The 133771-nt window shown below is 44.0% G+C and overlaps 1 protein-coding gene across 2 annotated transcripts; it reads left to right on the forward strand.

The window, feature by feature from the left end:
- Nucleotides 1-9055: 9055 nt before the first annotated feature.
- plcl1 (phospholipase C like 1) lies at nt 9056-118183 on the forward strand. 2 transcript variants are annotated; one of them, XM_068329178.1, is made up of 12 exons: nt 9056-9949; nt 82194-82268; nt 82351-82638; nt 82731-83018; nt 86221-86612; nt 88332-89451; nt 89555-89731; nt 94609-94971; nt 99684-99887; nt 104315-104390; nt 107290-107399; nt 111264-118183. In XM_068329178.1, the coding sequence occupies exons 1-12, from the start codon at nt 9770-9772 to the stop codon at nt 111468-111470; spliced, it is 3480 nt and encodes a 1159-aa protein (XP_068185279.1). In that variant the 5' UTR covers nt 9056-9769; the 3' UTR covers nt 111471-118183. The 2 variants fall into 2 exon arrangements, with proteins under 2 accessions (XP_068185279.1, XP_068185280.1); XM_068329179.1 differs by lacking the exons at nt 82194-82268; nt 82351-82638; nt 82731-83018.
- The last annotated feature ends 15588 nt before the right edge of the window (nt 118184-133771 follow it).

Genomic DNA, 133771 nt, shown 5'->3' on the forward strand with positions numbered 1-133771 from the left:
ACTTCCTCCGCGAACCGAGGAGAGCAATAACCCCAGCCCCCATCATGCTCACTTCTACAGAGGCACCATTGAGAGCATCCTGACCAGCTGCATCACCCTGCGGTACGGTGCGTGCACTGTTTCCTGCTGCAAGACCCTGCAGCGCATCATGAGAGCAGCTGAAAAGATCACTAGTGTCTCTCTCCCTTCCCTTACAGACATTTATAACACCCGCATCACCTGCAAAGCCATCAGCATTGTAGGTGATCCCATCCACCCCTCTCACAGCCTTTTCAACCTGCTGCCACCGGTAAGGAGACTGCAGAGTCTGCGTGCCAAAATCAGCAGGCTCAAGGACAATTTCTTTCAACGGTCAGGAGGCGCAAGTCTCTCCCTGCTCTGCCCACTGCCATAGCCCTGAACTCTACCCTCACCCTGCCTCGTCCCCCCGCAGCACCTGACAACCTCTCTGTCCTTCTTTCTCCCTCATCAACTCAGGGACTGTGCACATGTCACTTTACACTTAAGGAATTAAAGAGTATATAGAAATGTTAACCCTCCTTTGTATTTCGTGTCATACTTTGTGTTGTTTGCACCATTGGTCTGAGAGGACTGCAATTTAATCTGTGCTGTATGTCGTGCATACTGTATATGGTACATTTGACAATAAAATTGATTTTGACTTTGAACGGATGAACCAGGGATTCGACATGGCGCTGTGTACCTCACCTCTCAGCCCATCCTCCTGGTCCAAATCACTCTTGTGGGTCAAACATGTCCATATCAATGGGTAGGGTGCTATGCATGAACATACTGTAGAAATGCCATTGAAGTCTTGCTGTTCCAGTGTTCCTTGGGCTACCAACCACCACTGTTACCCAACAAGGACGCAAAGCCAGTGTCCCTTCTGTCCAGGACTTCCTCTGAAGGTGCCAACCAACCTGGAAACAAGTCAGGTTCAACCTCTTGTGCATCTCAGACAGTTACAACCAGTTTGTCAACTGCTCCTGTACACCGGCCCCCCATTATACCCCCCTGCAATGTGTTTGGCTAGCCACAAGGGACCAGGGGGCATCCTCGCTATCTCAGTGAGGGTATCTGGTCAGTGATGCCCTCACCATCTCAGCTTGATATAGAGAAGCTGCTGCTCCTGCATATCAAGCAAAGCAGCAGCTCTAGTTTGAGCCCCTCCTGGATGTCTCCTCACTTATGTCTAAGGTTGTACCCAGCTACCCTAAGGATTAAACTCATGTCTGCTGCGTGAACTCACAATTTTATCCTTTTGGTGATTGCCCAGAACTCATGACCATAAGTGAGGATTGGAACATTGGCAGAGCATTTCTGTCTTCATCCCCACAGACTGATAACACAACAGCATCACTATGGATGCTGCACCAATCTGTCTGTCTATTTCCTGGTCCGTTTTTTACCCACTCATAAATGAGACCCCAAGATATTTGAACTCTTCCACTTGATATATCCACTTGATTTAGGGAAGGTCTCCCCTCCCACATGGAGTGGTGACTCCCCTTCTGTGCCAGGTATGGCTGCTCCACCCATTTTTTGCTGAGAACCACAATGTCAGATTTAGAGGTGCTGCTCCTCAACCAGGCCATTTTACACTCAGCTGCAATCACTCCACTGCTAGCTGGAAATCACATTTCGACAAGACCAGTAGGGCCACATCATCTGCTTAAATGCAGAGACAGAATCCTAAGGTCGCCAAACCTGGCGCCCACTGTCACTAGCAATTCTTTCCACAAGGTTTTGAACAGTACCACTGAAAAAGTGTAGCCCTGGTGGAATCCAACTGCAACTGGAAACAAGGCAGTTAGAGACTGCAACACCCCTCGACACCCTTGAATTAAACATTTTACCCTGACCTACACATTTTTGTGCCTCTGGCCTCCTGAAAATGTTTCTTTTTGTTTTGTAATGATATCTCACCAGGTTTCAGAGATGTGTACCTCAAAAAAGGTATAAAGTGCACCGTCGTTTCTCGTTAATGCATTCCAGGAACCACACACAATTAACAATTTCCGCGATAGAGCAACAAACTATTTATCTTATTATTTACGGTAATTTAAACCTTTATGAACCCCCCACCATACTAATATTAAACAACCTATGTGTATTATACCTTTTCCCATACTCTTATCGACTGTTTATAGCAATTTTGTGTCTCACGGAAGTCCAAGACTCACAGAAGGTAGTGCACTTCTGGATACTGTCAGCCAATAGAATGCACGTATGGTATCAAGTGACTGCCTTCCAAAAATCGGCGATGAGCATAAAACTTGAAATTTGACCCTGACCTACTTTTGTCAAGGTCAAGATCATCATCTCATTTTCACCCCCTTTGCCGCCCGAGTAATGTGCTTTTTGTTACATCTTTCTATCTGCAACGGTTATGAAGATATTTGGTGGATGAACGGACGGACGGACGGACGGACAGACAAACACACAAACACTGATCTTACAATACATCACCGCTTCGCAATGTAATTAATCTGATTTTTAATCTGATTTACTACTGGTCAATGCAAATTAAATTTTGATTCTGGAAAGCTCGTAGCAACGAGCACTCCCTAAAGGATGCTTCAAGGGACATGGTTGTAAGCCTTCTCCAGTTCCACAAAGCACATGTGGACTGGTTGGGAAAACTCCCATGCTCCCTCCAGCACCCTAGCAAGAGTATAGAGCTTGTCTAGTGTCCTGTGAACGTGATGAAAACCACATTGCTCCTCCTGGATTTGTTGTTAAATGACCAGCTGGACTCTCCTTTCCAGGACCCTGGAGTAGATTTTCCTGGGGAGGCTGAGCAATGTAATCCCCCTGTAGTTGGAATGCTCTCTCTGGTCCCCCTTCATAAAAAGAGAACCACCACCCCAGTCTGTCACTCCAGAGGGACCGTACCTGTCGTCTATGCAATGTTGCAGAGACATGTTAGCCATGACAGCTCTACAACATCTAGAGCCTTAAGGTACTAAGGGTGGACCTCATCCACCCCAGTGGCCGTGCCACTATGCAGCTGTTTAACCGCTGCAATGACTTCCGCCCTAGTGATGAGTGGACCCTCCTCCAAGTCCTCTGGATCTGTTTCATCACTAGAATGTGTCAGTGGGATTAACACGAGCTAGACGGCGGGACATGGTCTAGCACTGTCTAGCTCATCCCCAGTTGTGGTCAGCAGGTCACCGTCTAGCCCATAAATGGTGTGGCTAAAGGGTAGCTTTCTCCTCCTGATGTTGAATTGTTACTTCACAAGTGTAAATGTAGAGGAAAGAAAGAGCCGTGGTAGTCTAGTCTACCAAGTCTTAAACTTGGGACCGGAAGTTGCCGGTTCGAGACCTGGGTGGGCCAAAACATTTGGAGTGTCAGCAGGCAGTGGGAGGTGCCAACTCATTTCCTGAGCACTGCTAAGGTGCATTTGAGCAAGCACCCCTCCCTCTACAAACTCCTTATTTGGGGGCAGATCTGGTTGGAGCTGCCCGCTACCTCCCACTGAATATATTGGATGCCTACAGGCCTCTTTGTGTGTGGTTGGGTCTGTTTCAAGGGCCTGTACACATCAACACCCGGGGATTTGCCACCGTAAAGTTGTTTAACTACCTCGATGACTTCGCCCCGAGAGATTGACTCGGATCCCCCATCATCCTCCAGCTCTGCCTCTGCAACAGAGGATGGGTCAATTGGGATAGTTGGATTCAGGAGTTCCTCAAAGTGTTCCTTCCACTGACTGACAACCACCTCAGTCAAGGTCAACAGTGTCCCATCCTTGCTGTATACAGCTTGGATGGTCCCCCGATTCCCCCTCCTGAGGTGTCAGACAGTCCTCCAGAACAACTTTGCTGCCGTCCGATAGTCCTTCTCCATGGCCTCTCCGCACTCCTCCCACACCCTCTGTTTTGCCTCCATCACAGCCGAGGCTGCAGTCCTTCTGGCCTGTCGGTACCCTGCAACTGCTTCAGGAGTCCCCAGGGACAGCATGCCCCTGAAGGCCTCCTCCTTCAGTCGGACGGCTTCCCTGACCATCAGGGTCCACCACGGTGTTCAAGGGTTACCGCCCCTTGAGGCACCCAAGACCTTGAGACCACAGCTCTCAGCTGCAGCTTCAGCAATGGAAACTTTGAACATCGACCCTTCCGGTTCAGTGCCCCCAGCCTCCACAGGGATGCACGGGAAGCTCCTTCGGAGGTGTGAATTGAAGGCCTCGCGGACCAAGTCCTCCTCCAGACGTTCCTAGTTCACCCACACTACTCATTTGGGCTTACCAGGTCTATCCAAAGGTTTCCTCCGTCAACGGACCCAACTCACCACCAAGTGGTGATCAGTTGACAGCTCTGCCCCTCTCTTCACCCGAGTGTCTAAAACACACAGTCGAAGGTCAGATGATACAATCACAAGATCGATCATTGACCTCTGTCCCAGGGTGCTCTGGTACCAAGTACACTTATGAGCATCCTTGTGTTCGAACATGGTGTTAGTTATGAACAATCCGTGACTAGCACAGAAGTCCAACAACATAATACCGCTCGGGTTTAGATCAGGGAGGCCATTCCTCCCAATCACACCCTCCAAGTGTCTCCATCGTTGCCGACGTGTGCATTGAAGTCCCCCAGGAGAATAATGGAGTCCCCTGCAGGGATCCCATCAAGGACCCCATTTAGGGACCCCAAGAAGGCCAAATACTCTGAACTGATATTTGGTGCGTATGCACAAATAACAGTCAGAGTTTTCCCTCCCACAGCCTTAAGGTGTAGGGAGGCGACCCAACACAGCGGCGCTCAGCCGGGGGCTTGTGAGTATCCCAACACCCGCCCTGCGCCTCACGCCTGACGCAACTCCAGAGTAAAACAAGGTCCAACCCTTATCCAGGAGTTTGGATCCAGGACCGAGGCTATGCGTGGAGGTAAGCCCCACCAGATCCAACTGGTAATGCTCCACCTCCAACACAAGCTCTGGCTCCTTCCCTGCCAGTGAGGTGACATTCCACGTCCCCAAAGCCAGCTTCTGGGCCTGGGTCTGATCTGTCATGAGCCCCTGTCGTCACTGCCACCCATATGGCAGCGCACCCGACCCCATCGTTCTGCCCTGCGGGTGGTGGGTCCACAGGGGTGGGAAGGGTCCACGTTGCCTTCTCAGGTTGAGCCCGGCTGGGCCCCGTGGCAGACCTAGCCACCAGGCGCTCGCTGACGGGCCCTCCGTCCAGGCCTGGATCCAGACGTGGGCCCCGGGCTTCCTCCGGGCAGGGTCACATTTTTCCCTTTTCGATTTTTCATGGGATCTTTTGAACCATTCTTTGTCTGGCCCTTCACCTGAGAAATGAACACCAGCACTGTTGTGTTGACCACTGTGCCTTTCCTGCCGAATTGGGTGACCAACATGCCCACGACAAGACTCCCGACAACATAGCTCCCAGGATCCTTAGGGCACACAAACCTCTCCACCACGATAAGGTGATGGTTCCTTGGAGAGGTATATAATATATTATATATATACACTGTACATACAGTATATACTGTGCATGTTTGTGGGTGTGCACATATCAAAAAATAAATATCAGTAAATAAGTGGAAAAAAACTCCCCCAATTGGGATTAATAAAGTGCACTTCTTCCTCTTAAAGCTAATCAGTCATAAAGGTAGCCGATTACTAACTGGATATTGTGATGTTAAAACTATCTACATAAGAAATAGCTGAGTTAAATAAAGGAAGACAGGTTGAAATCATCATTTATATCTTCTACTGTATCTTCCAATAAAAAAGCACTAACCTGAGACACAGCGACTAATATATACCTGAAGACAATGTTTATATGCCAGAAAGAAGGGAGGATTGAAGAGTTTGTAGAGTCTGACCAGTTCCTCCGCCTTCAGATCAAGGTTCTAAGGAGGCCAGAAGACAAATCCAACTGAGAACAACATGCACCTGCTATGCTGACCACCATGAATATTTGACACACATGTGCATGGACACAGACCAACATTCCACTGGACCTCCACAAGGCCTTTGCTCCAGCTTTCTCACACTCTGTTGGCAGTGCAGGATGAAGTGTGTAGTTTTAGCATAGATGGACTTCACCATATGCTCCATTGTATGACACATGGAAAAAATATTGAAATGTCAACCATCAACAAAGGAAAACAATTCTTACTCTGTAGTTTGTGTAATGGGACATTGTAAAAAAGATTTTCGGTAATTTCTTCATTCTTTTCTGTCAATGTGAAAAACGAGTCTTGCACTAAATGAACTTTGTTTCCACAAAGACTAACAGTGAGGTGCAACTGGTGAGCTCCATGCACTAATAGGCCTCACCAGCTGATCACATTCCACAGCTGTGTGCTGCAAGGTCCACTCACTCACACACACACACACACACACACACACACACACACACACACACACACACGCACGCGGACGCACACACACACACACACACACACACACACACACACACACACACACACACACACACACACACACACAGTAACACCTACTAAAGTAAATGTGGGGATTCCTAGGAGTTAATGACTTTCTGCCTGGTCTCAGCTACCCTCCAACTGTTTGTGCTCTGTGAAAAGGGTCTTCAAAGTTTCTGTGGAATTACAGACATGTGCTTTATTGGACTTTGGGTGTTAATCCTGGATTTATGGGATAAAAGTCTGTTCTGCCTAATGTATAATAAAAAGAAAAAAACACATTTTATGATGTGAACAAAACAAGTGGATACCAATTACCAATAAGTGTATAAATGAATATGGTTCAGACTTTAACCTGCAGGTAATTATTCCACTGATGTACGGTATAACAGTAAAGGATGATGACATCATAACTTCACCTCGGTTTAAGAATCCCTGCGTAGGTAGTCCCCAGGCTTCAAATCGAACCCTGGAACAAGCACTTCAAGCTGGGACTATTACCTATTCACTAATTGTCACTCATTTCATGTTTTATAGCTAAAAGGTTGTTGTGATTGACTAGCCTTAAAGTGTGTGTGTGTGTGTGTGTGTGTGTGTGTGTGTGTGTGTGTGTGTGTGTGTGTGTGTGTGTGTGGTGCCAATATTCACATCGATATAAAACAAGTGAACCAAAAGGAGTGGAGATGGGACATTTTCACGATGTGTTAATGCTTGCAACCAGATAGGATTTAAAAGCAGCATGGTAGGAGACGTTCAGGACCTCCTACTGCCCTGAGCTGAGGACATGACCAACCACCATGTAGCAGAGTAGGACAATGACGTAGGACAACAAACACATCACAGTTGATGCAGAAGCTGGATTATTGTACAGCATGATTCATTCATTAATTCATTCATCCACTCATCCATCCATACATTCATTTATCTATCTATTCATTCATTCTTCTTGACACATGCATGGTGAGGTATCCTCCATAGCCTAGTCAGGACTGGATTGAACAGCCTGGACAGTGTTCAGATAATCTGGCATGAAAGTGTGTGCGAGCTCCGATCCCCTTGGTTGATGTGTCCTTGAGCAGAAGCGGCTCCAAGGGTAATGCTCCAGGGGGCTTTGATCTCTGACCTCAGAGGTTCCCACTGAGTCAAGGCAATGCTGCTACAGTGATAACTGATGTATCACACTTTTATTATCCTGCCACAATACCTACCAACCATCACCCTCCTTCCTACATCCAGAAACTACCTTCAGCTGGACAGCAGGAAGAGGTCAGAGGAAAAATGTGCATCTCTAAATTCAGTCTCAACACAAAGACTTGCATTCTTGTAGCCAGTCTTTTCCATAAGAGGACAATTTTTTAATCCAGTCTCACAGTTCCAGTAGGAGGATTTCTTGGGCTGAATTCATGTGTGATGATTAAGGACAAAAACCACAGGAGAGTGTGGAACTGTTGTCCCACAGTTGAAGGGGCTTTGACCCCGATCCACCTGACGACCTGGGACTTCTCTGTGGGCTGGAATGTTCTCCCTATGTCTGCGTTGGACCACCGTCCACTGAATCATTAGATTAAAGAAAAACTCTCGGACTGCTCAGAACCTTGTTTTCAATCTTGTCATGTTTGTTTTATATTTTTCTTTCATGAAAAAAATCATTGACATAGATAAAGTGTGCAAGAAGTGAAAAGAAATAAATATGCGAGAACTGGGAAAACAAATTCATCGAAATGGGGTTTTCGATACTTTTTCGGCAATCTCTGGATAATCTGCCTTGACTTTAATCCAGAACACTGGCACAGTTGTGGGAGCTTAATTTAGGGGTAATGGCTGGTAACCTGTCACGTGACCAAGGCCTGTCAAGCGGGACAGACGCACGCATTCGTCTGTGTGTCATTGCGCACAGATGTCACTTTTCAAAATGAAACATCTTTAGACTTGTAATCAAAAAAAAAAAGAACGTCAAACATTCTGTCTGCCCGACCAGGTACCAGGTCACGACCCGGTGGTTGGGGACCCGATGTAACAGAGAATCGGGTAATTTTTCAAAATAAATCATCTTTCAGACTTCGAAATAAATAAAATGGAAGTAATTTAAATTGTTTTTCTCTTTCTGTGCGGTCCAGTACAAAATGCCCAACGGACCGTTACCGGTCCGTGGCCCGGGGGTTGGGAGCCCCTGGTTTATTGGGTTTCCTGCAGGTCAGGTGGGCTGGGATGGTCCGCAGCTGTATTTCAGAATACCTACAAGACAAACTAACTGGAAGATTTACCCTGGACGGGTCGAGCCGGCAGGACTCACCCACCGGCTAAATCGAATGAACGTGGATTCTGATGAAACAAGGCTGCAAAGCGCTCCAAGGCAAAGCAGCATGTACGTGTGTGTGTATACTCTTCGTGTATTTCTGTACCCTTTGCAGTTCTCTCCGTGGGCCGCCGTTGTTGACGTCTGAACACGCCCCTGTCGTTCGGACTGAAATCAGTCCGTTGCGCACGGCTGTCTCCCCAGTTCGGCTTCTCCCGTGTTTGCCAGTGCTCCGTGGATTTAAAAGCGATCTGTGGCGTATGGGACGTGACCTACTGCCTATCGCAGCCTCTGATGTGGACATACTCTCCCCACGACTGAACGCATTGGCCGCTTTGCGTGTCAATCGTGTTTGCGGGCAGCATGTAGGAGGAGCTGAGTGGAAGGCTGAAAGGAGGAGGTGGCAGCCCACGGAGGAGCGTCGGTCAATTGTGTTCGTTCGTTCTTGTCGTCCGAAGTGCGCCGTCGCTGCCGTGGGCAGAGGTTAAAAGCCCCAGAGGGTCGGTGCTTTCCTCCGTCACGCGTGAACAGATCCTCTTCTCTCTTCGCGCTAACGCAGCGTTAAGTCCGCCCATGTCTACACTTTGACATCGATGTGTTTCGGGAGAACCGAGCTGGTTTTCAGGTGATCCTACAGCAAGCGCGGGTTTTTTTTTAAACGTTTCTTCACCTTTACGGATCCGTTGTCACCGTTCTCGACACGCACCGACGTTTTAAAGGGATTCATCCTCAAGCTGCGCCTTGACGACCTCGAAGAAACGACCACGGCGAACGCTCAGGACTTGTTGCGCGCCTCCAGGAGCGCACCAGTCCAGTTTTCATCTAAGTCGCTTACCTGAGTGTGACTGAGTGAAACGGAGTGGGGAGATTCCACTCAGCCTGAAATCGTCACGCTCGCCTCCCACTTTGCTCATGATGACCTTGTGGCTGTGAGTTTTTCTCCGTGTGAGCGCTGCCTGTGCCTCAGGAAAACAACCGAGTTCCCCTTTAAATGGCATCAGCCGATAAGAGAAACTTTCGTTCACGAGTTGATTAATTTTCCCCTTCCGGTGTTTTCATTTGCGCCATCGAAATGTCTGACCGAGACGGGTTTGGAGACGGGCTGAGCAACGACGGAGCACCGGACTTCATTCCGCCCAGAGCGCCCCGCGGTCGGCGGACCGGCGTCATCCTCCCCGGTGGCGGCCAGGACGCTGACACCGTTGTCTTGGATTCGGCGAAGGCGGCACCCCGCAGAAGTAGCATCATCAAGGTAAAGAACCCTATGTGGTGTGCTGAGGTTCCGCCAGGTTGGGTGGGAATATTGAGGAAATGCCAACATAATGCCTTCTGTTTTAAGCGGCTGAATATGGATGGGACGTGTAGTGAACCGTGAGTGTAGCGAAGCCACGCTATGCTTTGTTGTCTTGACGCGCCTGTGGGCTTGTGGCACGCGTCCTATGACGACTCCTCATCGTTTTACGCGCGTCTTGAGTGCGCAATTTTAGATTCATTGTAACTGTACTGCAGGATCCATGATGCTGGACAGAGAGCCGTAAGAAGGATTGATTTTGTCTTTATAGACGAAGGTTTTGAGAAGATTCCTCCATGGTGGACACATCAGGACAAACCCTTTAAAGTAAACCTAAGGAGCTTCTGTGTGAAGAAGTGATGCAACTGTAAAACACTATGTCGTCTGTAAATAAAAGTCCAGTCATTCAACCCCCCATTGATCAGTTGATCAGCCAAACATAGCATCTGTCAGCACAAGTTTCAGTAGCTCCACACAGCAGATTGTGTTGTTTTTCCATCTTCAAATGATTCAACCTCCTGAAACTCGTCCCTCATTGGAGACACATTTAGCGATCAGATGTAGTTCAGAACAGGAGCCATCGTCACAGATGTCAGCTACAGTCCCAAAGGGGCTCCAGGATCCGACTCCTAGATGTTTACCACTGCTGACCTAGAAGACCTGTCACACTAGCTTCAGGCGTACACGTATGAATACATGTCCCACGTCCGTGGCTACAGTAAGTAAACTGAGTTATGTCCATAGCTACTGGAAAGAGCCCTCACCCACTGACCTGCTCGTGTCACGGTGACGTCATGCTTTTCCACCATCACCTGGGCTCAGGTTGCAGGTTTGTGAGGATCAGGGTGGGAAGCAGGGATCATGTTTGGGAACATTATCTTTGAGTATGGCAAACTGATCATGTCAGGTTGGGTGTCACATGTGCTGCGAGGCCAGGTCATTAAGCAGGGCAGAAATCAGGCAGCAGGTTTTCTGTGAGGTCAAAAGTCACCGACGGAGGAAGATCTTGAGGCTGAGTTGCCCCTGAGGTTTATGACTTTCTGATGCTGGAACCAGGCTCCATATTTCATGTCACAGGGAGCTGATAATGTCATTGGTCCAGGAAGCTCTGCGTGTTCCTTGCAGAAGTCACACTGGATAAAGAGCTTTTGTGTGAATGTACGATGCAGACACACGAACGCACTGACGAGTGATGTCAGCGACAGGTACGGTGAGCAGCGACGCGGCACGTAAGAGCACCAAGAACCACCAAAGACTGACGGTTCACCGCCTGAAGTGCAACAGATTAAACATTCAGGAAACTACTCTGATTTTTTGTCAAAGTTACATGTTGGAGCACAAAGAAGATGACAAAGAAGAAAAAAGAAGAAATTAACTTTATTAATCCCATGTAGGGGAAAAGATGGAGTCGATGGCATTTGTAGCTTACAAAATGAACAATGTTTGGTCTCTTGTTGGACAAGGGAAGACGTTGGAGTACTTGTTTTACTGGTTATTGATTTATTCATCCACTTCCTCTGAAATGGAATCAAGTCAAACAATTAAAAAGATATTCTTTGCTTTTAAATAAGATTAAGATTAAAATTTACTTTATTAATCCCAGTCTAGAACACACTTGTCAGTGCATGTGCATGCATATATAGTGTGTACAGGCCTGTAACACACACACAAGGGACCTGTAGGCATGCATTTGGTGGTGGTGGTGGTGCTGGGGGGGGTTGAGTGGGGCGGGCAGCTCCTTAGCGGTGCGCCCTAATGAGCAACATGAAAAGGGGAGGGCACCTTGCTCAGGGGCACCTCGGCGGTGCTCGCTTCGGAGTATTAGCTGACACCCCCCACTGTCAGCTCACACTCCAGGGTGACTGGGTAGGAGTGGCAATCGAACAGCCGATCTTGTGATCATTGGACGACCTGCTCTACTAACAAAGCCACTGCTGCCCTGTTTTAATAATACTTTCAATAACCTGTGCCAACGAGGTGATGTTTGAACCACAGTTGGTGTGTGTACGAGAGGAAGGTGTCAGATTTGATGTTTTTTATCGGTTTGGATGCAGGGATGGTCCAGTGAAGTGACGATGATGGAGTGGTAGTCTTCTGGGACACAGATATTCAATGACATGTGACTTCATGGGAGTCTTAAAGGAGCCGTTCTTCAGTCATTAGGTGATTCTATTCAGACAGAAGGACTGTTTGTGTTCCAGCAGCACTGGAACCCCCAGGTCACTGGACAACCTTTCAGGTTGTAAATGATTCTTCATCATTCCAGGAAGAGATTACATGTGGCTTATAGTTGATGTCTATGAAGATTGGACAGAAAGGAAAATTATGACATCACTTATACTGTCTTATCTTTTATCTAGCACACATCACACTTTATTCTGGATCTAGTGGTAACAAACAAGAAGGATATAGACTGACCTGAGGCCAGAGTTTAGCTCAAACTGTTCAAACATTACTGCTCTAGATCAGTCAGAGAACCAGCTTTCACAACATATTCTTATATTATTATTATTATTATGATTATTTTTCTTAAATATTGCACTAGAACAAAGCAGTAATGACTGCTGTGGTTCATTATGAGCCAAATTGGTGGAGGTGATGGAGCTGAAGCAGATTCAGATGTGACTGGAGACATGTCTGTCCTCGTGCTCCAGTCACACCTGAACCTGCTGGAGGACAGACGTGTCTCCAGTGGAGTGAGAGTCACCGTGGACACACACTGGAGTGTCCACACTGACACACCAGAGGAGTGAGATGCTGTGATGTCCTCAGAGTGGTGTGAACTGGGCAGTATGTGTGTGTGAAGCGGTCCTCAAATGCTCAGCCCTCACTTTGTTTAACACAGGGTATGTTTCAAGGACGACAAACGTTCCGTTGCCACAGTAACAGTTCATGAAGGAAGAACTCATTTTTGTGTTTCTGACCAACAGAAAATATTTTCAGGGATTTTCACTTACTGTGTGTGTGTGTGTGTGTGTGTGTGTGTGTGTGTGTGTGTGTGTGTGTGAATGTCTGTCTGTCTGTCTGTCTGTCCCTGCTGTCTGTGTGTGTGTGTGTATATATGTATGCACACACACATTTACAGTACATGTATATATTTGTTTATTTGTATATATGTATGGTTATATAGTATATACCGGTACATATATACTATATTATTGGTTATGTAGTTATTATTATTCGTTATCATTCGTTATAATCATTATTTGTTATGTAATGCCTGAGCAGTGGATATATACAATTTCCTCCGGGATTAATAAAGTATCTATCTATCTATCTATCTATCTATCTATCTATCTATCTATCTATCTATCTATCTATCTATCTATCTATACGTATATATACATACAGTGCGTCCTTGCACATTTGGGCATCAACGATTGCGACTCCACCTCATCTCGGGATTTTTAGTAGGCAGTCCCGTGATACCGTAGTGCATTCTTTTGGTTGACGGCATCTGAAAATTGCTGTGTTCCGTCAGTCTCGGACTTTAGTGAGACAAAAAAGTGCTTTAAGCAGTCGATAAGAGTGTGGGAAAAGCTAATACAGATAGAAGGTGGTTTAATATTCGTATGGGGAGGGTTCATAAATGTTATAATTACCGTAAATAATAAAACAAATTCTTCAATGGCATGGTTCCTGGAACGCAGTGCCCGCAAAGACCGAGGGCACACTGTGTGTGTGTGTGTGTGTACATATATACAGGTACATATAAAAAAAAAAAAAATGTCCCTCTCACCCTTGTGGGGTGGTATCTGTGTGTCATCCTCAAGCTCGGGACCTCTACCAGAGGCCTGGGAGTCTGAGGGTTCTGCGCAGTATCTTAGCTGTTCCTAGGACTGCGCTCTTCCGGACTGAGGCTTCAGATGTTGTTCCAGGAATCTGCTGGAGCCACTCTTCCAGTTTGGGGGTCACTGCCCCAAGTGCTCCTACTACCACGGGGACCACATTAACCTTAACCTTCCACATCTGTTCCAGCTGTTCTTTCAACCCTTGATATTTCTCAATCTTTTCGTGTTCCTTCTTCCTGATGTTGGCATCAGCTGGAATCGCCACATCTATCACCACTGCTCTCTTCTGCTCTTTGTCCATCACCACAATGTCCGGTTTGTTAGCCAGTAGCTGTTTGTCGGTCTGGAAGCTGAAGTCCCACAGGATCTTAGCCTTGCCGTTCTCAACCACCTTCGGTGGTATGTCCCATTGGGATTTGGGTACTTCTAGTCCATACCGGGTACAGATGTTCCTGTACACTATCACAGCTACTTGGTTGTGCCTTTCCATGTATGCTGAGCTGGCGAGCATCTTACACCCTGCTACCACATGCTGGACTGACTCTGGGGCTTCTTTACATAGCCTGCACCTTGGGTCAGATCTACTGTGGTAGATATTGGCCTCTATTGCCCTTGTACTTAGGGCCTGTTCTTGTGCTGCCATGATCAGTGCCTCTGTGCTGTCTGTCAGTCCAGCTTTATTCAGCCATTGGTAGGTCTTCTTGATATCAGCCACTTCCTCTATCTGACGGTGGTACATGCCGTGTAGGGGCTTGTCCCTCCATGTTGTCTCCTCCTCCTCCTCCTCTTCCTCCTCAGGCTTCTGCTGTCTAAGGCATTCACTGAGCAGTTCATCTGTTGGGGCCATCTTCCTGATGTACTCTTGGATTTTTGATGTCTCATCCTGGACAGTGGCCCTGATGCTCACTAGTCCTCGGCCTCCCTCTTTCCGCTTAGTGTACAGCCTCAGGATGCTGGACTTGGGGTGAAACCCTCCATGCATGGTGAGGAGCTTTCTAGTCTTGATATCTGTGGCTTCTATCTCCTCCTTTGGCCAGCTTATGATCCCAGCGGGATATATATATATATATATATATATATATATATATATATATATATATACACACACACACACACGTGTGTATATATATGTATATATATATATATATACACACACACACGTGTGTGTGTGTGTATATATGTATATACTGTATATATACATGTGTATATATATAATATAATATATATATAATATATATATATACATATATATATATATACATATATATATATATGTATATATATATATGTATACACACACACATCCTGTCGTGTCAGAGGGTCCATTCTTTATGTTGAAGGCTGATGCAGGAGGGGTTGTAACAATGGCATTATTCTCCCCCCAGTAGAGCTACATGCAGGGGCAGTGGTGTAGATGGTGGCGACCTGGTAAACGCACCTGATGTTTCTTTACTTCGTCATCATTGTATTTGTACACATTGTTCACGTTCCTCCCAGTGGTTCCCCCTGGTCCAGAACCGTAACATATTCAAATGCTTTTGAAAGTTACTGGTGGGAGGCTCCATCCTGTATATCTATAATGGTGACCTAATCCTAAAGAAAGCCTGTAGCATTGACCTGACTGCTGGGGTGATGCTTCTCACCACACGGTTGATCTGGACTTATCAGTGACTTCAGTTCCCAACCTTTTATGTTGGACTTTTTTTAGTCACAGAAGCATATTTTCTCAGTGCAGTTCCATATTTTATGTTCAGATGATTCATTCAAGGGAGTCTTGTATCCAGTCACCAGTCACCCTTGACCCTTATTGCCAGAAATAATCTTCATTCTAATAAACAAATAGTGACATCTATGTGACTTAGGAAAGCCTATGGTTCTCCTGAAGGTTTCAGAACCACAGCGATGTTGTGTGTTTGTGTGTAGAGCCAAGCAAAACTGAACGTGTCCATTAAGAAGACCAGTTCACTTCAACTGAAGGTTGGGAAGGTTTCTGGTTTTAATTTCCAGTCAGATTTACAAACCTATACAGATTTCTTCATGTAAACTAACCAAATTTAGTGCCTGGAGAGAGCTAGCAGCATGCAGCTAGTTAGCCGGAGCTTTATAGCCGATAAGCCCAGTGGTGGAGAGCCTAGCCAGGTCACCGTCTGCTATTTGAAAGCTGAAACCATGGCCCTGCACATGGCAAATTATGGACCCAAATCCAGCCAGAGGACACAATTTCTTTTGGCACTGGTTTCACAGCTGCAGATTTCTATCAACAAGTGAATATTAATTTGAGAGTTGTCCAAACAAAACTTTCATCATGCAATATTAGCAGCTCTCTCCGCTTTACCAGGAGTAACATGGAATTTTTCCTACCAGCCAGGGTTGGTAAAATACACCCAGGGTTTCTGTTTCCAGAGGACGACAGAGGTAAGATGGTAAAGGTTTTAACCTGAATAAAATAGACAGGAAACATATGCACAGTCAAAGGTACAAGGTTCTGTCCACAACAAAGAAATGGATGGTGTATAGAAAATGATCTGCCTGGCACAAAGTAGTGGCTGCATCCATCCACTGATGATCAGGTGTTTGGAGCTCCATGGCCCCATTAGTGGAATAACATCCCCCTCTGTATTCCTTCTGTCATCTGCCCATTGTTATTTTTATGATATGAAAAAAAAGAGAAAAAAAGAAAATGTACAGAAGGGATTCAGAATCAACATTTATACCTGATCTGTCTCAAAATTAACCAACTCTTCCTCAACCTCCACTACTACACAAAACGCAACTGAAATCCAGACAAACTAACACTCATGAGTGATTTCATCATCTCCAGCTCTAAAATTCTCTGACATTTCCTTCTTCCTCAGCTCATTTTCACATTCATGCATTTTTATTGAGGCCATGGTGAGCTGGCGCAGCTAGCCGACACCTACTTCATCATGTAGTGACTTAAAGCCACATTAATCAAGTTAAACACATTAGGCTGATTCTGTTCTATTAATTTTCCTCAGCAATTAGCTTACAGTACGACTATGTAACAAGCCAGACGGCATGCAGAGTCTGTCAGGCTGAGTAGTGAGAGGGCTTAGCACTGGGGAGTGACCACACACATACACACACACACACACACACTGAAGAACATATCGCATGTTTGGAGGACAGAGCTTGTTGTCTCAGAGTTCGACTGCCGGACAGCGTTCAGTATTCCTGCTGGACTGACGTCAGATGAATCACTTTGCTCCATTTTATTACGTATAATCGGCCGTGAGAAAAAGCATCTTGTAAAAGATGACACACCATAATATCTCTGTCGGATTGGGACAATATGCTACAGGAAGGTAGTTCAGATTTTGGAAAGTTTCAGGGTTTGAGCCGCTGCAGGATATTTATCAAGGTTTGGTTTTTTCTACTGAATTTACATCTAGTAATGTCCACGATAAAACACAAAATAAACCCTCAAAGTTAGGAGCCAGGAGTCCTTTTTGATGACAGCAGAATCTCAAGATACGAGTTATTTGAGATACGAGCTATCACTCTATCCATATTTCTTTTGATATACAAGCCAAATCTGAGGTACGAGCTGTGGTTCAGGACCCCACTGCTGGTTGGTGAATGGATACAATGTCAACTGAGACCGGATCTCGTTCTTTCCCACATGTTGGCAGAGAGATACATCATGTATTGACGGATGGACGTAACATCAGCTAAGACCAGATCTCGTTCTTTCCCAAGTGTTGGTGGATGGATACCACATCAGTTTAGGCCAGTTTAGACCTGTATTGTACTGCCTGTGTTGTACTGTCTGTTGTACTGCCAGTTGTACCGCCTGTGTTGTACTGCTTGTTGATCGTGGGTCTGAGAGGACTTTAATTTCATCTGTGCTGTATGTTGTACATTGACAGTAAAGCTGACCTTGGCTTGACTTTTGAGGGTGCGACAGGTGTCTCATGCGACCCTCTCATTCACTGGGGTGATCTGCAATATATGATGGCTGAGATGTGGGGTTATAAGCAAGCCCACACCAGCCTGCCACCTCTCACCTTGGGCAACACCAGAAACGTGAAGAGTCCAGCCCCTGTCAAGGGTTTGGGTTCCAGAGCCCAAGCTGTGAGTGGAAGTGAGCCCAATATAGTTGGTACCTCCCGACCTCCCTAACAAGCTCTGGCTCCTTTCCCCACAGGGTGGTGACTTTCCATGTCCCCAGAGCTAGACTCTTGGTCTGGGGATTGGGTTGTCGAGCTCCATGCTAACGACTGCCACCCAATCCACACTACACTCATCCCCTATGGTTTCCTTGGCGGGTGGTGAGTCCTACAAAGGTTGGTTCCACGTCGTCCTTTCAGGTGAGCCCGGCTGGGGGCCTCTGGGCAGAGGCCTGGCCACCAGGTGCTCGCATACAAGCCCCAACCCCGGGCCTGGCTCTCGGATGGAGCCCAGTTTGTGTCATACTGGGCGACATCACGGTCCTTGATATTTTTGTCATCATATAGGTTTTGGTACTGCTCTTCGTCTGGTCTGTCACCCTGACTGCCATGGGAGACCCTAGCAGGAGCGTAAGGCCTATGACAACATTGCTCCTGGGATTATTCGGACACACAAACTCTCCCACCACAATAAAGTGGCAGTTCTTGGGGGAGATCTAAATCAACAATAAAAGTTTAATGTTCACTGATGTGGCTATGCTCCATTAGGTACAGTCATGGAAAAGTCATGGAATTTCATATCACCGCCACGCTGGGAGTCCTGTTTGTGTTTGATATGGGCTGCACACTTTCTCGGGGAGCTGTGAGTTCTTACCCTGCCTTGCCTCCTCCTCCCTCATGTACACACCTTTGTCCTGAAATCTTGTACCTTTTTTTCCCAGTGCCAATCTTCCCTCAATCTCTCATCCATTAGCATTTTGACTTCTATTGTTTTTTTCAGTACTGTTGGTCTCTCTCTGTTCCATTCTCTCAACACTCTTTCGCAATGCTTTGCCACCAAGTGAACAATGATTTGCTTACACCATCTCCTGTGTGTGGTGAGTTTGTGTGATTGTTCGTGTCACACACACAGTGAATGGGGCCACTGTAGGCCCTCTGTCTCTCTGTGTCATTCTACTCCTGGTGCCACTGGGAACACACAGGTCCTCACAGCTACTGGTCAGGAGTTTATCCGAGTGACTGCTAGATAGGGAAAGAACAACAAAAAAGCTGAGGAGAGCATTGACGTGTGGACACGTTCAGGCAACGCTGGAGTACCGTACAGACAACAGGAGGTTACACACACCTGTGGATTACCAGTTAATCAGCTGGAAGGATGTCTGCTCCACAATGTTCTCAGGGGTTTGTTCGATTTCATTCAGATTCATCCCAATCCACATACAGAGAAGTGGAATGGTCTGGGACCTCAGCAAGTGGTTCTGTCCAAATGACCGGTAGTCCTCAAGATGCCAACATCTGACTTACAAACATTCTGAAATGAACCAGCATATACCGCCACATCTGACTACTGTAGTTCCCCTTTCTACCGCAACCCCGCCCAGCAGGGTAATATTAAGACCCCATAAATTCACATTTCACGTGTCAGATTCACATGGCTCAGCAGATCTCGGACTCCATGAACAGTTTGTTCAGATGTCAGACTTCCTGTGGTCTTTTGGTTTTTCCTGTTGGCGTGTCATCTGCAGTGTTTCCTCCTTCTTTTCTTCACATCTCTGTGAACTTCTGAGCAGGAAATGAGCCCACAATGTATTTATGATCATGGACATGTTCACCAACATGGAGACTGGAGACCATTCAGGTAAGGTTGAAAGTTAGAGCAGCAATGTAGACTATAGACTACCTATAGGAAAACTGTCACTACCTGCTATTCACATTTATTCATTATTGACAGTGATGTCCCCCTGTAGGAACTAAATGATGTAGAACCAAGTCTGAGGGAACACAACTTTAGTATTTAGAGTAGTAACAACATTACTGTAGTATTTAGAGTAGTAATGACATTTAAATGACCTCAAATAATTATATATTGAAATGTAATAAATAATGATTTATGAGCAGTTCAGCTATGAACAGGCTATTAAAACCAGTTGTGTTTGTAGGTTGAGGACTACATGTGTCTGTTAATGTGGACGTCTGTCCAGTGCAAAACTTTCTGAAACCCACACAGTCTCCAAGAGGCAGCCCTAATAAAATCAATCGTGTTCAATATTTACAGTTTAAAACTGGGCAGCACGTGTCTGTGTGGGTTCTGTCCGGGTTCTCCAGCTTCCTTCCACATCCAAAAACATGCAGCTTAAATGAACTGGTCACTCCAAGTTGTCCGTGGATGTGAACGTGTGTGTTTCATGTTTGACATTTGATGAACTGGTGTGTTATCTGGGGTGTACCATTTCTTTCCCCTGTAACAACCTGCTACAGGCTCCAGCAGACCTGCGACTCACAAGGTGAATAAGCAGCTATAGAGTTAGGATTACGATCGTCTCCTCTACGAGTAGTGGATGGATTGATATTACCATCAGAATTTTCTTTGCTTGACTTTATTCGGCCGTGTTGATCTGTGTAAACTCAAAGGTGTAATGGTGTGTTCCATCTATGACGGAAGCACATGGAAATTCAACAAACGGCCTTTAAATTGGAGAGACCAAATGTTTCACGGAATAGGTGATGAGATCTGCTGCCATGTAACAGGGAAGATAAGTTGTATTTTTGTCATGTTAATCCTTTCTTTCTGGGTGTTAGAAGTCAAACTAGTTGCAGATAAGAGAAGACGAGACTTTACTCATCCTTGACTGGGGAAGCTATTGACTTGTACACTTCAGGCTTTCTTTGCTGATGGAACACTACTTGAGATTACACACTGGAGTGCTGTTGTTCTCTCCTTGTTTGTTTCAGTGTGAACAAACAAATGCTTTTATTGTATGATCTCTGTGTTAAAGATGCTGCTGACAGATATTTCCAGAGCTGCAGATGGTGCTGTCAAGCCATGATAAGCATTAATTGGGCAAGAAGGTGGAGAGAAACGATCCTATAGACACAGGGCATAAACTAGGTGAGGCCTGACCCATTTCTGGAGCCAGGTGACATTTTGAGGAGTGGCACCTTTTAGCACCTCTAGTCCAGCAAATTTCTGTCCTGGAAATTTTACTTGTGTTTGACTCACTTGTCCATAAACAGCATATTTATAGTCGCAATCTGAGGCTACCTGACGGGGAAATAATGGTTACTTCTTGCAATCTTGTTGAAAGGTGAGTCAGTATCTTTAACAGTGAATGACATCTCAAGGTCTGTTTGCAGTCATTCAGAATGTTCCTTGGACAGGCATTCTTCAGCGGACATCTCCAGATCATGTTTTCCTAGCGTCTTGCTGCACTTACCTTTAGTCTACTGATGACAATAGAGCAGATACCAAATCTTTGTCAAGCTCTTGTCATGCGATCGGTTAATTGAGACAGCTAATTATTCAGGAGCTTCTGCTCCACATGCTTCTACAGAAGAGTGCCAATTACTGTTACATACAGCTAAACAGACTGACCAAATGTCTGACTGTCTATCACAGCTAGAATGCCTGTTCTGAACAACCACTTTCTGTACTCTCATAATGACTGTCCGTAGAAGACTCCTCAAGCTGTACCTTACTATGCTCCATGGATTTGTGCAGGTCTCTTCTCAGAAAAATACCACTGTTTATTACAAGAATAAATGGGTTTACATATTCAAAATGAGGCAAATCTACCAATTACTACTCTTCTAATGGGGGAAAAACACAGAAAAAAATTATGTTATATTCACATGCTGTTGATTGGTCTTGTCAGTAGATTTTGGTTTGCCAGTTGACTTCAAACACAGGTTATGTCATTTGTAGTTATGTCGTTCCCAATTATACGACGATTTTCAAAAAATACATTGAAGAATAAAAATAAAATTTACATCATTTCACTTAACGTCTATTCATCACAAATATTAAAATTGTAAAACCACTAGAAGACCTTTAAAAGCTCACAATATTATTTTATCTGTAAAATGAAAAGGTAATACTATGCGAATGAATGAGTGAATGTACAATAAATAAAAATCAAAACATACAATATATTATAAGCTCGTTGTCAGCTGGAATAGCTTCCAGCAACCCTTGTGACCCACAAAGCGGAAGAAACGGCTGTTTTTTCTATACTATATTAAAAATGAAATTTAATTGATTATAATCTTAAAATAGATTGGTATTTAGTTGATAAAGTACTGAACTGGGAATGGTTATCTTCAATTTACCCTGGAGACTATTTAATTTAACGCCTTTACAGTTTTTGGACTTAAATCACGTCTTTTGGAACCAGGTGAGGTCTACCTGTAACTTAACGATCCAGGACCTCTCACTGACTTAATCTGACTCACATCAGTTAATTTGATTAATGGTTTGTCCAGTCTGTGTGCTTGTGAACATCCCTGCCTTCATTTCTGTCCAGGTAATGTTAGTTGCTCAAATGCAACACTGCAAAGATGATGACATTTAGCATCCTTCCACACGACCGACAAGAAGGTCCAGCCATACAGGTGGTGTCTGTCAATTTCCTTTCCTATGTATTTTAGAGTTTGTTCAGGGAGGACCACAATGTATATGTAGAGACCTGAAAAAATGTGTTTTTCATAATAGGACTACTTTAAGAAAAATGTATTTATTACTCTATTTTCTCACAAAAACTTGAATTAAAATGAAAATGCATGCTCCCTAGTTGACTGAATCAACTAAGAACCTGTTAAGTAATATTTTAAATAAGTATAACTGCTGCCAGCCTTATTAAAGGGACAGTAAAGTTAATTTTAAGTGACATATATGTTATTCATCATTATGAAAAATAGAAGAAAAAATAAATTTTATATGTGTAGCATCATCCGTTTGGTCAAAAAAGCTTAAAATCTGCGCCTCAGCAGCTTCTGCGTTCAGTGGTCACGTGGGCGTCGTACGTCACTGGCGCCCAAACTAGTTTAGCAGCCATAAGAAACAATGCAACTCTTGACGCGATTAACTCCAAAACTATCATATTTATCTGCGCGGTGAACGGTTGTGTCAACAGATCAGCAAGAAGACACAAAGACAAGGACCTTTCCTTCTTTAGAATAACTTCTGAGAAGCTAGGAAGGAGATGGAGAGCACGGATAAACCGGGTCAAAATGACCCAGGATCAGAGGATCTTCATGAACACTTTACCTCGGAGGATTTCAGAGAGATTTGAAGGTAAGATCGTTTTCAGACAACCCATAGTATTTATTCTGAATTCATAAGGTTTAGTAGATAATTAATTAATGTCTGGAGCTACTGTATAAATGTTGTTATTACCAGATTAGCATGTGATTATGGCAATGGGATTTTCCATATTATGTTAGCATTGAGCTAACCGCTATTTATTACTGTTGGACTGTGTGGAATTAATAACAACTCTAGTTTAACCTTTACAATAAATTTATTTGAAAGTCCATCTCTCTTCCATGGAAAGTAGAGTTTATTACCAGGAAATAGTGACAAATTACAATAAATATTATCCAGAGGTAATTCAGATATATTGGTATTTATGTGATCTTCACTTATATCAAAATGTAAAGCTCAACCTGCATGTTTGGGTTGATTCATGAAACTTTGATGTAATATTATTGTGTTTACATAAAGTGCAACTGTTGTGAAGTACATATTGTATTTATACGGTAACCATTATTTCAGAAAGAGCTGTTGAATGTGAAGCAGAGGCGCATCCTAAAGCCTGATGCAGTTCCAAGTATCTTCAGCTGTAGCTGAAGATACTTGGAACTGTTGTAATATTATTGTGTTTACATAAAGTGCATCAAAGTTTCATGAATCAACCATCTGTGAACTCAGTGAACAATTCAATCTGTGCAACTCTGACTCTGTAAGACTTGCTGCTAACGGGACACCTTCATTTTTAAGGTTCTCCTGCTGTGTTAGCATTCACTCAACCACCAGATAGGTGGTTCCCCACCTCTGGATCATGGACCGGTACAGGTCTGTGGGTCAATCTGTACTGGGGCGCAAAGAAAGAATCCAGAACTTGCGTTAATTCTGTTTTCTGTCTCATCTGATTCTGAACAATGTTTTGTTTTAATGAGTGGACTCTCTCCTCCACATCTGTCTATGAGTCACTCTTGACGCTTGTCAAGACGCTTGCCTTAGTTACATAACTACCACTCCATCCGCTAGCACTACATTTCCGCTAAACTAAGGCTTCGTTCAGACTGCAGGCAAATCAGATACCAATCAGATTTCCTTCCATATCGGATTTTTAGGGCTATTTCTTTTCAAGTGTCAAGATGCGATCTTGCTCTGTTCAGACTGGGCCACATTATTGGCTGATCAGACAGGTTGCCACAGAAATGACGCTGGGGCGGAAGCGTTGTCCATGCTCCGTAATGTGCATTAGCTCTTGCGGGGCGTAGAACGATGTCACGGACAGTCAAATCTGATTGATGTGTTTGGAGCTGTTCAGGCTGAGTCTGGCCAAATACAATATGAAACTACCTCCCAAATGTGGTTTTCCAACTGGCATGGAAAATTCAGATTTCATGTGCTATGTGACTGTTCTGACTACAAAAGAGACATCTGATATCAATCTGGATGGGGTAAATATCGGATTTTGGCAACCAGTCGGAACACAGTTTAAAACCCCCAAGCTAGCAGAACCAAAAAGAAACAAACGTTGGTGTGACATAATAAAGTTGATGTACATTGGATTCACGTTTAATATAAGACAAGATAGCCTTTATTCGTCTTACAGGGGAAATTTGTGTGACTGCGGCAGGGGGGAGGGGGGGGGGTCATACATATGTACTTAAATAATACATATTAACATATGTAGCATATGAAATATATACTGTATATTAACATGATATACATGTTAACATATTATCAACAATTTACAATGTAAAATTTACAGTTACACTACAAAGTACAGACTACATTGGTGATCCAGAGTTCGAGTGTGATGTTCTATGAATGGTCTGCTGGGAGGATTGCTGGTTGTAGAGTCTGATGGCCGTGGGCAGGAAAGACTTGCGATTGCATTCTTTCACGCATCTCGGTGAGGCAACCTATCGCTGAAGGAGCTCTCCAGTGATTGTAGCGTTTCCTGCAGGGGGTGGGAGTGGTTCTTCATCATTGATGACAGCTTGGCTGTCATCCTCCTCTGTACCACCACCTCCACTGAGTCCAGGGAGCATCCAATGACAGAGCCTGCCTTCCTGATTAGCCTGTCCAGTCTTTTCCTGTCGGCTACAGTGATGCTTCTCCCCCAGCAGACCACCCCATGAAAAATAGCTGAGGCTACCACAGTGTCTTAGAAGGTCTTCAGGGAGTGGTCCCTGCATTTCAAAAGACCTCCTGAGCAGATAGTCTGCTCTGACTCTTTTGTAGAGAAAATTAGAGTTTGTAGTCCAGTCCATTTTATTGTTCAGGTGAACACAGTTACTTTTACGAGGACACCACCTCAGTGTCCATTCCCTGGATGTTCACCGCCTGCGGAAATCCACCCCCAGTTCCTTGGTTTTTCCCGCGTTGATCTGGAGGCGGTTCCGCTGGCACCAGTCCACAAAGTCCTGGGTCAGTTCTCTGTACTCTGTGTCCTCCCCATAAATAAAATAAATAAATAAATAAATATTTTTTATGCTGATTGTCTTGTTTTATTTTGTTTGCCATATCTCCCACACCTTAAAATACTGTCTAAAGTTAAATTGGTCCATGGAGGAATAAAGGTTGGTGACCACTGGTGTGGAACGTGATTGCTAGTGAAGATGTTATGCTTGTATGTAACGATGATGAGTTGCTTTCCAAACCATCTCTCTGACTCTATCAGAGAGATGATGGCCATCTGACAGCTGGATGTACACACATCATGCAGACCATTAATACAGCACAGATGTCCTACTTGTGAGTGTTTTGTTGTTATGGCAACGACTCCGTCAACCAACTCCGCTTCGGATGATGCCCACTTTGAGAGGCATCTGGTGGATGATGCTGTAGACACGGAGTCAGGAGGCTGAAGAGATGACTGTTTGAAGCCAGGAAGACCACTATTGTCCTGGCGGTGACCTCCTGCTCTCCTGCTGTCTCAACCAGCATCAACAGTGGGAGTGGGGCTCTAACATACATTACTGTGTAGAATTTGAAAGAGCCATACATGTCTCCATGCATGAAGTTGGAAACAGAATTAACCAGTTGGTAGTTCTGACCTTAAATCTCAAATCAAGTCATTATCACTTTTAGATGTTGGCCATTTGAACTCATGCTCTAACTGGACCAGAAAGATTTGGGAGACACTGATTTATCGATTTGAACTTCTTTATTCAGTGTTTGCTTTTTGTCTCTTCTGGACCAGTGGTGTCATCTGGTGTTAAAAAGCTCATGAAAGACTTCCACTGTGATGCTCCAAAAACAAGATAAACTAACATGACTTTAGTTATCATTGGAGGACTGCATGCTAAAGTTCTAAAGCTAAAGTTCTGAAGCTAATCCTTATGCCTTTCAAGCTGGAGCTTCCACACAACATCTCAGCCCAGAATCACAGTGGGTTTATAGAGGATTGGTTAAAGAAATCCATCATAATAGTGACTGTTGTGATTGTTCATCAGTTATTCTGTTGACAACTTGGTACAGTTGTTCTTCTATCAATCCCATGATGCCTACGCTCTGTCTGTCAAAAGATGTGTTCTTGATTTGTCTTTCAGTTAGAGGCTCAGATAATGCCTGTTTCAATAACATGTACACAAACATACGTGTCACCCTCTCCATTGCTTTCAGAACTGTTAAGGTTCCTCGTCAAACATACAGGGAACCAGTAGGAGATGAAACTCTCTGGAAGCAGAGGAGAATGAAGAAAGAGATAACCTGGTAGTAGTTAGGCAGGTAGAAAGAGACACGGACGAGTCGACGTGAAGGGAAGAACTGCAAGAGGAGGAGAGAAGGGAGTCATTCAGGCAGACGATAGTGTGTGTGTGTGTATGTGTGTGTGTGTGTGTGTGTGTGTCTGTGTGTGTGTGTCTGTGTGTGTCTGTGTGTCAGTGTGTGGTGTTAACCTCACGGTTGATAGATTGGGCAAAAACTCTAGATACTGCCTGCTGGGTTGTTTTGCTGTTTTGGACTTCAGCTTTGGAGGGCAACACACACACACACACACACACACACACACACACACACACACACACACACACACACACACACACACACACACACACACACACACACACACACACACACACACACACAGGGAAGAGCTCAATATGACACATCTCTTTATTTTTAATAGAATATTTACAACCACTTTTTGATTGTGTAAATTATTAACCCCACAAATTATTAATGTACTCTTCCTTTCGGCTTTTCCCTTCAGGGGTCACCACAGCGAATCAGTTGCCTCCATCTAACCCTGTCTTCTGCATCCTCTTCTCTCACACCAACTACCTTCATGTCCACTTTCACTACATCCATAAACCTCCTCTTTGGTCTTCCTCTAAGCCTCCTGCCTGACAGTTCAAAACTCAGCATCCTTCTACCAATATATTCACTATCTCTCCTCTGGACATGTCCACACCATCTCAGTCTGGCCTCTCTGACTTTATCTCCAAAACCTCTAACATGTGCTGTCCCTCTGATGTACTCATTCCTGATCCTATCCATCCTGGTCACTCCCAGAGAGAACCTCAGCATCTTCATCTCTGCTACCTCCAGCTCTGTCTCCTGTCTTTTCTTCAGTGACAATGTCTCTAGACCAAACAACATCACTGGTCTCACCACAGTTTTGTACACCTTTCCTTTCATTTTAGCTGAAACTCTTCTATCACACATCACACCTGATACTTTTCTCCACCCGTTCCATCCTGACTGTACATGCTTCTTCACCTCTTTTCCACACTCTCCATTGCTCTGGACTGTATAGTACTGTAGCATGTAGTATGTAACTTAGCTTTGGAGTCAGCTGTTGATGTTGATGATCCACTGTACGTTCATGTAGCATGTAGGATGTAGTTTGCCTTTACAGTGAAGGAAGAATAGAAGGAGGGATGACTTAATGTGGGTCAAAGTCAGAGTTGTCATCAGAGAGATGGTCACCACTAACATTTTCTTCACTATCTTGACGCTCTGAGGTGTTAACATAGACAACAACAAACAACAAGAGGGGGAGATGAATGTTGGACCTGTGTGAATGCGGCGGTGCTGACCTCGCAGTGGTTGTGGCAGGAAGGGGAACTGCAGAACAATAGTCAGATATGGTGAAGCAAGTTTGTTTATATCTACAATTGTTCGTAAGTTGGAGAAATTGAGTTCCTGACTAGATTTTCAAAGGTCGATATTATAATGAGAAAAAGCAGCAGGAATATCAACATTAAGCAAATCTTGGACTTTATGAGAACCTGGATTACATCTGTGTAGAGCAGAATGTTGGACCAAACTATTTTATCTCTGGTATAATAATAACGTTGGGTAGAGGTTAGTTTGTGTGTGGCCGGCCATATGTGTCCACACGTTTGTGTATCTGCATTGCTAGCATCACCAAACACATATTAATCATGATAAACAGCTGTGCTTCTCAGTTTTTTTAAAAATTTTACTTCACTGTAGTAATCCCCATAGGGAAATAATGAAACCACTCTAGCACACATTTTTAGTCAGGCTGTCATGCTTAAATAGTGTTTACAGGCCCGTAGCATACACACACACACACACACACACACACACACACACACACACACACACACACACACACACACACACACACACACACACACACACACACACACACACACACACACACACACACACACACACACACACACACGAACACACACAAGGGGCCTGTAAGCATGCAACTGAGGGGAGGTAGAATGGTGGGCAGCTCCTTTCATGGTGCGCCCCAATGAGCAGCTTATAAAGGGTATGGCGCCTTGCTCAATGGTGCCTAGGCAGTGATCAGGAGGTGATCTGACACCTCCCACTGTCGGCTCACACTCCAGGTGGCTAGGTGGGGGCGAGCATCAAACCACCAGTCTTGAGATCATTGGACGACCCGCTCTACCAACTGAGTTACTTATTTTTTTTCCATGGTGCACTTTAAACTACTCTAAACTCACTGAAGGAAGTGAGGATGTGTCGTGACCAGTGTTTCGGGGGCTGTTGGGGGTCTTCAGATTAGCTGGGTAGCAGTGTTAGGTTGAATTATGAATGAATGTCCCCTGCCTCACGCCCTATGCTAGCTGGGATAGGCTCCAGCTCCCTGCGACCCGCTGCGGCGGATAAAGCGGAAGAAAATGGATGGAAGGATGGATGTGTTTTTCTAAACACAACATCCAATAGAAGCTTGAAAAAAGTCATGAAGAGTTTCTTTCCTCATTGTTAGACAGTTTGTATTGTTACCTCGATGACTAACACACCAGGGGTGTGTCTTGATTCTCCAGCGACTTGATCTGCCACTGGAATGGAGGCTTTTACGTCAGATGCTTTTGTGACTGTAGGGGAGCTAGAGAGACAGACCCGTGTGATGATCTGTCTATCTGTCTGTCTGTGTCTCAGAAATAACCATTCCTACCTGTAGCTTGTGTAACTAGTGTTTTCAGTCCTATCACAGAGAATAAGAATAAGAATTAGTATTAGAAGAAGAAGAAGCATCCTTTGTTGATCCCCTTCTTGTGGAATCATTTCTTCTATACTTTAGTCTATTTTGACATATACTGTATATATATACACACACACACACACAAACACAGGGCTTGCTAGAATGCAGCAGTGGGCAGCCACCTTGTGTTGTGCCCTATGAGCCTCTTGTGAGGGTTGGGTGTCTTGCTCAGGGACACCTGGGCAGCGCTCAGGAGGAGGAGGATCTGAGCTTCATGTTGTCAGGGAGTATGTCTGTTTGGTACCGTCCATTGGAGCAGGGTGTCAGCGCTGGAAGCAGTGTCATATCAGTGTCATTCACAGAGCTCTGGATCAGGAGCAACCTCTCCCACTCAGAGAGGTTTATTTATTCCCCTACCAACAGGGGAACCTACCGTCACCACAGTTAGTCTAAAAAGTCTACAGTTCTGTGGACATGAATCAGCTGCAGCGCACCTGCATTAGTAACTCATGTTGCTGCTGAAATAACTTAAACAACAACTGAAGCGCTGCATCCCATTTTGTGCGGAGTTTGCGTGTTCTCCCTGTGACTGCCTATTGGTCTCTCCAGATTCTCCGGCTTCCTCCCACATCCAAAAACACGTTCTTCAGGTTAACTGGCCGGTCCCAAATTGACCCGTAGGAATGAATGCGTGTGTGTGTGCGTGCATGGTTGTCTATGTCTCTATGTGGCTCAGCGGTGCACTGACGTCGTGCCTGGAGTTTCCCCTGCCTCACGCCCTAAGCCAGCTGAGATTGGTCCAGCTCCCCATGACCTGCGACAGTGGATAAAGTGGTGACAGAAAATGGATAGATGGATGGATGGATGGAACAAATCAAGCGGTAAAACATGAGTTAATCGAAAGACAGCTTTGAATCAAGCCATTATATCCTAAAGCTGTCCTTTGACAAAGATTTCCTAATTGTTGTCATAAATGCAATGTGGAATTGTGTTTATTAGGCCAGAGGTGGAGTCCTTTAAGCCTGTCTGTGTGTGTCTGTACTGAACAATGTGAAACGTTTGTCTACTAGAATAACCAGACTGAAGGTTGGGTCGAGCCTTTGTGTGTGTGTGTGTGTGTGTGTGTGTGTGTGTGTGTGTGTGTGTGTGTGTGTGTGTGTGTGTGTGTGTGTGTGTGTGCGTGCGTGTGTGTTTGAAGGACATGCCTCAGCTGTTTCACAGCAGTGGAATGCTGTGTGGCTGCCAGGATTGTCTGCTGTGACTGGGACCAGTGGGGATCACTACACCACCTACACCTGCTGTCATGGCAACCATGTATCACACCGATGATACTGAACTACATTAATCAGACACTAACCACTAACCACATCACCAGGTATACAAATGTACTGTGGTTAGTGGTTAGTGTCTGATTAATGTAGTTCAGGATGCTAAAACCACTGTAGTATAATACCTGTGTAAAAAATAATTTCCCGTGTTTTGTTAATATTAACAATCTGTGTTCTAAGAATTAGTGTTTACAGACAAAATATTATTTTTGATTTCATAGAGTTAATAATGATACCTAATTTTATTAATAACCTCTGTACTAATGAAATAAAATTAAAATTAAATATGTGTAATAGTAATTAATAATATTAATGTGTATAAATATTAACCTTTGCCAAATAAAATATTTGTAATACAAATAAAAATGTGTGTATAGTTAAAATTTAAAATTTGTGTATAATAAAAGATATAATAATAAATAATATTAATGTCCTAGGTAAACATAAACCATCTAATAATTTAATAATACTGATAATAATAATAATAATAATAACCGGAATAAAAATTAACCGGAAATGGGTGGGGCTTAAATCAGTACATTATTTCAAGTCTGAAATTGATATGGATTGATCAGAAGTTGCTATATTTATTGTTTATTTTAAAACTATTTACAGAACATCCTCAAAATGGAGGTTCAAATCAATGTTTTTGATCAGAAACATAAGACAACTTTTTATAGAAGTTTTTTATGAACTCAGAACATGAATATTTTTATGTCTATCAATATTTACAAAGTAGCTGCATGAGAGCACAAGCCAGTGTCTTATTGTTCCGGTCCCAAGTCCTGATAAACACAAAGGGTTGTGTCAGGAAGCGCATCCAACATAAAACTTTTGCCAAATCAAACATGCAAATCAAATCTATGACTTCCATACCGGATCGGTCGAGGCCTGGGTCAACAAAAACCGCCATGGGGTCTGTTCACCTATAGGATGCTGGTGGAAATTCAACTACTGTTGAATTTCCACCAGCAAAGAAGGAGAGGAAGAAAGTTTGTTCGTAGGAAGAGAGAGAAGAGGAACGCCAAGAGTATAGGGCTGAGAGTAGGGACGTTGAATATTGGAACTATGACAGTAAAAGGTAGAGAGTTGGTTGACATGATGCGGAGGAGGAAGGTGGACATACTGTGTGTCCAGGAGACCAGGTGGAAAGGTAACAAGGCTACACGTTTAGGAGCAGGGTTCATGTTGTTCTATCATGGTGTAGATAGGAAGAGAAATGGAGTAGGAGTTATGTTGAAGGAGGAGTTTGTTAGGAATGTCCTAGAGGTAAAAAGAGTGTCAGACAGAGTGATGAGTCTAGAAATCGAAGGTGTGATGTTCAATGTAATTAATGGGCATGCTCCACAGGTAGGATGTGAGCTGGAGGAGAAGGAGAAATTCTGGTTTGACTTTGATGAAGTGATGCAAAGCACACCTAGAAGTGAGAGAGTTGTCATTGGTGCAGACTACAATGCACATGTTGGTGCAGGAAACAGGTGACGAGGAGGTGATGGGCAGGTTTGATATTCAGGAGAGGAATGCAGAAGGACAGATGGTGGTTGGCAAGACAGAAAGACAGAGATGGGAAGGACATGCAGCAGGTTATAGGGTGATTAAGGATAGGGATGGAATACTATTCTGGGCTTGCACTAGGAGGTAGTATGACTAAGACACTGTGGCTCAGTGTAAAAGAATTGAGCAAGCCACAAAAAGCCAATTTTGTGTCCAAGACAGTGGCGCAGTGCGCGGACAACCGACGCTCGTTGCGGGGGGCGTAGGGGGGGACCGCCCCCCTGAGGGAGTCCGGGGGGGCCTACCCCGGAAATGTTTTAGAAAATTGGGTTGTTTTCCTGCATTCTGAGGACAAAATCTTCTGTTCAGTTTACCTACGAAAATACACTAAAGTCAACAGTTCAAGCTGAACTATCTTTATTTCTGTCCTACTTTATGCAGGTATGAATGTGAGATTCACAAATTGAAAACTTGCATGCACTATGTGAAGATACAGTCATACAAAATATTACTCAATGTTTACTTGTAAGTTTTACTTAGACTAGAAGACATTTTAACTTTGACCACCACCAACAACATTGGTATGCCATAGTTTATTATTATTATTTTTTTAAATTTAACAACATGATTTTTCATTTCAATTTAAAAAGGCATGAAAAATAGCAAGCGAGGTGAATAGATATTTACATGCATATTTACATACATATTTACATGCATGGTTATTCCTGCCGGTCATAGGGAACAAAAGTCTAAGACTACAAACAAGTATTGATAATATCTTTCAATTACCTTCTGATCGGTCAGTCACCACTCCTCCCCCCTCTCAGCATTCACCATTTGTTTATTAATGAGGACTTTAACACAAACTCTACTATAAAACACTGGATTCTTTTGATCGATTGTCCTCGCCTTGTCGTACACAAATTCGCAGGTTCAGCTTGTAGAAAAACAATATTTTGTTTTTCATTGGACGAGAGGAGGTCATGACCCGAGTACATATTTAATGATCGGGAGCGTTCAGGTCAGTTCGGCTATTTCCGTCGGCATGCTTCGGCTAAATTCCGTCGGCATACGGAAATAGCGAGCACTGCTCCCTAGCGGAAATAGCGAGCGACAAAGTTTGAAGTTTTAGCCTTTTTTCCGTAAAAATAAGAACGCCACTGTGGCTACACAGTCTAAAAACCTTGTAGCCAATCTGGAATTTACTTCGCCTATGGCAAATGGCGAATGGCTAGCGCAAGCCCAGCTATTGTCAGGTGCCAGTACTGTAGTGTGATGGAAGAGGAAAATGAGAGAACAAAGACTAGAAGAGGTGGTTGTTGTGGACCAGGAAGTAGAAAAGATTTGTCAGGATGAAGTCAGGATGGTATTGAAGAGGAAGAGGACAAAGAGTGGAAAGGCACTCGGTCCTGATGATATACTTGTGGAGGTATGGAAGTGTCTAGGAGAGGTGGCAGTACAGTTTCTGACTGGGTTGTTCAACAGGATCTTAGATAGTGAGAAGATGCCTGAGGAATGGAGGAGAAGTGTGCTGGTGCCCATTTTTAAGAACAAGGGAGATGTACACAGTTGTGTCAACTACAGAGGAGTAAAGCTGATGAGCCATACAATGAAGTTATGGGAAAGTAGTCGAAGCTAGACTAAGGGCAGAAGTGAGCATTTGTGAGCAGCAGTATGGTTTCTTGCCAAGAAAGAGTACTACAGATGCAGTATTTGCTTTGAGGATGTTGATAGAGAAGTACAAAGAAGGCCAGAGGGAGCTGCATTGTGTTTTTGTTGATCTGATTGGGGCGGCAGTGGCTCAGTGGTAGAGCCGATGTCTTGAAGACGGATCGCCCAGCCATCGGTGGGAGACGTCAGCTCACCTCCCAGCCACTGCCAAGGCGCCCTTGATCAAGGCACCGTTCCCCCCCCCCCCCCCCCCCACAAGCTGCTCGTTTGGGGCTCGACCCCCTGTGCACGACCCGTCACTCTGCCTCCCCTACTGTTTGTGTGATGTGCTACTAATTGCTTGCCTACAGGCCCCGAGTGTGTTGTGTTTAGGGGCCTGTATTCAAAAACTATGTGTGTATGCATGACTAACAAAAAACTGTAACCACATGCAAGAAGAATGTAAAGATAATTTCCCCACGTGCGGACAACATATACTGTATAACGGAACGTGATGAGAGTCAGCATTCTGCATGATTTGCAATGTCAAGTTGCGCAACTCTAGTCCCGCACTGGCAAAATTAAAGGAACCCTTCCTTAAGCTGCATGGAAAACAAAAGAAACAGACTTTGCTGTGAAAATGGTAAAGAGTAGAAGGAAGAGAGAGAAGACAGCGCTTGCGCTAGCCATTTGCCACGTCGCCATAGGCGAAGTAATTTCCAGATTGGCTACCAGGTTTTTAACCTGTGTAGCCACAGTGGTGTTCTTATTTTTAGGAAAAAAAGGCTAAAACTTAAAACTCTTTTGGACTCGCGAAAATCCTTTTTCTCTCCCTAGCGCCGCTATTTCCGATGGAAATAGCCGAAGCATGCCGACGGAAATAGCCAAAGCATGCCGACGGAAATAGCCGAAGCATGCCGACGGAAATAGCCGAAGCATGCCGACGGAAATAGTCGAAGTGACCCAAACGCTCCCGATCATTAAATATGCACTCCTCTCATGACCTCCTCTCGTCCAATGAAAAGCAGAGATTCTATTTTTACAAGCTAAACCCGCGAATTGGTGTGTGGTAAGGCGAGGATGATCGATCGAAAGAAAATAAGAATCCAGTGTTATGTAGTAGATTTTGTGTTAAAATTCTAATTAAACAACAAATGGAGAATGCTAAGAGGGGGTCGAAGTGGGGACAGACCGATCAGAAAGTAAATGAAAGCTATTATCAATACTTTTTTGTAGTCTTAGACTTTTGATCCCTATGACCGGCAGGAATAACCAGTGATACATGTAAATGTGTATCCACCTCGCTTGCTATTTTTCATGCCTTTTTAAACTGAAATAAAATCATGTTATCGAATTAAAAACAAAACTAAACTAAACTATGGCATACCAATGTTGTTGGTGGTGGTCAATGTTAAAATGTCTTCTAGTCCTAGTAAAACTTAGTCATACAAAATATTACTCAATGTTTACTTGTATCTTCACATAGTGAATGGAAGTTTTTAATTGTTGAATCTCACATTTATACCAGCATAAAGTAGGATAGAAATAAAGATAGTTAAGCTTGAACTGTTGACTTTAGTGTATTGTTTTAGGTAAACTGAACAGAAGATTTTGCTCTCAGAATGCACCAAAGTGCAGGAAAACAACCCCATCTTCTAAAAAATTCCCTGGGGGAGGTCCCCCGCCCCCTCGCAACGAACATTGGTCATCCATGCGCTGCACCATTGTCTTGGACACAGACTGTGGCTTTTTGTGGCTTTCTCAATTCTTTTACAATGAGCCACAGTGGCTTCGTCATACTAGCTCCTAGTGCAAGCCCTGGAAGAGGAACGCCAAGAGTATAGGGCTGAGAGTATGGACGTTGAATGTTGGAACTATGACAGAGTAGAAGTCATACTGATTTGCAGGTAGGTAATTTCATGTGAGTTCATGTTAGGTTTTATTTTTTGAAAAAGGTGACATTAATGCACAATTCATGAAATACACCAGTAAAACATATACTTCTGTCTTCAATTTGAAAAAAACACTTTTATTTTTATTTTTTTAACTAAAGAAGTGTTCGGTGAGTGAGCATATGAAACCGGCAGGGTTCGGTACCTCCAACAAGGTTAAGAACCACTGACTTAGGATCAACTGTCCAGAGCTATTGAGAGTGTAGAAAAGAGGGGAAGAAGCGTGTACAGGGAAGATGGAACAAGTGGAGAAAAATGTCAGGTGTGATATGTAATAGAAAAGCTTCAGCTAAAATGAAAGGAAAGGTGTGCAAAACAGTGGTGAGACACAATGTCACTGAGGAAAAGACAGAGTAGAGAGTAGAGTAGGACTTTATTCATCCCTTCAGGAGGTTCCATCAGGGAAATTAATTTGACAGGAGACAGAGCTGGAGGTAGCAGAGATGAAGATGCTGAGGTTCTCTTTGGGAGTGGGAGTGACCAGGAATGATAGGATCAGGAATGAGTACATCAGAGGGACAGCACATGTTAGAGGTCTTGGAGATAAAGTCATAGAGGGTAGATTGATAGAGGGTTTTGGACATATCCAGAGAAGAGATAGTGAATATATTGGTAGAAGGATGCTGAGTTTTGAACTGCCAGGCAGGAGGCCTAGAGGAAGATCAAGAGGTTTATGGATGTAGCAAAAGAGGACATGAAGGTAGTTGGTGTGAGAGAAGAGGATGCAGAAGACAGGGTTAGATGGAGGAAATTGATTCGCTGTGGTGACCCCTGAAGGGAAAAGCCGAAAGGATTTTTTTTTTTGATTTTTGCAAAAACACTTTAATCTCATTCAAACATTTTGCAGTTTTACATTAGATGAAAGCATTTAAGTGCCTCAAAACATCTTTTCCAAACAAACTTCAATCACATTTAACATGTAGAACATTTAGAACATTTAGAACATTTAGAACATTTAGAACATTTTACAAATTTTCATCAGATGAAATTTCAAAAATACGAAACACTCAAAAACATTAACCACCAAGAAACAAAGGGAAATACAATATAAGAATTAGTGCATTATAACAGGAAGTTTGCAAAAGTGAGGTGGTCATCAACTAAAGTGCATAGGACATTTTTGTAACACCAGATGTTCCTAAAGTTATTCAGGTCTTTTGTCAATTTATAGAAACCAAATTCTAGTTTTAAGCGACATCTGATGTTACAGCAAAAAACAGTAGCTGCTTCTTGAGCGGTATCGTTTTCAATTTTCCTCTTCCTGAAAAGAAGAAGAAGACAATGAATATTTACAAAACAGCCTCAGAATTGAGATAGAATGCTTTTGATCACAATCGTAAAGGAACTATTTACAGAACAAGTTTATGAATTCAGAACATGAAGTGCATTAATTAATACACCGCATGCAATAGGAAATTATGAACCACAATGTATGCGTGAACAACAATTGTCATACTCATCACAACTTTCTAATTTTTTCTTCTTTTTTTATTTTTTAGAGCGGGAGAAAGAGATAGAGAGCAGGTGTGTGTGAGTGTGTTTGTGTGTGTGTGTGCGTGTGTGTGTGTGTGTGTGTGTGTGTGTGTGTGTGTGTGTGTGTGTGTGTGTGTGTGTGTGTGTGTGCGTGCTCGTGCACGGGTAATGTTACAGTTAAAATATCTGTACAGTATATAAATTATCAGTTTTAACTGAAGTGAGAAAATGTCAAACTTAAAACAACGGGTGAAAAAAAAAAGACTGGAGTGGAGGCGGTGACCGATGCGACATGAGCAGTTTTCAGCTGTCTGGTCAAATGCACCGCATACGTGCAACAAAAAAATACAAGAAACAAGTTTACCAAGTAACCTTAAATAGACAGAAAAAGAGGTAAGCTGAGGAAAACCTAAGGATAGCAACGTGAGCTACAGCTAAGCCATGCCCAGAGAGTTCAGTCAATGTCTGTATGTGTGTGTGAGAGTGGGGCAGAGTGTCTCTGTAGGGAGGGGCAGGTGCTGTGTATGACTGGCCAATCACAGAGAGTGAAGATAGTCAGTTAGGAGGATTTTCCTTCAGCATGAGCACGAGTATTGACAAGTTTTACTCGTATCATCCTTGTCAAAAATGCTTTTTCCATACCGGACAGATGTCTGAAACTAGGACCCGTGTGACGGGTTCGTGTATGCCGTAAGAAATAACTTGATGGCGCAGCCGCAAAAGTTCAATTTTTGGTGGGGTTTTTATTCACACCACACTAACTCGTGAAAAAATATTTACAGTGCAAATAAAATGTCCCAAACCAAAAACCCAGTGCAACAAAAATAAATATCTACAGAGGAAATCCACAACAATAACCATTTACCAATCGCTCTACTATCGCTCCTTGCAACTCTCCGACTCTTACCAATGCCAATTCCGACTCCACCTACCACACCCATGAAACAAAAATGCAGCTCTTAAATAACCCCACGCCCCTCCCCTGGCATACCAACATTAATTGAATGGGGTTGTTCTTACAATCGCCAATATAATAACCTAGAAACAGAAAAACCTCTTACAAAATAAAACAGAACAGAATAAAACATAAATTCCCCTCATATGGCTGTTTACATAAAGCAAAAGGTCGACAAAATACAAATCAGTTCCACAACGTACCAAATGGTACAGTCCTGTCTGAATAGCGCGCCACAATGCGCTATTTAAGGCTCACCTCCGTAGAGCCTCGGTTTGGCCCACTCCAGAGGCGGAGCAACACCGCATCCACAGGTGAGCATTTGTATTTAGGAAGCACGCATGGGCGCCGGGTGTGCACCCCCGACGCACCACCGCGACAGTTTGGTGGACAACTCACCCGCGAATGTACCATAGGTAAAACAGTCTGAGCAGGACCGCGCTCCTGCGGTCCTGACAGAAAAAAATGACAGCTCCGCTGCAGCCGCTCTCCTGCGCGAGAGAGAGGCACGCGGAGCGAAGATGAACGGTGATGGACGGCGCGGTCTCTACCGCTCCATCACAACCCGGCTCAACCCTACTATCTGTTTACTATCTGGTTAGTATCTGGTTTCTATCTGCTTAGTATCTAGTTACTATCTGGTTACTATCTGGATACTATCTGGCGATTATCTGGTTAGTATCTGGTTAGTATCTGATTACTGTCAGGGTACTATCTGGTAACTATCTGGTTAGTGGCTGCTTACTATCTGGTAACTAGTTACTATCTGGTTAGTATCTGGTTAGTATTTGGTTACTACCTGGTAACTATCTGGTTACTATCTGGCAACTATCTGGTTATTATCCGGATACTTTCTGGTTACTATTTGTTTACTGTCTGTTTAGTATCTGAATTCTATCTGGTTACTGTCTGGTTAGTATCCAGTTATTACCTGGGTGAGGACTCTGTGTCCACCATATTGAGGCAGGGAACAGTCCATCATCTGTATGTGTCATTGCCATACTGATGTTACACACATCTACATATGAAAAACAAACTAGGTTCCTGTCGTCGACTTATCCAGGGTGAACTCCGCCTCCCTGCCTGTTAGTTGGGATAGGCTCCACCAACTTACACCCTAAGTGGTTAGAGAAAATGAATGAATTCTAAGATTCCCAAAAACAACCCCCTCAAAGGACATCAGGCCTCAGACGGCCTTATGGGTCGTCTGAGGCACTCTGGGACTGCTTGTAAACCATGGACTGGAGTGTATTCAAAGATGCAGCCACCCACAGCAACACCACAGACCTCCAGGAGTACACGGAGACCGTCACGGCATACATGAGAAAATGCATGGATGATGTAACTTTCACCAGAACCATTTCCATTCAAGCCAACCAGAAGCCATGGCTGACCAGGGAAGTCCACAGGCTCCTGAGGGCACGGAACACGGCCTTCAGAGCTGGGGACGAGGTGGGCCTAAGGACGGCGAGGGCCAACCTCTCATGAGGCATCCAAGTGGCCAAGAGACAGTACTCCAGGAGGATCACCACCCACTTCAGCGACAGCAGAGACACCAGGGACCTGTGGCGGGGGATTCAGTCCATTACGGACTACAAGCTCTTTCCGCAGTCCTGCGACAGCTCCACCACTCTGCTGAATCAGCTGAATGACTTCTTTGCGCGCTTTGAGGCAGACAAAAACATCCCAGCAGAGAAGAGTCCACCCACTCCTGGCGACCATGCGTTGACTCTTTCTCCAGACAGCGTGAGGCAAGTACTCAGAAGGACCAATGCCTGAAAAGCCCCAGGTCCTGATGAGCTCACAGATGTCTTCACAGACATCTTCAACATCTCCCTGAGCCAGACTGTTGTCCCCACCTGCCTCAAAGCCACCACCATCATCCCAGTCCCGAAGAAGTCGCCCCCATCTGGCTTCAACAACTGCCGCCCGGTTGCACTCACTCCCATCCTCATGAAGTACTTTGAGCAGCTAGTCATGCACCACATCAAATCTGCCCTCCCTTCAACCCTGGACCCTTTTCAGTTTGCTTATTGGTCCTACTGCTCGACCGATGACGCCATCTCCACTGCCCTACATTCAACCCTCACCCACCTGGAGAACAAAGACTCGTACGCCAGAATGCTGTTCATCGACTTTAGCTCAGCATTCAACACAATCATCCCCCAGCAGCTCATCCATAAACTGGACCAGCTTGGACTCAACACCTCCATACGCAACTGGCTGCTGGACTTCCTGACAGGGAGACCACAGGCAGTTTGAATCGACAACAACACCTCCAGCACCATCATGCTGAACACGGAAGCCCCCCAAGGATGTATTCTGAGCCCCCTCCTCTTCACTCTGCTAACCCATGACTGCACACCGACTTCCAGCTCCAACCTCTTCATCAAGTTTGCCGACGACACGACTGTGGTTCATCTCATCAACAACAACGATGAGACAGCCTACAGAAATGAGGTAAGCCTCCTGGCTATGTGGTGCAAGCACAACAATCTCCATCTGAATGTGGAGAACATCAAGGAGATTGTTGTGGACTTCAGGAGAACACACACCCAGCATGCTCACCTAACCATCGATGGTGCTGCAGTGGAAAGCACCAAGTTCCTGGGTGTGCACATCTCTGAGGACCTGTCCTGGGACCGCAACACCGCATCGCTGGCCAAAAAAGCCCAACAACGCCTCTACTTCCTCTGCAAACTGAGGAGCGCAAGAGCCCCACCCCCCATCATGCTTACCTTCTACAGAGGCACCATCGAGAGCATCCTGACCAGCTGAGTCACCGTGTGGTACGGCGCCTGCACCGTTTCCTGCCGTAAGACCCTGCAGCGCATCATGAGAGCAGCTGAAAAGATCATTGGTGTCTCTCTCCCTTCCCTCACAGACATTTACAACACCCGCCTCACCCGCAAAGCCATCAGCATTGGAGGTGATCCCACCCACCCCTCTCACAGCCTTTTCAGCCTGCTGCAGAGTCTGCGGGCCAAAACCAGCAGGCTCAAAGACAGTTTCTTTCACCAGGCAGTCAGGAGGCTCAACGCCCTCCCTGTTATGCCCCCTGCCATAGCCTTGAACTCTACCCTCACACTGCCCTGCCCTCCCCCCAGCACCTGACTACCTATCTCTCTCTCCCCATCAACTCAGGGACTACGCACACATCACTCCCCCTACAGGATTAAAAAGTGTATAGATGTTTACCATCTCTTGTGTTTCGTCTAATACTTCGTGTTGTAGTGTCTGCTGTACTGTCTGTTGTACTGCCAGTTGTACTGCTTGTGTTGTCCTGCCTGTGTTGTCCTGCCTGTGTTGTCCTGTCTGTGTTGTACTACATGTGTTGTCCTGCCTGTATTGTCCTGCCTGTGTTGTACTACCTCTGTTGTACTACCTGTGTTGTACTGCCCGTTGTACTGCCTGTTTACCGTGGGTAAGAGAGGACTGCAATTTCATCTGTGCTGTACAGTATGTCGTGTATATATGGCACACTTGACAATACTTTGATCAGACAACAAGAACCTGGGCTGAAGGACTTTATATATGCTTCATACGTCAATGTTTAAAATCTGTTTTACCCTGTCATTATTCCTGTCAACAGTCTTCTTCTCCATCAGTGTCATGTGTAATACACAATGGGTGTGTCCAGTTTTTTCCATTGTTTGATGTTTAAAAAGGAAAGCTTTTCAGGATTCTACCATGAATTGTAGTTTGATGGCAAATTACTTTAATCTTGTACATCCCTACAGTGTTTCCCCCGCATGGGTTGTGGCAGAAAGGGGAAGTGTAGGACGATAGTTGGATATCGTGAAGTACGCTCTAAGAATGTTCATAAGTCGAATGTTTGTACGTTGATTATCATCAAAATGTAAATTACTTTTGGAGTCTCACCATCTCACTTGTGTTGCAACTGAAAAAATAGTGTCAGATGAAAATCTTTCATGTAATGAAAAATAATGTCTTTTCTAGTAAGTGGCATGTATGAAATATTTAATATATAACTACTGGTCAAACCAGCTCCCCGTAATGGAACTGATGTTCTGTGGAAGACAGCAACTTCACTGTTAGGCCTTCAGAATTAAGCATGGCTATATGGATAAAAGACAGACGAGCAAGTCATCCAACATGTCACTGCTTCACCCAGTTTTTTTTCTGCAATTTTTGTCTTGGATATATGGAAATCCTTTCAGAATCGATTATAATTTCAGGCTTCTCTTTTCATCTTTATGGCGCCCTGTGCCACCAGCCGTATTCAGCCAAGCAGAATGAATTGCGAGAGGAGACAAAAGAGGACAATGATATTGATGCAGTGGATTCAGAGTGTGAGTCGTGGAGGACAGTCAGGTGTTTCTGGCACAGATTGTTGAGCGAGAGCAGATGAAATAGTGTGAAAGTTAAACCTGAAGCAGGCAAAAGAAACAATGCAGCTCTTGTTCATCCTCCCACTGCGGTGTATTAATACCATATTGCTCTATATAAAATACTAGTCTGCTGCTGTCAAAGGCCTGTTTTCACAAAAATAATATCTTCTTCTCTTTTCCAGTGCTGCTGTGTATCTCCCACCTTGTTCTCTCTGCCATTCACCATACAGATTATCACCTTTTCATTCATTTGTGTTATTCTGGCTTTTGCAGTAGCAGGACACACTAATCACACAAGATGTTGCTTTTGATGGATGGCCTGACAGAACATCTGTTAGTGATAACAAAAAATGACTATCTGTGTTGTTAATTATATTTCCCCTGCTACAATGAGATGAACTTCTGTCTGCAGTTCACCTGCCGTGACATCTATCAGATCTACTCTTAATGTGTGAGTTGCTGAGGGTCTACAGAAAAGCAGTGCAAGTTTGGAAATACAAGAAGAAGACAAAAAAGAAGAAGTAAACTTTAGTTAGATGGCGAACAGGGTTGGGGTGATGTTGCAGCCCTGCTTGACACCACTATCAACTTTGAAAGGAGATGTTTCCAAGCCACCATTGTCAACTACAGTTGCTGTCGTGTAGTCATGGAGTAGTCTCAAGATTTTAAAATACTTGTCTGGACATCCAATCTTGGAGAGGACACACCAGAGGGCAGTTCTATTCACGGAGTCAAAGTTCTTTTTGAGGTGAATGAACCCCATGAACAGTGGTAAGTATTGCTCGCAACATTTCTCAGGCAGTTGACGAGCTGTAAAAATCATATCAGAGGTTCTCCTGGCAGGACAGAAGCCACACTGCGACTCTGGTAGGATGTCTTCAGACAGCGGCAGTAACCGGAGCTCCTGGAATTGTTCTTGGCCATCTAGAACTAATACCCACACTGTCCTTCAGCAGAGTTTATCCATCCTTGGATCAGGGAGAATTTAGGGCTCGATAGCTGGGCCGTACACAGCCTTGGTGGAATTAAAGAAACCCCTGGATTCTCCCGAGTCAGCAAACCTCTGGATTTCCGGGGCCTTCTCAATTCACCATTTCTTCTGCAGCTCTTGTACTCTAGCCTGGACAAGTGCCTTTGCCTTGGAGTGGGCCTGCCTTTTGTCCATACAGTCAATGTCATTTTGCCACACACAGAAGGCTTTCCTCTTGGCATCAATAAGATGCAAGTTCTGGTGCAGTCCTGGTGTTTCCTGGTCTTGTAGCCAATGGTGTCTCTGCAGGTCTCAAGAAGTGTGGTCTTAAGGGCTTTCCGATGCTCCGCCATGTCCTCTGGATATTCTTCAGGGAGCCTAAGGTGGGTAGTAGTAGGGTGTTTTGAAGTTGTTGCACCCTGTTAATATCTCCCAGGCTGTCAATGTTAATTCTGGGGCAGAGCTGCTTCCTTTGTGTCACCCTTCTCTGCCTCAACTTGATCTTCATGGTGGAGCGAATGAGGCGATGGTCGGTCCAGGATTCGTCTGCACTGATCATGGCCTTGGTGATGTTGACATTGCTACGATCTCGGGCCCTGACAATCACATAATCGATGAGATTCCAGCAGTTAGATCGGGCATGCATCCAGGAGGTTTTGTGTCGGTTTCTCTGATAGAATAAGGTGTTTGTGATCACAAGCTCATGTTCACATTTAGTCAGGAGGAGGAGTCCTTTGGTGTTGACATTCCCCACACCCTTTTTGCCCAGAGTGCCTTTTCACCGGTTGTGATCCCTGCCAATCCTGGCATTGAAGTCCCTGAGTAGAAGGATCTTGTCTTTCCTTGGAATGTTTGATAGCACCTGGTCAAGAGTTACATAAAAGGTCTCCTTGTCTTCATTATGTGAGTCCATACTGTGGATCTGTGAGACTGGCCTCCTCCGCAAAACCATCAGGATTGCAGGTGATCCCAGCCACCCCTCTCACAGCCTTTTCAGCCTGCTGCCATCAGGGAGGAGATTGCAGAGTATGCGAGCCAAAACCAGCAGGCTCAAAGACTTAAATGTGGGTCCTTCAGGAGAATGCTTGTGCGTGGAATCTTTTTAAGTGGGGTGACTGGTGCACAGGCAGCCACCAGACTATCCTTGGCAAATGAGTAGACCAGGGTCCAATGGCATGGAGACCAAGACAATTGGGGGCCTATCTTTGTTGCAGCCTTCTTCCGCCTTTGTGACTGTTGTGGAGCTTGGTCTGCTACCATCATCCACCCACTCTGCCGTTGAGGACTTTTTGGACCACTCTTTGTCTAAAACCTCCCCCTCAACCTCACTGCCATGGTTGAAACTACCAGGAGCTTAAGCTCCAAACTGCATTGCTCTCAGATTCATTGGATCACAACACCATGACAAGGTGGCAATCCAAGGAGAGCTGTATGTGTGTACAGGCCCCTGAAATACACACACAAGGGGTCTGTAGACATGCAAAGTGTATATAATGTGTGGCAGAGTGACAGGCAAGTCCTTCGTGGTGCGCCCCAATTGAGCAGCTTATGGGGGGCATGCTTTGCTCAAGGACACCTCGGCAGTGCTCAGGAGGTGAACTGACACCTCCCACTGACAACTCATGCTGAAATGTTTTGGCCCACACTGATCCGGTGACTTCTGGTCCCAGTCCAAGGCTACTGCCACCCCTTGTAGAACCTCTAGATAGTAGTATCTCTAGATAGTAGTACCCCTAGATAGTGGTACTGTAGATAGTAGTACCTCGAGATGCGAGCACCTCTAGATCAGGGGTATTCAATTAAAACTCACTGAGGTCCAGTTATTAAAATTTCCTCCTAGTAAAAAGTCCGAACCCGAGTTCGTTTTGTCTTATATCCACATTTTCATGGTTTCAACAATATTTATTGTCAGTTTAGGATATGAGTGCACAGCTAGCTCTTTTACTATAAATCAATGTAGACCGAGGCAAATAACTTTAAAGCTATTATGTGAGATTGAAGAACACACATAGTGCAAACAGAGTCGATTAACCCTATTTTCTCTTAAAGACGTCCCAGCCTAAAAAACTGAAGGCCAAGTAAAAAAATAAAGTAAGTAAAAAAATATTCAAGTAAAAAAATATTAACATTTTCTGAAAGCCATAAATAAAAAGTGTCTTTCAGGGGAAAAGTGAAAACAGCGCTTTCTTAATGAGAGAAAGGGGCATGTGACTGGCCTGCCAGTAATTTAAATCTTGGTTGGAATGCACTCAGTGCCATTCTCAAGCACACAAGTAGGTACTCATCAGAAACTGATTCTGATTGGTCAGCCGAGAACGGTACATGTTTTTTATAATGTTCATGGTGGAAAAAGCTGACTTCCAGCTTTAAGTCAACCCAAACATCATCAAGGTGTGCTGTGCTACAGTGGTTAACACAAGGAACACAATCTCAGACAGTCTGCAACCAGAAATTCACAGGGGTCAGTTGCCTCATAATGCTCTCTTAATGCAGCATTTTCTTAGAGATCAATGAGCTTTAGCTGTAAAGAGCCTGCCCACTTGAATGTCTCTGTCACGCCCTTCAAACATATTTGTGAAGGAACCTGACGTACACCAAAACGTCGAAGCTGACATTGGAATTGGTTTTTCACACATCTCATCTTTCTGTTTTCTGTTTTCTCTCAAATAATGTCTCAAAAACTGCCTATAAACACATTTTCACAACTGTCCCATCACTTCAAGATTTTTTATGTTGCCCCAAAATTCATGATACCGTTAGTGAACATTCATTTGCACGTTGTTAGGCTTAAAAGCTGCCTGACTACAAATAAAAACGGTAACGTAACAAAACGGAGTTAACAACACCTTTTGTGAAGGATTTTCCACATTTTATTATTTCTCAAGTTAGTCTCTCTGGTCCAATCGTCCTTGAATCCTCTGTTCTTATCAGCTATCGTTCTCTTTTTTCATTTTACATCCATGGTCCACCACACACCCGCTGTTTTTTTTACAACGGCTGCCCATCTGGTAGAGCGTCAAGCTGCATTACACATGTCACAGGCTTTTCTGCAGTGACTGAAAAGAAAACCAAACTGCGGAGTAGACCAGACGTCCGAAACACACTTTAGGTGTCATTGTCTCTCGTTACCCCTTGATCAGTGGTCCCCAACAACTAATTCTCATTATTGTAATTATTATTATTTGATTGACTTGTTCAACCTTTTCTCCTACGTTGAATGCACTGATTGTAAGTCACTATATTTCAAAATAAACCTCATCAAGTGCCGTCAATTGATTGATTTTTTAATATCATTATTTCTTACAATTATTTCGTTTAGAGATGTTGAACATTAATTTATGAAAAAAAGGTTGTTTATTGTCTGTGGATGTTTGCATTTTACATAAAACCACTGCAGATGATTTATTACCAGACTACAGCCATCCTGGCGTCATTAACAATTATCGAGCAAATGAAGACCGGTCTGTGAAAATATTGTCTTAGATGAAACCGGTCTGTGGTGCAAAAAAGGTTGGGGACCGCTGTTGTACAGGAAAACAGCCTCCGTAAATCATATCGGTAACTTGCTTTATCGCAAACTTGAGGCACATACACAAAAACATTGCCTAGGACTCCACTGCGCATCTGAGCTGTCCTAAAAGCTGCTAGACTAAATTTTTAAACATCGCGATAATGTCGATAACGTAACAAAATGCAGGGAATTTATAACAATAAGGTTTGTTTGCAAAGATTTTTAGCTATGAGTAAAATATCTTTTTTTTTTAAAATATAATTTTTTATTTTGAAATTAATCTCCAGAGAGTCACAAGGGAGGAGCTAAAGAGTCACATGCGGTTCCTGAGTCGCGGTTTGTTGACACCCGCTCTAGTTAGTAGTACCTGAAGATATGAGATACGAGTACTTTAACATAGGAGTTGAATCTGTTCCATGAGTGAACTCCTCATTTAAAATAAATAAAATCTTTTTAATCAATTCTAGCTTTGTAAATGAGCCCAAAACTCCCTAAAAAATGAAAACCCCCCCCACATTTTTATCAACCAATAGACATGCAAACTTTACTTGTGTATAATCAATTACTGTATATATAAGTTACATAAATAATGGTAAAGAATGACAAGAAACGCAAAAGTCAAGATAACACACGAGTTACATCTTTACTCCATCAACAAGAACAAGATCTGGTCTCAGTTGATGTTGTATCCATACCCCAATGCGTGGTAAAAAACGAGATCTGGTCTCAGCTGATTTGTATCTATCCACCAACACGTGGTAAAGAATGAGATCCGGTGTCCAGTTGATGTTGTATCCATCCACCAATGAGAGGGAAAGAATGAGATCTGGTCTGAAGATCCTGCTCACTTCAGCAGCTAGAGCTCGACTGTGACTGAAAATTCTGTCTGCCTCTCTCTCTGTCTCTGTCTATTTTCATTCCCCTTACTCTATCCCTATTGTATTTCCTTTCCCCGCCAACCGTTAAGGGCGGATGACCGTCCTCTATAGAGTCTGGGTCCTGCCCAGAATTTCTTCCTCAATGAGCGAGTTTTCCTCTGCCGCTGTCTCTTATACTTGATCTGGAGGGTTCCTGTTGGGTATCTCTGTCTGTCAACGTGCTTTTAAATGTCTGCTAATGTGATTAAGCGCTACGGGTGAGGGAAGGATGGAAAGTGAGATTGACAGACGGATCGGTGCAGCTTCTGCAGTGAAGCAGTCGCTGTATAGGTCTGTCGTGGTGAAGAAGGAGCTTAGTCACAATACGAAGCTCTCAATTTACCGGTCAATCTACGTTCCTACTCTCACCTATGGTCATGAGCTTTGGGTCATGACCGAAAGGACAAGATCCCGGATACAAGCGGCTGAAATGAGTTTCCTCAGTAGAGTGGCTGGGCGCACCCTTAGGGATAGGGTGAGGAGCTCAGTCACCAGGGAGGAGCTAGAAGTCGAGCCGCTGCTCCTCCGCCTCGAGCGGAGCCAGCTGAGGTGGCTCGGACATCTGTTCTGGATACCTCCTGGACGCCTCCCTTGGGAGATATTCCGGGCATGTTCTACTGGGAGGAGACCTTGAGGAAGACCTAGGACACACTGTTGTTCACAAATCTGTCTAAATGTGTGATAGTGAGCACTTCTGCTTTGCTGAGATAATCCATCCCACCTCACAGGTGTGCCACATCAAGATGCTGATCTGACATCATGATTAGTACACAGGTGTACCTTATACTGCCCACAATAAAAGGCCACTCTGAAATGTGCAGTTTTGTCTCACAGCAAAATGCCACAGATGCCACAAGCATTGAGGGAGCGTGCAATTGGCATGCTGACAGCAGGAATGTCAACCAGATCTGTTGCTCATGCATTAATGTTCATTTCTCCACCATAAGCCGTCTCCAAAGGCATTTCAGAGAATATGGCAGTACATCAGACCAGCCTCACAACTGCAGACCACGTGTAACCACACCAGCCCAGGACCTCCACATCCAGCAGGTTCACCTCCAAGGTCGTCTGAGACCAGCCACTCAGACAGCTGCTGAAACAATTGGTTTGCATAACCAAACAATTTCTGCACAAACTGTCAGAAACCGTCTCAGGGAAGCTCAACTGCATGCTTGACGTCCTCATCGGGGTCTTAACCTGACTCCAGATCGTAACAGACTTGAGTGGGCAAATTCTCACATTCGATGGTGTCTGGCATGTTGGAGAGGTGTTCTCTTCTCAGATGAATCTCAGTGTGGCGTCGTGTGGGTGAGCGCTTTGCTGATGTCAATGCTGTTGATCAAGTGGCCCGTGGTGGTGGTGGGGTTATGGTATGGTGCAGGCATCTGTTGTGGACGAAGAACACAGGTGCATTTTATTGATGGCATTTTGAATGCACAGATATACCGTGATGAGATCCTGAGGCACATTGTTGTTCCATGCATCCATGAACATCACCTCATGTTTCAGCAAGATAATGCACGGCCACATGTTGCAAGGATCTTTACACAATTCTTGGAAGCTGAAAATGTCCCAGTTCTTGCATGGCCAGCATACTCACCGGACATGTCACCCATTGAGCATGTTTGGGATGTGCTTGACCGGCGTGTACGACAGCGTGTACCAGTTCCCACTAATATCCAGCAACTTTGCACAGCCATTGAAGAGGAGTGGACCAACATTCCACAGGCCACAATTGACAATCTGATAAACTCTATGCGAAGAAGATGTGTTGCACTGCATGAGGCAAATGGTGGTCACACTAGATACTGACTGGTTCTGAGTCCCCAGACCCCCAATAAAGCAAAACCCCCCCCCCAAAAACACCTGCACTTTCAGGGTGGCCTTTTAGTATGGGCAGTATAAGGTACACCTGTGCACTAATCATAATGTCAGATCAGCATCTTGATGTAGCACGCCTGTGAGGTGGGATGGATTACCTCAGCAAAGCAGTAGTGCTCACTATCACACATTTAGACAGATTTGTGAACGATGTTTGAAAGAAATGTTAATATTGTACATCTGGAATGAATTATAGATCTTTAGGTCCATCTCATGAAAAATGGGAGCAAAAACAAAAGTGTTCCGTTTATATTTTTGTTGAGTGTAGATTGGCTGTTCTGGGTAATCTCGCATGTACGTGGTTGTTGAGGTGTTCAGGGGTCCCTGGGCTGAGCAGGAGGCGGGGGTACCCCACAAAAATTGAGAAGAATCTTGTGGACAGAAATCAGAAGCGCCAGTGGACAGGATCAGAAGACTGACACACTGGTCTAGAGAAGTCCAGCTTGGTCTCTGACATATCCACTAGTCATCTGGTTTAAAAACACGTCAAACTTACAAACTTGAACTTCATACTTCAGTATTTACGTATTCTTTCAAGGTTTAAATTTTTTTAGGAAAACTAACAAAGAACAAACCATTATATAAACAAATATGAATTTAAAATGCTATTTTTTATTCATTCATTAGAATTTGTGTTTGTATTTATTATAATTCCATTTGCCATACTAGAGTAGATAAAGAATTACTATAAAAATTGATGTAAAGTTTAATGTAAATTGATACAAAAACCACCAGCCATCATTTCAGAGTATGCATGTCAATATGTTCTCCCACCCTGGACATAGCAGTATCAAATACTAATGCTGCTGGTAAAGATTTATCATGAAGGTTGGCCTCAAGGGAACTATCATTACCATTGTTTATAGACTCAAATGGTATTCCAGATAGTACTCAATCACTTTGCATCTCATTGGATCCATTGCGTTGTGGATCTGATGGACTTGATCCTTCACTGTGCTCTTCTCTGTCCTCTTTAATACATCGCCTCTGACATCTTCTACAAAAATTTGCCATTTCCTAAGCTTGTCTTGCGTGCTTCATAATTTATAATAAAGCTCCACCCCAAACTTCTGCTGAATTCTTTGTAAAACATTTCACGTGGTCTGCAGCTGGATGATATTGTGTACAGTCTGGAAAGTTCTCACACAAGTCACCTCTGCTTTTCATAGGGAACAAGGCAGAGTTCATTATGGAAGGACATGAAGATATGAGTGACTGACATGCAGCTTACCCACAATGCCTCTGTGCTGGGGTCATGTGAACAGAAGCAATATTTGACATTGTGTCGAAGTTGTTTTGAGGTTTCTTCTTTGGACCTTATTAAATTCCTGAGATTTTTTTCTTAATGAAATTTTAAACAAAGTCCAAGGAGAGGGTCAACGACCCTCATTCATTCAGCATCTCACAGCGGCGGTGCATGTCAATTGAGATGGAACAACATTTCCAAAGAAGTACAGTGTTGATCATTGTCTCATTACCTGTAACTGAGAGGGCTCGGGTTATAGTAGACGAGAAGAGGCAGAGGTCCCACTTTCTTCTCATCTTCAAAAGTTACCAACACAATTTCATACTAGGACATGAAATGAGGATTGAAAGAGTATCATGTAAATGTCAGCTGATGGAGCTATCATTCAGCGATAGGGTGATATTTATAGATCTACCATAACAGTACCAACAACCAACGGACTTTTATATTATTTTGGTCCCTTTTCTCCACTAAGGCAGCTCTGAGTTGTCAAGGCTCTACTCCACCTGACCTCTGAAGGTGTGTTGTGGTATCTAGTAGCAAGCCTTTAGCAGCAGATCCTTGAAGCCTTCCAAGTTGTGAGGTGGGACCTCAATGGATCAGACAGATCCTGGATTGGATCTGGAGATTTTAAAGGCCCAATCAAGACCTTTAAGTCACTGCTGTGATCCTCAAACCACTTGTGATGGTCACTTCTAATGGTCAGTTGCTCATTGTAGATGCTTTCATCTTGAGCAGAAAACAGCACGGTCACTTTGATGAGTGTGTTGTAGCAGAGCCTCGTACAACAAGCTCAGTGCACCATGTGTTCGTCCCTTCTCCCAGCCGGCTTCAACCTTTTCTCATTAATAGGTTCACAAATCGTGGGCCCATCTTTATCCCCCATCTCCATCAGTGTGTCTAGGGTGTCTGTGATCCCATCACCAGTTCTCGAGGTGTCCTTTCTAAAACTTTGGGAGGATAGGAACCACTGCAGAGGAAGAATACCAGCATTCCAGGAGATACTCGTCATTCTCAGATCCATCCAGTCAAACACTTGTTTCCACGACATCACCTTTGAAGACTAACTGGTCATCTGCTGGTTAAGATGTCTCACCTACTGACAGATGTTATTATGTGGAAGTAATCAGTATTATTATTTTTTTCACTTGAATTTTTAATTTTAATTTACTGTAATCCTCCCTGCAGGGAAATTATTATTCATTTCATCCGTCTACAGATTGTATGAAAATCTGGAGTCAATTTGTTGGGCTAAAACTAAATGTAGTCCTTATGTATTCTAGTATTTGATGGATACTTCCTCAATTCGTCCAACTCTTCTACAGTTTCCTAAAAGTCAGACAAACAAATCAACAAATGTGACAGACAGAAGATTAGAAAGCTCTGGAAATGTCTGGGTTAGCCTGTTGAGTAGGTCAAACTTTGGCGTGAAACATGGCTGAGTCTGTGCTGTGGTAGTTTTTACCCGTATGTTTCCTACCTACTACCCAACAGTCAATAGACTTCACTTTCATGTCGTTTCCTACGGTATATGTAGAAAGGGTTGACATGTAGCGGTACTGCATTGCTAAGGCTACATGTCCTCACAGGATTGGTGGTGCTAGAGTCAAGGATTTAGCCAACAAAGTCCGAGGAAACCGGATAAGCCAAAATCCTTTCACATTTAAGCTGCTGAGCAAGGACTTGCACTCTCTGATGAGGTGCTGCATACCGGAACAGAAGTTATGTCCGTCCTGACCAGGTCTTAACGGAGGCTCTATAGTGTGCAGTGTTCCTGAAGATTTAAAGGGATAGAAGTATAGTGAATGCATCGCTGTACAACCCTCTTCTTCCCCATCATCATGTGTCTGAGTTGGGGGCTTGATCTTTGGAACACGGCCACCAAAACAATCAGAAAGAAAGAGGGATGTGGAGTGTCTTTGCTTCCCATGATCCCCCACTCCAGCACGCAGAGTACACTTTGGAAGGGGCAGATAGCTGACCCATTCATGCAAACAGTGATTAGGGTCAGGCTATAGAGTGCAGCTGCCCTACTGGATGATGGGAGGGGTCAAGCTGTCCAACCATACGGATTGTATACTCCACGTTCTGTTTGACCTCTGGGAGCTTTATGCTTCCACTTTTCTTTGTTCTTTGTCATTTGATTCCTACGAAGTCTGCGGATTTGCCTGACTTTGGCTCTGGATATATGTCTGGTTGTCATCTCCCTGACTGTGTGCCGGTCGACACCATGAACATCTCTTACTAGCATTTCCTTTAGTGCGGGGCATTTCTAGTCTAGATTGTCCTGAAGTCTGGATCCTGAGAACACAGCAGTCAATTTTCTTTTGTCCGGCAGTACGCTTACATGTTATGCAAAATGTCTGGTCTCTTTCATCATACATTAATAACACCACAGACTAGTAGAACATCCGAAACATCGCATTGCGATGATAATGGACCTTAGCCTCCTCAAGAAAAAGTGATGCCTTGTCCTGAGGACGACAGTTCATTCTATTTATTCATTATTCTCTGACAACAAGCAGAATCCATAATACATCCCCTCACTACTTATGTAAGCATGGTGCATAGAGCAGCTGATGGAGTGACTTAACTGCCCCTGGTGCACTTTTAATGCCCCCATTAAAGATGACCTGTAGGGTTTGCCTTACAGAGTCTATAAAATAAAAATGATGGTAAGACCCCTTGTCCTGCAGAAAGGAAGAAGCTGATCAGGAAGTGAATTAATGAACGAACAAATGGATGAATGAATGAGTAAATGAATGAGTAAATGAATGAATGAATGACTGATGGCAAGATAATATAATTTTAAACCTGGGTGTATGTCATTCAGGGCGTAGTAGCTCAGAAAATGGACATAGAATGACAGTTTGATCCTGAGCAGGGTGTGTGTGGTCTCTGTGGGAAGAATTTTCCTTCACATAGACCTTGATAGGTAATATACATTGCTTTGAAAAAATAAAAACACACTAGCACAAATCTTAATTAGGAGAGTAAAATCTCTGTAGGCTGAAAGACTCAAGACTCTGAAGTTTCTCCACTAATATATTGTAAATTTTACTCTTTGATCAGAAACCTTTCAAGATATTGACAGACTTGACCCTGTACCCGACGGACTGCTTCGTCAGTGTTTTGATGTGAATCATATCCTCATGAAATGTTTCACTATCAGGTCTGTGAACCCTCCTTACCCCCAGACAGTCAACCTGTCCTGAAAGCAGATAGTCTAACATCCTGCGCAGTTACCTCTTTAGATGGGACTTGATGTTAGACCGAGCCTTACAAACAACAGCAAAGACAGTAGAGGACTTTGTGTCCAGGTGTTTTGTGTGACTTGACCTTTTCTGGCGTGTTGGATCTGATCTGGATTCAGAGGTTAGCTGTCATGTTCACGGCTGTACGCGTCTCGGTGTAAATGTGGATGCTGAAGTCTTTCTCTTCCCAGTCACTCGGGGATGGGACTCATAACGTCTCCTCATTAGGGTTGAGCAGGCACTCGTCTTACTCTCTGCTGCACTGTCCTATACTAGAGTTTATACGTCTCATTTCTGAGCCACATATCAGCTCTGCCCTCAAGCAGCCATTTCCTGTTTATCACCCATGACCTGTGATCTTAACTGAGGACATCTGTGTTCTGTTTCCTTCCCAACTGAGAAGGAAAATCTAAATGTTGTTTTGGCCTCCTCCAAGCAGCTGTCTGTTTTGTTTGGTACTCCACCTGCCTTTAGCTCATCAGATGTTTGAGGGTCTTCGCCGTGAGGGAGGACAGTTGGAGGTTCCGTGTGTGCCAGTTGGTGGTTCCTAGCAGGGTGTAATTTATAGGGACATGAGACTTGAACCTTTTTACATAGAATGGAGAACAACAACACAACTTGTGTGTGCTTACATTGACCGGACAAAGGCAGCATTGTGTAAAGATCACACCCACAGAGAGAATGGATGCTCCTCTTTTGCATAAGGTACATTACGTTCATAATGACAAATGGATTTTTATTCATGTATTTTTAATAAAGAGAAGTCAAGTAACTACATGTGATGTGTGTTGGAAGTTGGAACAGCAACACCATTTCATTTCAGATCCATCATTTCCCTACAGTGTGGAAAGTATTTTCTTGAATTTTCCAGAATCTTCACTCCACTGGAAATGTGAGCATGAACACAATCATATTAGATACTGTTAGAGTTTCTGTGTGGATAGAAATCGGATAAGTGGAAACTACGCCTGATGATCCACCCCACTGAGCGGCTGACAGCTACTGGTTTCTACAGACTACGTTCTATTTCTTTATTGTTCACAGTGTCAGTGCTGGACAGAGAAGCTGTTAATGAGTGGATCTGAGTGGTACGCAGAGACACACACGCACACTCACACACACAAACACACACATGCATGCACGGATGCACACACATAAATACACTCACACAGTTTTTGTTGGTACTCCAGCTCTGGGTCACCAGTCACTTTTAAACAAGGGCTAATTAAAATAATCAGATCTTTTCCAGTATGAAGACATTCTCTAGCTTCTCTGCTGTCTGGTGTTACTGTTGTGGGATTGGAGACATCATTAGGACTCTATTCACTTCCAAAATTATCTCCTCCACTGTGTGTGATAATCACTTCCTTTACTTCTCCCATGAAGTCATAATTACTGACAAAGCTATGTAGTCAGCCTTGTCTGTCACTAGTTTTTCAGGTGTCAAACCTGGATTTGCAGTTATCTTGTTTCTGGAGTTGACAGTTGTTCATGAATTCTGTTCAGACTGAATATGTGGAGTTTTCAGACAGTTCTATGCCTGACACGACAGAAGTAAATACCTTTTTAATGGAGCTGCTTGTGTTCTTTGTTTCTCAATAAGATCAACTAACCTGTGTTGAAGCGTTTGTCAGAGACGCCCAGATCCAGGTTTTTATTATTCAAAGTACCACAAATGATACGGTTTTAGGGTTCGCGGTGCTGGACTTCAGCATTCACCTGTTTAGTCAAATGTTTGTGTGAATTATCTTAAAACAGGACTTTGCTTCTGTCCATCATGCAATTTTAGTTGTGTAATTTATTCTGAAAACATTTGTGAGTGGGACAAAGTCATGTTGATTAGAAATTGGGTGTGAATGGGATGAATTTATGTTAAATCTGGTCTTATTATAGAAATTGTGAGGATATTGGATCAGATCACAGTTTCAGTATGATTTTTTTCACCCTATGTGGGTGTATGCTGGTACTTGACACACCCTCTGAGAGGACGTCTATGCTCATCATCATGTTTGGGGTGTTGGGTTTGAACCCCTCAGCCGATGATATTGTGTGGGTTTGAGGGTCAGAAGGTTAAATCGCTGTGTTCTGCTTGGTTTTCTGGATGTGTAAGAGCTGCGGGGTGTGTAAGTGTTGATTGACCACTTTTGGTCTGTGGAGCTGGAAATGAGGGGCTAACCTGCACTTTAATGCCACTCAATGGAAGTGAGAGTTATCTGTGTCCATCCCATGATCATAGGCTCTATCCTGAGCCATGCTGCTAAGAAGTGTCCTGACAGTCCTTCTTGCCGTTTCTGTGTAACCCTGCTGACAAAAAGACCTCCCCCATGGCGGAAGGAAAAATTGGGGATTCCTCAGGGAATCCCTGGTGCTTGCTGTCTTCACAGCAAGTGGTAGATTCAGTTCGCTTAATGCACATCCTAACCAACAGATAGATGTTCAGCTAATGAGCTCTGTCTGTCTGTAGGGTTCTACTGTATATTGGTGTTGGTCTCCGTGCTCCAGTGGGCTCAACAGGGCAGAAACCCACAACCTTTCAATCCTCTTACTCCATGTTCCTCCGTGACACTTTGACCTGAGGTCTGTTCATCAGTCTATTGATTCTAATATGTCACAGCTGACTCTAACAGGATCACCAAGAGCCTAGGTCGGTTCAGCTTAACAGAATGTGCACAGAAGGTCAGAGGTACATCAGTTTACTACGTAGCTAACAGTAAAGCAATACATGCTCATCATTTTCAGCATTTGCAGAAAAACAGAAAACCGTCATTCTGTTCCCACACATTTAGACAGCTCAGGTCCGTTGTTATGACCCCATGGGTCATGTATTGTTATGTATGTGTTGTGTTGCAGTGTCTCCTCTCTCTCCTTGGTTTGTGTGTGTTTTTAATGAGTGAATTAGGAGCAGGTGGTGTCCGCTCGTTGGCTGGCTCGCCTGATTGCTGCCGCACGATTGGTCAGGGGGCGGGCCCCTGACCTATTTGAACAGCCCGCCGACTGCACTCTGTCTCCTCTCCAGCCTTCCCACCGCCAGGAAAAGCCAGCTTGATAAACTGTTGTGGTGTTACTGTGGCAATTCTGTGCTTGTAGTTTTTGGGTACGCTAAAGCTGCCCTTGTACATATTTGTAAAATAATCTGTTGGACAATTGGAGCAGTTAGTAGGAGGGAGAAGCCGTTTTCTTTCAACCCTTTTCTCCTGTTTTGAGTTTAAATAGTCAGGATAGTACCTTGTTATTTATTTCCCTTTTTCTTTTGTTAGGAAGGTAGGGTTGATTTAGGGTATTTTATGTTTGTTATGTTGGCACCTGTTCTCCCTCTGAGGAAAATAAAACTGCTCTCTTTTAGTTGACTTTGGTTTACTGTTGTCGCTGGCCTTTTCATGTGATGAGAAGACAGGGGGAGCGCACAAGCGTGTTGTGTCCAAGGTTCCCCTAGACCGGGGGGCATAACATCCGTGTGCGTATGTTGCCCATAAGAGATAATGAGGTCCTCCAGCTGAAAGCACAGCTCAGAAAATAGAAGGTAGAACAGATAGAAGGTAGGTAAATAGCAGTATGGGGAGGGTCTAAAATGTTGAATTTACCATAAATAATAAGATAAATAGTTTGTCGCTCTATTGCGGAATTCATGTGCATGTGGTTCCTGGAACACATTAACCCCGAGGAACGAGGGAGCACTGTATATACATGTACACACAGACACACAGACACAGACACACACACACACACACACACACACACACACACACACACACACACACACACACACAACCTGAAAATCTGGTATTTGGAGTCATGACTTAGTGACTGTCAGTCTCGGCAGTGCATGCAGATATATTCTAGTGGTGCTGCTCTGAGGCTCCATCTGGCCTGGCTTGGCTGTCAGTGTCCTCTTTGTGTCCATGATGTTGTCACTCACACATGTTCATTGTGTGAGAAAATGAATGTGTGATGGGGAGGATTGTAGAGAGTCTCACGGTCAGCACTTGAGAGCTGGAGCCATGGCCTTGGACAGAACGGACGTGGACGAATGAATTGATAACTACCGTATCCCCTCATCTGATAGCAGCCTCCACTGCCAGCTTCTCAGCTGGAGACACCAGCTGGAGGGAGGAGACATGTCAGTGTGCAAGAGTTCATGTTGTGTGAGACTCTCAGGAATCCCACAGCAGATGGTTGTCACCCTTTAGATGCTGTTTGTAAGTCAGTCACTGACTAAAGATCCACCTACAGCCTTCTCTCCCAGCTGACAGGCTTACCCCACTCTCCTACATGCCCCTCTGTCTCACCCCGCCTGTCTTCCCATTATGGTGGCGTATTGTAAACATTTCAGTCACACTTTGCAGCCCTGGCTTATTCATTTAGCTCTGCTCAATGACTTTTCTTTCTCTCTGTCACTGTCAGACACTCCTTCTCCAATAAAGTGCTTCCAATCACACACACACACACACACACACACACACACACACACACACACACACACACACACACACACACACACACACACACACACACACGAGCTGTGTGTACACACAGGCCCCACAATGTACTGTAACTCATTATACCTCAAACCTGATAAGTCATTTTTTTACATAGACAGGTGTTCTGAATATTCTTTAGTTATGTTGTTTGGAGTCCAGTTGCTCTTGATTATGCGTCAGATTAAAAAAAAATACACAGAAAAACAAAAATCCAGTAAAATCCAGTAAAAATTAAGTAAAAATCATAAACCTCCACTTTATGTCTGTCCACCACAAATACTGGAATCATAAAATCACTGGTAAACCGTTAGAGCACATAATATCATGCTACTTTACAGTAAATCAGAATAAAACAAGTTATTATTATTATTATTATTATTATTAGCCCGTAGGAACCCCCTGGTCTCAACACAGGCCAAAGGCCTGTGATTTTAGACTCACTGAAAGGCATCAGTTAGGTCCCACAATGACACACACACACACACACACACACACTCACACACACACACACACACACACACACACACACACACACACACACACACACACACACACACACACACACACACACACACACACACACACACTCTATGAAACAGTTTTTAAACTCCTCGAAAAAAACAAACCATTACATAAGATAATCTTCTTATGTAACAAATGGATGTCATTACACATATGTACACTTACAGTACACACGCACACACACACACACACACACACACACACACACACACACACACACACACACACACACCACACACAGCCCCCCAGATGTCTGATGTTGATGTTAGCATAGCGCTACAACTGCACCACTACAGGAAGTTTCTTCTGCATTGGTTCTGTCTCACATATTGTGTTCAGACCAACACAACGGTCACGTTTCAGACACCATTACTTGTTTCAGCAGCAATTGCCTGCTTCTAATCAAGAATTAAGTTTGCCCCATGTTTACCTCATTCACCACACTGAGTAGTCCAACCTAAAGAACCTGTCTGGTCAGCAACACCTACTGTCATCTGCTGACAAACACATCAACACAGAGAGAACTCATTGTTAAGAACATCACCACTTGACAGTATTAAAGTACTCATGATGATTCTGATATAACACATAACTTATGTAGAAACTAAGATAATAATACAGTAGAACCTCAGATAATAATACAATAGAACCTCAGATAACAAAGGACCTGTGCTATATTATTATCTGAGGTTGTACTTTAGAATTACTGTATCTGTGACACCACACTCAAGAGTGAGTATCCATCTAACATCCAATCATTTCCAGGATGTCAGGATTTCGTTGCACTTCTTTTGTTTTAATTCTTCTGGCTTTGGAGAGCAATGTGTCTTTATACCAGCCTCTGTTGAGAGAGTGAAATGAGGGTTCTATTCAGTACTTAATTGCTTTAAATCTTGAACTGTGGACATTTAATGACAACCACTCAGGATAACGAAATACTGATAAACCAGAGGACGATATATCCAGCAGTCTTCATGAACGTGTCATTGCTGGCCGGATGAGTTGTTGGTATTTCCATGGAGACGGGCAGCAATACGTCTGTTCTATATAGAGGACTTCCTGAGACCTCTGACCAATCATCTGTGATGTGTCCCCGTTTGGCCCAAGTGTGTGTCTGTTTCAGTGTTTCATGACACAGCTCTGCTGCCCCCCAGCCCACCCTGTCCTGCCGAGCAACTTCACTTCCTTGAGCCAGCAGAGGCTGTCTGGCAAGAAAATGGATCAATCATAACGCATCACATAATTACCACCATCCATCCGTCATTCTGTCCGTCTGTCCATCCATCCATCTGCCCGTCCACCGTCCCTCCGTCCATTGTTCATCTGTCTGTCCATCCACCGTCCATCTGCCTGTCTTCAGATTCGTGTTTAGTAAGCTTGTGCTGCATTTAAACCTGGATTTCTGTGGTGGGAATAGAATCCACTGTGGATCCTCTTCCGTCCGTAGGCGTTTGCTCAGCAGGAACGTCTTGTGTAGCAATAGTTCATACTGTCAACCAAGGGCGACCAAATATCCTCAGATGACTTGGGTGTGTTCCTCCTGAGTGTTTCCAGCTGACTTGATTCTGTTACCTGGGTTGAAGAGGAAACCTTTACCTGGACTGAAGCCTCATTAGACCATTCTGAATGGGGTTACACCATAACACACCCTTCAAACAGTGTGCCAGCTCCAGTGGGGCGGGGCACCTGCCTGTCAGATGTCAGCACTGGACTTCTATTATACCATGCAATTTCCTGGAGGGCTGGGTTCTTTAACTCTCTTCCCTCCACCCGGTTTAGTTGCATGAAAACATTTCTGTGTTGATCTGCATTGATCTGAAGGAGGACAAACCAGTTGTGACCACTGCTACTGTATAGAACAGAAAACATGAAGAGACCTAGAGTCTGCACTGTATTTAGAGTCAATGTGACTGCTTAATGGTGAGGTTTAGTCATTAACGTAACATTTTAATATACATCATGTCTTCTTCTTTTCCTTTCGACTTTTCCCTTCAGGGGTCGCCACAGCGAATCAGTTGCCTCCATCTAACACTGTCTTCTGCATCCTCTTCTCTCACACCAACTACCTTCATGTCCTCTTTCACTACATCCATAAACCTCCTCTTTGGTCTTACTCTAGGCCTCCTGCCTGGCAGTTCAAAACTCAGCATCCTTCTACCAATATATTCACTATCTCTCCTCTGGACATGTCCGAACCATCTCTCTCTCTCTCTCTCTGTCTCTGTCTCTCTCTCTCTCTCTCTCTCATGCCATTTTTGAAGTCTGATCCGATGAAAGAAACATACTATGGTGTATTAATTTTTTGGCCACCTCAAAACATATAGGACATGTTAAATAATAGGATACATACATTTGAAGAAATCAAATGTAAGTTTTCTCTGTCATTATACTTATGAAAACAAAGGTACATCTTCAGAATGAGACATGGTGGTGTGTCAGTGTGGGATACTGGGAACTAACTAACTGTCCAGACTGTCAGCAGAGCCCAGGATAACCTCCAGACTGACCTCAGACGGAAAAGCATCCCTAGATCTTTACTGTGGACGCTGTCACCATGGTGTCTCAGCAGCTTCTCTGAAGATGTCTGAACACAGATTAGTTACTGCTCAGCAATCAGATGTTTAACATCTCCTGCTGCTCTGAGTTTCTTCCAGCTACATTGGTTCAAGGGTCAAAAAGCTAATTTGGCCAGTGGAGACGTGGCGGTCAGATGCATGACATTATTCACTTTCATCATGGCTCACTCTTTTTTTCAGAGCCTTTTGCCTCCTCAGAGAACAGCTGAGAGTCTAATACTAATACAACTCCATATCGTCACAGATGGCTGGCTCTTGAACTTTGCGCCTATAACGGTCCGGATGGTTCTTTTCCTCTTTGGTCCGGAGGACAAGACAACCACATTTTCCAAAACAATTTGAAGTTTGGACTCGTCAGACCAAAGAATACTTTTCCACTTTGCATCAGTCCATCTTACTGTAGATGAGCCTGAGCCCAGCGAAGCCAGTGGCGTTTCTGGGTTTTGTTGATAAATGGCTTTTGCTTTGTGTAGTAGAGTTTTGACTTGCACGTACAGATGTAGCAATGGACTTTAGTTACTGACAGTGGTTTTCTGAAGTGTTCCTGAGCCCATGTGGTGATATTCTTTACACAGTGATGCTGGTTTATGATGAAGTACTGCCTGAGGGATCAAAGGTCACGGGATTTCAATGTTGGTTTTTGGCCTTGCCGCTTATGTGCAGTAATGTCTCCAGATTCTCTGAACCTTTTGATGATATTACGGACTGAAGATGATGAAACCCCTAAATTCCTTGCGATAGCTCGTTGAGAATTGTTGCTCTTAAACTGTTTGACAATTTGCTCATGCATTTGTTCACAAAGTGGTGACCCTCGCCCCATCCTTCCTTGTGAATGACTGAAATTTTCAGGAAAGCTACTTTTATACGCAATAATGGCACCCAACTGTTCCTAATTAACTTGTTAATTAGGTCCAAATAAGTGTTTGATGAGCATTCCTCAACTTTCTCTGTCTTTTTTGCCGTTTGTGCCAGCTTTTTTGAAACACGTTGCAGGCATCAAATCCCAAATGCCTGGGCAAAAAAAAGTTTACCAATTCGAACATTAACTATCTTGTCTTTGCTGTGTATTCAATTGAATATAGGTTCAAAAGGATTTACAAATCATTGTATTCTGTTTTTATTTAAGATTTACAAAATATGCCAACTTCACTGGTTTTAGGTTTTGTAGTTTACATGAATAAAGAAAAACACTTTCAAAAATACTATCGGTAGAAATGCTTGTAATTTAGGTGATTGAGATTAATTTTGAAGATAAAAAAATCATATTAGTCTGTCCTCTTGTCTCTCACCTTTGAGTTCTTGACCCCATTAATCCAGCAGCTGTGGGGGTCAGTGTCCTGACAAGGCTCACATTGTTCATGCTGTTCCAGCTGTTACGACTACTGTCTGCGCTTGATGAAGCTGTCTGTGAAGCCCTGATTTGCTAAATCAGGGTTCCTCCTTGTCTTGTGCCACCTGTCTCCTAGCACCGACCTCAACACCTATTCGTGCAAGTGAGGGGTTCACAGAGGGGCTCCGTGAAGCTCTTTTAGGAACCATTTGTTCCATGTGGTTAGACGTCAGCCAGCGAATCAGGATCTCTGGTTTGATGGAACATCAGCTATAGAGCCAGTTCAAGATCAGTCTTAGGGAAGAGAGAACTGAGATGAGCCCTGGAGCTACTGGTGGTCCACCTGACAGCTCCTTCCGGTGGTCAGGAACTCAGGGAGTAGCAAGAGTGAAGAATGGTCTTATTGCATCTGGCAGCTGGAGATGGATTAGAAACATGATGAAGAGTTCTTGGTCACCACCCCGTTCTGTTTCAGGTGGATTGGACACCTAAATGCGAGGAGTTCAGAGTGCCGTCCTCATTCTAGTTTTTGTCTGTTTCTTGTCGTTTATGAACTGGGAGCTTACCCACAGCGAGACATCACTGAAGGACCTGCATGTCTCCTTCAGGGTCTTGAATCAATGGAGGACATGAGGAGCATTTTGTACAGTCTGCTGCCACCACCACCACCCGATTCATGTAGAGAAAAGACTGGATGGATGATGGATAATAAAGGATGGATGATGGATGATGGAAGGTCCCATCAACCGTCAGCAGGACTGACTCTCTTCACCAGAAGGTGGTTCTTGTTTCATGATCAGTGACGTCTCGAACTGCAGCCATGGCTCTCCTAACTTTATTTGACTGTGTTTATTATTGTTCATTGTTGTCTACAGTGGAGATACTAGTCACATGGATTTTCATAATGTGCCTTTTTAAATTCAGAGTGGTGTGTATATTTGTACTTGTTGTATGTGTCGAGTTTTGGAGCTGATGTGGTGATGGTTATTTTCCCAGTTGGGGATCAATGAAGTCTCATCAGTTCTATTATTGTGCTCCATCAAACAGACAGGATGTCTCTGGATATTCAGGGTCTTCTTTGTTCCCCTACCAACCCTTTGGACCTATTCCAGTCTGAGGTCTTTACTTCTTATTTTACATTTGTTTGTTTTGGCCATCAATCAGTTATTAGAATTAGATAGTAAGAAGATGCCTGAGAAATGGAGGAGAAGTGTGCGGGTACCCATTTTTTAGAAACAGGGTGATGTGTAGAGTTGTGGCAACTACAGAGGAATAAAGCTGATGAGTCATACAATGAAGTTATGGGAAAGAGGTGTTGAGTCCAGAATAAGGGCAGAAGTGAGAATTTGTGAGCAACAGTATGGTTTCATGCCAAAAAAGAGTACTACAGATGCAGTATTTGCTTTGAGGATGTTGATAGAGTGGTAAAGAAGTAGATCTAGAGAAAGCTTAATTGTGCTCAGAGAGGAACTGTGGTATTGTATGAGGAAGTCTGCAGTGGCAGAGAAGTATGTTAGAGTGGTGCAGGACATGTATGAGGACTGTAAGACAGTGGTGAGGTGTGTGTAGGTGTGACAGAGGAGTTCAAGGTAGAGGTGGGACTGCATCAGGGATCAGCTCTGAGTTCCTTCTTGATCGCTATGGTGATGGACAGGCTGACAGATGAGGTCAGACAGGAATCTCCATGGACTATGATGTTTGCAGATGGAACAGGTGGAGGAGAAGCTAGAGAGGTGGAGGTTTGTCCTGGAAAGGAGAGGAATGAAGGCTAGCCGCATTAAGACAGAGTACATGTGTGTGAATGAGAGGGACCCAAGTGGAAGAGTGAGGTTACAGGGAGAAGACATCAAGAAGGTGGAGGATCTTAAGTACCTAGGGTCAAGAGTCCACAGCAATGGAGAATGTGAAAAAGAGGTGAAGAAGTGTGTACAGGCAGGTTGAACGGGTGGAGAAAAGTGTCAGGTGTGATGTGTGATAGAAGAGTTTCAGCTAAAATGAAAGGAAAGGTGTACAAAACTGTGGTGAGACCAGCGATGTTGTTTGGTCTAGAGACAGTGTCACTGAGGAAAAGACAGGAGACAGAGCTGGAGGTAGCAGAGATGAAGATACTGAGGTTCTCTTTGGGAGTGACCAGGATGGATAGGATCAGGAATGAGTACATCAGAGGGACAGCACATGTTAGAGGTTTTGGAGATAAAAAAAAAGTCAGAGAGGCCAGACTGAGATGGTTTGGACATGTCCAGAGGAGAGATAGTGAATATATTGGTAGAAGGATCCTGAGTTTTCAACTGTCAGGCAGGAGGCCTAGAGGAAAACCGGAGAGGAGGTTTATGGATGTAGTGAAAGAGGACATGAAGGTAGTTGGTGTGAGAGAAGAGGATGCAGAAGACAGGGTTAGATGGAGGCAAATGATTTGCTGTGGCGACCCCTGAAGTGGCGACCCCTGGTCACCTACTGAGGTCCAGCTGTGAACTGTGTTCGTTTAAAGTACCGTTGAGGAGCAGCTGATCATGTCACATATGTTTAGAAATGAAACGCAGTCATGACGCTGGTAACCATGGTAACCGACGCAGCAATGTTGACGTTGCAAAACCTGCAAAACCTGCAGAGGAAATGATGGACTATGGACTCCTCACAGATGTGTCTGCTGAGATTTGTGTCTGTGTGTGTGATGCTAGAGACCCAGTTCAGACACACACATTCACGGAATTACAGGTGAAACTGGTTCTTGCTTGTTTTACTTTTGTGTTTGTTCAGAATAAATGAGATAATTTCATTAAACCATCGAATGTCCTGTGCAGTAAATGGAGGTAGTGTAGCAGTGTGTGTGTGGGTGTGTTTGTGTGTGTGTGCCGACAAGCCAGTGCCTTATCATGTCTCCGTGGGTACGTTGGGTTTCGGAGGAGGTTGCATAACGGCTGTCTAGTCAGGTTGTCTCATCTAACAGAACTGCTGTTCGACTTCAGGCTCCAGAGCCTTCTGGACCTTCTGGAGACATCTCCTACTGCTAACAAACTCACGCACACTCACGCACACACACACACACACACACACACACACACACACACACACACACACACACACACACACACACACACACACACACACACACACACACACACACACACACACACACACACACACACAGTAACAGCACATTTCTCCATTAGTCATGCAGTGTCCATATGTCCACGTCTTTTGTCAGATGTATTTGGATCCAGATAAACCTCAGTCTAATTTCCTTTAATCTCTCGATTATTCCAAATGAGCTTTTTCCTTTCCTCCTCCTTGTCCTGCTCTTCCTCCTCCTGCTGCTCCTCCTTCTCGTCTTCCTCTTGTGTTTTTAACTGTCTGGCTGCTCCCCCATTTCTCTATTCATGGGTTTGTCCTCTCATCTCTGCTTCACTTTTGTTTGCTTGGCTATTCTTCACGTCTGTCTTTTTCAATCTGTCGCTCTATCTCCTTCCTATCCCTCCTCTCTTTCCCTTCTGTCGCCCCTCTTCTTGATCTAAGATCCATCTTAATCTTCCTCCTCCCTCTATGTGTGTTGTGTTGGTGTGTGTGTACATTTGTAGATATCGGTCAATGCCCACCAGAGCAGCTGTAAGCCGTTACATAACAACGTCCTTCTGACTTGAAAGTGTGTTATTGCTTTTGATAAGGGACCTTTGGGGGCTCTGCCTAAGGATCCCTCCAGGCTTCCTTGATTGCACTAATGTTTGTATGGAAGGATGAAGCTGGAAAAAGACAGGGTGGGAACGAAGACCAAACAGCTGACAGAATGGGAAACATGGGAAAATACAAGAAAGAAGGAGAGGTGGTCAACAAGGAGAGGAGGTGAGGAGAGAAGACGTTTACTGCTGGGGAGCAGAAGAGGACCAACACATATGGACAGAAAAAAGCAGCAGATGAAAAACTGACGTCATGCAGACAGGAAGGAGATGCTGCCCCGAGTGTTAGACAGAACCTCCAGAGATTTTGGTGCTCCAATATGCTGCTGGGGAGGTTCTACGCCTGCACACAAGACTCAAGAACCTCACAGAACCACAGGAACACACTAGACCATGGTTCCCCAACTACTGGCTTGTAGATCCAACCCCAGGTTGGGACCACTATCGATCTGTGGGTCAATTGGTGCCGGTCTGTGGGTCAGTTGGTACAAATCTGTGGATCAGTCGGTACCAGTCTACACAGAAAGAATCCAGAACTTCCATCATTTCTGTTTTATTTCTTGTCTGATTGTGAACAATGTTTTATTTTAAATGAGTGGATTCTCTCTTCCACATCAGTCTGACACTTGTCAAGATGCTTGCCTCGATCACATGATTACCTTCTTAAAGGGGCCGCTCTAGCCACTAACACTCCAAACTCCAAAGCCAGCAGAACCAACAAAAAACAAAAACGCGCTCATTTTTTTAAGTACATCACCAATCCACATGTGTGTGCAGTGGACTGCGGTGACTTGAGTTACATCTCCAATGTCTCCATCAGAGATTTTGAGTTACAAGATTGTGACCTGAAGGCCTCAGACATGGGTGGATAAGTTCAAGTCACTGAATAAAGATTTGGAGAGACTTGCATGACAGCAAGCAGAGTTGACGAATGAACACAAGTGGGGAAAATCTTTTAATCTTAAAATTTGGAACACTCTTCCTGTCGCATACCACACACTGCAACGTGTGAATAAAAAAAAGTCAAACTTTCTTTATTGTCATTATACACATATGGTACAATGAAATTTCTCAGGCCAGGTGGAGTGTTTGTCGCTGCACCTCGGGCACGCCACCACTACGGTCCAACATGACCTAATATTACCTAGATGCATGTTTTTCCTGATAATGGGGGGAAACCTGAGAACCCGGACGAAATCCATTCAGACACGGAGAGAACATGCAAATGATGGGGTTTGAACCCCTGACCTTCTTGCTGTGAGGCAGCAGTGCTAACCACTACGCCACTGTGCCAGGTATTGCTGTACTGACAATATTTGGCTCTAAGTATGCATGTTCACATTTAACTGATGGAAGTCTCAACGCCTGCATGAAGCTTAACCTCACTACGTATCAACCAGACTTCAAAGCCATCAGCAAAACCATGCATTACCAGAAGTTGCATTAATGGCAAATACTCATTATTGAATAGCAACAACACAACAATGTTATCTAAAGAAATTCAGAGATTTTTTTTTACTTGAAAGGTGTTGGTATAACATAAAATGCCCACATTTATTTCTATTTAGTTTTAGAAATATTGTATATATAATCCCACAGAATTATATTTAAAAATACGTGGTGTTTTTGGCTCTCTTAGCCAAAAAGGTTTACAGTTTACGGCTAGAGCTTCACCGACAGAGAAGAAATCTGCTTTATCGAGCTTTCACAATAAATGTTCTATTTAGTTTAATAAAGAATTTAAAATGCTCATTGTTAAATGATAGGGAAGACTTAAGTAAATGCTGCCAAATAATTTTGACTAGATAAATATAAACAAGGCACAGGGGCGCAGTGGGTAGCGCTGTCGCCTCACAACACGGCTGGTCCGGTTTCGAGTCCCGCTCTGTGTGGAGTTTGCATGTTCTCCCCGTGTCTGCGTGGGTTCTCTCTGGGTTCTCCAGCCGCCTCCCACCTCCAAAAGCATGCGCTTTTGGCCAGTCCCAAATTGCCTGTGAGTGAGTGTGTGTGTGCATGGTTGTATGTCTTTGTGTGTAGCTCCGCGGTGCACTGGCGTCATCCCCGGAGTGTCCCCCGCCTCATGCCCTATGCCAGCTGGGATAGGCTCCAGCCCCCCGTGACCCGCTACAGCAGATTCACCGGCAGAAAATGAATGAATGAAATATAAACAACCCAAAATCAGTCATTATTATTAAACGTCATTTGTGTATTTTATTTTGTACATTTTTTAAATTTCACAATTACATAAAATATTGATAATATGCATCCATCCTAAAATGGGCCATTTAACCCCAAATAAATGATGATGGTTTTACATCATTCATATCGATGTGAATGTCAAGACACGTAGCGTGTTTATCAAATGTATATTTATATCAGTTGGAGACCTAGTTCCCACCATTAACTTGCAGTGGAGATGAAGTTTGGATTTCAATGATTTTGATTCCAGTTCTGAGAGATTCTTGATTCCCATTCAGTGAAGGCCGCTCTTTGTTCACATTAGAAACCTGTGTTTCACGACATTGTCGTGAGGCGTTCTCTATAAAGACTCTTCCTGAATGACTCATGGATGTACTCACACCAGCTGACACGAATGACTCATTTCCTACAAACATTAAACAAACGACCTAGCAATGTGTATCAACTTTATTAGCAGCGTCCTCGTAACGTCACACAAGCATTTGTTTTTTGTTGGTTCTGCTAGCTTTCAAGTTTCAGTTTAGCGGTAATGTATTTTGTGTTAGCGGCCAGAGCAGCTCCTTTAAGAAGGTAGTCATGTGACCAAGGCAAGCATCTTGACATGCGTCAAGACTGACTCACAGACAGATGTGGAATCCATCATTTCAGACAAAAGCACCGAAAAACAAAACAAAACATTGACCCACATGTAGCATGTAGCATGTGGCTTACCTTTAGAGTCAGCTTTTGATGTTAACGATCCACTCTGTGCTATTGTTGAATGTAGCGTGTAGCATATAGCTTAGAATGAAGGAAGAGGGGTAGGAGGGAGGTGTTATAGTTGGTTAGAGTCATAGTTGTCATCAGAGAAATGGTCACCACTACCCCCATATTCACTTCCTTTGCGTTATCATCCATGATGAACAGTAAAGTATTCAAAGTACAAAGCCTGACGCTCTGAGATGCCCAGAGACAATAACAAACACGATAAGATGGGGAGAAAGGTGTTGGAGCTGCCTGAATGCAGCTCCAACACCTTTTTGCCACAACCCCCTGCATGCAGGGCGTGGGGGGTAACTGCTCATTGAAAAACAACAAAGACAAGATGGGGAAACAGGTGTTACCTTGAAGCATGTTTTCTTGTATCTACGAAAGTTTGTAAGTTGGATGTTTGTACGTGGGATGTTCGTAAGATGGATATTTGTATGTTGAGGACTACCTGTACCGCATGTGTATTATCTCAGCTACCACATGGTGGTGGGGGTGTCACGTTTCTACCCTCCTAGTTAATGCAGTACACAGTGAGTCAAACATGACCCTGTGATTGCTGGGCAATTTTTAAATAAATTGCTATAGATGATTTAAACAACAAAGATTTTTATTTTTTATTTTTGCAAAAACACTTTATTCTCATTCAAAAATTTTGCAGTTTTACATTAGATGAAAGCATTTAAGTGCCTCAGAAGATCTTTTGCAAAAAAACTCCAATCACATTTAACATTTAGAGCATTTAGAACATTTTACAATTTTTCATTAGATGAAATTTCAAAAACACGAAACACTCAAAAACATTAAACACCAAGAAACAAAGGGAAATACAATATACAGTAATATCTCTGTACTCGACCATAATCCGTTCTGAGGTGGTGGTTGAGCACCGATTTGTTTGAACACTGAAACCAATTTTCCCATAAGAAATAATGGAAAGTATTTTAATCCGTTCTTACCATTTAGAAAAATACCTAAAATATTATAAGAACGTGTATCTAAACAACAATGAAGACGTAAATGTGCACAAGCAGTACATGATAAAGATAAAGCATTATAAACCATTTTGTATAATTTACTTACGTTTTGGAGAGTGGTTGATGGCACTAGCGTCATCATGGAAGGGGAATCCCTTCCATGATGACGCTAGGTAACGCGCCTTCAGGGGTTTTCTCCCTTCTCTCTCTCTTCCGTGGAGGTGAATCTGGCCTTCCTCTTTTCTTTAAGAAGGAACCTGTCCATTGTCAGTTGCTTCTGCTTCAAGATAGTGGAAATGGTTGACATTGCCATTTCGTACTGTGACGCGAGGTCGGACACTCGTACACCACTTTCATATTTTGCTATAATTTCCGTACGTCTTTGCGTACGTAATTTGCGTACGTCTTACTCCGCTGGCGGTCTGAGTCGAACTGACGCTTACCCGCTGGCCGAGGAGCGCAGCCGAGGAGCGCGTTCGGGTCTACTCGGCTAGTCGAGTACCGAAAATCTGTTCGGGGTCCGATGCATTTTCTACTCGAATTTTTTGGTCGAGCACCGATTTGGTCGAGTATAGAGGCGGTCGAGTACAGAGGTATTACTGTAAAAATTAGTACATTATAACAGGAAGTTTGCAAAAGTGAGGTGGTCATCAACTAAAGTGCATAGGACATTTTTGTAACACCAGATGTTCCTAAAGTTATTCAGGTCTTTTGTCAATTTATAGAAACCAAATTCTAGTGTTAAGCGACATCTGATGTTACAGCAAAAAACAGTAGCTGCTTCTTGAACGGTATTGTTTTCAATTTTCCTTTTCCTGGTCACATAAATTGCAAGTTTTGCCTCCCCAGAAATAAAATTTAAAAGCTGCCACTTTCTCTGATTCGATCTATTGTACCCAGCACCGTAGATGGCTTTCCTGATACTAAAGTTTTCATTGAACAAGTTAAAAACATTCGTTAGAAGAGTGAAGAGCACTGCAAGTCTCCCACACTCATTGAAAGCATGAAAGACTGTTTCACAAAGGGGACAGAAGGGACACTGGCTGGACACCACAGGGGCGAAAACAGAGACAAAAGCATTGGAACCGACGGCACCATGCAAAATCCTCCACTGGAGGTCGGCTGTTTTTTTCTTGAGGGGAGGTTTGTACAGAAGTCTCCACTGCGGGTCAGGTCCACTTCCCGTCATCCTGTTGGCCCAGGTAGTGGGTGCTCTGTTACACAGGCTTTTCTTGTTGATTACTTTTACACATTGTTTGTACAGTATTTTTTTGTTGGCCGTGTGCAGGCTGATCTGTCGTTCATCTCCGAGGAGAGGACCCTCCAGTTCTCCAAACAGGGGACTGATGTGGACCTTTGCTGTCTGGCACAGTCCCTGTACTATAGTCCAGGAGGAGGCCTCTCTCCTTCCCGGAAAGTCTTTGCCTCCACAGTTGTAGCACCCTCTGAGCCACCCTGGTGGACTGGATGTTCAGCAAGGAGCTCACAGCCTGGGCATCCGCCAGAGCAGGCCCGGCGTTGTCCACCAGTTGCTGGAGGGTCATGGTCCTGGTTCTGCAATGCGCTGCAGACAGACCAGGTGTAGCTCCACTGCAGACGTCCAGCCTGGCCCCATGCACTAGTGGTTCCCTCAGTAACCAGAACAGAGAGTCAGAGCTTTTTCCTGGGCTGCTTTTAAAAAGGGCCCATGACTTAAAAACACCATGATAAAACGGAGGCAAACCATTTAACTTTAGAAACAACAAAGAACCAAGTAACAAAGTTCAGGGAAATACTGACAATAAATAAACAAACATGGGTGATTAGATAAGTTTATGTTTAAGTTAATAAGAATTACTTAATGATGAAAATTAATGTGTGTCATTAGAGTGTTCCCTGGTCTGAATGCCTGTGTGTGCTGAGTGGACTGTGCTGTGGATTAGTGTGGAGGCCTGTGGATGCAGCAGCACTGCTGTAATCTATTGTGCTAATCGCCTGCGCTGAGGGATCATTAGCCACATCATTGGATCAGATTGAGATTGGATTTATGACTGTTCTGTGAACCAGTTTGTCAGTGAAGGACCAGATGTGATTCTAGCGTTCTAATTCGGGAGCCAAGGAGGACAACACAAAATCCAATGTTCAATTAATATTCAAACAGATGTGATCTGATGTATGGTGAGAGGCCTCACTCAGCCATGAAGGTCCATGTTGGATCACAGCCATCAATTTACTGTTGTCCTGTAGGTCCTGCAGGTACTCAGGTCCTGTGGATCATGTAGGTCCTGTGGATCACGTAGGTCCTGTGGATCATTTAGGTCCTGTGGATCATGTATGTCCTGTGAATAATTTAGGTCCTGTGGATCATGTAGGTTCAGTAGGTCGCTGCTTCATCCCTGAATGTGTTGAGCCCCGTCCAGAGCATTTGTGGTCCCCAGCTGTGGGTGGGTCAGCTCCCTCTTAATCACAATTTTCCGTGACATGCTTGAACAGCTTCATGTGGGGCACCAACTCACCCCCAGTTTGTAGGACTAAGCCCACTGTGTTCCTGCCTGAGAATCATGTGCTCATCCTCATCTCTGCTTCTTTACATTCTGCTGCAGGCTGCCCAGTAATGAATGACACTAGAAGGGTTCCATCCGCTCAGTTCTGAGGACCCTGTCCTCGCTCCAATTACCCCTTGAGATACGTGTCTGTTATCACACATGTGTCAGTAAATGTGTCTGGCTCCCCATGGCAAGACACACATGATCGAGTTGCTCCAATGTGGAGCAGCTGCACGTGCTTCATCTACTTTCCTGATTAGTACAATGAACCTTTGTTCTGGCTCCACTTATTCTTTTATCTCATTCGTGCTTTTCTTACTTGGTGCTCTTTTTATCTCCCATCTTTCATCTATTTCCTTGAATTTGAAAATGATTTTATTTTGGTTATTTTTCCTTTGCATCTCAACATCAGAATGTCCTTCTGTTTCTAACTTTTTGTCTTTCTCTATTTTTCTTGAGCGTCCTCTTTTTTGGTCCCATTTCACTTAGCTGTCTCAATCTGGGCTGACGTTTTTTCCTGGCAGCAGGTGAGTGATGGAGAGAATGATCACGTCACAGCAAAAGAGAGTGCATAAGTAAAACATGCTGCAGAGCATCAGCTCAAAGCAGGCTATGGATTAGAACCAATAGAGAAGCTGCATTAAGGGCTTAATGTGGACATGGCCATAGTTTCCTGGATAATGTGGTCGTGCACAGAGATGTTGAAGTAACCCTGGAAACATGCACAAATGCACTGCACATGTATGCAGGCACAGGATTACTGACAGCCACCACCACCACCAATGTTCCCAAATGCTCACGCCGCCCCTACGTGTCACTAACATCTACTTCCACCCATGTCAGGCTTTGTTCACATAAACACCAGCTGACTTGCTTTCTCTGAGCTTGTAGGTCTATCCTCCTGCTGAACGTAAAAAACGGAAAAAAATATGCAGTTTGTGAATGAAGACAAAAGAACTTGGAAAGTGTCTTCACTGCCTCTTCATCTGTCTGTGAGGAGTAGAATTATCAGAATTAGAAATCAATACAGCCTTCTGTTGTAAGTGTTAAGGCAGCAATTTTCTAATCTTTTGTTTGAGCTAATCAATGCTTGTCCTGTGCTGAGCGTAACATTGTTGTTTTTTTACCACTTTTTTGCCAATAAAACCACCAAACTTTGAGAAAAACAAACTTTTGTTAAATATATAGTTCATATTAGGTCACAGTTGTTGCTTTGAAAAGTTTTCAGGCATGTGTAGTGGTATTTCCCACTGAATGGTTTTAAAGTTTAAAGATTGAGTTAACACCTTGGTTTAGAGTCAAAATGTTCCCTTCATGCAGGGTGTAGCCCTCCTGCAGCCCCATGTCAATAGAACCTAACTTGCTGAATGAGCTATAAATGATCAGTGGTATGTCACAATGATGATTAAAAAAAATCACCATGCACTTAGAGTTCTTCCCATTAAAAAATGCATTAATGTTCACAGTAAACAGGCAGGCTAGCAGGTACGTGGGCAGGCAGGCAGGAAAATAGGCGGGCAAGTAGGTAGGCGGGCAGCCAGGTGGCCAGGCAGGCAATTAGGCAGGTGGGCAAGTGGGTGGGTAGGTGGGCAGGAAGTAGGCGGGCAGGCAGACAGACAGGTGGGCAGGGGGGTAAACAGGTGGGCAGGCTGGTAGGTGGGCAGGCAAGCGGGCAAGTATGCAGGCAGGTGGACAGGTGGGCAGACAGGCGGGTAGTGTCTGCATTGGTTTCCTTCACATTCTCTAGTGTCTTTCCACAGACCGACAGTACAGTGACCTGTCTTATGTGAATACAACCAGACACTGATCAGCAGGAATTTTGTTTTAATGTCATTTTCATGAAATTCAAATCACAGTGTGGGACTTGAACAGCTTCTGTGTGGGAAAAGGGGGCGGCAGTGGCTCAGTGGTAAGGCAACACAGCGGTAGAGCGGGTCGTCCAATGTTCCAAAGATTGGTGGTTTGATTCCCGCTCCCGCTCAGGCGCCTGGAGTATACTAAAGTAGACTAAAACTTTCAATAATTTCTAATGTTTGCTTTAAGAATTTTCCTTCAATAAATATGATTGTGTAGTATTGTGGTGTTATTTTATTTTTATTTATTTTATATTTTATATAGTCATATACTGATTATAATCCGCAAAGAGAAAGTAGTAGTAGTTTACCAAGGTTTAATTAATCATATACATACTAGAATAGAATAGAATGAATAGAATGCCTTTAATGTCAATATACACAAGTCAAAGAATAAATTATTCAAAAACTCTGTGCAAAAGTATAAAGTAACTGGGTCCGTTTCACAAAGCCGGTTTAGTGGAAAACCAGGGTAAGTTAACCCTGAAATCAGACAAAACCAGGGTTTTCGGTTTCACAAAGGGGGGTAAATTAATCCAGACTCAGAGGAGTCAACGTAGCCTGTGTCACGAAGCGAGGTAAAGTAAACCGCTTGGTTTGTTACCACAGTAACAGACTCTGAAGCTAGCCTGGTCTGGAGGAGGGGCCGTGTCACAAAGCAGGTTCAGTGGAAACCCAGAGTAAGTCAACCCTGAAATCAGACAAAACCAGGGTTTTCAGTTTCACAAAGGGGGGTAACTTAACCCAGAGTTAGAGCAGTAACCCTGGCCTGTTTCACATAGCGAGGTAAAGTGAACCTCTGGGTTTGTTAGCGCAGTAACAGAATCTCTGAACAAAACCTGGTCGGGAGCAGGTTTTATTCCACAAACCCAGGGTTTCTTTTGACTCCGCCCCCTTTCACCGCCGCTCGGGCGGCTTCATTTCCTGGTTCTGTCGGATGGAGAGTTTGACGAAGTAAGGTTTCTATACATAACTCCGTATTTCAGAGGTGAACATGGCATGCTCGTTTGACGAGGAACCCCTTGATGGAGTTTCCACATTCATTCACAGAGATTTTAATTTTTTTTGTATCGCGTTCAGATGTCCTGTCATATCCTGTCGGACAGTTCTCTTTATGATCGGTCAGTACCGATCAGTACCGATCATACTGATTGGTACTGAAACCATCCTCACATCTGCAGCAGTGCTGTCTGTTGGTAGTGGTCCGGTCAGTTTTTTTTTTTTTTTATATGCAAATGGTAGTTTTTCTATACAATGTGAGAGACGCTCAGTGCAGCTCGCCTTGAAACTTGAACCCCAGTTTTTCTATTTCCCTGGAGATAAACCCATCAGAATCATCAAGGAGGAGTTCCACAGGATTGCAGGTGAATAATGTAGAAATCTGATAAATGAATTTCCAGTGATATTCTGTTAATAACATTGTGCTACAACCTCAGAATTGGATTATTAACTTTAATGTCTTTGAGGATTTCCCAATGTAATTGACTGCACAGATGGTACCCACATTCCCATTTAGGTACATGTAGACTGAACATTGTTTCAACATGTTAAAGACTGCATCATAGACAAACAAACATCTGTCCAGATCATGTGATGCTGCAGACTACATTCCTAATGTGGGGGTCTGGGTCTATTCCTGACTCTTGGATATATGGTCTTACCTGAGCAACAGACTGTAATTTGGTCAGTAATCTTCAGATTTGCACAATAATTTGCTTGTCTTCATTGTGTAATCCACTCTAATGAATCCACTATACATTACAGGACAGAGCCTACGACACATCAGGATGATTCCTGCTATCCAGGACGGCAGAGCAGTGACAGACACCATCTGCCAGAATCATTTCAGAGTCGCCATCACCACCATCACAGCGGGCAATAAAAACATATAATACACATTTCCCGTGGTAATCTTTATTTCTAACAAATACAAAGTTAGTTTTTGTATCATTACAACACTTAACATTCTAATAGTTAACATGATTCACCTGTGACCATTACCCACCTCAAACTTGTGCTCCAGTATTTCTATGTCCAGATTTGTCCTCCTAATCTGGAGTGAATTCTATAAACCTCTTTAGCAGATAGATGGGAATACAGCACATGAGGAGGACAATAAAACATAGTTACATTTGAATTCCACAGAATGAACCACTGTTGGTCACTGAGCGTCTATTTCACTGTGATAGTCTGTGCAGTTGGGACCCTTCTGCTACTGTCCATCCATGCTCTGTTAAAAACGGATTAGAATTTGTTAATACTTCAGTAGCGGATAAATGTCACACTCTGTATTCCACCAGAATGTGAAGCAATGGGAAGAGAACAATCAGTAATATAAAATATTATCCCACCTTCGTTTTCTTCAATTTCTTGTTAATTTCTTCTTCTTTTTTTAATCAATATTAACTCCTGTGTGTATCATGTGACTAAAACAGACAAAAAATAAAACCTGGAATACCTTAAAGCGGTTCTAAGCAGTACAATGTCACAGCCACTGATGTAAGAACTAAGGCAGTTTTGGCTATTACTGTATCAAACGAGCTACATGTCAGCTCTTGATTTCAGTTCTTATATAATATAGGTGTACGCAATGGTGTGAATATCCTTCTCAACTGTTTTTGTAACGTGCATATGCTGATTTACTGTTTTATCTACACAACAATAAAACGTTTTAATGTATTTCATTATTTAACAGAACCTGATATAGATGAGAGCGCATTTATGTGTGTGAAAAGAGTGTTATGTTGGTGATGAAACAACTGAACAGTCAAACGTCCACTTAATATTTACTGTACAATATCAAACATAATGAGGATGAGGAGGATCCATAACGAGATGATGAAGTCTGACCTGTGTGAACGATGTTTTTATACTTCATTCTCAGCTGCTGACGTGCGCTTCTCCCCCCACTGGATCGCACCTAAATAAAATAAATTAATTAACTGTTCTTGAAGCTGTTTACCTACGTATTTTTACCGTGAGTGCAACAGACTTAGAACTTACGCATCGACTTGAGCAGCAATTCACTCCCACGGCATCTCGCTCTTCTTCGCAGCTGCAATGCTGTTCTGTTTCTTCTGGAAATTTCCTCGAAGTCTTTATACTCATAAATTAAAATCTGTACTCCGACTTCCATAAAGCGTTGCGGTGTGCGTCTCGTCTGTCGTCATGGTGAATCGATGAATCGGGGCTCCATTGATGATGGCTTTTTTTCAAGTTGTTGTGTCTGTTAAACGGCGGGTCAACTTACTCTGGGTTAGAAAAACTAACCCTGAACCGCGTTTGTAGAACCGAAATCCCTGGTTTTTCCAAATTCAGGGTAAAGCAACCCAGAACTACAGCTTTACCTCAGGGTATGTTAACCCCACCTTTGTGAAATAGGCCCAGTATGAATACAAAACAAACAAAAACAAAACACAAGTACAAAAACAAGCAATTATGAGAATGTATTTACAATGATCCCTCAAGATTGTACTGTGCGGCAGAGAGTAGAAGCAACTGCGATGAGGGCGTAGCACTGGGTTCCTAACTGGGACGGACTCCGACATGTAAACCTTTACTTTCGGACTACTGTTCAGTACTCTGATTGCACTCGAGTAAAACATGTTGGTCAGTCTAGACTTCCCGTGCTTTGATGTACCTGTACCTCTTCCCAGAGGTCAGCAGTGAGAACAGGCTGTGAGCGGGCTGTGAACGGTCCCTGGTGATTCTTGTGGCCCTACGCAGACATCTGGTTTTGTAGATGTCTGACACAGAGGATAACTGTATACCTGTGACCTTGTGCGCTGACTTCCTGACCCTCTCCAGAGCCTTCTTGTCTGCCTGAGAGCAGCTGTTAAACCACACCAGTATATTGTTGGTGAGGATGCTCTCCACAGAACACATGGAGAAGAACAGCAGTAGGTCCTGGGACACATGTATTCTTCTTAGGGACCTTACAGGCGCTGTTGCACCTTTTTCACAAGAGCACTGGTGTTAGTGCCCCATGTAAGGTCCTCTGAGATGTCCGTTCCCAGGAACTTGAAATCACTGACCCGTTCCACCAGTTGCCCACGGATTAGAAGAGGTGGAGGATCTTCCCTCTTCCTCCTGAAGTCCAGCACCATCTCCTTGGTGCCAGGTTGTTGACAGAGCACCAGGTGGTGAGGTTCACGACCTCCTCCCTGTAGACTGACTCGTCATTATTTGTCATCAGTCCCACCACAGTAATGTTATCAGCAAATTTCACGAGGAAGTTGCGTCTGTTAATCGTGGCACAGTCATGGATGTACAGAGTGTACCGCATTGGACTGAGTACACAGCCCTGGGGGCCCCCAGTGCTCACAGCCAGGGTTGAGGAGTAGTAATCCCCCAGCCTGACTGCCAGCCTGCGGTTCGTGAGAAAACTCCCAATCCATGAGCAGGTTTGCTCGTTGATACTCAGACTGCGCAGTTTGAACAACAGTCTGTTTGGAACAAGTGTGTTAAAGGCAGAACTGATGTCTACGAACAAAATCCTCGCATAGCTGCCAGAGTGTTCTAGGTGTACACATTCTGTGTGGAGGGTCGTGTTGATGGCATCACCGGTGGACCTGTTGGCAAACTGGTGCTGATCAAGACTGGGAGGCAGCAGAGATTTTATATGTTTCAGGACCAGCCTCTCAAAGAACTTCATCACTGTGGATGTTAGAGCCACAGGTCTGCAGTCATTCAGGCTACTTATTGACTTCTTCTTGGGGACCGGTATGATGGTGGCCAATTTCAGGCAGCTAGGGACTGTGCAGGTGGCCAGTGAGAGGTTAATGATAGATGTAAAGACCTCTGCTAGCTGTTCCACACAGCCCATCTACTCTCCCTTGGACACCGTCAGGACCGGCAGCCTTTGATGGGTTCACACCACGGAATGCCTTCCTGACCTAGTCTGTGCTGAGGTTGAGGGACACCTCAAGGAGGCGAACCCCCGACATGCTTGCGCGGATGCCCTACCAAGCATGTTGGGGGTTCGCCTCCTTGAGGTGTCCCTCAGCCTTTCTCGGGTAAGCCGCCTTCGCCCGCTTTATGCCCTTCTTCAGGTTTGATATGACCGAGCTGTAAAGCTCCATGTCTCCAGACCTGAAGGCAGATTGTTGTGCCCTTAGCACCTGTTCCACCTCACTGGTCATCCACTGTTTCCTATTTGGATTATGCCTAACCATCTTCTCCTCAGAGACATTATCCACGCACGTTTTAATATAAAACAAAACAGTGGATGTATAGTTGTACAGGTTCTTTTATGCAAATATGTCCCAGTTGATCGTCCTGACGCAGTCCTGTAGTTGCAGGAAGGCATCTTCTGACCGGATCCTAATGGGCCTCACCTCAGCTGGTGTTCTCTTTATGAGGGACCTGTACGCTGGGGTGAGAAACAGGGACAGATGGTCCGATTGTCCGAGGTGGAAGAGGGGGGAGACCTTGTATGCCTCCTTGATTTTACTGTAAACCTTATCCAGCATGTTATGACCTCGTGTTGCACATATAACATGCTGATAAAGTTTAGGAAGAACAGTTCTTAAATCCAGGTGGTTGAAGTCTCCGGAAGATGCCATCGAGGTGTGCTGATTGTTGTTTTCTAAATACAGATAGAAGGCTCTTTGGTGCTATGTTAGCATTAGCAGCTGGCGGTGTGTATACAGTGGTCACCATGATGACCTTGCGCTCCCGAGTCGCTCGTCCGGTCGACTCGGTGCGTAGTGCGGCCTGCTAGCGTGATAGCTTCATCTGCTATCCTTGCGTGAAGCCAGGTCTCCGTCACGATGACGATGCTGCTATCCAGCAGATTTTTCTGTGCATTGATGGTTATCAGTAGCTTGTTGAACTTGTTGTTGAGTGACCTGGTGTTCGTGAGGAAGAAGCTGGGTAGCCCCGGTCTGTGCAGGTCACTGTGTAGCCGGGCCTGGACGCCGGCTTGGCAGTCCCGCTTCTTGCGCCGCTCTTCCATTGTTCGGGTCGGGGAATAGTGAACCACTGACTGCTTGTGGGTCATGCTATCTCAGGTAGGATGTTGTCAATGAGACTCTGGCTAGAATTGGACTGTCCATATCGCATCCTGATCTGGGCTAGTTCCTTTCTGCTGTAAATCTAGATGCTCAGCGCGGTAGAAATAGAAGGAGTGTCAAAAGGTGACTCTGAAGGACTCTGAAGGGCCTGTACACACTAATATGCATATATACATGGGGCGGTAGTGGCTCAGCGGTAGAGCAGGCGTCTTAAGACCAGCCATTGTCCAGCCATCGGCGGTTCGATTCCCGCTCCCACCAGACATTCTTGGAGTGTGAGCTGACAGTGGGAGGTGTCAGCTCACCTCCCAGCCACTGCCAAGGTGCCCTTGAGCAAGGCACCGTCCCCCCCACAAGCTGCTTGTTTGGGGTGCGACCCATCAAACGACCCTTGGCTCTGCCCTCCCTCTACAGTAATTTAATTGCCTACAGGCCCCTAGTATGTTTTGGGTTCATTCAGGGGCCTGTATACAATACAGATATATACAGTGGTACCTCTGCTTAAGAAATTAAGTGGTTCTGGAAGAAATTTCGTAAGTAGAAAATTTTGTAAGTAGAGACGAGTTTTCCATGAAAATTCCCTAATCCATTCCAAGCCCCCCAAAGATTGAGACATGTTTTATAAAGCATAAAAAGGAACATCAAAACATGTAACAAATACATGTTACAATGACATTATTACACAATAAATAAGAGTTAATGCATAATGTAAAAAACAAAGAATTCTTCTTTTCCTTTCGGCTTTTCCCTTCAGGGGTCGCCACAGCGAATCAATTTCCTCCATCTAGCCCTGTCCTAAGAATAGAGTGTGTGTATATATATATATATATATATATATATATATATATATATATATATATATATATAATTATTATTTTTTGTTGAGTTTTGAGGGTACTGCGATTAACATGTAGAAAAAATTCTTATGTAGAATAACATTTTGTCCATCCGTCTCTTTCCAGGATCCTTCAATCCAGAAGGTGGGTGGAGGCAGGAAGAAAACAGTGTCCTTCAGTAGCATGCCCTCTGAAAAGAAGGTAGATCAGCTTTGAAATTACATGATACAAAAAAGATTGTACTTCAGATTAGATGTCATTGTCATTGTTTTTTTTATGCTAGGTGAGCAGTGCAGCAGACTGTTTGGCATTCATGCAGGGTGGGTGTGAACTGAAGAAGGTCCGGCCTAACTCCAGGGTTTACTGTCGATTCTATACCCTGGACTCAGACCTCAGCTGCTTACGCTGGGAGCCATCTAAAAAGGATGGGGACCGAGCCAGGCTGGATGTCTCCAGCATCCGAGAGGTTCGCACTGGAAAGAGTACTGAGACATTCCTCCATAACGGTCCCCTGTCTGAACATCTGGCAGAGGAAGCAGCCTTCTCTGTCATCCATGGGGATGAATACCAGGTACCACATGAATTCGGAGGCCTTTTATTCTTGAAGATTTACCACAATCTACAGTACTCTTAGTATCCATTTTATTGTCTGTTTCTCTACAGTCTCTCGACTTGGTTGCACTGTCTGCAGATGTGGCCAATATCTGGGTGACAGGGCTTCGCTACCTGTTGGCTCACCCCTCAGTCATTGGGGCTGCTGGGGGAGGTAGTGGAGGAGGAGTGCTCGTTGAAGGGGGTCTGTCAGTAGAAGGCAGTCTAGGAGGAAAAATGAGGAGAGAGTGGCTTGTGGCAGAGTTCTCCCAGGTGGATGAAGATGGTTACGGCATTGTATCTGAGGATGTGGCTGTTGCTACCATCTGCAAACTTTGCCCGGGCATTAAAGAAACAAAGGTGAGGACAGCAGCTCAGATTATTTCTTCAAAAAACTTGTAAAGATGCACCTCATTCAGATGTGTTTCTTTGTCACCACCTTTCATAAAGTTAAGCAGGACATTAATCTTGAGTGTCTGCTAGGTGAACCTCTCCACATACTGTACTTGTGTCACGACTGGAACAAGACTGGCAGGGGGATACCAAAAGCACAGCAGATAAGCACACGGGTCTAGAGTCTCAAAAAATTTAATTTAGTGGGCAGGATTCTGGTACCAAATAGTTCAATCCAACAAGCAGACAAAACAGATGAGAGACAGGCAAATAGGCAGGATCCAGGAATCAGGCAGGGACGGACGGAGGAGTAATCAAACCAGACAGATAGATCCAATAAGGGGTTGGCAAAGGACAGGGTCTGCAGAGCAGGCAGAATCAAAAATGGCGTCAAATGTCAGGCAGGCAACAAAGGTTGAAGAATCAAGGCGAACACCAAACAATCTGACAGAGAACATAGAGCAGCGCTGGGTACATGAAGAGTGGAGGATGATTAGGGGAGTGGCTGCAGATGAGTGAGAAGAAGGCAGGTGAAGGGAATGGGGAATGAACTGATTGCAAGTGGATCAGGGCAGGACAGGATCTGAAATGATATGATATGTTAGCATTTCGGACTCATATTAATTTGGATGTGCATTAAAACCTGATAGATTGTTCTCTCAGCCAAGCCCTGCCTACCTAAAAGATTTTATTGAAATATTTTGGGTAATTCAGTGGAGTTAACTTGCTAACATAATAAAAGCTAATGATGTCAAAAAACAAGAATGAATGAAAAGAAAAAACACAAAACAGAACTAGAACCAAGGCAGCCACAGACTGCAACATGCCACAACGTCCCTGAATTCTTTCAGAAATCTTTCTGTCTTATCCGACTTTCTATCTCATCCGGTTCCCGAGTATACAAAAGTTGAAATGTGACCATGACCTATTTTTCTCAAGGTCAAGGTCATCATCTCATTTTCATCCCCTTTGCCACCTGAGTAATCTGTTTTTTGTTTCATCTTTCTATCTTCAATGGTTGCGAAGATATTTGGTGGACTAACTAAGGGATGGACGAACACACCAATGTTAACAATCACAATACATCACAGCTTTGAGGCAGGATGTAATAATGACAATATGCACATTTAGTCAGTAGACATAGCAGTGGTTAAAATTCCACACACCAGACTTAATGCAAACCAGAAGTCAAATGTTCAAATCAGAGACAATATTATGTATTTTCCACACTATAAGGCGCGCCTAAAAGCCTAAAATTTTCTCATAAACCCGTAGTGCGCTTTATAATCCGGTGCGTCTTATATATGGATTAATATTCATATTAATATTCGTTAAAAACATGATTGCTGAAAAAAGCCGGTAGTCTGGCCGCCAGTCATTCCGCACTCCGCCACCAAAAGAGCCCCCTCACAAGGCACTTGGGGCCACACCACCAACAACGGTAGTCAAGGGGCGTCACCGAAGTCCAGGTTCTGACTGAGCTGCTCTCAGACTGTAGAGCAGACTGTAGGAGCACCGGTGATTACGTAGTAAAACATAAGGAACTTTCAACAATTCTATTAATAAAGTTTGACTGACTGACTGATGTCAGTATTTCCTAACTATTTGGCGTCGGAAATAACCCACTTTAAACTGAATTGGTCTTAAAAATTCCATTGTGCTGTCATCTGGAATCTAGTGACGGTCCATTCTATTAGTCTGTGGAAACACACGGAGAAACTGGCATAAAGGTGAATGAAAGACCCTCAAAGCTGAACTTCCAGCCTTTTCTGAAATTTCAAGAGCAGAGCCACTGCTAGACAAAGGTGTCTGGTGTGCTGCAATTGATTTACAAATGTAGTTGATAGCTACAGGAAGTCATGAATGCAATCATGACTGCCTGAGCAGCGCGGCTCTATCTAGTGGACGGATTGCGCAACTACAGCCGCTGCAGTTTATCAAATACATTTTATTTATTTTTTATTGTGTGCGCCTTATAATCCGGTGCACCTTATATATGAAATAAATTATAAAACAAACAAATTATTGAGGCTGCGCCTTATAGTCCAGTGTGCCATATAGTGCGTAAAATACTGTAAATATGAAGGGGATGTTTAGGCCAGTACCTGTACAGATCCGCCAGGGTTGTCTCGAGGCAAACAGAAGTGTTTGTTAATCTTTTGCAGGCCTTACTAGCTGGTTAACACTGGGGAAACATCAGCAGTTGATTATGGTGTAAAAGTTGTCCAGAAATGGTAAGATAAGCACATGCACGTATGGTGAATTGGCCGGTCCCAAGTTGACCATAACTGTGAGTGTGTGCTTGTGTTGTTGTCTGTGTCTATGCATGGCTTTGCAGTGCACAGGGTTGCACCCAAAATGTCCTCCGCCTCACGCCCCAGCCAGCTGGGATAGGCTCCAGCTCCCCACGACAGCAGATGAAGCAGTTTAGAAAATGGATGGGTGGATGGATGGTTCCGGTATTATGCTAACATATAGATACAGAATGTCGCACAACATGACTCAGACAGCCAAATCATTCATTAATTCATTCATTTTATAAAGGCTTGTTCTGCTCTAGCGGAGAGGTGGAGCCTATCCCAGCTGGCATAGGTCATGAGGAGGGGGACACTCTGGGCATGACGCCAGTGCACCACGGAGCCCACGGAGCCACACAGAGACATACAAACCACACACACAAACACTCACATCTGTGGTCAATTTGGGACTGGCCAATTCACCTGATGTGCATGTGTTTGGAGGTGAGAGGAAACCTGAGAACTCAGAGAGAACCCATGCAGACACGGGAAGAACATGCAAACTCCGCACAGAGCAGGACTCGAACCTGGAACCACCTTGCTGTGCAGTGGCAGGGCTACCCACTGCGCCACCGTGCCGCCACCAGCCAAATCATGTCGGGGAGAATTTGTCCAGAAAGCAGAAAATCACTGAGAGCAGGTCGTCCATCTGATGGAACAAGGATAATCAGACCATCATCCAGGAAGCTACCTTATTTAACATGGAACATTTTAATATCACCTTATTACAGCCAGGTGGCTGAAGCTCAATCACATTTTACCAACCTCATTAAATCAGTGAGGCAGGGACAACTCACTCTACCTGACTCACTCAAACCAATACCTGGTCCATCCTGAACCTCCTATCTTACATTGCATGCCTCTTTTCACAGGTACGTCTGCGTTTTAAGGAGATCCAGCGTAGCAAGGAGAAGCTGACCTCCCATGTGACGCGTGAAGAGTTCCAAGAAGCCTACTGCGAGCTTTGTACCCGGCCTGATGTCTACTTCTTACTGGTTCAACTGTCAAAGGACCGTGAATGTCTGGACCCTCAGGACCTCCGCCTTTTCTTGGAGACAGAGCAGGGTTTGTCTCTGGCGACGACCGAGGGCTGCTGTGAACTCCTCAAGCGCTACGAGCCATCTGTCCAGGGCCAGGAGATAGGGATACTTGGTCTGGATGGGTTCTCTCGGTACCTGCAGTCTACAGAGTGCCAGCTGCTCGACCCTGAGCACCTTGGAGTTTGTCAGGATATGAACATGCCTTTGTGCCATTACTACATCAGGTGCAAGTCAAAGTTTAAAACTCTATAATCTATGTCGTTATTACCAGTGTCAACCATAATTACAGTCAGTCTCGAAGATTGCCCCTGTCAGTGATTGTCCCATCATAGTTTGCGGTTAGTTTAAGACTGACACAGTTGAGTATCTCCTTCGGGTTGTGGACTAGCAGTACAGAAACTATGGTTTGATTTTGTTTGTTTTACAGTTAAAAGTAGAACCAAGGCAGTCACACTGCAACTTCCCACGACAACATTGAATTCAAAATTTTACCCTGACTTACTTGCATAGGTCAAAAAAAGTACGTCAGAGCACCAGCTCTGACGTATTTTCATCGATCAAAGCACTAGCTTTGATCTATAGTCTTACACTGGTCTTCTCCCTCGTCTTTCTATCTTATGTGCTTCCTGAGTGTACAAAAGTGGAAATTTGACCTTGACCTAGTTTTCTCAAGGTCAAGGTCTTCATCTCAATTTCATCCCCTTTGCCGCCTGATCAATGTGCTTTTTGTTTCATCTTTCTATCCGCAACGGTTGCAAAGATATTTGGTGGACTGACGGATGGACGAACAGACTAACACACAAACACTGACAAATACAATACATCACCGCTTTGAAGCGGGATGTAAAAATAACAAACGCAAATAACATCTGGCACAAAAACGTGTTTAAACCTATTTTATTTCAATTGCTTTTACATTCAGTACAATGATGAATTGTGTTAACTGAGCCCATGCAGAAATTGTTGTTTATTTAGGATCCTACTTATTACCATGGAAACCAAGAAGAAGAACGACTATTGTTTCTTGGTTTCACACAAATGACAATGATATAACAAAATCTTCAAACATCACAGCATGAAATACAATATAGGCATATGAAGAGAAATCAGATTGACTTTATCACAACTACAGCAGTACCTCGAGATACAAGTACCTCTAGATAGTAAAACCTCGAGATACGAGTTGAATCCGACTGACTTCGTAAGTCAAATAACATTTCCCCATTTAATATAAATAAAATCACTGTAATTCATCCAGCCTTGTAGAAATGCTCCAAATCCTCTAAATTCTGAAAAAAAATCAACCAAGATGCTTGCAGACATTACCTGGGTATAATTAATTATCTAGAAGTTCCTTAAATGATAACGTATGATCTTGTTCTTTCCCACCAACACGTGGGGAAGAACGAGATCTGTTCTCAGCTGATGTTGTAACCATCCACTAACACGTGGTATAGAATGAGATCCAGTTTCACTTGATAATGTATTTGTTCATCAACCACCGTGGTAAAAAATGAGATCCGATCTCTGCTGATGTTGTATCCATCCACCAACATGTAGGAAAGAACGAAATCCGGTGTCAGCAGATGTATCCATCTACCAACATATAGGAAAGAATGAGATCCGGTCTCAGCTGATGTTGTATCCATCCACAAACACGTGAGAAAGAACGAGATCCGGTCCCAGCTGATGTTGTGTTCATCCACCAACTAGCAGTGGTGTCCCAATCCACGGCGTGTATCAAATTATAGACATAGCAACGTCTCGTATCTCAAACAACTCGTATGTCGAGCAGCTCATATCTCGAGGTTCTACTGTATATGTCACCATATGCATGACAAAGGAAAATCGTATGAAACATCTTTAGAAAATGTGACTGTGTAGAAACAGAACAGGGTTTACACCAGAATATGAGTGTTATTCATACTGCGTTTCTTCCTCAGCACCTCATACCGCTCCTACCTGCTGGATGATCAGGTCCACGGCAGAGCAGACTTGGGGGGGTTGATCAAGGCCCTGCAGTCAGGCTGTCGATGTGTGGAGCTGGGAGTAACTGATGGCCCGGAGGGAGAGCCTCTCCTTGGTGTTGACTATGGGTTGGATATCCCTCGCCATCATCATCACCATCATCATCAACACAATGCTCCTGTCACTATCCGCTCTGCTCTGGAGGTGGTCAATAAGTATGCCTTTCTGACATCTCAGTACCCACTCTTGGTGTACTTGTGTCACCGCTGCTCTCCCTCCCAGCAGCGCACCATGGCGCATCATCTAAAGAAAGTGTTTGGCCCCCGTCTTTACACTCCAGGGGCCTTACCGGTCAGCCTGGGAGGGCGAGCCACAACCTTACCCTCCCCCGAACAGCTAAAGGGACGCATCTTGATGGTGGGGAAGAAGCTCCTCCCAGAGCAAGATGGGTCCGATGGGGAGGTATCGGAGGAGGACGAAGAGATTGGAGGAGGTGGACCTCTGGCAGGACGGCGAATGACCATCCCTGGTGAGGAAGAACTGGGTGCGGTCTTGGTGGTGCCTCCACCATCACAACCCAGAAAGCTCCGCCTCCACAAAGAACTTTCAGACCTCATGGCCATTGCTCGGACCAGCAGCCGTACCTTCTATGCCCAGAGAACCAGTCACAAACAGGCTCAGCAGCAGTCACCTCCCAGCAGTCCTTCCTCCCCTAACACACCAATGGCTCCTGAGTTGCCATATTGGACCCTTTGTTCCCTGGGTGAGGGAGAGGCTGGGCGACTGACCACTGAGAGTCCAGAAGACCTTGTAATGTTCACCAAACGCACCCTTACTAGGGTACGACCCAGTTCAGTGCGTCTCGATTCCAGTAACCCCAACCCACAAGGATACTGGAAAGGGGGACTCCAGTTAGTGGCTCTGAACCAGCAGACCCCTGGTGCTATGCTGGACCTACACAGAGGTCGCTTCTCACAGAATGGAGGATGTGGTTATGTCCTCCGGCCCACTGTGATGAGGGACGAGGTGTCTTATTTCAGTGCCCACACACAGGGCTGCGTGCCAGGAGTGCCACCTCAAACTCTACGAATCAAGGTGTTGATTTCATTTTTGTTTTGTAACATTGATGATTTCATGAAGGCTTGATTTGTCTTGGATGCAGTTTCTTGGCTGCTTGAGCACCTTGTCTTCTCTGCAGGTTATCAGTGCCCATAATCTTCCCAAACCCCTGGGATCAGGGGCAAAGGGAGAGGTCATTGACCCGTATGTGGTTCTGGAACTGCATGGTGTCCCTGCAGACTGTGCAGAACAACGGACCCGAACAGCTGCACAGAATCAGGATGATCCTCTGTTCGACGAGACCTTTGAGTTTCAAGTAAGGAAGGTTTCCCGCCGGATTTATTTGTGAATTTATTTTATATAGTAGAAACCATGTTCATTCCACACATCCTTCCATCCATCCTCCATCCATCCATCCATCCATCCATCCATCCATCCATCCATCCATCCATCCATTTTTTTGCAGACAAGACAATTGCAATCATTTTGTCTGCAAGATGATCTCAATTATCTTGTCTGCAGCCATTTATACACCTTACAGGTCAGGGTTCTACCTTGAGATAGTTGTAATGCTGTCCATATCTTCATTCAATATACAAGCAAAATTGGAGAAATAAAGATCCCTCAAAACACCACTGCAAGTTGGTGGATGGATACAACATCAGCTAAGACCGGATCTACTACTTTACCACTTGTTGGTGGATGGATACAACAGCTGAGATGGATCTCATTCTTTACCACGTGTTGGCTGATGGATATAACATCAGCTGAGACCAGATCTCGTTCTTTACCACGTCTTGTTGGATGGAGACAACATCAGCTGAGACCCGATCTCGTTCTCATTGGTGGAGTAAAGACATAGCTCTTGTGTTCACATGACTTCTACATTTCTTTTCATTCTTTATTATTGTTTACGTAACATATATTATCCCAGAACCAAACAATCAAGGGAAGAAAATACAGCAAATTGTGTTGATAAACAGGTCACCACGTGACCTCAGACATGAGCTGACAAATAAAAATAGTAGCACACAGGCTAAATTTAACTGGGAGGTAAGTTGAACAAGATTAAATGGGATTCTGCACAATGTGAGCTAAAATATGTAAATATAGTATTGAAATAAACATTACAGACCAGAAACGGCAGCATGTGTCCTTCAAAGTGACATAGCATTTTGTGTAAATTCCAGGGTAAGTGTTAGTCATATTTAGATCATGTACATGTATCCATTGTCATCATCATCAGTCATTTTCATATTACCACCGGTATATCCGCCGCAGCGGGTCACAGGGAGCTGGAGACTATCCCAGTGGCATAGGGCGTGAGGCGGGGGACACTCCGGGCACTACGCCAGTGCACCGCGGAGCCACACAAAAAGACATACAACCACTCACACACACAATCACTCCTACGGGCAATTTGGGACTGGCCAATCAACCTGAAGCACATGCTTATGGAGGTGGGAGGAAGCCGGACAGAACCCACGCAGACAGCATGCAAATTCCTTCTGTATATTACCAAAGTGCTTTAAACAGTCTGTAAGAGTGTGGGAAAAGGTAATACAGATATAAATGGTTTAATATAAGTATGGGGAGGGTTCATAAATGATAAATTACCTTTAAAATAAAATGAATAGTTTGTCGCTACATCGCGGAATTTTGGTTTTCAAGGGTGCCTGGAACACATTAACCACGAGTAAAGAGGGATTACTGTATTTTATTAATACAGTGCGCCCTCGGTCTTTGCAGTCAATGTATTCCAGAAACCACACGCGATTGAGGAATCCTCAATCGAGATTGCGATCTATTTATCTTATTCTTTACAGTAATTTAAACAATTATGAACCCTCCCCATACTGATATTAAACCACTTTTAATCTGTATTACCTTTTCTTACACTCTTTGCGACTATTTAAAGCACTTTTGTGTCTTACGAAAGTCCGAGACTGAAGGAAGGAAGGCACTTCTGGATGTCAGACAATAGAATGCGCGTACGGTATCACGTGACTGCCGACCAAAAATCCGCGATAAGGTGGAGTCACAATCGTTGATGCGCAATCACGGGAAGGCGCACTGTAAATGGTTCCTACAAATCTATTTTAAGCTGAAAAACAATTTCAAATGTCATTTTTTAAATATACAGTAATCCCTCGCGAATCAAACCTATGACTTATTTTTCCACGCGTATCCGCGCCTCATTATGTCTGGCTTCACCTCATTGCGGATTTTTAGTAGGTAGTCACATGATATTGTATTCTATTGGTTGACAGCATCCATAAGTGTGCTGCATTCCGAGACTCACTTCCGTGTATTGAATAAAACACTTAAAAAGTGCTTTAAACAATCTATAAGAGTGTGGGAAAGGTAATACAGATATACAGTAAAGTGGTTTCATATCAGTATGGGGAAGGTTCATGAACGTTTAAATTACCGTAAATAATGAAATAAATAGTTGATAGTTGTTCCGTGAGTCACGGAACGCAGCACACTTACGGATGCTGTCAGCCACTAGAATGCGCGTACGGTATCACATGACTACTACTAAAAACCCGCGATGAGGTGAAGCAGGGCATCTTGAAGCGCAAATACACGAGGGATTACTGTATATTGATTTAGAAAAAAACAGGCATTGAGAAGAGAGAAAATCAATACAGTATGAAGAACAAGTATTTATAATACAGTAAAGAATAAAAGACTTTAATTAAATCAAAAGATGAGAAAATAAAAATCATATGAAGAGACCTAAGTTGACATATTAAAGAGAACTTTTGAATAGTCTGAGAAGTCTGCAGCAAACCTTCAGGAGCTGAGAAGAGCTGTCAGACCTCAGGTACTCAGCAGCTTCTTGAGCTGACGCAGCCGATGGGGCTTCCAGTGAAGGAAGGGGTTAAATGCTGGAATCCAGCTGATAACGTCTGGAGCCACAGTTCCACACAGCTGGAACATTTCTCACACAGTCTGTTTGAATTAGAAGGCTTGGGTTCTTCATTTAGAACCTGTCCCACAAAGACACGTCCATGACCCCATAGTAATTCTTCACTTTTCAAGAAGTATGCCTTATTACCTTAGATCCCCCCACCCCATCCACCCAGAGCAGTCTACAGTCTGTAGTACATTTAGCAACTTACAATTAAACAGATGTGACAGAACACACACACATACACACACACACATACACACACACACCCATACACGCTTGTGGCAAGTTGGCTTTCGTTCTGCGAAGAAATGATCAACTGATAAGGCCTCTGCTTCTTGCTGTCCGTGTGTGTGTGTGTGTGTGCGTGTGTGTATGTGTGTGTGCATGTGTCAGTGCATGCAGGCTCGTGTATGTGTGTGTGTGTCTATGTACACAAATCATTTGTGAGATGAAATTATGTCTTTTGCTATTCAGGGATTTTTGTGTTTTCTTTTTTTTGTTTCCATGGTTACGGGTTAGACTTAAGGTCATTTTGAACAGATCTGAAATACTGTGCAGTATTTTTTAACAATCTTTCTACATAGAAGGCCAGGTTCTGAAGTAGTGCTGGTTGCGACTCATGTTTTTAAGGTGTTTATTTGTTTGTCCTTTATTTTTGTTTCCATGGTTACAGTTCAATCTCAGGCTGTGAGTGGGATTTCTCTCAGAAGAGGGTTTCCAGGGCATGAAACAATATATCATCTTCTCATGCACACATCTCCCATGTTCTGCAGAGATGGTTTGCTATTTTGGGAGTGTACCTTTTAAAAAAAACGGTCAAGAATTATTAATGAAAGGAACTTATTGATTCTAAATCAGTAACTATTTACAGGCTGTATGAAAAACAGACCATCAGGATTTCCTGCTTGTTTACGACTCGTCGTGTTCAAACTAATGAGAGGCCTCGTTTTAGTGTGTGTGACCGTGTTACTGTGAGTGACTGTGTCTTTGAGTGTGTGTTTTAGTGTGTGATTTGTGTGTGTGTGTGTGTGTGTGTGTGTGTGTGTGTGTGTGTGTGTGTGTGTGTGTGTGTGTGTGTGTGTGTGTGACTGTCTGTTTTAGTGTGTGGACTGTGTCTTTTAGTGTGTGGACTGTGTGTTTTAGTGTTTGTGACTGTGTAGCTACAAACACATACAGCGTGTATATTTATGTTTTCCATGAATAAGGAAGGTAAAGCTTTTAGATCCCACACACTCAGCTAATGTTGATTGAATAAGGAAGCATCCGACTCATTTTCTCTTCTGTCATATATACTGCACACATGCATACATATGTATATGTGTTTAATATACTATTTGATTACAAACAAAAGTTATACGTACATATACAGTATAATCTCACTAAATAATACAGTAGATCCTCAGATATAATATAGTAGTACCTCAGATAATAATCCATCCACCAACACATGGTAAAGAATGAGATCAGGTCTCAGCTGCTGTTGCATCCATCCACCAACCTGTGGTGGTGTCCTGAATCATGACTCCTATTTTGGATTTCCACTCGTATGTCAAACAAAACTATGGACAAAGTGACTGCTTGTATCTCAATCAACTTTTATGTCAAGCAGCTTGCATCTTGAGCTACTACTCTCTGTATCTATTCATATACAAATTCATTCACAGGCATACTGTACATAAACAGTACTGTTTTGAATGCATTCTTAAAAGGAGCAGGATCCCTCACCAGTGTGGTGGCATTCATTTTATAAAAATGACACATTTCATGGTGGCACGGTGGCGCAGCGGGTAGCGCTGTCACCGCACAACACGGTGGGTACGGGTTTGAGTCCCGCTCTATGCTAAGTTTGCATGTTCTCCCCGTGTCTTCGTGGGTTCTCTCCGGGTTCTCCGGCTTCAACCCATTTCCTAAAACATGCGCTTCAGGTTAATTGGCCAGTCCCAAATTGCCTGTAGGAGTCAGTGTGTGTGTGTGGTTGTCTGTGTTTGTGTGTGGCGTAGCGGCGCACTGGTGTCGTGCCTGGAGTGTCCCCCACCTCACGTCCTATGCCAGCTGGGATAGGCTCCAGCTCCCCATGACTCGCTGCGGCGGATAAAGCGGAGTAAAATGAATGAATGAATGACATATTTCATGATCACATAAGTTTGATGTGAATCAGATTTATGAACTACACTGTATGTTTTGAAACAGACGTACTTGAGATGAGCGTTTTCCCACTGGTTCAAAGCAGCATAACGAGATTTCAGCTTTTTCATTTCATTTTTTGTTTCCAGGTAAACATGCCAGAGCTGGCCTTATTGCGCTTCGTGGTGTTAGATGACGACTACATTGGAGACGATTTTATCGGCCAGTATAGTCTAGCCTTTGAATGCCTTCAGCCCGGCTACCGCAATGTGCCCCTGCTGGGTATGATGGGGGACCTGCTTCCCCACACCAGCCTGTTTGTACACGTGGCCATCACTAACCGACCAGGAGGAGGGAAGGCCCAGCGGCGAGGTCTGTCTGTGAGGAGAGTGGGCAGGCGAGGGAGGGAGTACGTCGTGTTGAGGCACACTGGCATGAAGATGGTAGATGAGGCCTTCAAACCAGCTGGTGGCCTCCTCAAGGAGGCAACAGACCTGCGTGAAGATGCTCAGGTGAGGCGAGACATTTATAATATGTTTAGAAAGGTAACTGAATCGGTTTTATATAGGGAAACTAATGTGGCTAACTAATGTGGCTAATCACTAAAACCTGAATAAAATTGACCTAAACCATGAACACTAAATTTATTTGGAAAATCAAAAAAACACCATGATCTCTGAACTTCGATACATGGTAAACACAGGTATAGATAAGGTGTCCTCAATGGGGGCGGGGTCTACTGATCACCCTTATGATTCAAACCACCCATTGGCACTGCATTACACATGCCTACCTCTAAACCTGCAGCACTCTCTCTCTCTCTCTCTCACTCTCTCTCTCTCTCTCTCTCTCTCTCTCTCTCTCTCTCTCTCTCTCTCTCTCTCTCTCTCTCTCTCTCTCTCTCTCTCTCATATATGTGTGTGTGTGTGTGATATGTGATAGATACTTTACTTTAGATATATGTTATTTATCCCGAACTGGAAATTTAAATGTTACAGTAGCATTTAAATATAAGAACAGACATGACTTGGAGTTGTATTGAGGAGCTCAGTTATAGGAGTCTGCCGATGAAAGACCTCCTCTGCTGGCCGAAGGTGGTGTGCAGGGTGTGGGTGGTGTTCCCCATGGTCGATCTAAACTTGGACATGGACCTCCTCTCTACAACAGTCTCAACAGAGTCCAAATCCTGGCCAATCAAAGAACCAGCCCTCTGGATGATCACAGAACCGGCCCTCTCGGTATCCTGTTCCTGGCACCGTCACCCTGACACAATGGCATAGGACAGCACAGTAGACTGGTGGAATAGTCTAAGCAGCTCAGAGCTGATGGTGGATGATGCCAGCCTCTTTAGGAAGTACATCCTATTCTGATCTTTCTTGCATACACAGTCCAATTTGTACGACCAGTCCAGTTTGCTGTCTAGCTACAGCCCCAGGTACTTATATGTGTCCACAACCTCCACCTCCTTGCCCCCTTGACCACTGGCTGTGGGGATGGAGTTGCCCACCATCCAGCACCATCTCCTTTTTTTTGCAGTTGTTCAGCTGGAGCTCATTCTGCTGACACTGTCCCACAAAGTCCGTTACCATCCTCCTTTACTCCCCCTCGTCACCCTCCCTGATACATGTCACAATCGCGATGTCATCCGAGAACTTCTCAATTTGGCACGTGTGGTGGGGTTTCGTTTTTCTTGAGGACAGGAGACAGTGTAAAATACAAGATATTTATTTGTCCATTCAAGTCATGTTTAGGTTGAGTAGTAGTACAATAATATCATCAATAGGTTGAGTATGAGTCCAATAACATCATCGATGATATTGACAGACAGACAGGTTCAACAAACAGACAGGTTCAACAAATACTTATCTAAGCATGATGAGAGCTCTGGAGACAATAAAAAAGTCCTCCGGTGTGTTGTTGCAGAGTACTCTGGGTACAGGAAAAACTTCAAGTACAAACTAAAAAATGGATCACATCTCTTTTTATACCCTAAAGGTGTGACTAGGGGAAGGTATTAAACTCAGCCCATCTGCTTTCAACCAGTTCTTTACGGGCTCTCAGTTGGTACGTCCTGACCTCCAGACGTTACCAAAAATATCAAGTCGACAGTTTCACAAAACTATTTGATGACGTAATATAATTAGTCATGCGAACCCTGTGAGGATCTGCTTCAGACATTCTCTGGATGACCCTGTGCAGAAACATACATTCTAATTTCAGGTACAGTGTATGAAATGATCTGGCCAGCTGCTTCTGTCAGTGTCTAACTTCTTCCAAGGATACCCACAGTCATGCAAGCATTTCCAAATATGGTCTAACAGGAATTATTTTCATGCAGCGTCTTCATGACCTCGAGACATCCGGGGGCCACCTTCACAAGCGCTGAATGATATGACACACACAACACTCCAGATCTTTGGTTCTATGAAATGATATTATTTTGTTATATTATTGTATTATTTTATTATATTAAAAACTTTCCACCACACACGTATCCCAGTTGTGCTAGAAGTCTGTCGTGTAGAGGGTGAAGAGAAGGGGGTAGAGCACGGTTCCCTGTGGAGTAATACAGGGTAATTCACAAAGGCAATCAAAATCAGGCAGACAGCTCGGACTAGGGAATAGGCGGAGATCAAAGAACAGACAAAGTCAAAATAGGATCGGAACATCAGGCAGGACACTACGACTGGAGAGTCAGTGCGAATGCTAAACAAGAATCCAAAGGACTGGAAATTGCGCCCCCACTCCACAACTACAGCACAATTTGGACTGCAAATCTATCTGTCCTATCTGCCACTCTCTCTCTGTCTCTCTCTCTTTTCCTTGCCTGTCTCTATCCCTATTGTATTTCCTTTCCCACAGAACTGGTCAAGGCAGATGACTGCCTTCCAGAGTCTGGCTCCTGCCCGAATGAGGGAGGACCCATTTGGGCAGGACCCAGTGGCGGAGTTTTTCCCCGCCGCTGTTGCTTATACTTGCTCTGGGGGGTTCTGTTGGGTTTCTCTTTCTGACAATGTGATTAAGCACTGTACAAATAAAGGTTGATTGAGTGAGTGATTGACTGACTGACTGATTGATAAACAATCAAACAGAGGACAGAGGGCTGAATATGAAGAGTTGAGTCTGATTAAGTGGGTGGTTGCAGGTGCAGGTGAAAAGAATGAAATGATAACTAGTGCGATGATCTGCGTCTGTCACGTTCTGTTTTGCCTTTGTCATACGTTTCTGACTTTGTCTTTTGTTGATTGGTTTTCAGTTCATGTACTTTTCTGGTTTTCTGTTACTGCCACATTCATGATTCGCTGCACCTGGTTTGTTTCCCCTGATTGTTTTGCTTGGTGTTTAGGCAAACTGTCTTTAGTTCTTCCCTTAGTTAAGTAGTTGATCATTAGTTCCACCCGAAACTAATATAGCACCCTGGTCTGTCTAATTAAGGCTCTTCATTGTCGCAGCGTAATTCAGTATTCGTTTGATCAGAAAGCCTTGTATGCCAATCGTTATTGTTACTCCTTTTCCTCCTTTATACAACCACAAGTTTGCCTTGCCTAGTCTGTTTTTGGATTTTGACCCCTTGCCTGTTTGACCACGATTTTTGTCTTTGATGCCCTGTGTATGACCTTTGGTCTGTCTGTTGGATTACTGTTTTGCCTGCCTTCCTCCTTGCTTCTGATCATCTAGTTTTGACCCCTGCCTGGAAATGACTACAAATTTGGATATCCCGCTGTTGCTGTAATCTCGGTGCTTTCCTGGTTTTGAAAACGGACTGATTAGAGAGTTTCGATTTTGTGACCCTTTGCCTGATTCCTCTGCAATTTGGAATAATTAGGGACTCAAGGTAGGCAAAGATCTGAAACAACATGATAAGTTAGTAATAACAAAACAGCAAAATCAACCAAGATACTAATGTGTGACAAATGAACTAAAGGCTCAGAACCTGGCATTCTGTGGTATGAAACAAAAATAAAGGTAGCCAAGATCTCTTTTCCATCACAGTCATTCTTCAGAAGCAATTCCAATGCGGAATGATCAGAACTGAAAACCAAATGGACTGCTTGGTGGAAAAGGTGCCCAATGGTCTTGATAGGAGTAAATCCCTGCTACCTGGCTCTGATATCCTGTTACTAGAATTCCCATGAGAGTGGACGCTTCTTATTATGTAGATATTTTCAAATTTGGGGAAATAGGTAATTGCAATTTCTGTTGAAATTAAAATCGATAATATAGTCAGGTTATAGTCAACCTTCTCCAAAACAACTGAATAAGACAGATTTCATGAAAGTTATTCCATACAGACCTCACTGAAAAGTCTGTCCAGAAAACTGTGAGATCCAAAATATATATAAAAAAATATTAACAGCTGATGCTGCATTCTTTAAGACTAAAGATGATGTTTCCACCTTCTTTCTATGAAGTGTGGACACAGCACTGACATTATAATGGACCACAGTATTCAACAGTCACAGTCGCGATAGTGTTTGGATTTTTATCAGCTTTATTAATGTAGTGTTCAATTGTTGAATAGCCTCATCAAAGACAGCAATACGGAGAACTCTCTCCAAAGACATAAATGGGTGTGGCCAGCCCTGGAAAAACCTGGCGAATCATGCTGGCAAACACCCTCGAATACAGACCGCCAGCAACATTCTCCTCCTCTCACTTCAACACACACAAGCACGCACGCGCGTGCACCCACACACACACACACACACACACGTTTAATCTGCCAGCTTCAGTCATTGTTCCAGTCCAGCTGTGAGCTCATCTGCCACGCTCAGTTTTTATTCATCCAGCTGAGGTATCAGTGTGTTGTACATACAACAGAGATGTGCTCACACAAACAGACACAGCCACACTGTTGCTGCATAATGGTTGGTATAGTTAGAGGTCCGCCACATGGTCAATTGTTTTTCCACTTCTGTGTCTTTATGTGGACACACACACTTTTCCATGCGTTGTTCTTGTGTGACCCCCAAATTTTGTTGCAGAACATTTACACATGACCCATTTGGCTCTCTGACACAGTTGAGAAACACTCTTCCTCATTTAGGTGATACTCCATTTTTCTCGCCAAATGCAGTGGAGCAAAGGCTGATTGATGTCACTGGATTAACAGCAGCAATGATTGGATTATTGAATTAAATTACAGGAGAGACAGCAGATGATGGAAAAAGAGAGGGATATGTGTGGATCACTATCAACACTATCTTCTGTTAAACGTTCACAGAGCACTGTTTCCAGTTTCAAAGAGCTGTGTGGGCTCCCCACAGTGGCCAAACTCAAACAGTGCATCCAGAGCCTGGCCACAAGACTACAGAGTCCTGAGGGCACCATGGGGGCCACCATGGTGTTGAAGGAGGGCTACCCTTGTTTGGAGGCAGTGGCCAACCTCTCTGAGCCAACACGCAAACTGCTTGCTGCCTACGGCACTGTAAGTAACTAACAACACAGCTAACTGATGACACGCTGCTGGAAGTCCTTCCCAGTTAGGTAATCCATATGCAATGTATTTGTTTCAACTGCTGCCATTGAGCCCACTGCAGCACAGTACATCCGTACACTCTTAATGGCTTATTATAAATAAAGTAATCCCTCGCAATGTTCCCTGTAATTTTTCATGTGTCTGGGCAAATACACAAGCTTCCTGAGCACACTGAGGACACTGAGCAACATCAGATATGCACAATGTGGCCTCACACCATTATCACACTTGTTCAAAGCCTTGGGTCGTAGCAAATTACATGGGTTATTAAAAGAATCAAATTACAGCAGCAATTTTCATTTGTTTACTTTTAATATAAGTGATTTGGCCCACTTGAAATTAAAAAGACAAAACTCTTGTTCTTCATCATGAGATGTGTAGTGTGTTATATGTGAGTGTCCTGCTTTGGCCATGTAAGAGTGCTACTTCTGCCAGTGGGGTCCAGTTGTGGCCTGGCTTAGGGTCCTGTTTTGGAAGAAATTATATTGATACACCTTTCAGACATGACATTTTGTTCACATTAAAACATTCACATTTTGCACAATGATGTATGCTGTTGGATTATTTTGTGTGAGTGACAATAAGTGACAAAAAGGAGTAGAGCTGACTCCTCTTCAGAAGTGATGGTTTTTGTACCATTTGAGAGACGTTATAAAAGCCTCAGTCCTGAATGCTACATTGGTGGAGCCACTTACAGTATTAATGGATGTATTTATGCAAGTTTGACTAAATAGGACATCACTGAAGGCCTAAGTGTAAAATGTACATCCCGCCACTGGGTTCTACTGTATTAAAGCTTGAGATTCTACTGTATTATTAACTGAGGTTCTACTATTGAGGTTCTACCTTGCGTTCTAGTGTATTATCTGAGGCTGTATGGTATTAAAACCTGAGGTACTACTGTATTAATACCTGAGGTTCTACTATATTAATACCTGAGGTTCTACTCTATTAAAGCCTGAGGTACTACTATATTATTATCAGAGGTTCTACTCTATTATTATCTGAAGTTCTACTATATTATTATAATATAAGGTCCTACTGTATTATCTGTGGTTCTACTGTATTATTATCTGAGCTTCTACTGTATTATTATCTGAGCTTCTACTGTAATATTACCCGAGCTTCTACTGTGTTATTACCAGAGATTCTATATTATCTGAGGTTTTACTGTATTAAAACCCGAGGTTCAACTGCAGGGGTATTAAATTAAGTCACGGAGGTCCAGTCATTAAAATTTCCTCTTAGTAAAAGATCCAAACCCAATTCCAGTTTCAAATTCAAATTCAAATGTGCTTTAAGTGCTTTCAATTACCCTAAGGGGCAATTGAAAGCACATAAAGCAGGATAGGTGTAAAAGTGTACAGTGTAAACAAAAATAAATAAATAAATAAATAATTAAATAACAACATAAATATAAATACAATGTTTATAGTAAGTAATAACATAAGTAGTAGTTTGTGTCTTACAGTCTGCCCCTATGTCAACATTTTCATTAATTATCAAATTTCAATGCAAGATATATTTAACTGAGGGCACAGATAGCTCTTTTACCATAAATAAAAGTAGACCCAGCGTTTATGTTAGATTGAAGAACACACAAACCTCAGAATTAAAAATGAAGTGCAAATAGAGTTGAATAACCCTTTTTTCTCGTAAAATAAAGAAATCCCTTCCTAAAGAATTGAAGGCCTGTACTTCAAGTTAACAAAGATTAGCATCTTCAGAAAACATAAATAAAAGTGGCTCTTTTATGGAAAAAATGCAAACAGAAGTTTATTCATGAGAGAACGGGGCATGTGACTGGCCTGCCAGTAATTTAAATCTTGATCGGAATGGACTCGGTGCCATTCTCCTGTGGACAAGTAGGTGTTCATTGGTGAGCCAAGAATGGTACTTGTTTTTGATATTGTTCATGGTGTAAAAAGCTGACTCACAGCTGGAAGTCGATCCAAATAGTCAAGATGTGCACAGGGCACACCTTGACTGTTTGGCACAGCCCCCCTTTCTTTGCCCGATATGTCTCCATCTGTGATGAGAGAGACCACCCACTTCAGATCTACTGTATTTCCCTCTTTGTCAGCATCTCTTTTATTGCTGCATGTATGTCATCTCCTGTTGTGTGTGACAGTGGTGTTACACCCAGCAAAGAGTTCCTTATCTTTGTGAAGGAACCTGACACACACAAAAGCTGGACATTACCAGCAACATCTGTAGAATCATCAATGGCTAAAGATATGCATGGTGCTCTCTGGATAGCTCTCTGAATTTTCATCAAATAATGTCTCAACAACAGCATTTAAGCATTCCTACACAACTGTCCCATCACTAAAGGATTTTTTATGTTGCCTCAAAATCCACAATGCCTTTAGTGAACGTTTGTTTGCATTCTGCTTGGTTATTTTACCCTCAGTTCGGACTTCTGGGGCTAATTTTGCTCAAAAGCTTTGTGCATTGTTTCGTATTGGCACAATTTTTAATTAATGCTACGTGTTCAGACCATATAAGGTAAAATGGTATAGAACTGCCTGATGGAAGAATACACATAAATTTCTCAATCCACTCATTGCTAACCAGCGATTTTCCTCATTAACCTCTTTTCTTTTGTAACAAGCTATGCTGTCCTCAATGTCTCCCTTTCTCTGTGCTCTGCTGTAACGGGAAGCTCACTGTGGTTGCGGCACTTCCAGGTGCATGGAACGCACAGGTAAACAAGCAATCTGATTGGCTGAACTGAGTGTCGCTATTACCGTATCAACTGGAGTAGCAGCGCCCGCCGTCTATAGCTGCGACCGTCAGTAAATGTGCGCCCAGAAAATCTATTCTTGTGAATTTATCGTCACGGTTCACTGGTCCGGACAGAACCATCACTTGGTCGGGATCCAGACAGCGGTTGCCATTTGGTGATGCCTGTTCTACTGTATTAATACTGAGGTGCTGCTGTATTATTATCCACATTAATTCCTGAGGTTCTACTCTTTTACAGCCTGAGGTACAGCCACAATGCTCCACCTCAGCAGCCAGCTCCTCAGATGTCTTTAGAGAGGTAGACCAGCAGTGGACAATGTGCTGCTGCCCTCTATTGGTTGCAACTAATGGATGTGTTTGTGGTTGCTTTGGTGTTCTATGCAGACCAATGCTGGGGTTCTATTCCACCACTGCCAGTGTAGAGTGATAACAGTTCCTCCAGCTGCTCCATGGCCTTTAAAATGTTTCTCCGCTTAATCTATGCCACTGTAGCATCAAGTTACACAACTTGATTTTTTTTTTTAACAGAGAAGTCATGAAATCAGTTCCCGCTGGTTAATAATGCCAAAATTGAGTTTGGCCCAACTCTCAGCGAATTGTAAAATACGAATGAGAATAAATGTGATCCTACTAATGGGGATTATTGTTGTGAAGTCCTGATGAAGCTCTGTGACATAGAGCAGCTCTGTGTTTCAGGAACTGGACGATGGCTGCCTATTGCACTGGGTGACATATTTCTTTACACTGATTATGTCCCACATTGACCACCATCAGGTGTCAGTTACGAGGTCCATATTGATCACTGTAGCCAGGCAGGTGGATGTGAGGGCATATGAAGCTAGAGCGGTTGTTTTAGATACATTCAATGACATCAACGTCACATTAAGCTCTGAATTTATGTTCTTTAACCCTAGAGAACCCACACCCATTTATCCTTACAGGAAAATTATGTGGGTTATACCACAGAGCAAGTGGACCATATAGAACACATTTCTGACTCTTTTTTTTTTCAGAACAATAAGTTTTATTGTTATAGGTTTTATTATTATTTTATTATTATTTTATTACTATTTTGGAGAGATCACAGAGCGGGACTGGAACCTGGAATCGCCATGTTGTGCGGCGACAGCGCTACTCACTTTGCCACCGTACCGCCCTATGTTAAAACAGAGCAACAAAAAAAATTTTTTTTCAGTGCAACTGTAATGTTTGTAACGTGAATCAGTGATAAATTTAGTTATTTAACAGTATATATATACTGTATATGTATATATACATATATATATAATACTCCATTATATGGAGTTACATTAAGTTACATTTTTTAGTTACATCTGGCCCTTTGAGGACAGCCATTATTCTGATGTGGCCCCAGGTGAAAATTAGTTTGACAACCCTGTCCTACAATGTCAAAAAAAACCAGAAAAAAGTGTGAATCCCATTTTATTATCTGGATCGTCTTTTATATTTCACGGTTCCTCTCCACCAGCACTCCTACGTTCAGCGTCATGCAACTCCATCAGGTAGTTCTGTAACTGTCAGTAACCCTTGCTTTAGGCTCTGGTGGCTGGTGGCTGTGGTTTGCAACACAAAGAGTTCTGACACAAACTGTCTTCCTGTCTATTCAGATGATTACTGCCCAGAAGCAGCTGATCGAGAGTGCCGATGCTGTTCAGGAGAGAATTGCTCAGGTGCAAAGAGAAGGTAAGGCTGCATTGCACAGATCAACTGCTGGATGAGTCAACACAAGCTGATAAAGACCAGAACATGGTTTGAGTGTTCTTTAGTAAGATAAGTCTCTAAGTTAGCGTGTGTACATCAACAGTGGTTTTTAATAATACTGTCCTTTAAGGTGGTTCTGGCTGTGGTTCTGAGCATAGGGTGTGATTAACCCAGAGTGTTGCACTCAGGGTGTGATCTGTCAAAAAAATAGAGTGGGGGTGGGGGTGGGTGGAATAATCAGTTTAGCAGGTCTAATTCATTTTTAGGTTAGTGGTAGCCTAATGGTAGGACCTATGAGCCTAAATTCAATCCAGTTAAACATTGATATTTAATATAAATTTAAAAAGACATGCTGGATAAGGGTCAATCAAGCTAACTTGGCTTGGCTTGGATTTAGCCTAATGCTGGTGGTCTGTAGAACGTAACATAAGACCCCATAAATTCAGATTTCATGTGTCACAGGTAAACTGTCCACAGAATGCCAGGACCCAGAAGCAAAGATGAAAAACTAAACACAGGTTTATTTAACAACAAATTTCAACAGAAAATTACCATTCAGGTTCAAAATACAAAAAGTCCTCAAAGTATCAACTGAGTATCCACCACATGAGGCCAAGTAACTAGTAAGCATAGCCTCCACACAGGGGAATACTCACAAAAAATCCAACTGAAATGACCAAACATTAACATTAATCAAGAGACTTGAGACAATAGGATATGCCATAACTAATGATGTCTGCTTTGACACAGCGGTATATTTTTAGGGTTTTTTTTTCTGAACCACTGTTTCAAAGCCTGCTTCAAACATGGAAAAACCACGTGACTGGTAACGTTTGAACCACTCAAATGGTTCAGTCACATTTGTAACACTCAAGAGCTTCGCTCACCAGGTGAACCAATTTAGTGTTTCAGATCAGTGGGTGGGTATTTCAAAAAACACTGACCAGTCCCACACATATGAAAATGGATGAAAACAGAGTGGTGCACTGCCTGTCGTGTCAACTCCTTCTGGATTGATTAGCTTGGACATTTGGATCAATGACAGTTAGCTTTCTAATTGCTTTGCAATGGAACCAACAACATCCCATCAATGATTAGGTGTTACCGAGACAAACCTGAGAATGAAGCCGGTGGTGCTGCTGCGATGACGTCTCAGAATTCTGACTTTTATCTCACAACATTGACCTTGTTTTTATCCAGTGGCCTAATCTCCCTATGTAATTAACGCACACAAAAACATATCTATATATTTATATTACATGTAATCTCTTATTGTTGTATTGAACCATGCAAGGATTAATAATTATAAATCAACTTTCTATAATATATGGCTACAACATAGCAATCAAGGATTAGGATGTAAAATTAAATTATATTTGGTTTTATTCAGATATTATATGCAATACAGGGACGGTTAAAGCACTGTTCTCTGGGATTATTGACCGTTGTGTGGCTGCAGCTAGTGATGTCTGCTTTGTTCTGGTGCTCCGATACACGCCCCAAACTCGGTGGGTGTTCCCATATGAAACACTGCTCCGGAACCTGCTTCAAATGTGGAAAAATCATGTGACTGATGACGTTTGGCACACCAAATGTGCCAAAACACGAAGTGCCCCATTCACCAGGTGACACACTGGTGCTCCATTCACCAGGTGAAACAGTTTAGTGGTCCGGATCAAACGCTGGCGATCCCAGATGTGTTAAAATGGATGAAACAGCATGGTGCGCTGCGCAATCATGTCAATATCCCTCGGAATGGTCACATTAGCTGACAAACAGTTTGCGTTGTAATTACTTTACAATGGATCCAACCAGAAAGAGATCACAAGTATGGGAACATTGAGACCTGGTGCCACCGAACAAAGTAGATTTTAATGTCTAAAAACTTATTTTCATGCTCTGTTGCTCACAGAGTAGAAAATAATAAACCCCACACATGTTAATTTTAATTTGCAGGTGACGTGTTATGCCTTGTTCCCAGCACCTAACATACAGTAACAACACGTCATCAATGATGCGGCGTTACCGATCCAGACATGAGAATGAAGTCGGTGGTGCTGCTGTGAATCCTGACTTCTATTTCACAACAAAGACCTTTGTTTTTCCCAGTGACACCAATCATCCTATGTAACTCACACACACGAACACATATGTATATATTTACATTAAATTTACATGCATGAACATGTTATCTATATCTCTTACTGCTTTATTGAACCTTGCAAGGACCAATGATCATAAAACAATTTACTATAATATATGGATACAATATAGCAAGCAAGGATTAACTAACTAACTAAGTGAACAGTTTGCTACCGATGTCAGACTTCCTGTGGTATTTTGGTCTTTTCTGTTCTGTTGGCGTCATCTGCAGCGTATCTTTTCTCTACATCTCTGTAAACTTCTGAGTGGGAAACAAACCCACAGTGTATTTATGTTCATGGACACCTTCACCAAAATGGAAACTGAAGACAATTCAGGTCAGGTTGAAAGTTAGAGCAGTAATGTAGACTAAAGACTACCTGTCAGAAAACTCTGTCACAACCTGCTGTCAGTTCACATTTATTCATTATTTACGGGGTTGCCCCCCCTCCCAACAAATGACATCCTGTTTCTACTTCATCCAGAGTAAGACCTGTGGACAATTAAAGCCTGACAAAACTCCTGACCTTTACCTGCCAGTCTAAATGGCGTGAAATGTCACTGGATGTGTGTGTGTGTGTGTGTGTGTGTGTGTGTGTGTGTGTGTTGTGTGTGCGCGTGTGTGCGTGTGTGTCAAAGGTGTTTTCCCACACTTGAAGGTTATTTGTCATTAATTGGACTGATGACTGCTCTCTGCATCAGACTGATGCAGAACACTTTCTGGGTTGGTGTTTTTCAGGCATGGACTTCCATGAAGAACTTCCTCGCCTGGGGGAGAAGGAGGGACTGAAGGGAAGGAAACTAAGTAAAGCGGTGGAGAGTTTCACCTGGAACATCACTGTGCTCAAGGTCCTGCACACAACAGCATAAGAGTGCTCACATTGACAGGGCCAATGACAGCCAGCTATTTGTTAATCATTCTGTTTACACACGTTACCTTCTCTTTTATATTGTAGAGGAGAGCTCATCTTCTCATTTCTTTTACTTGCTGTTTGTCTACGTTGTTCAGAGGGTCATCTAAAAGCTGTTGTTATGACAGCACTTAGTAGCAGGAACAAACTGAGACAAATCACATCTGGTTTCATCTGGGAATGCGACGCCTTCCCAAGACGAATGACATCTACACATTTGTAAAACGACTGAACTGCTGTAGTTTAGGTCAAGAAAATATTGATGTGAACACCCACCATGTGTATTATGACAGTTTAATTTTAATATGGATGGATACAACATCAGCTGAGACCGTATCTTGTTCTGTCTCACATGTTGAAGGATGGATACAACAGTTACTTTTAATTGTATAAATGTAGTTTGACTTAGACCACAACAAACAAGGGGGAATTACATACAGTGACTTTCTATCTGAGTTTGCCAACTTTTTAACTACCTTAATTCCTAAAACTGATAAGGTCATTATTGTTGGTGATTTCGATATTCACGTGGACAACATCAATGATAGCCTCAGTAGCGCATTTATGTCGTTACTAGACTCCATAGGCTTTAGTCAGTGTGCAGAGGAATCTAGGAATCATTAGTCCTGACTCATGGGATGGAAATTGAAGAGCTACTCGTCTTTCCACATAATCCTCTTGTCTCTGACCACTGCCTGATAACTTTTGATATTTGGCTATTGTGTAATTCCTCTCCTGCCAAAAATGTTTAAATTCAAGTGAGAAATCCCAACTATGCTTAATTTAATCCCACACCTGAAATACACAGCGGGTTACTTCCCTGACTGTGTTAATGCTAGTCTATCTTGAATTGATGAGTTTGTTAACAATTCAACAGACTCTCTGCAAAAAAACTTAGAATTAATTGTTCCACTAAAAAAGACAGGGATACGAGCTCCTTGGTTTAATTCCTATACCCACCAATTAGAGCAGCATTCCAGAAAACTTGAGAGGAAATGGCACTTTACTAAACTAGGAGAACACCACTCTGTGTGGCAAGATAGTTTGCATAAATTCTGGAAGGCACTTTGTTCCGCTAGAGCATCCTATTATTTGTCATTAATAGAGGACAACAAAAACAATCACAGATTTTTGTTCAGTACTGGAGAAAGACTGACAAAGAACCACAGTGTATATGAAGCGAGTATTCCATGAAGTCTCTGCAGCAATGATTTTATGAGTTTCTTCAATAATAAGATCCTGCTCATCAGAGACAAAATTAATGTCGTCCTGACCTCCACCAACTCCAGTCCTTCTTTAGATCCCTTAGATCCAGAAAACTCACATTTTCTCCAATACATTGTCCAGGTCTTTTCTCCAATAAAGATCAGTCAGCTGGTTAAAACAGTCCCCTCAGCTAAACCATCCTCCCTCTAGACCCAATTCCATCAAAGCTCATAAAAGAAGCCTTACCTTTACTAAGCAGCAACTTCCTTAATATAACTTCTCATTATCAACAGGACATGATCCACGGTCCTTTAAAGTAGCTGTAATCAAGCCACTTCTCAAAAAACCGAACCTTGACCCAGCTGTTCTACATAATTATGTCCAGAGGAGAGATAGTGACAATATTGGTAGAAGGATGCTGAGTTTTGAACTGCCAGACGGGAGGCCTAGAGGAAGACCAAAGAGGAGGTTTATGGATGTAGTGAAAGAGGACATGAAGGTAGTTGGTGCAAGAGAAGAGGATGCAGAAGATAGGGTTAGAAGGAAGCAATTTATTCGCTGTGGCGACCCCTGAAGGGTAAAGCCAAAAGGAAAAGAAGAATAAGATCAAATCTCTCATTCCTATCTAAGATCGTGGGGAAAATAGTCACTAATCAGTTGTATGATTTCCTTAAATCCAACAGTTAATTTGGGAATTTCCAGTCAGGTTTTAGGGAACATCATAGTACGGAAACAACACTTGTCAAAGTTAGCAATAACCTAGATAGATAGATAATTTATTAATCCTGAAGGAAATTTAGTATATCATCTGCTCAGGATAAATACCTAAATACACATAACAGTACCATGATACAACAAAAAAAACAATACAATGACAATCAACTCACTTAGCGTAAAAAGCCTAAAAAGGTTTAAAAAAGCATAAGAAAAAGTGGATAAACAGGACTATAGACTGAGGGCCCACATGGTGAGCAAGGCAACAAATGACAAAAGAGAACCCCCAAGGAACCCCACAAAGTATCCCCACACTGTCTATCAACCCTTAGCTGACCTCGATGACACTGCAGCCTAACCCCCCTCTTTCTGAAAGTGTAGTTGTACCCCATAATAGTACGAGGCACAAACGAGGTCCGCAGTCTCTCTGTGAAGAAGCTCATTGACAACAGCGGTGGTGGTATTCCCCAGGATCGATCTAAACTTGGACGTGGTCCTCTCTATAGAACAGTCTCGACAGAGTTCAAATCCTGGCCAATCACAGAACCAGCCCTCCGGATCAGCCTGTCTATGCGCTTGGTGTCCCTTTTCCAGGCACCAACACCCCAGCACACTGCGTAGGACAGCACACTGGACACAATGGACTGGTAGAATAGTCTAAGCTGCTCAGAGCTGATGTTGAAGGATGCCAGCCTCCTCAGGAAGTACATCCTACTATGATCTTTCTCGCACACACAGTCAAAGTTGTATGACCAGTCCAGTTTGCTGTCAGGCTGCAGACCAAGGTACTCAGCAACCTCTATCTCCTTGCCCTTGATGACCACTGGCCATGGGTTTGGAGATGTTGGTTTTGGAGATGTTCAGCTGGAATTCATTCTGCTGACACCATCACACGAAGTCCGTCACCACCCTGCTGGACCCCCCCCTCGTCACCCTCCCTGATACATGCCACAATTGCAGTGTCATCCAATAACTTCTGCAAGTGGCATGTATCTGAGTTATGCTGGTAGTCCGTCATGTAGAGGTTGAAGAGAAGGGGGAAGAGCACGGTTCCCTGTGGACCCCCTGTGCTGCTGGTCACCACTGATGACAAACAATTTCCCATAAGGACATACTGGGGTCTGTCTGGCTGGATGGTGTTAAAGGTGCTCAAGAAGTTGAAGAAGAGCACCCTGACTGCACAGCCCTGGACATCCAGGTAGGAGAGTGAACGGTGGAGGAGGTACAGGAGGGTGTCATCAACCCCAACCTGAGGCCGGTAGACAAACTGGAGAGGGTCCATTGCACCTTGCACCTGGGTATGCATGTGCTCCAGGACCAGTCGTTCTCGGGTCGTCATCATGTGCGGGGTGAGAGCGACTGTGGAAGGGAGAGGTGGAAACAGGTGAAGTGGACAGAGAAGGGGAGGAAGGGGCATGTAGGTGGTGGTCAACAGGGCCGGAGGACCACTGGGGATAGGAGTATGGAGTGTTAAGAGAGCTGAACCGATTAAAAAAGTTGTTGAGTTCATCAACTCGTTCTACGTTCCCCTCCACTGTACTGCACCCCTCGATGTAGCCAGTGATGCTCCTCTTGCCGTGCCAGACCTCACGCACCTGGTTCTCCAGTTTCCTCCTGTAGTTCTCTTTAGCTTCCCTCAGGCAAAGTCTCACTGCCCGCTGGGCCTTCATCATCTCTTCCCCACTCCCACTCCTGAACGCCCGCTTCTTCCTGTTCAGGGCAGCCTTGATGTCCTTGGTCACCCATTTGGGGTAACGCTTGACTTGTCCTAACAGGGGCCACTGTGTCCACAGAGAAGTTCATATAGTCTATTAAACACTGAGCAACCTCCTTGACATCCTCTCCATGTGATTGACAGACTGTGGTTTTCCATGTTCTGCAGGGTCAGACTGATCTGCTGCGAGGAGCGAAGATTGATTCCTTGGATGCCCTAAGGCAGCTGGCGCTGGCCTGTGAAGCCTGTGGACTCATCTCCTCCTCACCATCCTCCACTTCCTCTTCATCCAACTTTTCCACAGCCGAGCTTCACTACAGCTCCCACCCCCTGTCTGGGCGCCGCAGCAGCACACAAGGCAACGGCCGTATCTGATGCCTCCCATGGGGTCCAGCGAGCACCACAGATGAAGAGGGAGAAAATAATAGAGGTCAATGAGATGAAGAACGACAAGCAGAATGGTGTGGGTGTGTGAAACACTACAGGAGACAAGATGGTCTTTTACTTTATGTTTTATGATTCTAGCCTAGACCTGTGCAGTTTATCTGTTGAAGCCTTACAGTGAGTTCAACTGAATGCAGGAAAGTTTTCATGATTGCTTCCACTCTGTGGTGTACAAGCAAAGGAAGACTCGTCACGTTTCCTCAATGTGTGTGTGTGTGTGCACGCGCGTGCGTGTGTTCGTCAGTGTGAGTGAGTGTGTGTGTGTCTGTCAGTGTGTGTGTATGTGCTTAAAGCATTGCACACTTTAATACAGGGTGTGAACAACTAAATTTACTAGTCTAGATTCTTATTTATTTATTTTTTAAGACTTACAGTGTTCAGACCTTCAGATTTAACCAGTTGAGGAGCTTAATGGATCTTAGTGAATCTAAAGCAGTGGTCCCCAACCCCCTGGCTGCAGACTGGCACTGGTCCCAACCCTGGGCAGTGGGCTGATATCTGTCCCCAACCCCCAGGCCGTGGACCGCATTGCACCAGACGTGAGGCAGGGTACACTCCTGGTGCGATGCCAGTGCACTGCATAGCCACATGAAGGAAAGACAAATACTCACAAACTCACACCAATGGACAATTTGACACCAAGAACCCGAAAGAAGCCACACAGACATGGGAAGAAAATACAAACTCTGCACAGATAGGGACATGAACCAGGAACTGCCTTGCGCTACCCACTGTGCCACAATGCTGCCCAGAACTTCCATTATTTCTGTTTTCTTTCTGATATGATTCTGAACAATGTTTTCATTTAAATGATTGAATTCTCTCCTCCACATCTGTCCATGAGTCACTCTTGACTCTTGTCAAGAAGCTTGCCTCGGTCATATAACTACCTTCTTAAATGGGCTGCTCCACAATACATTACCTCTAAAGTCCCAAAACAAATGTTGGTGTGACATTATGAGGACACTGCTAATACAATTGATACATTGAGCCCATCTCAGCTGAGAAAAGGCTAGAGTTGTTTACCTAGGACATGTTGATAGGTCAACACCTGACTGACACCTAGAGACTGAACGTAAAGTCAGTTCATCCATTTGACCCATTCAGACAGGGGGAATGGATGCAACAGAGAAAGATTGGTCAGGATTGGTTCCAGACCCCTCAGCTGTTAGGCACCAGCTGCTCCTCCACCCTGAGCCACCCTGCAGGCAGTCATTAAGTATTTAAATTTCCCAACACTCAGGACAGGATCTAATATTAATGCACACCCAAAAGGTCTTATACATTGTCCAGGTTCATAGAGACACAGGGTGGATCAAGTTGTGTATGGGTCTAAAGAGGATCTAAAAGAACATCATTGATCATCATTGATTTTGCAGCGTTTTCCTCAGTCCGTGGTTCTGCTGCTTTAAGGTAGCAGTGAAGTGCCTGACAGCAAATCATTGAGAGACGTCTCCTGTAGAAAAATGGGTACGAATCTGTCTACTAGCCCTCTGTTCAGATGGAGCTCTCAAACATATTCATTGGTTCATGTGGAACAAATGTGATTTACTGTAAATAAATGACAGCTCTTCAAACCTTTTTTCAATACTGGATCAGCTGCATCCATTCCTGGCTGTATTTGGTCCTCAACTTAGATGAACATCAAATATCCAAAGCTCTTGAAAATTACATGTAACATGTAGAAGTAGAAGTTAACAGTTAACAGCTATTAGTGAGGGTGCATAGTCACAGTCACATTGATCATCTCTGGAGTATCTCAGTCCTTAAATCTCTTTTCTCTCTCTGTTGATCTTCACCCTGATATCACATGAACTGATTAGTCAACAGTAACCTGTCAAAGCTCCAGGCTTTTGATGCAGTCTGAGGATTCCTGTATTTAACACACCTAAGGTACAGTACAGAGTGTTCTCATGGTACATGTTCATTTGTGTGTGTGTGTGTGTGTGTGTGTGTGTGTGTGTGTGTGTGTGTGTGTGTGTGTGTGGGTGTGTGTGTGTGTGTGTGTGTGTGTGTGTTTGTGTGTGCGCGCAGCAGCAGCACTGGTTTTGTCCTGCTCTGAAGGGGCCAGGTGAAACATTGAAGTACAGAAGATAAAGAATGCTCTCAGTGGTGATGATGGGACTCCATGGTGACACTGTGTCGTAGGACTTGTGTGATCCACACATGTCCTACTAGAAGCCTCCAGTAGGACCTATGTGGATCACACACGTACCCTCCTCACTGTACCAGATTTCACAGACGTCACTAAGCCCTCGTATGCTAATGGTATCCATTAGCAGGAGCCACTTAACATGAGTCAATCTGCTGAGTAGTTCTTTTGGGAACTTTTAGAAGGACCTGATTGATGATGTTCCATCGCTGGGGCAGCCAGGCAGGTCCTGGTGATGGCCGTTGGAACATGAATAGCACTGACCACACCTTACAGATGTTGGAAGCTGAGGTAGCAACTACCACCAGATCTAAAGAAGCCTCTTGGATAAGAGGCTGAAACATCTTCAAGGAACGTTTTAAAGTCCAGTGGATTTGATTTAATGCCTTTGGATCATCAGCGATCCAGCAGCAGAGGTGATGGATGTGTTTCTACCGTCTGTGCCATTTGTGTACTGTACGAGATACAGCAGTTTAGCTCTTCTAGGTCTACAAGTTCTAATGTTCCATGTTCTACTTTAAGATCCCACATGTAACGGTTTGGAGAGAAGCAGCATTCTTTTCGAATATTTGAGAAAAGCTGTTTGATGCACTAGTAGTGCCACAAATAGAGACTGTTCACATAATGCAGCCTTTAAATATCAGGGAGACGCTGCATCAAGACTTCATAAATAATGACCACCACCTCTTCCCTCAATGTGTGTGCGTTAAGTTGGGAACTATTACAAGTTATCACTGACTCACAAAGTTCATAAAGAAGAGCAGTGTCATGTCCCCAATCCATACAACCGTCATATTTTTAGGATTCCTTGTCTTTTATTATTTACAGTATTTAAATATATATGAACCCTCTCCATACTGATATTAAACCACCTTATATCTGTATTACCTTTCCCCACACTCTTATAGACTGTTCAAAGCACTTTTATATTAAAGAAAGATTGCAGGCGGAACCGCGAGTCAGTATGCAGTGCACACACGGATGCTGTCAGCCAATAGCATGCACATACGGCATTGCATGACTTCCTACTAAAAATCTGCAATGTAGTGAAGCCATGCATTAGGGAAGTCGAGTAAGCAAGGGATTACTGTAAAATAAGCACCAGAAGCACTTAAGGAATACTTCATAACTTTATTATTGACACCAGTAATGGTTCATCAGTGTTAAAGCAAGACCAGCTTGTAACAGAATTGCCACATCCTTACTTGGAATCTTTTATTTTGTTCCTAAATATTGCAAATAAATTTCAATGCGTATGTCCAGGGCGGCATTGTGGTGCCATGGGTAGCGTTATTGCTTTACACCAAGAAGGTTCTGAGTTCAAATCCTGTTATATGTTTTCCCAGTGTCTATATGGGTTCTCTCCGGTTCCCCAGCTTCCTTCCAACACCAAAAGCATTCAGCAGAGGTGATCAGGTCACATCAATTGTCTGTAGGTGTGAGTGTGTTTGTTTTTCTTTCATGTGAACCTGTGATGAGCTGGCGTCTCCTCTGGGGTGTACCCTGCCTTTTGCCCATAGCTAGCTGGGATAGGCTCCGGCAGACCCATGGCCTGCAAGGCAGATAAGTGGCAAGGAAATGGATGGATGTTTTATGTCTAACACTTACATTTTCTTCTGATTGAATAATTACAATAGAATGAAGTTCAAGATTCTAATCAAATTCTTTTCTACATAAATGATGCCTAAACAGACTTGATGGAACACTTATATGGAACACTTTATTGATTGCAGAGCACGTATGGATGTCATCCATCCATACGTGCTCTATCATCAGATATCCTGAAGCACCAGGACATAATTTATAACTCAGACCAGTTATCACACTGCTCCAGTGAGATATCAGATACTATTAAATATGTGTAGCTCTAACTACCATTTAGATCAGGTGGCGAGAACTTCATTGATATACCCTTCTTATGACAATGGCATAAATGTACTGTCACTCCATTTCTATTGTTCCCAAAGAAGTCAAAAGATGATCTGATCAGGCTGACATCACTAGAAAAAAACAACCAACCATGTTTCTGAGCCACTCAGGAGTCAGTGGTACTTCTGATCTAATCTTCCTCGCATTTTCGGATTTAGAAATAACAGATTATTCAAAACACAAACCCTGAGAGAATGGTTGAACAGGAGACATACTGAATGTTCCTTCTCTCTGCTGAGGAGGATGGGTGGTGGCTCTGCCCAGTCGGCGGCATCTCACAGGGTGAACACAGAGATGAGGCTGCTAACCTTACCTAACCTAACCTGACCAAGGCTAACCTAACCGAAGCGGACCGAACGTAACCTAACTGTACTGAACCGAATCCAACCGAACCAAACCTAACTTAACCTCACCTCACTTTACCGGACCAAACCTAACCTCACCTCATTGGACCATACCAAACCTAACCTAACAGAACCGGACCTAGCCTAGCCTAGCCTAACCTAACCAAACCTAGACTAGCTGAACCTAACCTAACCTAACCTAACCTAACCTAGTGTTCTGAAATTCTTGTGCAAGACTACTGTATTTGGTGTGCTGTTTTTTTGCCTTTTATTCATCTTCATCATTCTACCACACCTGTCCATCCTCCTCCTCTTGTTCTATGAGGCAGCAGAGCTGAGTCCTAGATGTAGGAGACAACAGAGCTGAGTCCTAGTTGCAAGAGGCAACATAGTTTAGTCCTAGCTGTAGGAGGCAACACAGCTGAGTTCTAGCTGCAGGATGCAATAGAGCTGAGGAGAAGGTCGCCTGTGTTGTTGTGTGATTGTGTTGTGTGGCTGTGTGGTTGTGTGGCTCACCTGCAGAGCCTCCTAATTGGCTGTGAGCAGCCGACAGAGTGATAGCGCCTGTTGCGTTGCTCTATAAATAACACCAGACTCCCCGGGGCCCTGTGTGTGAAAGCTGATGTGTCACACCATGGTACTCTTATTCTGGGCACAACAAACCATATTCACCCTTCCATCCACTGAAGCAGGTTAAGGAGCTGTGTAGACATCTCCACTGCCCTTGTGTGTCTATGGAAGCCACAGCTTTCCTTCCACCACAGCAGGCCTAGCCTGTCACAGACCTCTGAGCATTAATGATGCATCAGCTGTAGTAAAACAAACCACAGGATTATCTTTCCAGTTTACATGCCTGCAGACAGAGAGAATACAACTGGGTCGAAGAGGTGACACTTAGCAGGACATCGTTACCACACCCACTATAGCTGGGTCACGGAAGAACTGGTGAACATGAGAAATGGAGGGTCAGGCTTCAGTAACTAAATCTTCTGTAATTAAGTGTGGCCTCATTCTCAGTCAGTCATCAGGTACATGGTGCTTTAATGAAGGGGAGACAGCCGGTACAAGGCCCGAGTCTCTCATGAGCAGCTGAGTGGGCCCAGAGGACAGACATGTGCTTCATGATTTAACCTACTTTATACTGAACATTGTTTTATCATAGCTTTATACACTGAATGTACTTCTGAGTGAATCCACATCAGTGTACTTAATGCTGAGTGTCTGAATGATGTGTATGGTTAGCTCAGGAACACTTTAAATGCTTCTCTTTCAGCCTGTCCTGCTTACACTGATACACCTCTAATGCTCTGAGACAATCATATGACTCTGGAGGGAGTGTGTGGTTCACTGCTGGTTGAAACACACTAACACACTGAAACATTGGCAGTTAAGCATGATGCACATCATGCCAAGTGTAGCTCATGCTGCCTGTTGTTGGTCCTTCATGGAGAAACATCCAGATCTCCTCTGAATGTGGTCTGACTGACTGGATGTCAAATACGTACTTAGACCTGTCACCCGATCAGATCACTCAGGTGGGTTAACAACAGGCCGACCAGTCTCTCTCCACCGCGCTACACAGCACACCCTGAGCCACTCTGTTGTGGTTCATGATGGTGTTGGCTACTCAGCGTTGACCTCTGACCTCTATGGAGGTGAATGAGGCTTAGGTAAACTCTCTTTATGTGATGAGTCCTGTTTAGATTTTAGAAGATGTTGCTTAGAGGATGCCTAGCTGCAGCGTGCTGCGTTGGAGGACGCTGTGTCGCTGGTACCCAAGTGTAGAGTCTGGACTGGCTGTCGGTGCTCCTCAGTGTGTGATACCACCAATGTTTGGACACCATCTGTCAAATATTGCTAAACATTAGAACTTGGAACGTTGTCTGTGCTGTCATAGTAACATGGACAAACTGGTGAGGACATTTGGAGATGTGTGTGTTCTATAGTACATCTGCAGTGTTTGCGTCGCCTGTGTGCACCACTGACCTTTAATCGTGTGCTGTTTGCTGTTCTTACTTACTGTATGTTTTTGTAAAATAGAAAAAAGACAAAATAATAAAATTATTTATTTAAGTGTGTTTTAAAAACCATAAATAAAAATAATTCATTGAATGGACCTTGCTTTTATTTTGAAAAACAGCTGTTTTCTATTTGACACGTAATCATATGTAACATTAGTTATGATGGGATTTATTCTAGACTAAATAAATATCTTTTCCTTACCGTTGATTCAGTCTTGTGCTGTGTTTGTATGATTATTTGTCCTGTTGTACTGTTATTGCTCACTCACATCACAATACCTACTAACTGATGCTAACTTGTTTGATAAGTTATCTTCAAAAGCCATGTTACTAGCATTTATTCTGATTCACAGGAACACACCAATTTCAGCAATTAATTGGTTTGGATCAATTTAACCTGAATATGATGTATTAGAAAAGAGAATTTATTTACTCAAACTTGTATATTATATCCATCCATCCATCCATCTTCATCAACTCATCTGCAGTCGGGTTGTTGGGGCAGCAGCTTTACCAGGGAACCCCAAACTTCCCTTTCCCTGGCCACATCAACCAGCTCTGACTGGGGGATCCCAAGGCTTTCCCAAGCCAGTGTCAAGCTTTGATACACCTGGTCCTGGGTCTGCCCTGCGGTCTCCTCCCAGATGCCAAAACACCTCAGCTGATTCCTTTCCACGCAAAGGGAGCAGTGGCTCTACCCTAAGTTTCTTGCGACTAACAGTGTTTCTCACCCTATCTCTAAGGGAGACACTAGCTATCCACCTGAGGAAACCCATTTTGGCCGCTTGTTCCCGCTATCTTGTTCTTTCGGTCATGACTCATCCCTCTTGACCATAGATGAATGTAGGAACAAAGGAACAAACTTTAAATGGAGAACTTTGCCTCTCTGCTTACTTAGCTCTCTCTTTGTTCCAACTATGGTAAAGCGACTGCAATACCGCTCCTGCTGCCCCAATTCTTTGTCCAATCTCACGCTCTATCCCAAGGTACTCAAACTCCTTCACTTGGGGAATGGCCTAATTCCCCACTTGGAGAAGGCAATCCGCTGGTAACCTGCTAAGAACCATGGCCTTACATTTGCAGGGGCTGATCCTCATCCTTAACGCTTCACACTTGGCTACGTGGGAGTTGAAGGCCTCGAGGATGTTCTCCAGACGTTACCAGGTCACCTGAGTGGCCAAAAGGTCAGGTAATGTCAGATATAGGATCACAAGATTGATCATTAACCTCCGACCCAGGGTGCTCTAGTACCAGGTACACTTATGAGCATCCTTGTGTTTGAACATGGTGTTAGTTATGGATAATCCATGTCAGGGTCTGCACCCGTCCCCATCGGTCTGCCCTACGGGGGACTTTTCCCCACCCACACACAGGGGTGGGAAAAAGCCATGATGCTTCTACGGGCTAAGCCCAGCCGGGCCCTGTGGTAGACCTGGCCACCAGGCCTTCCGTCCAGGCCTGGCTCTAGAAGTGGACTCCAGGCCTCCTCCGGGCAGGGTCACTATTTTCTCTCCTCTGTTTATCATAGGGTCTTCTGAATGACTCTTTGTCTGGCCCTTCACCTGAGACGTGTTTACTTCAGTCATTGATCAATAAATTCTTTCATCTTGAGAAGAATCACAGCCTCTCAGCGAATGTTCCCTCTAATTTTTCATGTGTCTGGGCATACACACAAGCTTCCTGAGCACACTGAGGACCACTGTGAGCAACATCAGATGTGGAAGCTGTGGCCACACACCAGTATCACACTTGTACAAAACCTTGCGTCATAGCAAGTTACATGGCTAATTAAAAGAATCAAATTAAAACAGCAATTTTCATTAATTTACTTTTAATATAAGTGATTTGGTCCGCTTGAAATGAAAAGACAAAAATCTTGTTCTTCATAAGATATGTAGTATGTTATATGTGAGGGTCCTGCTTTGGCCATGGGAAGACTGCTGCTTTGGCCGAGGTGAGATCCAGTTGTAGCCTGGCTTCAGGTCCTGTTCTAGAAGAAATGATACAGACTTAAGATTTTGTTCACATTAAAACATTTACATTTTGCACAATCTGTGCTGTTGCTTGTGATACAGTGTAAATTCTTGTAAGTATTTGTCTGTAAAAATATCTAATTACTCCTTTGTTTATTAGCATTTCTACTACCCATAAATTATCTAGTGGTAACAGCATTTAATGATTAATATCCATAAATAAAAAATGTTAACTGTCACTAGAATATGCACAAATCTGACTTAATTTTTTAGTTTTTCATTTATTTTAATATTTAATTTAGTATAATTTAGTAATCCCTGAAGGGAAATTAAGAGCACACTCTAGTTTGAACAAACTCACGTATATACAGTGCCTTGCGAAAGTATTGGCCCCCTAGAAATTTTTGACATTTTGCCACATTTCAGGCTTCAAACTTAAAGTTTAATAAACTGAAAATATTTTTAAGAATCAACAACATGTGAGACACAATCGTGAAGTGGAACCAATTGTATTCATCATTTTATATTGTCTTTGCAAATAAAAAACTGAAAAGTAGGACGTGCAAAAATATTGGCCCTCTATTTTCTTAGCTCAGCCAACCGATTCCAGAAGTTCTCTGATGACTTCTGAATGATCCAACGTTGACCTAAATGACTAACAATGACAATCAGAGTACACTTGTGTGTCATTTGGTCTCAGTTAAAATGCACCTGCTCTGTGATGGTCTCAGAGGTCTTTGAAAGGAACACTGGAGAACAACCTGCATCATGAAAACCAAAGAACACACCAGGCAGGTCCGTGATAAAGTTGTGGAAAAGTTCAAAGCAGGAATGGGATACAAGAAGATTTCACAATATTCAAACGTCTCCCAGAGCACTGTGCGAGCAATAATAACAAAATGGAGAGAGCATAAAACCACTGCAAACTTATTAAGAGCTGGCCGTCCCTCTAAGCTTTCAGCCAAAACAAGGAGGAAACTAAGCAGAGAAGCAACCAAGAGGCCCATGATCACGCTGGATGACCTGCAGACATACACAGCTGATGTCACAATCCGCTCCTGGTTTTCCCCTCATCCGCCCAGCTCTACCTGCCTTCCACTCCCACCTCATCAGTGCAACTACCTTCACCTGTGTTTCCTCACCTGATTATCACCTGCCTGTTCAGTACATATACCCTCCCATTCCTCTCAGTCTCTGCCAGATTGTCTTTGTGTCATGCATAGCTCTCTCGCGTTGATCTCCGGACTGCTTCCTCGGTTACGACCCTGCCTGTCTTCGACCCGTCTTCCTCGTCTCTGCCCCGGTAAACTGACCAGCCTTCTGTCCTTGACTACTCTGCCTGCTCGTTCCCTGTCTGATACCTGTCACCTGGGATTCCTGTTTACGAAGACTGTTTTTCTGGAATATTGCTGCCATTCTGTGCGAACCTCAGAATAAACTGTTGGACTATTCCTGATCTGGTCTCAGTCTGTGCTGTACGTGGGTCCTACCTCTGACTCGTTACAGCTGAGGTGGGACAATCTGTCCATAAGACAACTATTAGTCGTACTCTGCATAAATCTGGCCTTTATGGAAGAGTGGCAAGAAGAAAGCCATTTTTGAATGAAAACCATAAAAAGGCCCGTTTGGAGTTTGCAAGAACCCACATGGGAGACACAAATGACATGTGGAACAAGGTGCTCTGGTCAGATGAGACCAAAATTGAACTTTTTGGGCTGAATGCGAAACATTACATTTGGCGTAAGAGTAACACTGCACATCACCCTGAAAACACCATCCCCACCGTCAAACATGGGGGTGGCAGCATCATGCTGTGGGGTTGCTTTTCTTCAGCTGGGACTGGGAAGATCGTTAGAGTTGATGGGAAGATTGATGGAGCCAAATTTAGGGCGATTCTGGCAGAAAATCTGTTGGAGTCTGCAAAAGATGAGAGGACGGGGTGGAGGTTCACCTTCCAACAGGACAATGACCCTAAACATAAAGCCAAATCTACGATGGAATGGTTTAAAACTAACCATATAAAGGCGTTAGAATGGCCAAGCAAAAGTCCAGACCTCAATCCAGTAGAGCATCTGATAGATAGATAGATAGATAGATAGATAGATACTTTATTAATCCCGGAGGAAATTGCATATATCCACTGCTCAGGCATTACATAACAAATAATACTGGATAAACACCAGGAGAAAAGGAAACATTGATATCACAGGACATACCACAAGACATACATTACACTAACAGACAGGCACATGCAGCACTAACAGGACTTATATACTAAACTATAACTAAAATATAAACAGTATAAAATTTAAAATATTACAGTATTAAAATATAAACAGTATAAAATAAAATTTAAACAGTATAAAATTGAATTAAAATATAAAACAGTATAAAAAATAAATAAATTATATATATATATATACAACAGTATAAAATTAAATTTAAATTAAATTAAATCCATATTCAACCCCGTGCTGACCTCGCCACCTCCCCCCCGCTCCTCCTGAGAGAGTCATTGTACCCCCTGATGGCACGGGGCACGAAGGAGGACCTCAGCCTCTCTGTGGAGGCGCTGTGTGACAGCAGTCTGCCGCTGAAGGTGCTTCTCTGCTGGGAGAAGGTGGTGTGTAGGGGGTGCCTGGTGTTGTTCATGATGGCCTTAATTTTAGACATGGTCCTGCTCTCCAGAAGCATATCCACAGAGTCCAGGCTCAGCCCGACCACTGAGCCCGCTCTGCGGATGAGTCTGTTCAGACGGTCCATATCTCTTTTCCTGGCCCCCCCACCCCAACACACAATGGCGTATGACAGCACACTGGAGACTACGGACTGATAGAACATGAAAAGGAGCTTAGGACAGATGTTGAAGGAGGCCAGCCTCCTTAGGAAGTACATCCTGCTCTGCCCCTTCTTGTACACACAGTTGGAGTTGAGTGACCAGTCCAGTCTGCTGTATAGCTGCAGTCCCAGGTACTTATAGTTTTCTACCACCTCCACCTCACTGCCTTTGATGATCACTGTGGAGAGGGAGGTGCCCGCCAGAAATCCAGAACCATCTCCTTTGTCTTGGAGACGTTGAGCTGGAGCTGGTTCTGTTGGCACCACTCCACGAAGTCAGCCACCAATGCCCTGTACCCCCCCTCATCACCCTCCCGGATACATGCCACTATCGCGGTGTCATCGGAGTACTTCTGTATATGGCATGTATCCGAGTTGTGCTTGAAGTCTGATGTGTAGAGGGTGAAGAGAATGGGGGATAGAACGGTCCCCTGTGGCGCCCCCGTGCTGCTAGTCACCATAGAAGACAAACAGTCCCCCATACGGACGTACTGGGGTCTGTCCGTTAGGTAGTCCGTAATCCAGCTCACGAGGTAGGGGTCCACAGCCATGGAGGTCAGTTTATCCTGCAGGAGCTGGGGCTGGATGGTGTTGAAGGCACTCGAAAAGTCGAAGAAGAGCACTCTGACGGCACAGCCCCCGGCGTCCAGGTAGGAGAGTGTGCGGTGGAGGAGGTACATGACAGCATCGTCAACCCCAACCTTGGCCTGATAGGCAAACTGGAGAGGGTCCATAGCACCCTGCACCTGTGGACGCATGAGCTCCAGGACCAGTCGCTCTAGGGTCTTCATTACGTGGGAGGTAAGAGCGACCGGTCGGTGGTTGTTGAGCTCAGTAGGGCGTCCTTTCTTGGGTACAGGGACAATGCAGGAGGTCTTCCACAGTGACGGGACCCTCCCCAGCCACAGACTGAGGTTGAACAATTGTTGCAGGGGGTCCCCTAGTTCCGAAGCACAGGCTCGGAGGAGTCTTGGGGAGACCTTATCTGGTCCAGCCGCCTTGTAGGGACGGAGCCTCCTCAGCGTTGTCGTCACCAGGTCTGCCGAAAGATCTGTGGAAAGATCTGTGGTCTGTGGAAAGATCTGAAAATTGCTGTGCACAAATGATCTCCATAGAACCTTTAGGAACTTGAGCTGTTTTGTAAGGAGGAATGGGCAAATATTTGTGTCTAAAGATGTGCAAAACTTTTCAAGACATACGCAACAAGATTTGCAGCTGTGATTGCAGCAAAAGGAGGTTGTAAAAAGTATTAACTCAAAACAGGCCAATATTTTTGCACTTCCTAACTGTCAGGTTTTTTTTTTATTTTTAAACACAACATAAAATATTGAATAAATTTGGTTCCACTTCACGATTGTGTCTCACATGATGATTCTTAAAAAATATTTTCAGTTTGTTATCTTTAAGTTCGAAGCCTGAAATGTGGTAAAATGTCAAAAAAGTTCTTGGGGGCCAATACTTTTGCAAGGCACTGTGTATGTTAGTATGTACAAGCCCCTGTAACACACCCAAACACACACAAGGGGGCCTGTAGGCACGCGGGGGGAGGTAGAGTGGCAGCTCCCACATGGTGCAGCCCAAATGAGCAACTTCTATAAAGGGGGACTGCGCCTCGCTCAAGAGCAACTTGGCAGTGCTCCGGAGGTGAGCTGACACCTCCCACTTCCAGCTCATACTCCAGGCACCTGGGCGGGAGCGAGAATTGAACCGCCAATCTTTGGAACATTGGACGACCCGCTCTACCACTTTACCACTGAGCCACTGCCACCCTTACCATATTTTTCACATGATTGTACACTTTGTCTAGGTTAATAGCTTCGTCTGCTTCTCCCGCAAAAATGAAATAGTGTCACCCAGTTTCACTGCTTGTTCTTGTAATAGCATATAGCCTGACAGCAATCTTAAAAGAACCACATTTCTTTTTTATTTTTGCTTAGTGAGAGGATGTGTCGTTGCTCGTTTGTTTCCCATTGTTAGCTAGCTAATCTGCACGGCACTTATTGCAGGGCGCACATGCAGGACTGTCAATGATATCAGTGGCTGCGTAGCGTCAGTGAACTTTATCGCATCACTGGCTGGACACCTGTCACTCACTGAGTTACAATGCAAAATTGTACAGAGATCAATATTATTGGTCGAATTAAATAGATTAGATCAGGTCTAATATTAGTATTATTTAATAAGTTCATATCGAATTTCTTGTGCGCTGAGAATGTGCGAGCAGTGCGCAATTGCGCAAGCGTACAGCCCTGACAGTACACTGCTCTCTCTCTCCATCTCTCTCGTAGATAATCTCTCGCGCCGTCTCAGGGTCAGCCCTCGGCGTTACTTAGGCAGAGAGAACAACAATGTGTAAAGACTCACCTGCAAGGTAGTAAGGCCTGGTGCTTACAGCTGTTGGCTCCAGATCCCGGTTACACAGCTTTATTTTCACCGTCACATGTCCCGGGTGCAGTGACGTTCGGTCAAGGGAGGCAGGTGAGGCTCAAATAATTTTTACTCAAAATTACCAAATTTTTACATTTACTGCTGAAATACTGAGAAGAGACCTGGGGTGAGGCAGCAGCCAATCGAGCCTCACCATGGATTGTGCAATGACTCGGCTAGCTGTGCTGGCATGCTAAACGGTAAGACCGTAGTGCTATCTCTCTATATGTCACTATCAAAATGTTCAAACATGTTAACTATATCAACTAAATTTCCATAGTTTAGCTAAAATATATAATGTAGTGTTTTTTGCAAACAACCGTATGTGTGTAATGACTTTTTTGAGTTGAGCAATCCTAAAACGGCTGGGAAGAGGCGCTAATAGAGGCACGCAGTTCCCCTGCCTCATGGTAGGGGGCACTGGTGATCCCAGGGATTCTTCTTGGGACTCCTCAGCTGTAGAATAAGTGACAGCAAGTTACAACCAAGTTATTGATGCTTTGCGTAGAAGGAGCTGCGCATGAACTGCATTTATCAGTAAACATATCATATAAACAAACTTGTAGGTCACAACATAACGTTATTTTAATCAAATGTGCTTATTTGTGTGTTATAGTTTGTATCTGTAAATATCTGCTATGAGAATTTAAACATAACCCACTCACTGTTGCTAATTAAATAGTGAATAAGCTTTACTGTAGGTTCATATGTTTGTAAATCTCGTACTAAGAAGAAGCCGGTCAGTCCGATGTTTGCATCAGGCACGTTGCCCGTCAGCCACATCTCAGAGAACACAAACAAGCTGGTCTCCCTGTAGCGCTGTTTAGTCCTGCACAGTGCCGTCAGTTCATCCAACTTGTTGGGCAATGAGCTGATGTTCCCCACGATAACATAGGGGACGGAGTGCTTAACTCGCCTCTGGCTAGTGGCTATAGCCGTTAGCCTATCCCTTTCAACACAACCCGCTCGACAGCCACAATATCTCTGTTGGAGCTTGACGGGGATAATGTCGCGTGTTCCTGGATCTCATTTGACCCTTATATACATTAACTCCACCCTGGAGTACACTAGCCCAGTGCTATCCATTGTATTAAGAAAAAAAGTAAAAATAACAGACACAAAAACACACACACAAAAACAAAACTGAACACAAAATACTCGCTTAAAGCAGAGGAAGGCTGAAGCCTGCTTGCGCATGCGCAGTAACATGTAACAGTAACAGTAATAGGATGAGTTGAATAATTTTCATGTGTTGATAGATTGACACGCAGAGTAACATGCTGAGATTGGAACAGTCTGTTCTGGGTTCCAGAACCAGACATCAAGGGTTGTTCACCTCTAGATGGAGACATTTCACACTGAATGGGTTGAAATGCCTGGATATTAAGCCTCCTATGCTTCACAAACCACCTAATGGAGCTGCACTCAGAGAACTCACAAAAACAAGATTTGTTTATGTGTGTGTGTGTGTGTGTGTGTGTGTGTGTGTGTGTGTGTGTGTGTGTGTGTTTATTTATTTATTCTTATTTTCATTCATTCATTTATTCATTTATCTACAATACCTGCTTTTGTCCACTGTCGTGGGCCACAGGGTGCTGGAGTGCATCACCAGCCGACTGGGGACATGAAGTAGGGGACACTATGGGCGCGACCCAAGTGCACCTCGGAGCCACATAAAACAAGATGGACAAACATTCTTTGCACACACTCACACCTATGGATAATTTCATACCAGCCAATTCGCCTGTAGCACATGTTTTTGGAGGTGGGACGAAGCTGGAAAACCTGGAGACAACCCATTTAGACACAGGGAGAACATGCAAACTCACAGAGTGGGACTCGAACCCGGAACCGCCTTGTTGTGCTACACACTGCGCCACCCTGCTGACTTGTTAATTTATTTATTCATTTATTTATTTATGTTTTTTCAAACATGTCATGTTATATTTTTATTTCATTTTATTTTATTTTATACACTTCACCAATTCCCGTAGGGAAATTATTAGCGCACTCAACACACACTATTTGATCGTATGCATACATATAGTGTGTACAGACACACAGAAGGGGCCTATATGCATGCAATGGGGGGGGGGGGGGCATAGAGTGGTGGGCAGTACTTTGTGGTCCTTATAAGGGGGATAATGCTTTGCCCAAGGGTGCCTTGGCAATGCTCGCTTTGGAGTGTGAGCTGACACCTCCCACTGTCAGTTCACACTCTGAAGCGAGCTCACACTGGACAGGAGTGGAAATTAAACCGCCAATCCTGTGATTGACCTGCTCTACCAACTGAGCCACTTTACCACCTTCATTTCATTTGCAAGATCAACAACATCTGAAAATCAGGGCTGAGGGGGAGAAGCCATCTGGCTTGTGTAGTTCCCGTTCCCAGAATCAACAAACACCGCTCATTACAAAATCTTTTCAACATACTCATACTATAAATTTTGACAGTCATTCTGACACATTGTTGTTTCAATCTGTCAATTCCGCCCTAATAGACATGAGTGTCTTCACATGTCTACATCATTTGATCTTGAATGAAACATCGCTGAACTGCAAGTCCAGATATCGTCCGTCATCCCAGACGTGACCCAGAGCATGGTCACATGGTCACATGGTTACATGGGCACATAGTCACATGGACACATGGACATTTTTCGTAGGAACAGCAAGTTTTGTCAATATTATGGATCTATTTTAAGACAACAGATCACCAGGGGTAGTGTTGAGACATCATATTTTATGTCTGTATACCAACCTTAAAAGGTAGAGCTGAAGAAACGGATGGAAAGACTGAAAAGGAACTAAAACACCAAGTATGAAAACAGAATGAGAGGCAAGGTATAAAGATGAAATATGAGAATGAAGATAAAGGAAATCCATGCTAGGCAGCTATAGGCAGTCATTCATCCAGCTTGTGATGAGGGAGATGAAGGCCCCCGCCCCTCATGTCCCTCAGGAGGTGTTGAGCAGCAGATGGGAGGTGATGGAACTGCGTGGTAGTGTAGGCGATGACATGACAAGCTGTCAGGCTCTAATGCAGGCCAACATCTGGAGCTTGTTGGCTGCATCACTTCTTGCCTTCCGGCGGGGTCCTGTAGCCCGGAGCCAGAAGCCACCCTCAGGGACATGAAGCCAGGGCCAAACCTGGGCCTCTGAGACAGGAAGCAAGGTCTGCGTACCGTAGGAGTCACTTAGGAAGCACCGAGCTTGTGTTGAAGCTAATATTGATTGAGCTGGGTCAACTAAGTTTTGTGCTGGGGACTAGAGGGCTCCAGACCCACACATAGAGTGTGGACTGTTAGATGGTGCCAGTTCACCTCCTGAGCACTCCCGAGGTGCCCTTAAGCAAGACACTGTCCCCTACAATCTGCTTATTGGGCACAACAAGATGGATCTGCCCACCACTCTACCGTCATCCTCTCCTTTGCATGTCTAAAAGCCTTTTGTGTGTGTGTGTGTGTGTGTGTGTGTGTGTGTGTGTGTGTGTGTGTGTGTGTGTGTGTGTGTGCGTTTGTCTGTATCTCTGTGTGGCTCCACGGCGCACTGGTGTTGCGCCCGGAATTGGCCCCCTTCTCACGCCCAAGCCAGTTGGTATAGGCTCCACACATGGAGAAGATACAAGCACCACAAAAGGTCGAGCAGGTCCAGACCCCATCAAGGGCCACCACAGCCTATCTTCTACATTCTCCTTTCTAACACCACCTGCCCTCATGTCTTCCTCACTACTGTGTGTTCTAGGGCCTTTACATCTGTGTGTTTGAAATATATACAAAATAAAAGAGTTGAAAAATTATTTCCTACGGAGATTATTAAAGTATAAAAAAAATCGCTCACCGATGTTCACTTCACTGCGTTCTACACGACAGAGAACCAGAAAGAAACACAAAACTGCATAGTTCTGCAGCTTTGGAGGATTTTAACACAGCTGTGACCAGCTGTAAATAGAACAGAAGAGTGTGAGTGGGTGCTGTGGCCGTGACGACACATGCAGCAGAACATTACAGAGCCTGTTGGAGCCGTTGGTTCCACTGAGGCACTCTGCTATTTGTGCCCCTTCACTCTGGATTTAAGCATCCAAGAAGCAAAAGACTCTCCTGTGTGATTGGCAGCCTTAACCCAGAGATAATTTCACTGTGATTAAAAGCAGAAAAAACACATCTTAAAAGTCTCTAAATTGCATCTTATTTATCCACCTTTTAACTAACTACAAAAGGGAGACAATAGCACGGCATGTTTCTGCCAATCCTGGTGAATGATTATACTTCAGGCATTATCTGGGCCATCATTATACAGATATTGACAATGCCCCAGAGGAGACATTCTAGATGAAAGAAATCAGATTCACCAAATGTATATGGGATACAAACAGCCATTTTAAAAATGTATTTATTAGTTTTTATGTTTTAATTGTTGCTCCTGTTTTTGTCGGACCTCCAGTGACAGATGTCATCGATATCACTCACAGAGTACAGTGTATCATTGAGTTGTGTTCTTCCTTTGTTCCTGATGTGTCAAACCAAGTGAACATACAGTTAATTTCATTTGGTTTCTTTAAAAAGCTGTCATATCCTCTTTCCATCTCAGGGACAAAGGTAAGAGACAACGTGTGTGTGTTTGTGTGTGTGTGTGTGTGTGTGTGTGTGTGTGTGTGTGTGTGTGTGTGTGTGTGTGTGTGTGTAGGTGTGTGCGTGTATGTGTGTGTGTGTGTGTGTGTGTGTGTGTGTGTGTGTGTGTGTGTGTGTGTGTGTGTGTGTGTGCGTGTTTGTCTGCATCTCTGTGTGGAAGAAAGTCGACCGTCTGCAGCCACTGTATTGTCGCCTGTGGTTTAACCTGCGTGTGTTGGTGGGGTAATTTGTGAGTCTGATCACACACATACTCAGGATGAACAGATGGCTCATAGGCTTCTGACTGCTGCTCATCCAGGACTTCTGTCCTGTCTTTAACTTCCTGTCGTTACCTTTTTCTGCTTTTCCCTAACTCTGAGTGAAAACTCCCAAATCTGTTGGAACTGAATCTTTTGAAGGGGCGTGCTGTGGGTCAGGATAGCTGGGCAGATGTGAGCCCTCCATTCCTTTTTTAAGCACTGCATTTTTAAATTCACTTTTGTCCAGCAGAATAAGGCTTCTCATGACACTCACCAGCCCACATTCAGAAAACTCTCCAACTCCGTTGATCCAGCGTCAATCACACAGCTCAAGATCGGTCCTCCACTGGGACTGATGGTCACACGCTGGTCACACCTCGGGTTACACCCTGCACACACTCTGACCACACCCTGGCAAGGCTGCAGGATGTAACCTGTCCACGGGACATGGATTTGGTCTGTGAGATCAAGAGGTGTTACATTCCCATGGTTGTAACAATGATAATAAATTAGGAGCCATACCAACACAACCACGAATTTAAGGTTCATATGATGATCTGCATCTGCCATGTTCTGTTTTGCCTTTTCAATACATACCTGACTTTGTCTTTTGTTTATTTGGTGTTCAGGTCATGTACTTTCTGGTTTTCTGTCACTGCCACGTTCGTTATTCTTTGCCCCTGGTTTGTTTTCCCCTGATTGTTCTGTTTGCTCTTTAGCCAAACCGGGTTTAGTTCTGTCCCATTGTTCACACTTAGCCAATTAGTTATCATCAACTCCACCTGTATCTATTTTAGCACCCTAAACTGGTCTATTTTAGTTCCTCCATTTCAGTTCAGCGCGGTCGCAGTGTAGTTCGTATTTGTGCAGAGATCCTTGTACAGTCAAACCTCGGTTTCGAACGCCTCTGTTCTCGACCAAATCGGTTTTCGACCAGAAAATCAGAGAATTTTACGTGTCTGAACTCGACCAAAATTTGGCTCTCGACCAAACCGAAAGAAGCCGAGCGTACCTGAACGCGACTCACTTGGGAGCCGAGCGAACTCGAATGCCCAGGATGCTTCCTCCGTAGCGCATTCGTGTTCAAAGTTCGATAGGATATCTTTTATTAAAATAAAACACAGTGTCTATTTCTACCCTTTTTTATTTATGGTAAACAGTATACAGTGCAGTTTATGGTGTAAAACAGTCAAAAAAAAACTTTGTTGTTTTTTAGACTTGGAACGGATTAAAATTATTTACATTAATTATAATGGGAAAAATAGTTTCGGATTTCGAACAACTCGCTTTTCGAACAGCCTTCTGGAACGGATTATGTTCGAAAACCGAGGGTTGACTATATGCCAAATCGTTATTCCTTGACCGTCTCCTTATGACCAAGAGTTTTGCTTTGCCCTTTTGTGACTTTCTGGATTCTGACCTCTGCCTGTTTTGACCACGATTTTGTCTTTTGGCACCCTGTGAATGACCTTGGCCTGTTTATTGGATTATGTCTCTTGCCTGCCACCTCTGTACCGTCTTTATCCTGAACTTCTGGTTTTGACCCCAGCCCGTCCCTGACATTGGACTAATTAAAAGTTTATTATTAATTGACACTCTGACTCTGGCGCCTGGTTCCTTTGGAATCCATAACAGTACACTGTGACCAAGAATGGAACCAGCGAGAGACCCACAGCTCCAGGCTTCGGTGGAACAACAGAAGGTAATTCTGGATCAGCAACAACAACAGCTGCTAGCAGTCATGCAACAACTGCAGATTGTTACACACCAGATGACCAACCTGACATCCACAGCGGGAGCAAGTCAACTCACTGCTCAGTCCCCGCAGCCTGCCACGGCAACTCTGCCGGAACCCAGCCTGCCTCCTCCCGAGAAGTATGACGGTGAGCCTTGTGCCTGTCGAGCATTTCTAATCCAGTGCAAATTAATCTTCAGCCTTCAGCCCAGAACCTTCCCCACAGAACAATCTCACGTAGCCTACATCATTACGCAATTGACTGGCAAGGCTGAGCAGTGGGCGACTGCAGTGTGGGAGGCTGGGTTACCATGCACCCAAACATCTACCCTGTTGGAAGAGGAGATGAGGAGCATTTTCGACCGGTCTCGGCACGGTCATGAGGCGGGAAGGCAACTACTTCGAGTCAGGCAAGGTAATCAAACTGTCTCTGATTTTGCCATTGAGTTTCAGACCCCTGCCATGAACAGTGGTTGGGAGATGGAGAGCTCTTTATGACGTTTTCCTTGACGGCCTTTCGGAAAGGATCAAAGATGAATTGTTGACCCGTGACTTACCTGACAATATTGAGAGACTCATTGAGCTTGCCATTCGAGTGGATTCGCGTTTGGATGAAAGGAGACGAGTTAACAGTTCCAGCAGGTTTCAGGCTCATCCCACTCCCCGATCATCTTTTGGACAGACCTCCCCAGATCGAGGGAACCCGACATGCCCACATTTAATTTTAATTTTTTTAAATTTTATATACTGGTTTGATCCCCGAAGGGAAATTAAGAACGCACACTCTAGCTACTGATTACAAATGCATGCATACATATATATATTTGTGAGTACAGGCCCCTGTATCACACACACACACAAGGGGGCCTGTAGGCATGCAGGGGAGGTAAAATGGCAGGCAGCTCCTTCTTGGTGCGCCTCAAATGAGCAATTTGTAAAGGGGACGGCACCTTGCTCAAGGGTGCCTCGGCAGTGCTCCAGAGATGAGCTGACACCTCCCACTGTCAGCTCACCTCCGGGTATTTTTGGGGGGGCGGGAGCGGGAATCGAACCGCCGATCTTAAATCATAGGACGACCCGCTCTACCGCCCGCTTTACCACTGAGTCACTGCCGCCCCCACATTCAGAGGGGGTATCCATGCACTTGGACAGGGGCTGCCTCACCAGGGAGGAGAGAGGAGGGTGGGGGAACGTGCCTGCTTTTATTGTGGCAATCATGGACACTTCACCATAAAGTGTCCAGCAAAAGCCAGCGCCCACCAGTGAGCACTAGTGGGCGTAATCCCTGTTGAAACCTCCTCAAAGAACCGAACTTACCGGCCTGTCACCCTGGAGTGGAGTGGGGGTCTCAAGAAGACCTCGGCCGAGGTGGATTCCGGCTCGGAGGCCAACTTCTTTGATAAGGGAGCAGGTGGAGGATTCCCCTGGAGGGTGTAGAACGCCCACTGGTGGTGAATTCTCTTAACGGCCAGAGGATCGACCGCATTACCCACTCGACCACTCTCCTTAAGATGAACATCTCCGGAAACCACCAGGAGGAGATCAGGTTCAACTTGATAGATTCACCACACTCCCCTGTGGTATTGGGCCATCCCTGTTTAAACTGACACAACCCACAAATGGACTGGGGGAAGCATGAGATTAAGGGCTCCAGCCCTTAATCTCATGCGTCGAGTAGAGTCGTGTCGAGTCGTGTCGAGTCGTGTCTTGTTCAAGCAGGTAATCGTGCCCTTGCTCCTCGTGAAGAGGAGATTCCCTGTCTAGATAAGGTCCCCAAAGCGTATCGGGACCTGAGAACGTTTTTTAGTAAATCTTGTGCAACCTGTTTCCTCCACACAGACCTTATGACTGCTCTATTGACCTGAAACCTGGGGCAGTGCCTCCTAGGGGTCGCCTGTTTTCTCTCTCCCGTCCAGAGCACCAGGCCATGGAGAAGTACCTGG

Source organism: Antennarius striatus, chromosome 12, assembly GCF_040054535.1.
Source record: "Antennarius striatus isolate MH-2024 chromosome 12, ASM4005453v1, whole genome shotgun sequence".
Taxonomy (NCBI): Eukaryota; Metazoa; Chordata; class Actinopteri; order Lophiiformes; family Antennariidae; genus Antennarius; species Antennarius striatus.

Coding starts and splice junctions, on each gene's coding strand:
- plcl1 (XM_068329178.1), top strand. CDS start 9,770: ATGTCTGACCGAGACGGGTTTGGAGACGGGCTGAGCAACGACGGAGCA. Junction 9,950..82,193: donor GCAGAAGTAGCATCATCAAG/GTAAAGAACCCT, acceptor GTCTCTTTCCAG/GATCCTTCAATCCAGAAGGT. Junction 104,391..107,289: donor TGCTCAGGTGCAAAGAGAAG/GTAAGGCTGCAT, acceptor GGTGTTTTTCAG/GCATGGACTTCCATGAAGAA.